At 45.1% G+C, this 130,567-nt stretch overlaps 2 protein-coding genes across 2 annotated transcripts in view; both read right to left on the bottom strand.

Annotated features, from left to right (window-relative positions):
• VAPB (VAMP associated protein B and C) overlaps positions 1-38,562 on the bottom strand; it is a gene marked incomplete in the record, with an annotated part of 44,058 nt that extends 5,496 nt beyond the window's left edge. Inside the window, 2 exon segments of the mRNA XM_077460234.1 lie at positions 1,434-1,586; positions 38,375-38,562. Coding sequence (XP_077316360.1) covers positions 1,434-1,586; positions 38,375-38,432 — 211 coding nt within the window.
• Positions 38,563-62,229: 23,667 nt separating this feature from the next.
• On the bottom strand, positions 62,230-107,268 carry RAB22A (RAB22A, member RAS oncogene family). Its single transcript, XM_077460233.1, has 7 exons — positions 107,135-107,268; positions 85,981-86,060; positions 82,412-82,493; positions 79,339-79,410; positions 74,405-74,511; positions 72,797-72,906; positions 62,230-71,611 (listed from the first exon to the last, which is right to left on the bottom strand). Exons 1-7 carry the CDS (start codon positions 107,168-107,170, stop codon positions 71,517-71,519), a joined length of 582 nt encoding a protein of 193 aa, XP_077316359.1. The 5' UTR covers positions 107,171-107,268; the 3' UTR covers positions 62,230-71,516.
• Positions 107,269-130,567: the final 23,299 nt, after the last annotated feature.

Below are 130,567 nucleotides of genomic sequence, written 5' to 3'. Positions count from 1 at the left end.
TCACCGTTTCTGGCCTATCTCTTGTTGGGTGTGATATTGAAGCCTCCGTCTTCTAATGCTGGGTGATCAGGTATCACACACAACAGCACTGTATATAACCATCTATTCCTGCTGACAGCAGTTTTGCCCACTGGCCAAACTGTTCCTGGAAAATGCTGATGTGTTGGATTTGGGGTGGTGTAGCAATTATGCAGCAATCTGCAGGTTCCATTTTTCATTTGTCTGTGATTGATTCAGTTTGAAGCTGTGTTTTCTGAAAGCCTTTATGTTGCTTGGACTATCTCACTTCCTTGGACCAGCTCAGTACACAGGGAGTACCAACCTAGCAGTGTGTGTGATGCCGCGTACAGACGACCGGACTTTCCGGCAGACTAGGTCCAACGGAATCAATCCCTCAGACAATCCGATCGTGTGTGGGCTAATCCGATCATTTTGAATAAAGAAAATAAAAATAAATCAGACGGACCTAGAAATAGAACATGTTTCAAATCTGTGCGACGGACTCAATTCTTATCCGGAAAACCGTTCGTTTGTATGCTGGTCCGACGGCCCAAATAAGACGCAAGGGAAGCTACTGGCTACTGAACTTCCTTTTTTAGTCCTTTCTTACGTCATCACTTTCAAAATGAACGGACTTAGTCTGTCCATGTGTGGCCGAGTCCGTTCATTCGGAAGTCCGCCGAAACTCCACCGAAAAGTCGGACCTAGTCTGCCGGAAGGTCTGGTCGTGTGTGCGCGGCATCAGAGATACAAACAGCCAATGTGGCTCCTTTGCTTAGTGGAATGGAAATACACATGATGAGGTTGTCCTTGAGTGCCGCTGCTGAGGACTAAATGCCGGAGGTCAGCAGACCTCCTCAGCCTGTGTAAAGTCAGATCACAAGACGCATTTTGTGCATCCATGCTTTGTACGTATCATCCTTTTCCTCAACCAGCTCACTACTTCATCTAATAATGTCACCAAATCCTGTCCAACAAAAAAATGGAAGATTTCCCCAATAATTATCTGATCAATAGCCATTGAGGGGAGGAAGCAAACCCTATCCTCTACCAAGATGGCAGCCTAGAATCAAAGACACAGTGGTCTCATGGCAGCTTTTTTCTGCATTAACATGAAAAAAAAATAATACTGCATATTTGTTGCTAGGGCCACTAGGTCACGCAATGCCAGATTTCACCATTAGGTGGCAAGCAAGACTTGTAATTGCAGGTTCTTGGAATGGAAAATCCTGGACCCTCACAGGATTTCCAACTTTTCTGTAATCCTCATAACAGCCTACCTGCCTCTAGCGATGCTACAAAAAAAAAAAAAAGATTTTTTTTCTTCGATCATGGAAAGTAGGGAAATAACAGCCTGTAACTAACCCTACATGACAAATAAAAACCAAGCGACAGGCAAGGTAGAAAATGGGAGCTCCTGGCACAGCACTTACCAGACACATTGATGGAGGAGCCGCCTTCAATGACCCCGCTGTTGGGCCTCACACAGTACCTACGAGGGGCGGTGGTCTTCACTTTGAAGCAGATGTTTTTCTCTGTGGGGTTCATGAGTTTCAGGTTTGTTGTAACGACATCTGTGAAAGGACCTGAAATGAGAAGAGACGCTTGTCAAGACAGAAGTCCAAGACGGCACAAGGATTACATGGTGGCATGAAGACTGGCCTTACCGCCAAGTAGTGCTCTGCTTATCAATGGGATGAGCTAGGTCTCCATCAACATGGAGAATGTAAAGTCCTCCCTTTGTTTGAGTGTTCCCCCAGGGGCTCTTGCATTCCTCCCACAAACATACTAGGCCTTGTATATGAAACCATAGCGCAAGACTTACTTCACTTCAAGGACCAATAAAAATCTGTATTTTTTTTGCTGGAAAATGACTTAGAACCCCCAAATATTAAATATATATAATTTTTTAGCGGAAGCCCTAGAGAATAAAATGGCAGTTGTTGCAACTTTTTAGGTCACATGGTATTTGCGCAGCTGTTTCTCAAACACAATTTTATTTTATTTTTTAAAACAATTAATTAAAAGGGAAAAATAAATAGATAGATAGATAGATAGATAGAGAGATAGAGAGATAGAGAGATAGAGAGATAGAGAGATAGAGAGATAGAGAGATAGAGAGATAGAGAGATAGAGAGATAGATTTTTTTTGTAAAAATACGAAAGACGATGTTACACCAAGTAAATAGATACCCAATATGTCATACTTTAAAATTGTGAATGCTTGTGGAATGGCGCCAAACTGTGGTACTTAAAAATCTCCATAGACGATGCTTTAGAATGTTTTCAGGTTACCCGTTTAGTTAAAGAAGAAAGATTGCTCTCGCTAGAACGTTTGCGGTGATACCTCACGTGTGGTGTGAACATGTTAACATATGTGGGCATGACCTACGTATGTGTTTGCCACTGCACGAGAGCATGGGGGTGCTTTAAAAACATTTTTTAAATATTATTACTTTTATTACAATTTATTTTTACACCGTCCCTTTAAAAAAAAAAAAAAAAAAAAAAAAAAAAGTTATCACTTTTATTGCTGTCACAAGAAATGTAAACATTTTGTGACAATAAAGAACGACAGGTCACCTTTATGGAGAGTACTGGGGTCAATAAGACCCCAGATCTCTTCTCTACAATAGAAAGCATCAGATAATAAAAATAATAATAATTATCTAAATGTTTTACACCAATAAATAAATGGCCTCCTTTATATCAGCCGTGAACCGGAAGCGACCTCGCTCCCAGCCTCCTAGGCCATAGAGATGCGGAGGCCACCTATCCTCTGCTAATGTCTATGGCCAGCCACCACCAGATTGGTTCCCGGGTTTCCTGATGAGCCAGAGAACAACTGGGAAAGAGTGGAAGAAAAAAAAAAAAAAGCGATCCAGCAGCTAATTAGCTGCATGGATCACTTTTCTCAGAAAGTGCAGAGGAAAATTTTAATACCGGGCTTATGGCATCTTGCTGCAGCCACAGCCTCGGGTATTTAACTATAAAGTATTGACATATTTTCCCATTTAGGCGGTCAGCAAGCGATTTAATCCCCTGATCCCCAACATATACTCACCTTTCTGCAATCCCCAACTGCTCCATTCCAGACCAGCAGCCTTAATAAGTACGCAGTACTTCCAGGTATGGAGGAACATGCGTCAGCACTGAGTAGATCAGTGCTGTCACAAGGGACTCCGCAGCCCCGTGTAAGCTATAAGAGGGCTTTCCTTTCACTTCCAGCAGCTGAACAGAGCGGTGGAGGAGAGAAATAAATCTAACTATGGGGTGCTGGGAAGGGATGAGTTAAACACACACAAATTGTATAGAAAATCATATATAGTATGTGCCCAGGTTGAATATTCCCTTCTAGCCGCTTAGACACTTGGCATCATACACAGAGGAATACGAGGGCAGAATAGAGCTGTTCAAGGCAATAAAGAGGCTTCCAGCACTCGCACGTTTTTATAAACGGTTCCTAAAAGCAGAACTAACAAAGTTAAAGATGGAGGAGGCCCTGGCTGGGTCTGTGACATTCATGTGACATAAACGACATCTTTTCTAAAGTCCTTCAAAAAAGAAAATCAGGTCATACACAGCAGCTAATGTAATTTGTGAGGCTGAGCAAGAATACATAAAAGTTGGAACAGGCCTGAATTAGAAAAGTGAAGATTTGCCAAGCTATAGAAACACGTAGGAATGATCATTGTGCCTAAACGGTACCCTAAAATTGTTCGGTTTAATCCCACCTTTAAAAAAAAAAGCGTTTTTGAATGGTGTTTATCAGTAAAAACGCCAAACGTGGCTAAATGCTTGTTACAGCGTTTAGCAGCGTTGTTTGTCACTTTTCGTTTTTACAGCCAACAGCCTCTTCTCCTGGCTTCCATTTTTTTTTTCTACTGCCCCTATATGCCTCTGAAAGTTTATACCCTGTTTCCCCTAAAATAAGACCTAGTGTTATTGTCGTCGATGGCTGCAATATAAGCCCTACCCCCCAAATAAGCCCTAGTTAAAGTCTTCTATGTCTTATTCTCAGGGTAGGGCTTATTTTTTGGGGAAACAGGGTATGTGCATGAACACATAGGCTAACATGGAGGGGCGTTTAGAGGCAGACGTAAAACATCAGATGCCCCCAACAGCAGCTTCAAAATTGTCCTCTGTGCATGAACCCTTAAAGTGTTACTAAACCCAGGAGCCGCATTAGTAATATAAAACTGCTAAATACCTTTTCTCATCAGCAGTATACAGTATAGCAGTCTTGTGACTTCTATCAGTGTCTGGTTAAAGCTTGTAGGAGGAGTTTTCATTCTACTCTGACTGTCCTATAAGGCTGCAGGACCCCTGACCCTCTGTCTGGACAGTGCTGGTTGGCCCTGTGCTGATCAGAAGCAGTTTAAAAAAACAATCTCTAGTAATACAGCTGTGGGCAAAAGTTTTGAAAATTACGCAAATATTCATTTTCACAAAGTCTGCTGCTTCAGTGTTTTAGATCTTTTTGTCAGATGTTAGTATGGTATACTGAAGTACAATTACAAGCATTTCATAAGTGTCAAAAGCATTTATTGACAATTACATTAAGTCAATATTTGCAGTGTTGACCCTTCTTTTGTAAAACTCTGCATCCACCCCCCTGGCATGCTGTCAATTTCTGGGCCACATCCTGACTGATGCTTGGGAATTTGTCAGAATATTTGTTTTTTTCTTCACCTGCCTCTTGAGGATTGACCGCAAGTTCTCAATGGGATGAAGGTCTGGGGCGTTTCCTGGCCATGGACGCACAATGTTGATGTCTTGTTCCCCAAGAAACTTAGTTATGGCAAGGTGCTCCATCATGCTGGAAAAGGCATTGTTCCTCACCAAACTGTTCTTGGGTGGTTGGGAGAAGTTGCTCTCGGAGAATGTTTTTGTACCACTCTTTATTCATGGCCGTGTTCTTAGGCAAAATTGTGAGTGACCCCACTCCCTTGGCTGAGAAGCAACCCCAAATATGAATGGTCTCGGGCTGCTGTACTGTTGGCATGACACAGGACTGATGGTAGCGCTCACCTTTTCTTCTCTGGAAAAGGTCTCTTCTGGATGCCCCAATCGCAAAGGGGACTCATCAGAGAAAATGACTTTACCCCAGTCCTTAGCAGTCCAATCCCTGTACCTTTTGCAGAATATCTGTCTGTCCCTGGTGTTTTCCCTGCAGAGAAGTGGCTTCTTTGCTGCCCTTCTTGACACCAGGCCATCCTCCAAAAGTCTTCTCCTCATTGTATGTACTGCCTGCCGCCATTCCTGAACAAGCTCTGCACTGGTGGTGCCCCGATCCCGCAGCTGAAGGAGACGGTCCTGGCACTTGCTGGACTTTCTTGGGCACCCTGAAGCTTCTTCACAAATGCAGTGGAAATGTTTTTTTTTATGGGCTTAAGTTCATTTTCATTGCAAAGAGGGACTTTGCAATTAATTTCAATTCATCTGATCACTCTTCATAACATTCTGGAGATATGAAAATTGCCATCATAGAAACTGAGGCAGCAGACTTTGTAAAAACTAAGATTTGTGTTATCTAAAAACTTTTGCCCATGGCTGTCCGCACCCAAACTGAGCATTGTGCAGCTTGCCCCCAAGCAGGGCCGCCATCAGGGGGAGACAGCCAATACACTTGTAAGGGGCCCGAGCATTCCAAGGGGCCCAGGGCCGGGTCGCACCCCCCCCCTACAGCAGCATGACATTAAACTTTTAGCAGCCAGACGCTGACCCGCACGCGCCTGCCACAAAGAAGTACTACCTATATGCTGCAGCCCTGCACACAAGCAGCCAAAGGCCCCCCCCCCCCCAGGTGATCAGCAATTCCATGCTTCGTTAGTAATGTGATTGGGCGGGACTCGAGGGGGGAGGTGCAGCCAGCCTCATCAGTGGTGGGACGCAGCCCTCGTAGCTGCATGATGCAGGTATGGTAACTCAGTGTCAGTGTGTGTGCAGCGGTGTGCTGCTGTCAATTGGTGTGTGGAGTGGACTGTGATCTCCCCAGATGACATCATAAACCTGGCCCTGATAAACTGATGGAGTTACATTGTAAAAATGGATGAGGATGTTTTTGGGTGAAGATGAGAGTTACATTGTGGAGAGCCTCTTCACAATGTAACTCTCATCCCCACCTAGAATCATCCATCCCTCTCCACCATCCTCATCCCCACCCAGAATCATCCATCCCTCACCACCATCCTCATCCCCACCCAGAATCATCCATCCCTCTCCACCATCCTCATCCCCACCCAGAATCATCCATCCCTCTCCACCATCCTCATCCCCACCCAGAATCATCCATCCCTCTCCACCATCCTCATCCCCACCCAGAATCATCCATCCCTCTCCACCATCCTCATCCCCACCCAGAATCATCCATCCCTCTCCACCATCCTCATCCCCACCCAGAATCATCCATCCCTCTCCACCATCCTCATCCCCACCCAGAATCATCCATCCCTCTCCACCATCCTCATCCCCACCCAGAATCATCCATCCCTCTCCACCATCCTCATCCCCACCCAGAATCATCCATCCCTCTCCACCATCCTCATCCCCACCCAGAATCATCCATCCCTCTCCACCATCCAGAATCATCCATCCCTCACCACCATCCTCATCCCCACCCAGAATCATCCATCCCTCTCCACCATCCTCATCCCCACCCAGAATCATCCATCCCTCCCCAGAATCATCCATCCCTCTCCACCATCCTCATCCCTACCCAGAATAATCCACCCCCCTCTCTACCCAGAATAATCCATCCCTCTCCACCATCCCCACCCAGAATCATCCATCCCTCTCCACCATCCTCATCCCTACCCAGAATCATCCATCCCTCACCACCATCCTCATCCCCACCCAGAATCATCCATCCCTCTCCACCATGCTCATCCCCACCCAGAATCATCCATCCCTCACCACCATCCTCATCCCCACCCAGAATCATCCATCCCTCTCCACCATCCTCATCCCCACCCAGAATCATCCATCCCTCCCCAGAATCATCCATCCCTCTCCACCATCCTCATCCCTACCCAGAATAATCCACCCCCCTCTCTACCCAGAATAATCCATCCCTCTCCACCATCCCCACCCAGAATCATCCATCCCTCTCCACCATCCTCATCCCCACCCAGAATCATCCATCCCTCTCCACCATCCTCATCCCCACCCAGAATCATCCATCCCTCTCCACCATCCTCATCCCCACCCAGAATCATCCATCCCTCTCCACCATCCCCACCCAGAATCATCCATCCCTCTCCACCATCCTCATCCCCACCCAGAATCATCCATCCCTCTCCACCATCCTCACCCAGAATCATCCATCCCTCTCCACCATCCTCACCCAGAATCATCCATCCCTCTCCACCATCCTCATCCCCACCCAGAATCATCCATCCCTCTCCACCATCCTCACCCAGAATCATCCATCCCTCTCCACCATCCTCACCCAGAATCATCCATCCCTCTCCACCATCCTCATCCCCACCCAGAATCATCCATCCCTCTCCACCATCCTCACCCAGAATCATCCATCCCTCTCCACCATCCTCATCCCCACCCAGAATCATCCATCCCTCTCCACCATCCTCATCCCCACCCAGAATCATCCATCCCTCTCCACCATCCTCATCCCCACCCAGAATCATCCATCCCTCTCCACCATACTCATCCCCACCCAGAATCATCCATCCCTCTCCACCATCCTCATCCCCACCCAGAATCATCCATCCCTCTCCACCATCCTCATCCCCACCCAGAATCATCCATCCCTCTCCACCATCCTCACCCAGAATCATCCATCCCTCTCCACCATCCTCATCCCCACCCAGAATCATCCATCCCTCTCCACCATCCTCATCCCCACCCAGAATCATCCATCCCTCTCCACCATCCTCATCCCCACCCAGAATCATCCATCCCTCTCCACCATCCTCATCCCCACCCAGAATCATCCATCCCTCTCCACCATCCTCATCCCTACCCAGAATCATCCATCCCTCTCCACCATCCTCATCCCTACCCAGAATAATCCACCCCCCTCTCTACCCAGAATAATCCATCCCCCTCCACCATCCTCATCCCCACCCAGAATCATCCTCATCCCTCTCCACCATCCTCATCCCCACCCAGAATCATCCTCATCCCTCTCCACCATCCTCATCCCCACCCAGAATCATCCTCAGAGGGATATGGGTGATTTTGGAGTGGGGATGAGCGTTACATTGTGGAGAGGGATGCAGATGATGACTCGGTGGGATGGCCAGTGGGCGGATTTGGTGGGAGGGCCAGTGGGTGGGCCCTGAGGGATGTTGGTGGTCAGGCCCTGGGGGGGCAGAGGTCTAAAGCTGTGTAAGGGGCCCCCGTAATTTCTGATGGCTGCCCTGCCCCCAAGGCTCTGTTTCATCAGGAGATGGATTGGAGACAGTGGAAGAAGGGGAGGATCAGAGAAGATAGGATCAAAAAGCCTTTTTACACAATGCAGAGGATTAACCCCTCAGGTTTCACAGAGAGTATAACAAGCATGCATTACTGCATATACAGACTGATTTTACTATTGTGAGCTTAATAGCACTTTAAAGTGGTATTATCTGGTTTATGTTAACGGATTTCCAGGGGTAGAGGAACAAAAATAAAAATAAAAAAATTTACCATGTTTTTTGAAGAAAATACCGCTCCAGACGCCTCAAGTGCTGTTCATGACCAATCTAAACCCGTGGTTGCATCATCTCCACGAAAAGTAAGGGCCAGCCAATCTGAACTCTCATCCTGCCCCTAAGCAGCGGGCATGCGATCAAATGTCTAAGCTTTGGTCATGTGAGACCAGCACATGAGAGAAATAGGAGCAGCATTTTCTCCAGGCAAGATAAGAAAGTTATCCATTTTAATTTCCCTTTCCTGATCCATCCCATCTGTTAATGTATAGGTGAAGAATTCTGCTAGTTTCTGGTTTTGATGTTTTTGTCGCCCACAGCAACCAACCAGCTTCCAACTGCCATTTGCTGAAGACAGGTTAGACCAGTGTTTCTCAACTCCAGGCCTCAAGGTGCCCCAACAGGTCATGTTTTCAGGATTTCCCTCAGATGGAATGGCTGTGGTAATTACTAAGACAGTGAAACTGATCAAATCACCTGTGCAAAATAATGGAATACCTGAAAACATGACCTGTTGGGGCACCTTGAGGACTGGAGTTGAGAAACCCTGGGTTAGACAATGGAAGAATTAGCCGATTTGTTTTTATTCTCATTAAATTACGACAGAAAAAATGCCAAAGAAGCCCAAGATCTATGTCTTCAATTCAATCAAAACCTTTGTTCCCCTGGAATACAATCTCACTTCAGGAACCCAGCAATACAAAGATTAAGCTGGCCTCACCCACGTTATGATTTTTTTTCCCTACAATCCATATTTATTTGGAGACAATTTATTTGAGACAATGTTCATGCAGAGTCAGCCAAAAAAAGAAATAAACCATTGCTAATTGGCAACAAAGGATTGAAAGATTACCGCACACATACTGAGACCTACAATCCCACTTCCCGCCAATGGGAACAGAATGTGGAATTTACATCCACACCGTGTTCTAATCAGCTTAAACAGATCTATTCCACCTTTTCACAGACCACATACCACCAATGTGATGTCTACTTTCTATCAGCGTCCTCTACGACGCTATGATCCAGCTCTACGTATGAAGCCTTTTCTTGAAGAAGAGGAGCGGCATTCTAAACAAAACGTGGTATCGTTTACACAGATGCCAGCGGCCTCCAGTGTGTGGAATATGCCTTCCGAAGTCTTAAGAATGCCAAACCCGTCAAACTAGATCTTCAGCCTCATCACCTGTTTCACCAAAGACTCAGATTCCACACTTTCCTGACGGTACAGTACGCTGCATTCAGTTCCACAACTAGATACAATTTCCTGATTAGGAGGACATTGCTGTCCAACAGGGATGCAACAATATATCGGCTGATTAAAATAGGGTTATCAGCGTTTTCCGATAGAGAAAAAAAAAAGTGCCGATAATGGCATGCTGTGTCCCAGTGACTTCAATGCAAAAAACGACCCCCCCCCCCCCCCCAGTGATTTCAAGGCAAAATCTCAGCCCACTGACCGCAGGGCACTATCCCGCCCCACTGACCGCAGGGCACTATCCCGCCCCACTGACCGCAGGGCACTATCCCGCCCCACTGACCGCAGGGCACTATCCCGCCGCCGCTACCTGCAAGGCACTATCCCGCCGCCGCTACCTGCAAGGCACTATCCCGCCGCCGCTACCTGCAAGGCACTATCCCGCCGCCGCTACCTGCAAGGCACTATCCCGCCGCCGCTACCTGCAAGGCACTATCCCGCCGCCGCTACCTGCAAGGCACTATCCCGCCGCCGCTACCTGCAAGGCACTATCCCGCCGCCGCTACCTGCAAGGCACTATCCCGCCGCCGCTACCTGCAAGGCACTATCCCGCCGCCGCTACCTGCAAGGCACTATCCCGCCGCCGCTACCTACAAGGCACTATCCCGCCGCCGCTACCTGCAAGGCACTATCCCGCCGCCGCTACCTGCAAGGCACTATCCCGCCGCCGCTACCTGCAAGGCACTATCCCGCCACCGCTACCTGCAAGGCACTATCCCGCCACCGCTACCTGCAAGGCACTATCCCGCCACCGCTACCTGCAAGGCACAATCCCGCCACCGCTACCTGCAAGGCACAATCCCGCCCCCGCTACCTGCAAGGCACAATCCCGCCCCCGCTACCTGCAAGGCACAATCCCGCCCCCGCTACCTGCAAGGCACAATCCCGCCCCCGCTACCTGCAAGGCACAATCCCGCCCCCGCTACCTGCAAGGCACAATCCCGCCCCCGCTACCTGCAAGGCACAATCCCGCCCCCGCTACCTGCAAGGCACAATCCCGCCCCCGCTACCTGCAAGGCACAATCCCGCCCCAATGACCGCAGGGCACAATCCCGCCCCAATGACCGCAGGGCACAATCCCGCCCCAATGACCGCAGGGCACAATCCTGCCCCCACCGACTGCAAAGCAAACCCCCCCCCCCCGACTGAAAAGCAAACCCCCCCCCCCCCCCCCCGACTGCAAAGCAAACCTCCCCCCCCCACTGACTGCAAAGCAAACCTCCCCCCCCCCACTGACTGCAAAGCAAACCCCCCCCCCCACTGACTGCAAAGCAAACCCCGCCCCCCACTGACTGCAAAGCAAACCCCCCCCCCCCCCACTGACTGCAAAGCAAACCCACCCCCCCCACTGACTGCAAAGCAAACCCCCCCCCCACTGACTGCAAAGCAAACCCCCCCCCCCACTGACTGCAAAGCAAAACCCCCCCCCCACTGACTGCAAAGCAAAACCCCCCCCCCCAACTGACTGCAAAGCAAAACCCCCCCCCACTGACTGCAAACCCCCCCCCCCCCACTGACTGCAAAGCAAACCCCCCCCCCCACTGACTGCAAAGCAAACCCCCCCCCCCCCACTGACTGCAAAGCAAACCCCCCCACTGACTGCAAAGCAAGCCCCCCCCCACTGACTGCAAAGCAAACCCCCCCCCACTGACTGCAAAGCAAACCCCCCCCCACTGACTGCAAAGCAAGCTCCCCCCCCATTCAATGCAAAGCAAAACCCCGCCCCACTGACTGCAAGCCAAAAAACTCCACCCCTAGATGACATCAATGCAAAAACACTGATCACATTAATTACATTTAAAAAACGGTTAGGAAGGAGGGGTTGGGGGAGTGGGGCAGTAAAGCACATGGTTGGAGGAAGGTGTACGCAGAATTACATTTTAGTTTGGGAATGGTTAGGATCCATGTACCATTTTAATGGCTGTCTGTGTTCCATTGTGGAGATTTCTGCTTACATCATGACCCAGAGGTACAACAGGAAGTGAGAGGAAACTTCCCCAGAACAAGTGTTCTCTTTTGGAAGCGTTCTCCTCTATTCCTGTTCAGATTCCCCATCACTTTATTCCCACAGGTGACAATGCCTTCTTATAATAATGGGCTAACTTCCCATCTACCTGCATGCAGTCACTGCATCTACCTAGAGCTGAAAGAGTGGAAAACAGAAAAAAAATAAAAAATTCAAAGAAAGAGTGGACTGACCCCCTAAATTTCCTCTTGATGCAACAGCACCCCAAGTCCCATCACACAAGTAACCAAAGACGAGTGGTATTATCGATGTTCCTGCACACCTCAGCAATGTATGGCCTATTTATAATCTGGTAAGATCCTCCAGCTGGAAAGAGCGCAGACTAAATTAGAAGCAACTAAGTCCGGCCCGACATCAACATTTTCTCGTGTCAGAAAATAAAACCAAATATCAAATGGTGTGTGTATATATATATATATATATATATATATATATATATATATATATATATATATATATATATATATATAAATAATTTATTTTTATTTAAAACACATGCACGTAAACACGAACACACTGATCTGCCGTCATGACCCACAGACCTACTGCCATGGGTTCCCGGATCAAAACGGTTTATAAATAGAACTGGACTTATTCCAAGATCAGGTAGCCAAAGCACTGGAGAAAAAAAAAAAAAAAAAAGCTGGAGCCTACATTTATAAACCAATTTTCCTGCTGTCAGTAAAGTACTGCTGCTCAGATTTCCTGTGGGCCCCTAGACTGGACTGACCGATCACCGGACCCCAAATTCATTTGTCCTTTATTGTTTTTAACGCCATTTCAATTACTTATACAGCACTGTCAAGCTGAGCCTTGTTACCCAGGAGCTTACACTCTAATGTTCCTATGAACCACATGCAAGGACCAATTCTGGGGGGGGGGGGCTGATTTGACCACTAGGAAGATTTGAAAAAAAGAAAATTGGAGAAAATAGAGGGAACGCATACACACTTAGGCTCCATGCACACTGAAGCTCAAAAAAGCTTTTTCTGGACGCCAGATTGCTGGCAGAAAACGCTGGCTGAAAAACGTGCTTTTAACAGCGTTTATGAGTGTTTATTAGCGTTTATGGGCGTTTTCAATAAAAATACACAGAGGACACTCCAAAAATCCCACAGTACATTCCAAACTCCCACAATGCATTGAAATAATAGAATGCCAAAAACTAATTAACGTGCATTTATGAGAGTTTATAAGCGTTTGTTATTTTTTGGAGGTGAAAAACTACACTTTGAACGCGAATTTCTGACGTTCAGAAAAAAACCCATAAACGCCACTGCTCATTAAAGCTAAAAAACATCCATGTCCCTTACAGTGGTGGGCAATGGGAAGAATGTCTCCTTACATTGGTGATCAGTGGAAAAATCACACTTTTGCAGAGAGCTGAAAAGATCATTGGTGTCAGTGGTTACTTTTCTGAGAGTCAGACATATCTCAAGGAACTTTTAGCAACTTCCGGAGGATCCCTAGGGTTCCATGGTACCCTGGTTGAGAAAGGCTGGTGTAGAACGTAGTGTAGATCTTTGAGGCTGTGCAGCTGTGGCGAGGCAGTAGAGGAAAGATCTCACAAGAGCAGGGTTATAAATTAGTATGAAGTGTCACCAAACTGCTGGGGGCACTAAAATGTATTTCCCCTTAAAGCGGAGGTCCACCCTAAAGTGGACCTTCCGCTCATCGGAACCCTCCCCTCCCTCCGGCGCCACAATTGGCACCTTTCAGGGGGGAGGGGGTGCAGATACCTGTACAGTACAGGTATCTGCACCCACTTCCGGGATAGCTCTCTGCGGAAAGGGGCGTAGATTACGCCCCTTTCCGCAAGTGCTCGCCCCTTTCCGCAAGTGCCCCGCTGCCTGCTGGGAAACACACAGATCCCAGAGTCAGCGGGGACCATCCTTATTGCGCAGCGCAACTCGCGCATGCGCAGTAGGGAACCGGGAAATTAAGCCGAAAGGCTCCATTACCTGATTCCCATACCCAAGATGGCGGCGGCAGGACCCGAGAGACGATCTAGAGATCGGCTTCGGGTGCCGACATCGCGGGCGCGCTGGACAGGTAAGTGTCACTATTTTAAAAGTCAGCAGCTGCAGTATTTGTAGCTGCTGGCTTTTAAAAAAAAAAAAAATGCGGACTCCCGCTTTAATCAGTAAAATTTGCAGTATAATTGATGGACAATGTGTGACATGGCATTGTCCACCTCTAACTCCATATACCCCATTTCTGCTTGGGTTTCAGTTGGAGATTTTCCTCTCACTTGCTGTCTGGTGAAACTTTCGTCCGCAGAACAGTAAGTGAGGGGAAATCTCTCAGAGGGACTATGTCCATGACATCAGTTTGAGATGGTTCTGAGATCAACCCTTATCTGCTTCAAGCGGGTTTTGCAATCCCATAGACTGAAGCAACAAAAGCCTGTTGACATAGACCCTAATGGAGACCCAGATAGCAGTAAAAATGCAACAGGGGTTCCAATCCTTCCTTATTTTACTTAAAGGCGAAAAACAAAATTTGCTGGACCTACACTTTAAGCTGCCTCCACATATTAGGAGGTCGGACGAGCATACTCCGGTTGAAAAAAATTCAATTTTTTATGATAAACGTGAATGTCCACACTGGCAGAGAATGCATGTTTATGCCTAAGGAGGGGAGAGAAGAGGATGGACATGCTTGGCCTGGCGATCTTGAATGAACTCTACATGGGGTTGGGCCTCTGAGGCAGATTTCTGCATTGGCCTGTTTTGCCGTGTCCCTCACACTTCATAAATAATCAGCAGTTGATCTCACACAAGCTGCAGTATGGTAATAAAGCCAGTGAAGTAATGTAATTAGCATTGACAAGGCTTGGCTTCAATTACAAGAGCTGGCAAGGCGAGTCAAGTTTATTTATATTATGGAAGGCTCTTTTACACTCCGGCCCTTCCTGACTGGTTTATCTGGGAGAAACACAATCGTGTAACCTCAGCCTGGAGCTGCAGGTGAAGCCACACATCCAGAAGAACAGGACAGATATATACCATTTGACTGAATGCAGATGAAAGCGGATAAGACGACCGTGTGCGTCCCTTATCTGGCCACAGGAGCAGAGAGGAGCTCATTTATCAAAGTCTAAGGGAAACCAATCTCACTAGGCCTCAATCTGTAAATGAAGCTCAGTCACCGTTGTCCATATCAACCAGAATACTATGTTATGCTTCCAGTGTAGTATGAAGGGTGTGTGGGACAAACGGTTGACACAAAAAATGGCAGCAGGTCACTGCCAGGGCCTTCAATTTCCTCAGTAGGCCCTGTGTGACAGCAGCAGCCAATCAGACCCCTCCTTTCAGTTTTTAGCCTGTGAAACAAAATGGTGACACACACAGAACTGCCATTGGAGTATGGAAAGATTAAAACCCCTGATGGAGGAGTTTACAATCTGAGGTTCCCTATCACATACATATATTAGAGATAATTTAAACAGGAGCCAATTAACTTATCAGCATTTATTTAGTGTCGTGGGTGGAAACCGGAATAAACAAGTACAGGGAGAACATGCAAACTCCATGCAGGTAGTGTCATGGCTGGAATTTGACCCAAGGACCCTAGCACCGCAGAAAAGCTTTAAGCCACTGTGCTGCAAGTGTACTTTATTTTCTGTCTGTACCCACTGGAAAATGTCCCCTTACCTTGGGTTCTGGGCACACCTTAAAATGTTTGGACCTTCCCTAATGTTCTTTCTACTAGTCACCAGAACAAGTAGAGGAGTGAATCTTCCCAACCTGTCCTAGCAAAGGTTTGCCTAGAGATACACTTTCACCACTATGAAGATCTCTATATGCTAGATTAGTATATGTTCAAAGGACAACCTGGATGTCAGAAGACAACCAAACTTAAATGAAAAAAAAGAAAAAGAAAAGAAGGTTTTGTAATTAGTGTAAGGCAGAAATACACTGTCTCACCCTGCTCCGCACATGCTCAGTTGCTCTCCATTTTTAGGCACTGTGCCGAGTTTGTAGAGGCTGATCTGCTGACATCCAAAAGACGTAATGCTGCTCAGGGGCTCTGGGCTTATTGAACCTCTGGTTTCAATATCTGAATTCAGATCCTGGGCTGGTTGCTTGTAGTTTTCTCCACATAAAAATATGACAGAGGAAACTACTCAGGAATTCCCCCTGAGGAAGATACGCAATTTCCTGGTATCGACGCGCGTTGGGGAGCGGACAGGACATTTTGCGAGATGGCAGAGCATTCTCAGTAAAGGAAGAAACACATCAGCACAGTGTTTTTATACGATTTGAGGCATTAATAGAGTGGTGCACTGCAGCACCCATGAAGTGCGAGGTACCCTATGAAAGGGATGTTTGTTACTTTTTAATAAATATACGGTATATAAAACGGTATTACACTATCTAGTTTCCTCTGTGTATATATATATATATATATATATATATATACACACATACATACATACATATACACACACACACACACACACACACACACACACGCAAGAATTCCCTTAGTATTAAGAGGAACAATGTTGAAGCCAATTTACAGCACCCACTCATTTTATTAGCATAATTATATTATAAGAGGAATGTTGTGTTTTTTGCAAAAAAAAAAGAAAATGATCTTTTTATTTTTTAAAGGGTGTCTAAAATCATTTTTAGTTTCAGATTAGTGAGGGGTTATTGCTGTCTGGGGAGATTGACCCCTTATATTAGTCCTGGTGACCATGGTTTCTGGTACTAGTGATAGAAAATCCAAAATTTGGAGTTATCACCAGAAGACGAATAGAGGGAAAAAATTTCAAGATGGACGCCTGTTATGGTGACACTTGAGAGATTTTCCCTACTTCACGTATTGTCTACCTGAAAGGAGGTTTAGCGAAAAATCTTACCAATGAAAAAAAATAAATAAAAAATAACTGACATAGGTTTTACTCATTCTTGACCCAAAGTTAACAATTTTTGGGGGGATTTAGATGCACTAACAGGTGCTCTTGATGGGCACGCTATGTGAACTGGGCGAGCCTCAGCTACATACAGTATACAGAGATGTTACTGCAGAAGGTCGAAGACTTCCCACCCCGCACAGGAACAAAATCAAGTCAGCCATTCACAGGAGGCTTTGTATTCTATGAATAAATATAAAGCTTCTTTACATTTATTAGCTGAGGCGAGAGGATGACATCACAATCTCTACCTGAGCCAGTCAGAGGAAGCTTTGTATTTATTCATAGACTACAAAGCCTCTTGTGAATGGCTGGAGTAGCACTCAGCTCAACTTGATATCGTTCCAGGAGCGGGACAAGAAATCCCCATTCTACTGCTGGAACACAGCTCTGTATACTGTATGTAGTCGAGGCTATATACAGTTTATAAAGAACGCCCAGCAAATGCACCTGTTACTGTAGTAAATAGTTTATTTGAGCCAGCTTTAAAGTTACCGATCTGGTCAGGTGATAATTCCATGTCCTTTAATAAGTTATTTATGACTTGCTGGCTTCCGATAGAAAAGTGACTGGACAGGTTAGAAAGCCTTCTCTGATCATTACCGGGCAACAGTTGCGTACCTTATTCATTGTTATGGATAGAAATTTGGAAGGCTGATAGAACTGACCCTACAGGTTATGCAGGAAGTGACATGCAGCTTGCCCCAAGGGGGTTTGGGTGGTGCATTCATAAACAATCCTTGCCAACCTGGGGGCTACTTTAAAGTCACCCTACTAGCTAAAAATTCAGATCTGAACACAGCTGCATGGTTTTCAATGGAGCCATTCACACAGGTGTGTATAAATACCATAGAGGCATAGACACACAGGTTGGGATCATGGGGACTACCTCCCCCCCATAGCCAGTGACTGGCTATGGTAGTCCCTCAAAAGAGGAAGAGCCAAGTTTGCAGCCGGGGACCCCAGAAGAAGAGGATCAGGACCACTCTGTGCAACACCACTACATAGAGCAAAAAACACATTTGGAAAAAATAAATCATCATTATGTTCTCATACATGTCTTTATAGGCATCAGTACTCCAGTATTTTACTGATCGTTACACAGGAACTTTTCTCCTGGAAAACACATGCACTAAGAGTAAAATTTTACTGGCTGTGTGAATGAAGCCTTAAGACGTTTTTTTTTCAAACAGTCAGCTCCAGTTGGAGTCACTGTACTAACCATGTGAGGTTAGTACAGCGATCTCCCCTGCTGAGCTATTGTGTTCTGACAGGGGGACACCCCGCCCCCCACTATTGGCTGAGAGTGCTGATCGGGAGTCGGTTGGCTGCTGGTTTTCCAGCATGTACATCTGGCTTCTGTTGGACAGACCGAAATACACACGGGCCATTGTCTCTCGACATTCAGTCTGTGTGTACGGGGGCTTTAGGCTCGTTACACATTACAATCTAATTGTACAATCTTCTTTAGATTTACCAAAAACTATGTATTGCAAGGGCTGGCCTGATTGGATATAAATTGATTGAATAGTTTAGGAAGCCATAGTTTTGGTAAATCTAAAGTTGATAGTACAGAGAATGTATGGTCAGAGTATAACATGAATGGCTCTTCCCTGCGGCCAGCCTGAAAACCCATTAAATTCACTGCACGGCCTTCAGGACCATGGAGCGGAGACTAGGACCATGAAGAGAAGGCATCTTTCATCTGACATCAGGCGGCACCACGAGCTCCCGCGACCTAGCTCACCTGGTGTTCTGGACCTACGCTACATGATGTACCTGTTAAATAGTGAGAAGCCCTCTATTGGGTTAATTAAAGCATTTACATGTTCTGCTGCACTTAGAGGCGCTACTCTCCTTTTGTTTTTGTCCTTCATGTATTTAGAGTCTGCTAAAGCTCTACAAGAAGCTTGCCCTAGTGTTGGATCTGCTTGGACTCAATATGGACTCACATATTATAGTGACCAAACCATTGCGCCTATAACTTCTCTCCCTTTTTACTTGGCTGCATTGGAGGTCAGGAGAGATCTGGGGTCTAATAGACCCCAGATCTCTTTATAAAGAGGCCCTTTCATGGCCCATGCTATTAGATGGGGAGTTTTTCATCCCATGCAATAGCAATAAAGTTGAAAAAAAAAGTTAAGGTACAGTGTTAAAAATTTAAAAATGGGTATTGTTAATTGGTATTGGCAAGTACTTGAAGAAAAGTATCGGTACCCGTACTGGAAAAACTGGTATCAGTGCATCCCTAGTACAGATTCCTGTATTTGCTTCCTGACACTGAACCGAAGGTATGTGCTGCACAGACTTCTGTACAGTAAAACATTGATTTGAGAGTAAATTGGTTTGAGTGCGTTTTGTAAGACAAGCAACATTTTTAAATAAATTTTGACTTGATATACAAGTAGGATCATGTCACAACTGAGTATAAAGCAGAACAGTGGCGCCTCTAAGTGTAGCAATATATTTACATTTAATGAAGGCACAACATTTAACAAGTCACATGGCTGATGATTAAAAGGGGCACATCTAAGTATGCAGCCATCGGGGGTAAATCTGTCCACATAGACCGTCCTCCACACCGCCATCGAGGTCATCTCTTCCACGCTGCGCTCCACGAGCGGATCAAGCCTCGCTTTTAGATCGCTCGACTGCAGGGTAGTCTTCCCGGTCACGATTGCAGACTGACAGCAGTGAGAGGTGACGGTGCGGAGGACGGTCTATGTGGACAGCTTTAACCCGGATGCCTGCATACATACTGTCCGTTTTAATCATCATCCATGTGAGTTGCTAAATGTTATACCTTCTTTAAAGAGGAAGTAAACCCTGATGGGTTTACTTCCTCTTTTTTTCCCTGCAAAGGTAAAGCATAATGGACTACTATGCATCGCATAGTAGCTCATTATGTGTCACTTACCTGACACAGGAGCCAGCGAAGTCGCCGCTGTCCCCTGTAGTCCGCCGCATCCATGTTGCTGGTGGCGTCTCGCAGCTCCGACGAATCACAGCGGCGCAGCCGCGATGACGTCACTCCCGCGCATGCGCACGGGAGTCGCGTCTCGCAGCTCCGCCGCTGCCATACGGCGAAGCCGCGATGACGTCACTCCTGCGCATGCGCACGGGAGTCGACAAATTAGGCAAATCCATTCTTGGATTTGCCGCATTTAGTGCGCCTGCGCGCCGCTGTCTACGGCGCATGCGCCGTAGACAGCGGTGCCCATTTTCGGGCAAATATCTCCTAAACCATATAGGTTTAGGAGATATTGCTTGGACCTACAGGTAAGCCTTAATCTAGGCTTACCTATAGGTCCAAGTTGTTTGGAAGGGTTTACTTCCTCTTTAAATGTAACCATACTGCTACACTTAGAGGCGCCTCTCTTTTATACTCTGTAGCTCCTGCTGGATTTTGCTTTTAATCCCCTTGTGTGGGTTTCCATTTGTGGATGCACATGTTATGTTTATGTCACATTGCTATAATCTTTTTATATGGACTATAAACAGAAGGACTTATGAATAAATGGTTGTGGAACGAATCATCTGAGTTTCCATTAGTTCTTATGGGGAAATTCGTTTGTAATTTCGGATTAGAAGCATGTTTCCGGAACAAATTAAGATCGCAATCCAAGATTTTACTGGTTTTTACTGACACTGGACTGAAGGCATGTGCTGCACAGAAAATGTTCTCCTAGGAATCTCTGCTATTGAATCAGCCAGGTAAGAGAAAGACTATATCATTTACAAAAGGTGAAAACTCAGAAATGACAGGTTAACTAAAATGTGCAGGAAGAAATATTTGCCTGCTTGTATATGGCATCCCTCACCAGCTGGATCAGCAAGCTAAAACAGCCAAAAACGCTGCAGAGTGTAAGTCGCCAGACAGACAGCAATGACTCACTCATCAAGCTGGTGAAGGAGCGACATATGCAAGCAAGAGAACTTGCCAAGAGGCAGGACTTCAAGTGTGACACAGGCCCAACCTAAATCCAAAACCTTTTATGAAGCTTTATGGACCCAACAAGCTAAGGCAAGGTTTCTCAACCAGGGTTCCTCCAGAGGTTGCTAGGGGTTTCTTGAGCAATGAGCCGTTTCTGCCTCTCAGATAAGTTCCCACTGACACCAATGATATTTTTGGCTATCTACAAGGAGGTAATTCTTCCCAATGACCATAGTTATAGGGAGCCCTCCTCCCTACGGCCATCACGTTAATTTATCACGAGTTGTAGATAAAGTCATTTTTAGTGGGGTTCCCGGAGGCCAGAAAGTAATTTTAAGGGTACCTCTGTTTTGAAAAGGTTGAGAAAGGTTGAGCTAAGGCTAGCACTACAGGTCAGGACCTCCCACGTTGACTTGGTATAGCAAAACCTTTGTAGTAGGGTTGCACCAATACTAGCAACGGTGCCGATACAGAGTATTTGCACAAGTATTGGTACTCGTAAATGCAAATGGTAAATGCAACAATACCTGAAACCAATACTTTCAGGCTCGGTTCTTTGAGCCGTCAGTGGGTCTTGGCTGTTGACAGCTGAAGAGTTAAAGAAGTCCGGTAATTGGAGCCGTCAAAAAAAAAAAAAAAAAAAAAAGCCGGCAATGTTTATTAACAACATTGCTCAGTCTGAAACACTAAAATAAAAAGAAACATTGTTTCTTTTTGAATCTTTCCGTTTCTTCATCTGCAGATCAAAGGGATGAACAAATTGTTCCTTTAGTCTAATCAGCCTTAAGGCGGTGGTCCACCGACCAATCATTTATTTTTATTTTTTAACCATGCAGACACAAACCTATTAACAATGTTACACTCACTTGTTAGGTGAGCTATGTCCCCCGATGTCCGTTTTAGAATCAAATAGATAGTTTAAAAAAAACTGTGCATGGCCGGTTCCATTTTGCTTGTGGGCATGAGAAGCCCACAATCATTCACTTCCTGGATGCAGTGAATTCAGAGCTACCAGCATTCACCGCTTGTTCCGGCGCATGCTTAGTGTTAATGGCGTGGAGAACCGTAAACTTCCAGGTTGCCATATAGGCGGCGGCGGAAGTTCCCACCCTTTTGTGATGGCAACACAAGCAATACAAAATAAACACAGACTATGCAAAGCTCAGTACTGAGAGAGAGGAGCAGAGGAAATCTCTTGAGATTTCGCAGTGGCGAGCCGCACTGACTCCTGGGAATGATGAAACTTAGCTCCCAGAATACAGTGCGCCGCCCTCCCAGAATACAGTGCGCCGCCCTCCCAGAATACAGTGCGCTGCTGGGGATACATGCCTACTCCCGCAGGGCTCCTAAACAATAAGTTCAACTATAAAGATTGATTACAAGGTAAACAAACCGTTTTTTTTTCTTCCCCCATTTAAACATCTGTACAATGGCAGGAAGGGCTTGATATAAAAGTTTACTATATGTGTGGACCTCCGCTTTAATGACCTCCCTATTCTCCTCCATTAATTTTCCTGCTTTTTTTTTTTTGTTCACGTCTATTTTATAAACGATTAACAATTAAAACTTTTTTTTTTGTTTGCTTTGTTAGTACACACACACACACACACACACACACATTAACATATATTTACACAATTCACATTGAAAAAGCGCAAAATTTAAAAACAAAAAAAAAATCAATTTATTTCATTTGTAAATAACTGTTTAAAGAGGAAGTAAAGCCAAACTAAAAAAATAAAGAAATAAAATAGACCCTGCCAGGCAAAGACATAATGAGCTAGTATGCATAGCATACTAGCTCATTATGAATAACTTACCTGAGATGGAAGCCCCCGAAGCGACCTTCGTTGTCCTCCTCCGAGGCAGCCATCTATCCTGGAGTGACTTCCAGGTATCGCGGCTCCGATGATGTGACTGGCCGGAGCCACGATGACGCAACAACCCGCGCATGCTCGCCATTACCAGTGGCATGCTCAGTGCGCCTGCACGTCACTGTCTACGGCACATGCGCTGTAGACAGCGGTGCCTGTCTTTTGCAAATATCTCCTAAACCGCTAGAGGCGATTCAGTTCGCATTGTGCGCTATACAAGTATTTCATTCATTCAACCGTGTAGGTTTAGGAGATATTTCTTGCACCTACAGGAAAGCCTTAATCTGGGGCTTACCTGTAGGTAAAAGTGGTCTGTAAGGGTTTACAACCACTTTAATGCTTTGTACCATTGCTGGCAGCTGAAGTGAAAACAAAACAGTTGCGGTAGATATCGATAATCGGCATTGCAGCAAGACTGCAGACATTGTTTCATATTAGAGTATAGATTAGAGGAAAATGTAAAATAAAACTTGTATAAAGTTGTGTCTATTTGATATTCTGTTCATCATTTGAAATGTGATCCAGAGAAGTGCCTGTACTGAAGCGTACCACTTTCCCAGCTGCTATACGGATTAGTGCTGTTGGAGTATGGGTGGGTATACTTTTGGCACCATGCCAAACTACAGTGAAATCCTAGGCCTACTTCCACTATCATAAAATATAGAACTATCAGAATTGCAAAAATTACATATTTACATTGCATGCAAAGCTATGTCAGCTGCCGCTTAAAATACAATACATAATATTATTAAAAATGTAATAAAAATACTTTGACACTTGCGTGGTCATGCGATGCTATACCCAAAATATTTTTTTCTGCTATAAAACACACACACACACATATACATATATACATATATATATATATATATATATATATATATATATATATATAAAAATCGAATTTATTCATCAATTTAGGCCAATATGTATTCAGCTACATATTTTTGCTAAAAACAAAAATTAGCAATGAGCGTATATTGAATATAATCAATATAGCGTAGACAAACTATGGGATATTTTTATGGAATATTTATAGATTTTTTGTACTAGTAATGGAATCGATTAGCAACGTTTAGCAGGACACTTTTTGGGAACCAGTGACACCAATACAGTGATCAGTGCTAAAAATATGGACTGTCACTGTACCAATGACACTGGCTGAAAAGGCGTTAACATCAGGAGGGATCAAAGTGTTAAATGCGGTCCTAGCCTGTGCTTTACTAAACTGTAGTAGGTGCTTGTACCAGGGAAAGGCAGAGATTTGTGTTCCTGCTTATCGGGAACACAGGCTCAATGTCTTCCCCGCTGACAGAACAGCAAACTGCAGACGGTTATTCTCCCTGTGTAGCGAATAATTGGCGGGTGTCAGCAGACATCGAGTCCGCAGTACCCGCTAACTGGTTCCTGCTGTGAATAATCACATGTGTGCACCCCCAACCAGGAAGTGCTGGATCGAGCGCAGGAGAGCCGCCTTGCCAGTGTTTCATCACATTCGGCTACCCATCACATTTTGCTACCTGCTGGAGTGCGCATGCGCGACGTCGCCATATGCGCTCCAACACTGTTGTAAGACCACTTTGCCAAAGGGCATAGCCTCGCTTCTCTCGGCACAATTATAATGTAACTCTATGTCCACTTGTATGGTGGGGCTTGAACCTGGACTCAGATGTGTGGCCACAAAATTCTGCGCAAACGCAGATCGCCACAGTATTGGAAACCCATACGGCAGCATGCGCAGTCCAGCAGATAGCCAAACGTGATGGGTCACCATATGTGACGAAACACTGGTGTACACATACAGTCAGCAAGTGGGAAAAGTGGAACTCAGAAAATCATATCCTGCTGTATCATGTTAGGCTGGCCCCTTTTGCACAGTGCTCAAAAGCAGAGCCACTAGAGGCAGATCAGCTTACAGCCTAAAGATTTACTGCTGCTCAGGGGCTCTGGGCTTCAGCAAAATGGCGGCCTAAAGCAAGAAGACAAACAGTGCTGGAGGCAATTTACAGCACACACTAATTTTGGTAGCATAATTAATAATGTGGAAAGTATGTTTCTTGTTAAAGGACATATTTTATCACTTTGTTATGGGTAAGGTTCTGCTTTAAGGGAAACCATGCCAATTTGTCTGTAGGTACCTTATGACTCAATCCAGCCAAAAGGTCTCAGGGCAATAGTCCATCTGCAGATTGAAATAAGACAGCCCAGTATTTCAGACTCCATCTCTCTTGCAGAAAAAAAAAAGTCAGCATTTGGGCCACAAGCTCACAATGAGGTCATCACATGGCACCTATTGTGATGTCACAGATGTATCAGTACACTGATGGGAACACAAACATACTACTGGGCAAAAACAGAATTCAGGACCCAGTCAGTGCACTATAGTTCCCGGCAGATTAAAGAACCATGGGCTTCTATTGAGTTTAACATGACAAATGTCAAAATGTAAGGGAAAAAGCTGCAACTTTTATCTATGAAGACCCTCATACGCTAACCCTATCAGGGCAAAAGTGAAAGGGTCTCTTTAAAGCCTAACTACCCCCCCTCCCCCCAATCCAGTTCTATTCACCTTCACAATGCCCCCCCTGCCAATCCCTCCCCCCCCCCCCCCCCCCCCGCTGCAAAATTCCTGGTGCTTCCGAGTATGTGATCCCCTCCTAGGATGAAGTGCTCAGACCTAGCAGCCCATTCATAAGCAGCTTAAAGCGAAGCTCCAGCCAAAAGGGTAGCTCTGCTTGTTTGCCTCCAATCCTGCCCCCCCCCCCCCGCTGCCCCATTTGGGGGGGGTAGCAGGTACCAGTTTTAACAGGTACTTGCTCTCACTTCTGGCTGAACTTGCTGTGGCAAACTCAACCGGAAATCCTCTCCCTCCTTCACTCGCTGCCGAGCTATTCACAAAGCATTGCGCACTTTGTGCATTCGCAGTAGGGAACAGACTGTGAATTTGCAAGGTTTCACTGCTGGTTTCCCTTAGCTGAGATGGCAGCGGCAGCACCTGAGAGCCGACTGAAAAATCGGCTTGGGTGAGAACATTGCTGGATCCCTGGACAGGTAAGTGTCTCAATATTAAAAGTCAGTAACTACAGCGTTTGTTGCTACTGACTTTATTTTTTTCCTGGAGGTCCGCTTTTACCTCCAACACGAATCGAGACTAAAGCCCCGTACACACAAAGAGAAATCCCACCGGCAAAAGTCCAATGAGAGCTTTTGGTCGGAAATTGGGACCGTGTGTATGCTCCATCGGACATTTGCTGGCGGAATTTCCACCAACAAAATATAAATAGCAGGTTCTCTATTTTTCCGACGGAAAAAGTTCTGCTCAGAAATTCCGATCGTCTGTAGCAATTCCGGCGCGCAAAGTTCCTACGCATGCTGGGAAACAATTCAACGCATGCTCGGAAGCATTGAACTTCATTTTCTCGGCTCATCGTAGTGTTGTACATCACTGCGTTCTTGACGGTCGAATGTTCCGAGAACTTTTGTGTGACCGTGTGTATGCAAGCCAAGCTTAAGCGGAATTCCATCGGAAAAACCATCCAAGATTTTTCTGACGAAAAGTCTGATCGTGTGTACGGGGCATAAGCATTTTGCATTGGATAAGATGGGGGAAGGAAAGGAACAAGGGGAAATGTTATGAAGACAATTAGAATTGGATTGGTGTGATGGAACTTACCTTGAATGGGCACCCTTACAGGATCACTTTAAAGCGGAGTCCCACCCAAAAGTGGAAGATCCGCTTATTTGCTTCTTCCCCCACTCTGGTGCCACGTTTGGCATCTTTTCAGGGGAGAGGGGGGAACGGGGACCTGTTTTTGACAGGTATCGTTCCCCACTTCTGAAGAAGGCACCGTCCCGCAGAAGTTCGGCCCCCCTCATCCTTCCTCCACTGCCGGGCCAATTAGAAAGTGCAGTCCGCTTTGCACATGCGCAGTAGGGAACAGTGTGCAAAGCCGGAAGGCTTCACTGCTGGTTTCTTATAGACCCCTTTCACACTGGGGCCACGCCATATTCCCATCGCACATGTTCCTGGTATGAGCTCTCAATATTTGGGTGCTGCAGCAACAACCAGGTGGATACTGGTTCAAGTCACAAAGTAGATATTTGCCAGCACACCAATGATTGGCACAAAGTGGCGTCCAAACAGGTAGTTTATTGCATGATCACAACACAAGAAAGGTGCAATGTTTCGGAGTCACGCAGGACCCCTTCATCAGGCATGCGATCATCACAGCGGTGTCCATCACATACCTGACGAAGGGGTCCTGCGTGACTCTGAAACGCTGCACCTTTCTTGCGTTGTGATCATGCAATAAACTACCCGTTTGGACGCCACTATGTGCTGATCCTTGGTGTGCTGGCAAATATCTACTTTGTGTTAGCGCTAATGCGCCGCACGTTTAGCGCTTTACCGCTGTTTAAGCTGCGCTTTCGGCTGCTAGCGGGACGCTTTTGACCCCAAAGAAGAGGTTAAAAGCACCCGTGCTGCTGCGTTTCCAAAGCGCTTTCAGGCACTCATTTCAATGGGCAGGGTGTTTTGGGAGCGCTAAATACAGCGCTCCCAACCCGCCCCAAAGTTGCTGCTTGCAGGACTTTTACGATAGTCCCGCATGCGCATCGCCCCAGTGTGAAAAGTCACATTGAAATAAATGGGAGGCGATTTTCAGGCGTTATTTAGAGGCTATTCCTAGCACTAAAATTCCTGCCTCAGTGTGAAAGGGGTCTTAGTGGAGATGGTGGCAGCAGCACCCGACAACCGATCTGACGTGCCGAAAATTGTGGGCTCCCTGCACAGGTAAGTGTCCATATATAAAAAGTCAGCAGCTACAGTATTTGTAGCTGCTGACTTTTCTTTTTATTTTCTCTCGTGCCCGAACACCATTTTAACAGTAAACTCATCTTATATAGTGAAATACAGTATATATATATATATATATATATATATATATATATATATATATATATATATGCTGCCTTTACTGTTAAAAATATCTGTGAAAAGCAAGTACACTACGGTGGGTGTATAAAGAGGTCTGCTTACTGACTTCTAACTCTAGGCTTACTGTGGATGAGTGCGGGTGTACCAAGATGGCCGCAACACGACGTCACTTTAATTGCATATCCTGATGGGTAGCGGCTTAACACCGGCAATGTATGTTGCATTCTGGGATTGATGACATATATCCCAGGAGACATTGCAAACCTGGATATGATGCACGCGGCCGAGGAGGAGGAAGTAGGAATACATCAGTAAGTGTTTTAAAAAAATAAATAAAATGATATGCCAAAAATTGCAATGAGCGCACTCTTTACGGCTGGATGGTGGGACTGGGAGCAAATATAGAATTATCAATCGGCTGTTACACCTTGCCATACTGTGTGAAATACAAAAAGCAGATCTATGGAACCAGATTCCAAAGCTGCCGCATTCACATCTTGCCCATCAGGTGGCATACCGTCCAATGAACGATCCAGACGTCAGCGGCACAATCAATAAAGCACTTTGACTCACATACCATCTCCAATAAAACCGGGGCCATAGGACACTTCTCTGATAACAGGCCTGCGCTGCAAAACACATGGCCAGTCCTTTGATCAGTACAAAGGCTGATGTTGCATCAGAATACTGTACTATAAACAATGAGAAGTACTGTAGAGCAACGGATTGCAAATGTCTACATAACTGGGCTTATTCTACAGAAAAAGGATCACTCTGGTGAAAAATGCATTAAAATATAGTGGCCAATCAATCTGCTAATAAAGAAGTCATCTTTAACTACTTAAATACCGGGCATATTCTGGCACTTCTCTCCTACGTTTAAAATCATAATTTTTTTGCTAGAAAATTACTCAGAACCCCCAAACATTATATGTTTTTTTAGCAGACACCCTAGGGAATAAAATGGCAGTTGTTGCAAATTTTTATCTTGCACAGTATTTGCGCAATCATTTTTCGAACGCCTTTTTTGGGGGGGGGGGGGGGGAGTTTCCATGAATTAAAAAAGAACAAAACTGAGCCAAATGTTTTTGTATAATATGAAAGATGATGTTACGCCAAGTAAATAGATACCAAACATGTCACGCTTTAAAGTTGTGCACACTCGTGGATCGGCGCCAAACTTCGGTACTTAAAAATCTCCATAGGTGACGTTTTGAAAAAGTTTACAGGTTACCAGTTTAGAGATAGAGAGGAGGTCTAGTGCTAGAGTTGTTGCACACGCTGTAACGCACGCGGAGATACCTCACATGTGTGGTTTGAAGGGCGCTTACATACATGGGCGGGGCTTATATGTGCGTTCGCTTCTGAACGCGAGCTACTGGGGACAGGGGCGTTTTAAATTTATTTATTTTTTTCCATTTTGTTATTTTACTTAATTTTTTTATTTTTGTACTTTTTTGATCACTTTTATTCCTATTACAAGGAATGTAAAAATCCCTTGTAATAGGAATAGCGTGTGACAGGTCCTCTTTATAGAGAGATGTGGGGTCAATAAGACTCCACATCTCTCCTCCAGGCTGCAAAGCATGAGGGGGAGATGTCATAACGTTGCGCCCGGGCCTCCGACGGTCATAGAGATGACTGGTGACCATTTGGTCACCGGAAATCTCTATCAGTGCCTGCGGCGCGGGAGAGCCCTGGAGAAGCACCGGATGGTGGTGGGAGGGGAAGGCCCTTCCCCTCGCCTATAAGAATGATCAAGCGGTGGAACTGCCGCCATGATTGTTCTTTTTGTGCACAGAATCGCCGGCTTGAAAAAAATTATATCTGAATGATGCCTGTAGCTGCAGGCATCATTCAGATATCCCCACTCAATGTCAAGTACGTCATGTGACACCCTAAGGTATTGAAGTGGTTAATGAAGTTACCCCTAATGCAAACAGCTGCTGTCAGTGCTTTGTCTCTCTCTCTCTCTCAATCCCTCCCAAGCTTCAGTACTGGTCAATGAGGCTGCCCATCACTGTGACTGAACAATAGAGAGGTTAGCAGGCGGGCTGAAGCAGCGACTTCCTAGCTGAAGTCAGAATCTGCATTATAGCGCTGCCAGGGGGGGGGGGCTTCAGAAAGTAACCGGAGTAGGGCAGAGGAAAGGTTGGACCTGTATTAAAAAGAGGAGCTCCAGGCTCCTTCAGAAAAAATGAAAGGTCAGCAGCTACAAATACTGTAGCTGTTGACTTTTAATATTAGGGCACTTACCTTTCCGCAAATCCAGCGGTGTCCTCACCCAAGCCGATTTTTTAACGGGCTCTCTGGTGCTGCCACAGCCTTGCGGCTCAACAGCTGGTCCCCTAGTGCGCATGCGTGAAGCACGCTGCACTTTGTGAATGGTGCAGCCGCAGTGAACTCAGCCGAAAGTGGGAGCGGGTACCTGTCAAAACCAGATACCCGCTCTCCCCCCCCCCCCCCCTCTGAAAGGTGCCAAATGTTGCAGTGGGGGGTGGGGGTTGAGAGAAGACAGATTAAGCAGACTTTCCCCTTATGGGTGGAACTCTGTTTTAAGCCTTTATTTGTAGTGGAGATTTCCCCTCACTTTCTGTCAAGACAGAAAATAAGGGGAAATATCTCCAACAGGTAGGTAGATATTAGGCAGCACACCAAGGATCATTCATTTCGTCCAACCATTTGTGATGTGATCTTTCTTGAAAAGGACAACATTTATGATCCTTAGTGTGCTGGCGAATATGCAAATCATATCGCACAGGTTCCAGTATCCAGCTGGCGGTCGCTACAGCACCCAGTACCTTAAGGACCACAGCTATGGAATGCTCTACCCACGGACATCCACTTGGAAGAAAACTAAACTGGCCTTCAAAGCTCAAGACCCATCTCTTCTGAAAACCTAGACGGACACTGGGGCGATTTCGTTCGCATATGTAACGCTATACGTTATTTATTCATTCATTCAAGAGCTCATTCCAGGAACCTGTACGATGGGAATATGGACTATGATCTCTCCAAGAGGGACACAGACTCAAAAAAAATAATTTTGGCAAAGTTGGTTTCTAGGGGTTAGTGCTTGGGTTGCTATGGGTAATATCTCGGTTTCTAGGGGTCAGTGCTTGGGTTGCTAAGGTTAATATCTTGGTTTCTAGGGGTTAGTGCTTGCGTTGCTAAAGGGTAATATCTTGGTTTCTAGGGGTGAGTGTTTGGGCTGCTATGGGTAATATCTCGGTTTCTAAAGAGTAATATCTTGGTTTCTAGGGGTTAGTGCTTGGGTTGCTAAGGTTAATATCTTGGTTTCTAGGGGTTAGTGCTTGTGTTGCTAAAGGGTAATATCTTGGTAGCTAAGACTTACTGCTAAAGCTACTAAGATAAATATCTTGGTTGCTAGTACTGTACGAGTTACTGCTTGCGTTATTAAAGGTTAATATCTAGGTCGATGGGGGTTACTGCTTGTTTTACCAAAAGTAATATCTTTGTTGCTAGGGGTTACTGATCTGTACACAATTGTATTCACGGTTTCAGATTTCCATTAGTTAGAACATACTTCCAGTTAAAGAATGATAAAAGTGACCCCACTGACTTCCTAGCTGAAGTCAGAATCTGCATAATAGCACTTCAAGGAGGCTTCAGAAAGTAACTAGGGCAGGGCAGGGGAAGGTTTGGGCCTGTATTAAGCGTTTATTTGTGGCCTCCGTCCCTGTAGTGTAGTTTTCCCCCTCACTTCCTGTCTAGACAGGAAGTGTGGGGAAATCTCTCCAGCAGGGACAAAAACACATTCTTTTAGTAAAACAGGAAGGGTTAGAGCCTTCATCCCTCGCTTCTTGTCACATTACATGAGAGGAATTCTCAATAAAAAAACTGAGAGGCATATGATAGGACTGCTAAAGAGCCAATGGAAACGCTCCCTCTGTAGCCTGACGCACCAAGATGTTGCTCCAACGCTGGCTCGGGCCCTGCTGACTCTCGAACTATATCGATAGGAGCAATATCTCACTGCCTCAGCTACAGGAGTGATTCCATAAGGGGGGCGCGTTCCCTGGAATCATTACCTCAGTAAATGTTGCAGCTCAGATGTTTAATGCCAGGGAACAGTCACTCCCAATTCACCTTTATAGCACCTTGTTGGCACACACTCGGCCCAGCGGAACACAGAAAACGGTTCTTTATGTACCTTGTCCACCCAATAGATGTGCGGCGGCATGCAGCATGACAATTTCAACTCTATGTAAACAGCTAGCTGCGATGTAACAACGCGCTGCACTGCCCCTACACAACATACACGTGTTTTAGTGTACAAGCCCCTAAAGATGTTTACATCACTACACTAAAGGATGTTTTTATATCTGCATTTCACTCAAGACTTTGTCATGTAGAATAAACTGGCCAATCAGAAAAAACATTGCTGAAACAGGCCACAATTAGCAGTTGAAAAATACAATTTGGTTGTTAAGGGTTAGGCCCCTTTCACACTTGTGCGACTTGTCCTGCGACTTGGGACTGCAAAGAGTACCATTCATTAGGGGTGCACCGAATGGGTTTTTTGGTGCCGAAACCGATATCGAAAATGAAAAATATACTAGGCCGAAAACCGAAATATATTTAAAAAAAATATATATATATATATTTTTATACAGGAGATGGTCAGAGACTGGGGACATGGTACAGGAGATGGTCAGAGACAGAGGACGTGGTAGAGGAGATGGTCAGAAACTGCACACATGATACAAGAGATCAATGCAGCCTCACCAGTGCCCGTCAGATTCAGCCAGCCAGTGTGTCCCCCATTGCAGCCAGCCTGTGAAGGGAAGAGAGGAGAGCCACCTCCGCCGCCTGTTTCATCACAGCGCCGGAAACATCACAGCTTTCATTTCAATAGCTGTGTGTTCCCGGCCGTGCGCCGTCACATACAGCCCCTCTTCCTTGTCCGGACACTTTGATAGACAGATCACCCGTCCAATCCTGCGGGTGATCTGTCTATTAAAGTGCCTGGACAAGGGGTAGGGGCTGTGTGTGTGACGACGCGCGGCTGGGAACACACAGCTATTGAAATGAAAGCTGCCATGTTCCTGGCGCTGTCATCAAACAGCCGGCGGGAGGTGGCTCTCTTGCACTATAGGACACCCCCATGATGGGCGGCACCAGGGGCGGAGCCCCGCCCCCCCACCCAGGCCATGCCCCATTTTCGGCTCCATTATAGGCCGTTTTTCTCTTTGGGCAAATTGTCGAAAAGGGCATTTTCTGCCTATATGTTTCGGCGGCCGAAATTTCGGTGCATCCCTACCATTCATATCTGTGCGACTTCAAAAGTAGTCCCTGCACTACTTTGGTCCGACTTTGAGGCGACTTGAGGTCCCTAGACCTCAACATTACACAGGCACTGCTTCAAGTCGTATCAATATCGCGGTAAAATTGTGTCACAGACATGGCAAAAAACGCGGGACTTTCAGGTCGCAAAAGTGTGAAAGGGGCCTTACTGTTTTGGTCGCTAAGGGAAAAGCTTGATTGTTAGGGATTATTGCATTGATTACCAAGGGAAGTAATTCGTTGCTAGGGGTTACTGTTACGGCTTTGTTTACTAAGGGAAATATCTTGTTGCTAGGCACTCCAATGTTGGTTGCAAGGTTAATATCTTGGTTGCCAGGGATTACTATATTGGGTACTTATAGAAATATCTTGTTGCTAGGGTTTACTGTTAAACCCCATACATGCTATCAGATTTTCTGATGATTTTTTCCTTCAGGTTTATCAAAACCATATAATATGAGGTCAAACCTTAGGAGTTTCAATTTGTATGCAATCAGACAGGCTCTTGCACTACATGGTTTTGGTAAACATGAAGACAAAAATCTGCAGAAAATCTGATAGCGTGTATGGGACTTTACAGCTTTATTTATGAAAGGAAATATATCTTGGTTGCCTCAGTTTTGGTTTCAAGGGTAATAACTTTGTTGCTAGGAGTTACTGTTCAGGTTCCTAGGTGCAATCTTTTGGTTTCTAGGGGTTACTGCATTGGAAAATATCTTTGTTGCTGGGACTTCTTTAGTAATTAAAAGGTAATATATTGTTTGCTAGGGGTTACTGCTGGGGTTACTAGGGTAGTATCATGGTTGCTAGGGATTACTGTTACAGCTGTGTTAACTAAGGGAAATATCTTGGTTGCTAGGCGCTTCAGTTTTGGTGTCAAGGGTAAAATCTTGGTTGCTAGGAGTCATTGCATTGGTTACTAAGGAAAAAAAAAAAATATATATATATATATATATTGTTGCCAGGGGTTAGTGTTACTGTTTTGTTTGCAAAGGAAAAAATACTTCCTTGCTGGGGATTACTGTTTGGGTTTGCTAAGGGCAATATCTTGGTATCTAGGGGTTACTGCTTGGGTTGCTAAGGGTAATATCTTGGTTTCTAAGGGGCTACTGCTTGGGTTGCTAAGGGCAACATCTTGGTTTTCCAGGGCTACTGCCTGGGTTGCTAAGGGCGACATCTTGGTTTCTAGGGGGTTACTGCCTGGGTTGCTAAGGGTGGTATCTTGGTAACTAAGAGTTACTGCTTTAGCTACTAAGGAAAATATCCTGGTTGCTACTGTATGATTTACTAAGGGTAATATCTTGGTTGCTAGGGGTTACCGATTGCGTTACTAAAGGTGATATCTTGGTTGCTAGGGGTTAATGATCTGTACACAATTGTATTCACCGTTTTGTATTTCCATTAGTTAGAACATAATTCCAGCTACAGAATGATAAAGTGACCCCACTGACAACGCTTTCGATCGCCCAGTTCAGCAAACCGATGTGGGTACATCACAGATACATTCAGTAACACAGCACAAAGAGCAACAACAATGTGCAACCCATCCAATCAGATTGCAGATAGGCGATAAAAGCACTGCCAGCGGTCTGCTATCCCGCGTTTTCATTGATAGGCTGATGACACATTAATCTGATCCATAGGGTGGAAGCGATAACTCACCACTCCAGACACACTTACAGTACCCCACTCTATATATCATCAGATCATTCCGACCGGGGCAATGGTGACCTCTCCTCCATCCCCGGATGCCTGTGCTGTGTATAGCGATGGAGTGTTATAAATATTTAATGATCAGCATTTTCAGGCCACTTAGTCCTGATGGGAGCGCGGCGGAAGCGAGGAGGTCGGCTCTCTCCCCCCCCCCCGTTCCCTAGGTACTGGTGGCCAAAGTATGTCTAAAGCTGAACTCTAAACAGCTAAATCCACCAATGGAAAGCAGACGTGGCGGCCATTTTACTAGCCAAAGGTTGTGTATTTCTGTATATCCAGTCCAGAGATTTACACAACTCTGCCACATGGTACAGCAATAGACTTGGTCTTTTTCACTGCTGCGGTTGCGCTGACGCAGAACAAGGCCAGGGATCGGGAATTTCTACTCCTAGGTCTATGATTGGGGGCTCAGCGCTACCATGACAGGTCCCCTTTAATTCCTTATGCTTTTTATTTTTTCTCTTAGTGCCATTTTCTGGGGTCACACGGGGTTAACTCCTCCACATCATTTAGGAGAAAATCAGATTATGTCAGTAATTATTCATGGCGGGGTTTATCTCCCAACCCCGATCCGGCGCTTTATCGCCATTTCGGGCTTTACGGAAAGATTTTCTGGCTCCATACATCTTGAGCTCATACCAACATTTGTATTCAGGGAATATCATTTACCAATTGTATTCCATCTCATTATATTTCAAATCCCCGAGATATTCCTGGACGGGATTCACTGCGTCTCCCCGCACGCAGCAATCGCAGCCCTATCCGCACAATCACGATTTTCATTCACCTCGAAGACACAATAATCAGAGTGCACGAGAGGCCAAACAATTCCACTAAATATAGTGCCTGGATGTTCCAATATTAGCGCCATGAATCACAGCTTTTATTAGCCCTTTCAAAGCCTTTGGGGTAAAGTCCTGCTCCCAAAATACCCTCATTTCAGGGGGGGGGGGGGGGCAGGATGATGAAAGGGTGATGGAGGAAGCTGGAAGGGGCCTGGCCTGGTGTATGGGTTCTGGTACCCGTACAGTAATGAGCCAGGGAAGCAGAATAGGCCCGGCTTGCTGTATGGGTTCTGGTACCTGTACAGTGATAAGCCAGGGAAGCACAATAGGCCCGGCTTGGTGCATGGCTCCTGGTACAGGTATGGTAGCTGGCTAGTCAGGGAAGCTGGGAGGGGCCCGGCTTACTGCATGGCTCCTGGTACTGGTATGGTGGTCAGCCAGAAAAGCTGGAAAGGGCCTGGCTTGGTGCATGGCTTCTGGTACTGCTATGGTGGCCTGCCAGTCAGCCAGGGAAGTTGGAATAGGCCCAGCTTGGCACGTGGCTCCCGGTACCGATATGGTGGCCAGCCATTCAGGGAAGCTTTGTGCATGGTTTCTGGTACTGATATGGTGGCCAGTCAGTCATTAAGGGAAGCTGGAAGAGACCCAGCTTGGTGCATGACTCCTGGTACTGGTGCCTAGGTCAGCCAGTCAGCCAAGGAAGCTGGAAGGGGCCCAGTTTGGTGCATGGCTGCTGGTACCGGTAAGGTGGGCGGCCAGTATGCCAGGGAAGCTGGAAGGGTCCCAACTTAATGCATGTATCCTGGTACCGGTACAGTGGCTGGCAAGTCATTCAGGGAAGCTGGAAGGGGCCCACCTTGGTGCACGGCTCCTGGTACCTGTACTGGGACTCGATAGCCTCACACCTTTCAGTTCTGGGTGAATCAACATTGATTCAGGGTTATATCAGGTTCCCAAAAGAGAATCCCATACCATAGCGAAGTACTATAAAATTACAGCATGAGATATATACACAAAGAGAGGAACCATACTGTATATGAGATCTGATCCAATGTCTGCCATATCCTAGAGTTGTAGTCAAATTATATAACAGATCAAATAAGAGATCATGCGAGTACAATGTTGTAGTTATGTTATATATGATGGAGGGAGAGGGAGAGAATATATATATCTCATGTGAATACTCTTATATTATACTGTATATATGGTGTCATGTGAACACACCTCTGATCTGTGTACAATGTGTGATGGGACACACACACCTCTGATCTGTGTACAATGTGTGATGGGACAGACAAACACACACACACACACACACACACGCACACGCACACACACACACACACACACACCTGATCTGTGTACAATGTGTGATGGGACGGACACACACACACACACACACCTCTGATCTGTGTACAATGTGTGATGGGACGGACACACACACACACACACCTCTGATCTGTGTACAATGTGTGATGGGACGGACACACACACACACACACCTCTGATCTGTGTACAATGTGTGATGGGACGGACACACACACACACACACCTCTGATCTGTGTACAATGTGTGATGGGACGGACACACACACCTCTGATCTGTGTACAATGTGTGATGGGACGGACACACACACACACACACACCTCTGATCTGTGTACAATGTGTGATGGGACGGACACACGCACACACCTCTGATCTGTGTACAATGTGTGATGGGACAGACAAACACACACACACACACCTCTGATCTGTGTACAATGTGTGATGGGACGGACACACACACACACCTCTGATCTTTACAATGTGTGATGGGACGGACACACACACACACACCTCTGATCTGTGTACAATGTGTGATGGGACGGACACACACACACACACCTCTGATCTGTGTACAATGTGTGATGGAACGGACACACACACACACACCTCTGATCTGTGTACAATGTGTGATGGAACGGACACACACACACACACACACACCTCTGATCTGTGTACAATGTGTGATGGAACGGACACACACACACACACACCTCTGATCTGTGTACAATGTGTGATGGAACGGACACACACACACACACCTCTGATCTGTGTACAATGTGTGATGGAACGGACACACACACACACACCTCTGATCTGTGTACAATGTGTGATGGAACGGACACACACACACACCTCTGATCTGTGTACAATGTGTGATGGAACGGACACACACACACCTCTGATCTGTGTACAATGTGTGATGGAACGGACACACACCTCTGATCTGTGTACAATGTGTGATGGAACGGACACACACCTCTGATCTGTGTACAATGTGTGATGGAACGGACACACACCTCTGATCTGTGTACAATGTGTGATGGGACGGACGGACACACACACACACACACACACACACACCTCTGATCTGTGTACAATGTGTGATGGGACGGACAGACACACACACCTCTGATCTGTGTACAATGTGTGATGGGACGGACAGACACACACACCTCTGATCTGTGTACAATGTGTGATGGGACGGACAGACACACACACCTCTGATCTGTGTACAATGTGTGATGGGACGGACAGACACACACACCTCTGATCTGTGTACAATGTGTGATGGGACGGGGAGACACACACACACACCTCTCATCTGTGTACAATGTGTGATGGGACGGAGACACACACACACACACACACACCTCTCATCTGTGTACAATGTGTGATGGGGGACACACACCTCTGATCTGTGTACAATGCGTGATGGGGACACACACCAGGACTGGATAGGATTGTATGGCCCTCCCCCAGTGGTGTAGTGTGATGTGATGGTGTCATGCTGTGTGCACAGTGCTCTGATCACACACAGCCCCCTCCGGACAGCAGTTTCAGATCACATCCGGCACACACAGTCCGATCTGTGGATATTGTGCAATGCTCCCCCTCCCCCCACCCTCGGGGGTCCCTACCTTTGAATTTGAGCTCATGCTGGGGCTCCAGGACGAGGACCTGCTCGGATTTGGCCATGTCTCCTCCGGTGCGGGCAGTGCATGCAGTGCTGGGGGTGCTCGGGGCCTGGGCACTCAGCTGGTGATGCAGCAAAGCGGCGGAGGGCGGAGGCTGCTGACGTCACGTACTGCAAGGCCCGGAGGAGGCTGCGCCCGGGCGAGCATGCGCATTGTGCGGGAGGAGGAGAAGAAGGGGGAGGGTGACTGCAGGGGACAGGCAGGGCGAGCTCTGTGCATGGCTGACAGGGGCTGGACGTGGCCTGGGAAGTGTCTCTGCCTGACATGGTTCCCTGTATACATGTGTGGGCTTCTGTGACAGCCACACTGGGGTCTGAGGGCTGCTTCCTCCATTATTATGTCCTGCCTGGGCCCTGAGATCACCTCAGTATTAATAAAAGATGACCTTTCCCTCATAAAATAACATATATGTATTCCTGAATGCTGACATCAAATTATCACACAGACCATGATAAAATAAAAGTCTATGGATGTTGTTTATATTTGCCCACTTCCTGGTCTGGGGAGGTAAATAAGGTCCTCAATCTTGAGAGGATCACCTTCCAGAACTTCTTACACATCCGCAGCTTCCTGCTTCATTGAAACCAGTAGGCCATGTTTGGTTTGAGTGGTGCAAAAGTGACAGTGCCATATTCCTTTCAGTAGGCCAAGAGTCGCAGTGTGCGAAAATGAACATGTCCCAATAGTTTCAATAGACCAAGAACTGACATGTGAAAACAAAAATGGACCAATAGTTTCAATAGACCAAGACCCGGTGTGTGTGAAAACTAACATGGTCCATTAATTTCAATAGACCAAGACCCTGTGTGTGAAAACGATCATGTCCCAATTGTTTCAACAGACCAAGACCTAGCGCGTGTGAAAACTAACATGGCCCAATCGTTTCAATAGACCAACACCTAGCGTGCGAGAAAACAAGCATTTCCCAATAGTTTCAGTAGACCAAGACCCGTCGTATGTGAAAACTAAGGCTTTGAGTACACAGGACGTTTTTACAACCTCCCCTGAACGATTTAACTTGACAGATAGTAACCCGCGTTTAAAAAGTCAGTTTTGCCGCGTTTACATGCTGCGTTTAGCACCGTTTCACCGTTCATTTGCATTTAGAAGCGTTTAGCCGTGAAACGTCGGAAACTTCGGGCGCTGCATCCATTTTTTTGCTTTAGAAGAAACGCTGTTAAAAGCAACTGCCTAAGAACGTCAATAAACGAGACTGTGTACATGGTCACGTAGGATAACATTGAGTGAGTTCAGGGGCAGTTGAAAAAAGCGTCCAACTGCCTCTGAACGTACGTTTAGCAGCGTCTCGTGTACATGGGGCCTCAAATGGCCCAATAGTTTCAATAGACCAAGAACCAGCGTGGGTGAAAACTAAAATGGTCCAGTAGTTTCAATAGATTAAGACCCAGCATGTGTGAAAACTAAAATGGCCCAATCATTTCAATATACCAAGACCTGGCATGTGTGAAACCTAACATGGCCCAATAGTTTCAAAAGACCAAGAACCAGCGTGTGTGAAAACGAACATGGCCCAATAGTTTCAATAGACCAAGACCTGCTGTGTGTGAAAACTAACATGGCTCAATAGTTTCAATAGAACAAGACCCAGCGCCTGTAAAAACGAACATGGCTCAATAGTTTCACTAGAACAAGACCCGCCACGTGTGAAAACTAACATGGCCCAATAGTTTGACGAGCCGGAGCCTGTACAGGGCAAAAGGGAACATGTGCTATTAGTGTCACCTTCACTTTCACGTAGGGTTGCCACCTGTCCAGGATTCACCTGGACAGTCTGGGCTTTGAATCATGTGTCCGAGTTTCAGTCCCCCTTCACATTATTCAGACAGGAATGTGTCTCAGAACAGGGCCTAACAGGAGGGTAAGGGGGCACTATGCTCCCTGCATTTCTATTCTCTTTGAAGCCCCCGAAGGTGTCCCAGGTCTGTTATCCTATAGTGCAAGGGTCTCCAAACTGACCCTCCAGTTGTTCAGAAACTACAATTCCCATCATGTCAGAGTTTTACCTCAAGCCTCATGGGACGTATAGTTCCGCAACAGCTGTAGGGCCATAGTTTGGAGATCCCTGCATAGTTTGTACTTAAAAAAAAAATGTTTGCTGTGCTCCGCTAAAGTGTTTGGATTTGGCCTGAAGAAAAAGTGACAACCCTACTTTCACGCCATGCATGGACCAGCTCCAGGTCTCCTGAAGCCCACAGGTCACATGGTCTTGAATGGTTCATGTGCAGCACAAAAACAAACATGTCCAATTAGTTTTACATTCACTTTCTCCTATTAGTTTCACATTCACCATATATGCACCAGCTCGCGGTCTATTGAACATAAAGGGCACGTTAGTTTTGAATGGCACATGCACGGTATGAAGACAAACATGGCCTTTTCGTTTCAATAAACCCAGAACCAATACATGCAAAATGAACATGTCCTACCAGTTTGAATGGAACAAGGACTGACCATGCACAGTGCAACAACTAACAGGCCCTATTTGTTTCAATAGAGCAAAAACTGGTGCATGCTAGGTGCAAAAACGAACATGTCCTATTAGTTCCAATAGACCAAGAGCCTGCGCAGATGAAGTGCAAAATACAGCATCCTCTATAAGTGTTAACAGACCAAGAGATAGCGGATTTGTAGTGCGAAAATGAACGCTCTGTCAGTTTCAATAGACCAATAACCTATGCATGCTATACAAACTGCTATTCAAACAAAGAGAGCCCTATGAGCATCAAAAGAACACTGTATAGTACATGCAGTACATGAGAAAAGATGCAAACGCCAAAAAAATAAGAAGTCAATCACAGTAAGTTGTATTAAGGGGGGGGGGGGTGCTATAATGGTTTAATGGCTCCTGACTCTTGGGAGTGAGAGGACTTTTATTGCCCTGTGACTGCTTGTGCAGATAAAATTTGCAGCCTTGCAGCTCCTGAGTGCGCATAACGGCCGGCCCTGCGTATATAGGCGTATATTTGCATCAGAAATGTTCTCTTAGTAGGCAGGGCCAAGTTTGCCATTAAGCACAGTATGTGTGCCTATAGGCATCAGAGGTAAAGAAGTGGCTTTTCTATTATTGGTTTTGCACTATTTTTATCATCGGTGAAAATAGTCATCTCCTATATGGTTCTTCATTCATTGTCATATTATTCCAGCCAGGAAAAAAGGAAATGTTCTGTGACAAAGAAGAGATCCTAGCAGAGTTAGGTTGTTTAGTGGTCAGCAACCCTGTCCTCGGGGCCCACTAACAGGCCAGGTTTTATGTATTACCTTGGGGAGATGCAGACTAGAATACTGCAATCGCTGAGCAGCAAATGATATCACCTGTCATGTATTTCAGTTATCTTGCAAACCTGGCCTGTTATGCCGCGTACACATGATCGGAATTTTGGTCGGAAAAAGCTCTGATGGTTTTCCCAACAGAATTTGGACGGGATTTCGCTCAAGCTGTCTTGTGTACACACGGTCGCACCAAATTCCGACCCTCAAGAACGCAGGGATGTACAACAAATACAACGGGAAAAAGGAAGTTCAATACACAGTAGCCAATAGCTTCAGTCTCGTAGTTGAATCTGAGCATGCGTGAGTTTTTACGCATCGGAATTGCATACACACGAACACATTTTCGGATAGGAACTTTTTCCGACCGAAAAATTGAGAACATGCTCTCAATCTTTTGCTGGCTGAAATTTCCCCAGCAAAAGTCCGATGGAGCATTCACACGATCGCATTTTCTGACCAAAAGCTCTCATCTGTCTTTTGCTGGCTGAAAATTCCGATCGTGTGTACGGGGCATTAGTGGGCGCTGAGGACAGGGTTGATGACCAATGGTTTAGGGTACAAAACCATGTCAGGCCTGCAAGCTCTGGTGATGGAAATCCAGCTCTGTTAGTGCAAACTCAGACAGGCAATTTCTGGTGAGAATTTTTCATTTTTTTAATGTGATAAGACTAGCCCCATGCACAACTTGTGTGTGGACATATACTGACCAGACACTGTATGTACCCTGTATATATATCAGTGGCTGGCACCACCACTGTTCACGTGTAACTGCTCACACAACGAGTAGATAGGGCTTCTAACGTCCGACGGACAAAAACCGACACTAGGGCAGCTATTGGCTACTGGCTATGAACTTCCTTATTCTAGTCCGATCGTACATCATCGCGTTCGAATCCATCGGACTTTCGTGTGATTGTGTGTGGCCAAGTCCGTTCATTTGGAAAGTCCGTCAGAGCTCTGCCGAAAGTCCGTCGGGAAGACCGCTGGACCTAGTCCATCGAAAAGTCCGGTCGTGTGTATGCATCATAAGGTTGGATTCACATCACGTGTGTCTTGCAGGGCATATGGTAATGCACATACTAGGGTTGCCACCTTTTCTTCAAGTCAAACCCGAACACTTTAGCGGCGCACACCAATATTTTTATTTTGTATAAACTATACATATATTTTGCTAATAAATAATATTTCTAATCATATGAAGTTAATAACAGGAGTCCCCCTTTACATCAAAGTCGACAGAGGTCCCCTTTTACATCTGAACTCGCAGAGTTTCCTTTCACTGTAAGGGGGGACTCTGCAGACACTGATGTAAGGGAGAACACTGCGGCCTCTGTTGTAAAGAGGAAATCTGATGTATGGGGTGCTCTGAGAACCCTGATTTACCTTAGTGTACTCACTCAGAGGCAGGAGAGAGAAGGGGGGAGACTTCAGTTTCAGACAGGGATGGATGGTGAGCTCACTCACCCCTTGGCAGTCAGTACCTCTCATCCAGATGTATCTGAGAATGCTGGACTTCAAATTTCCAGCCCCCCGTCAGGGCTGGCCTAGCCCTTCCTTCTCTGGGCTGGCTGCTCAGCTGTCGGCTAATTGACAGCTCTCATCTCTCTCCACAGTTACCCAGCTGTCCCTGATCCTGCTCGTCTGACCTGCCTACTTAAAGCTGTCCAGCTCACTTCATCTCTGCCTTCGCCTTGGTCACATAACAAGAAACCATCTCCTGCGGTTCTGTTTTAAGACTGGCTTGCTGAAATCCCTGCTGGCTCCTTATCCTGCTTGCTGTTGCTCCACTTGGATCCCTGACTTCTGGCCTGGTTGATTACCCGATCTGGTTATTGAACTCTGGACTGGCTGACTACTCGATCCGGTTACTGGACTCTGGCTATGCTTTGACTACGCATACTCTATTTACCTTTTTATTTTTTATGAATAAACAAGTGTGATTTAATTGTATTTCTGTCTCGGTCTGGTTCATGGTTTCTGACACCCCCACTTTTCTTTTCTGAGGCACAGCCCCAGGGATTGGAGTGTGGGCAGACACAACGGTGTAGGGGCGGGAGGAAGAGGTGCAGATCAAGGTCTCTCTCCTCTCCTGTCTGTGTGTGTGTTTGGGGGGGTTGTTAATGCTGGCTTTGGGCAGCATGAAAGAGAGTGTCTCGGCTTAGACAACTGCAGCCAGCAACCCTGCTGGGAAGCCTTAGTCCAGTCTGATTTATGTGTCCAGGTTTCAGGCAGTCTGAAACCCGGACACATGATTCCAAACACAAACTGTCTGGGTGGATCCTGGATAGGTGGCAACCCTAGTACATACATAGGTGTGAATGAGCCCATATTGTATCCTATTCCTTTTAACTGTAGCGCTACACCCGTAGGAGCCACTGATTAGGATGGGTCTTCTGTTCTTTTCCTCACCCATCTCCAGAACCTTGGCCCCTCTGACACACCAGGTTGAGTGTACAAACATACATTATCAAAGGAATTCACTGAAAGTAATACTTAGTACCCAATAGTAGTGCTATATCAAAGAAAACAGGCATCAAACCAGGTAGTAAAGTCAAACGTAATATATTGTCACCCAATATGGCTGGTAACTAGGCAAGCATAACATGGAATAACAATGGTAATAACATAATTTAGCATTCCAAGTAATTAACAGTAAGGGCTAGGCATAAGATGACATTTGGTGTCCAGATTAGCATAAACAGTAGTAAGGCCACCTCTAGTGCAGCAGTGAGTAGTAGTAAAGTTTAATCTACCGAGTGCTGGAACTATACTGCCAGAGCGCATTTATGGTGGCAATGCTAGTCCTAGACTGACTGGATATGCACTGTCTAAAAGTAAAGGAGGATGGTAGCGGAGGAAGCAGGGGAACAAAAGGGGGCTTGCAGAATAATTATTACAAGAGGGGCAGTCCTTTTTGATGGTCTTCTGCTTGCTATCATTGGGGCCCTTTAAGAGAGCCAGTGCATTTAACAACATTCCCAGTTAGCCTGTATGCAGTATAGTTACAGTATAGGTATGGTATAGTCTCCGCACAGGTGTAACATAAATATGGTTCAGATGCAGTAAAGGTTCGGTTTAAAGTGGTTGTAAACCCCCCCCCCCCCAAAAAAAAACCTGTAAGACACAGGCATAATGAGCTAGTACTGTATGCATCGTATACCAGCTCATTATGAAATACCTTAGATCAAAGCTGTTGCAGCAGCACGCATGCTGATGTGACCGACAACATGTCTCCTGGAATTATTTCTGGGTTTGCGGGCTCTGGCACTGTGATTGGCCGGAGCCGCAATGATGTCACTCCTGCGCATATCCGAGGAAGCCGCCAACACGTCACGGCTGCTGAAAAAATGCCACGAGTGGCTCGTTTCTTCAGTGCTCATGCGCCAATGACGTTGGTGCAAGCATATATGCTAAATATCTCCTTAAACATGCAGGTTTAGGAGATATTTACAGTACCTTCAGGTAAGCCTTATTATAGGCTTACTTGTAGGTACAGGGCTCGAGTCCTGCGGGAACGCGTCCCTGCACTTTTATCACAGCAGGAATGCCGTTCCCTTTGCAGGACTAGAGCCGCCTGAGCAGGGCTGGATTCTTCTGCGGCGACTTCTCGGCATTTGCAGGAAACACCTGCCCGCTAGCCAGCCCGTTTCGTAAGCACCACTGCTTATTTCACGGGGAACGATCGGGCTTGTGTACTCCCACTTCCTGATGACTGGAACGCAGGATAGTGTGGACGTGATGTCATCAGCCGGAAATTATGGCCACGCTGCCTCCCATGTCTTGCATCATCTCCGGCTGATGACATCACGTCCACCCTATCGTGCGTTCCACCGCTACCAGGAAGTGGGAGTACACAAGCCCGATCGGTCCCCGTGAAAGAGGCAGCGGTGCCAGCGAAACAGGCTTGCTAGCGGGCAGGAGTTTGCCGTCCCCCTGAATGTGCCCCTGAATGTCACCTGTCCACAGAGTCCCTTCTTGGTCCAGACACAACAGCCTCTAAAGTGGGCACCAGGGCTGCTGTTAGGAATCATGGGGCCCCGTACATTCTACCTGACGGGGCCCCCCTTTGACTAGGTGGCAGGCGACGTGGCAAGTGACACCCTGCATCTGCTGAGAAGTGACGTGACAAGTGACACCCTGCATCTGCTGACAAGTGACGTGGCAAGTGACACCCTGCATCCGCTGACAAGTGACATGGCAAGTGACAAACTGCATCCGCTGACAAGTGACTGGCAAGTGACACCCTGCATCCACTGACAAGCGACTGTCAAGTGACAGCCTGCATCCACTGACAAGTGACGTGACAGGTGACAAACTGCACCCGCTGACAAGTGACTGCCAAGTGACACCCTGCATCCACTGACAACTGATGTGGCAAGTGACACCCTGCATCCACTGACAAGTGACGTGACAAGTGACACCCTGCAACCGCTGACAAGTGAAGTGGCAAGTGACAAACTGCATCCACTGACAAGTGACTGGCAAGTGACACCTTGCATGCGCTGACAAGTGACGTGGCAAGTGACAAACTGCATCCGCTGACAAGTGACTGGCAAGTGACACCCTGCATCTGCTGACAAGTGACGTGGCAAGTGACACCCTGCATCCGCTGACAAGTGACGTGGCAAGTGACACCCTGCATCCGCTGAGTGTCTGTAACGCTATGGCAAACTGATCCATGCGGTGGTCCTGCTCATTCAATCTGGAAAAAATAACACCAGGCGGTGAATTGCCTGCATCTTCTGAATTCATGGCCTTCCCCTGTCAGGAACCATGGATCAGATAGAGACAGAAAGTGCAGTAAAAATCACACCTTTAATACATTGGTAAAAGTGGTACAAATAGTAAACATAGTCAAAACTTAAGGGTATGGTAGCCAGAGCAGATAGTTAGAATAAGTCAGTAAATCAGGAAGCTAGAGATCAGCATAGTCGGAGGCAGCAGACAGGATCAGGAACCAGAAGGGACGTCAGCCAGGCAATGACATCACCTGTGCTCTGATGGGGAACTCTGGGGACACTCTGATGGGGATACCTGCTCTCTGGTGGAAGGAATAGTCCCCCATCATTGGTGTCAGTGGGAGGAATCGAACGAGGGAAAGATCATCACCCATTGTGGTGATTATTCTGTTAGTTTGACAAGTTAACTTATTTTGTTTTTGTAAACTGGCACTTTACAATAAATGTTGCACTGTATTTTACGTGAAATATATATGCATATGAGCGTATTCTTTTTTTTTTGGTGGGGAGTGGATCTTGGGTGGGAGTTCCCACACTTTTTTCCCCAGGACCCCTGTGTAGGTACAAGTTGTGTAACTAGGTTTACAACCACTTAAATTCAGTATAGGGTTGGTGTCAGGGATCCGTCCTTTCCGTGCGAGCGGATCACCGCTCACGCATGCGCACTCGCGCCGCGGGTCGGCGCGCGCACGCGCACCGCCGGGCGCCTCAGGCGCGCGCGGGTGCACGCCGTTCGCATGCGCGCGCGCACATGTGCACGCTAGCGCGATTGGCGCCAGTGGCCCTTTTTAAAGGTACAGCTGCAGATGTTCTGTGCTGTTCGTCTGCAGCTAGAACCTGAAGCAACCTGTTTTCCCTGCCTGAAGTTTACCTGATTACCGACCCGGCTCCTGTCTGACTCCGCTGCTCTCTCCCTCTGTTCCCATTTCAGGGGGACTTGAACCAGAGCTGTAAGAGAGGTCTCCTTCCACCAAGTCAGGCTCACCACCCAGGTACCTAACAGTACGAACAGCCATGACTGAGCCTGCGGAAGGGGCCTCCGCCATGAAGGAGATCTGCTCACATCTTGCGGCCCTTACCCAGGCCGTCAAATCCCTTCAGGACAGATACACCAGGCTGGAAGAGCGTGTTCAGCACCTATCTAGTTCTGGTCCAGCGGTCACGGCACCTCAGCCTCCTCCTACTCAGCCAGCTACCCACTCTGCCGTTATGATGCTTCCACCTGAACCAAGGGTTCCCATCCCGGAGAGGTTTGCAGGGGACCGTTCTAAATTTCGGGCATTCCGCAATGCCTGCCAGTTGTATTTCGGCCTTCAGCCCAGAACCTTCTCCCTGGAAGCAACTAAAGTGGGATTCGTCATTTCCCTTCTGCAAGGAGAACCTCAGTCCTGGGCCCACCATCTTCTGGAAAATGACAACTCCCTTACCCCCAACGGACTGCCACTGCAGAATCTGCCTTATCTGCGCTTCAGCAAGGCTGTAGGATGAAACTAGAAAATAATCAAACACCAAAAAACCTAATCAACCTATACCAATAGACGTAAAAACAATATTAAATTGACAGAAAAATGTGATTAGTGAATAGTATACATGAATACTAACGTATCGTCATAAAGTGAATAAAGTGTATACTAGACCTAAAATGACATTGATGTGAATATTACAAAGAAAACCCCCACAATAATTAATGTAGATTGACACAAAAAAAGGGTTATAATGTGTGCTAGATTTAAACGAATAGTATTAACTAAAATAATATTCAAAAAACCATAAAAAGTTCATATGTGATGAAAAAAATATATTTATATATAGTCCCAAGATTAATATTGGTTCTTCAAACTTGACATAAAGGTGCAAAAATATCCACAAATGCGTGTATATAAAAACAAAAAAAATTTTTTTTCAAAACAATCCTCCACCAGTGAGAAGAGGGGCCGCTTACCAGAGCTTAAGATCCCAGTGTTAGTGAGATCAGTAAGGCAACAGCACAGAGGTTTCTGGGTGAACCGTCACAGGCATCCCACCATCTCCATCTCCAATATGAAGCCTCCAATCGAGAAACGAAGGTGTCGTAGATTGCTGACACCACGCTGTCTCTATCTCCAATACGAAGCCTCCAGTCCGGGAACGAAGGTATCGTGGATCATATAAAAAATCAAAGACACTCGCATAGCGTAAAACCACTTGGTTTAATAAAGTAAAGTTTAAAAGATTTACACTCACATGCGTAAAGAAAAAACGATCATATAAAAACGAGCCGGCCGGACTCGTGTGCCGCCCGCACTTCCTGGTTGGGCGTAGAACGCGGAGACGTCAGAACGCCTATCTCCCTACGCGCGTTTCGTCACGAACGGACGTGTTCACGGGATGCGCATCCCGTGAACACGTCCGTTCGTGACGAAACGCGCGTAGGGAGATAGGCGTTCTGACGTCTCCGCGTTCTACGCCCAACCAGGAAGTGCGGGCGGCACACGAGTCCGGCCGGCTCGTTTTTATATGATCGTTTTTTCTTTACGCATGTGAGTGTAAATCTTTTAAACTTTACTTTATTAAACCAAGTGGTTTTACGCTATGCGAGTGTCTTTGATTTTTTATATGATCCACGATACCTTCGTTCCCGGACTGGAGGCTTCGTATTGGAGATAGAGACAGCGTGGTGTCAGCAATCTACGACACCTTCGTTTCTCGATTGGAGGCTTCATATTGGAGATGGAGATGGTGGGATGCCTGTGACGGTTCACCCAGAAACCTCTGTGCTGTTGCCTTACTGATCTCACTAACACTGGGATCTTAAGCTCTGGTAAGCGGCCCCTCTTCTCACTGGTGGAGGATTGTTTTGAAAAAAAATTTTTTTTGTTTTTATATACACGCATTTGTGGATATTTTTGCACCTTTATGTCAAGTTTGAAGAACCAATATTAATCTTGGGACTATATATAAATATATTTTTTTCATCACATATGAACTTTTTATGGTTTTTTGAATATTATTTTAGTTAATACTATTCGTTTAAATCTAGCACACATTATAACCCTTTTTTTGTGTCAATCTACATTAATTATTGTGGGGGTTTTCTTTGTAATATTCACATCAATGTCATTTTAGGTCTAGTATACACTTTATTCACTTTATGACGATACGTTAGTATTCATGTATACTATTCACTAATCACATTTTTCTGTCAATTTAATATTGTTTTTACGTCTATTGGTATAGGTTGATTAGGTTTTTTGGTGTTTGATTATTTTCTAGTTTCATTGTTTTTAGCGCAGCTCATTTTGTTCACCTATTTAGTTTGATATCGGAGTATTACGATTAGGGTTGCTGCTTATAGGTTGCTTTCTTTTGTTGTTTGAGTAGCGCGGTTTACCTTTTGTACCAAGGCTGTAGGATGGCTGAGGACTATGTCTCGGACTTCAGACGCTGGAGCGCAGACACCCAGTGGAATGAGTCAGCCCTGAGACATCAATTCCGTATGGGTCTGTCTGAAGGCCTTAAAGACGAACTGGCCGTGTTGGTACCCCAGACTCCCTGGAAGGCCTAATTGCTCTGGCCATCCAGATTGACCGGAGGCTTCGTGAGCGAAGGGCCGAACGCTCCTCTCAACCTCATAGACCTGCCTGGATGACCGCAAGAACTCCTACTCCGGCACCTTTCTTCACCTCTTCCCCTCCAGGGGGACCTGGCAGTATTGCTCAAACCTCTGATGAGCCCATGCAGCTCGGACTACTGCGGCCCACCCTGTCACCTGAAGAGCGAGCCCGGCGCCGGCAGCTGAACTTATGCTTGTATTGTGGCGGATCTGGACATTACGTGACCAACTGCCCTGTTAAGACACGGAAGTGCCTTTCTTCTGTGTCCAACAGTTCCCGTAATCTTGCCAGCCAACACCTCCCACATTGCTCTTCTACTTTCATTACAGCTTCAAGAAAGGACGGTCCACGTCAACGCTATCCTTGATTACGGGGCCTGCAGTTGCTTCATCGACTCTGCCTTCACCGACTTGCATTCCATACCTCTACGAAAGAAGCCTCATGGACTTTCCATCCTCCTGGCCGACGGTTCTCAAATTAAATCCGGTCAAGTCACCCAGGAGACCTTTCCGCTACTCGCTACCACCTCTTGCCAGCACACGGAACTATTGACTTTTGACGTTATTTCCTCACCACTATTCCCGGTGATCCTAGGTATACCGTGGCTTCAGGCACATAACCCCACCATTGACTGGCCCTCCGGGGAGGTGAAGTTTCTATCCCCCTATTGCCTAGATCACTGCCTTCCTGGGGTCCCTGCCCAGCCCGAAACGCTCCTCTGTCTGGACTCAGACCTGGACTTGTGTCAGTCAGTTCCTGAACCCTATCACGAATTCCTGGACGTTTTCAGTAAGCGGGGGGCTGATTCCCTTCCTCCGCACCGTCCTTACGATTGTCCCATCGAGCTTCTTCCAGGAGCAGAGATTCCGTTCGGACGTGTCTTCCCCCTGTCTGAGAAGGAACAAGAGGCCCTGAAGGTCTACATTTCCAAAAACCTTAAGAAGGGGTTTCATCCGCCACTCCACATCTCCTGCTGGTGCCGGAATATTCTTCGTCACCAAGAAGGATCAGTCACTTCGGCCCTGTGTGGATTACCGGGAGCTGAACAAAATTACGGTTAAAAACCGTTATCCTCTACCTTTGATACCTGAACTTTTTCAAAAGCTGAGGTCGGCTACTATCTTTACCAAGTTGGACTTGAGGGGAGCTTATAACCTGGTCCGTATACGGGCTGGCGACGAGTGGAAAACTGCCTTCCGAACTCGTTTTGGGCACTACGAGTACTTGGTTATGCCCTTCGGGCTCTGTAACGCCCCTGCCACTTTCCAGCACCTGATAAATTATGTCTTCCGGGACTTTCTGGACATTTTTATCATTGTGTACTTGGATGACATTCTGATCTTCTCCGGGTCTCTAGAACAACATCATGGGCACGTCGGCAGAGTGTTGCTTCGGCTCCGGCAACACGGGTTATACGCCAAAGCCGAAAAATTCAAGTTCGAGCATCAGAACATTCAATTCCTTGGCCTCGAAATTTCCCCAGCAGGCATTAAAATGGACCCGCAGAAGTTATCCACTGTTCTTGATTGGCCAGCTCCCACTGATAGAAAGGGGGTCCAGCGCTTTGTGGGCTTTGCCAATTTTTACAGAAAATTCATTAAGGGGTTCTCGGCCATCATCTCCCCCATCACCCAGCTCACTAAGCAAAACGTACGTTTCTATTGGGGCCCTGAAGCACAGGCAGCCTTTGAGAGACTCAAGAACTTGTTCACTTCTGCTCCCATTCTCAGCCATCCTGACCCGTCTCGACCCTATATCTTGGAGGTCGATGCTTCCGAGGTAGCAGTGGGGGCAGTGGTTTCCCAGCGTCAGGGCGACAATGACCTGATGCACCCCGTAGGGTTCTTTTCCCGAAAACTTTCTCCTGCAGAGAGGAACTACGACGTGGGGGACCGGGAGTTGCTAGCCATCAAGTCTGCTTTAGAGGAGTGGAGATATTTACTGGAGGGGGCGGTTCACCCCGTACTCATTTACACTGACCATAAGAACCTTGAGTACCTCCGTACCGCTAAACGTCTGAAGCCTCGGCAGGCCCGCTGGGCTCTCTTCTTCTCTCGGTTCTGCTTTCACATTACTTATCGTCCTGGTTCAAAAAATGTGAAGCCGGATGCGCTTTCTCGTATGTTTGATAGTTCCAAGGACACCGCACCCCCAGACACCATTCTTCCTGCTAGCACCTTTTTGCTCGTCCAGCCAGATCTGTTACCCCAGTTAAGAGGAGCTTCCCTCATGTCCTCTTGTCCCCCAGGGATTTCATTGGTATCCAGAGAAGGGATGGAAAGACAATTTAATCTTTGTCCCTGAAGACGTCCGAATAAGGATCCTGGGTTTTCTTCATGATCACCCCCTCGCAGGGCACTTTGGTTTCCACAAAACACTGGAACTTGTACAGCGTACCTTCTGGTGGCCTGGCATGAGGGAATTCTGCAAACAATATGTTGACTCCTGCCCGTGTGTAGTCGAAGTAAGGTTTCCAGAAACGGGCCTGGGGGCTGCTTAAACCACTTCCTGCACCTGACCGACCCTGGCGGATGATCACAATGGATTTTATTGTTGAACTTCCTCCCTCTGAGAACTGTACAGCCATCTTTGTGGTGTGTGACCGCTTGTCCAAGATGGCCCATTTCCTACCCTTGAAGGGAACCCCCTCTGCATCCGAGACGGCTCACATCTTCATTAGGGAGATAATCAGACTTCACGGGGTACCCACTAATATCCTAAAGTAATAGACAAAAGTATCCCTGCGCTATCAAAAATCTATTAAGCCTCAATTAGGGTTGCAGCCAAACACCGACAGAGGTATAAGCCCTACCACTGAAACATATAGCAACAAATCAAATAAATGGTGTTGCGCTCCCTTAAACTAAATAATATTAATTCCCTGATGAAGTCACATGACGATACGCGTGGGAAGGAAGTGCTTGTGGATACAGGAAGCCACGTCTGAGAGACGAAAAGGGACATTTTTAAACTGCTATCTGGCGTTTTTAAACTGATTTGTTTGTGAGTACCTTTCCATTTGTTTGAGTTTTGTAATAAAAGTGTATACATACTTCACCATTTGGAGCCCTCCTGTTTCCTTCTCTGTGAGATCCTGCCTTAATGTGGGGAGAAGTCCTCCTAGCTTGGAACTAAGGGTACACCCCTGTCACCATCTGAGACCTTGGTCTCTTTATGCTGTTTGCCTTACAGCAGTAAGGTAAGGGGCCACCCTATATGTTAACTGCGGGACACTGAAGAGACACCAGAGTGTGCACGTTTTACGTTGTATTGCACCTGCTACTACGAGAAGCACTTTACGGATTTTTTTGCCACTTTTTTATTTTTGTTTGCAGTTTGAGAGACTTCTACATTTGTCTGCACTGAATGTTTCACTATTTAATTTTGCTTTATACACACTTTGTGTGATACTTTATTTATTTGCATTTATCACTTTATGGGTATATGCGATTTCTTTTCTATTTATGCGATTTTATGTGTTTCTATTTACACCGAGTAAGAAAATCTATTTATTGGTATTCATCACTATCACTGTGTGATTTTATACTTTATTTATTTGCATTTATCACTTTATGGGTATATGCGATTTCTTTTCTATTTATGCGATTTTATGTGTTTCTATTTACACCGAGTAAGAAAATCTAATTATTGGTATTCATCACTATCACTGTGTGATTTTATACTTTATTTATTTGCATTTATCACTTTATGGGTATATGCGATTTCTTTTCTATTTATGCGATTTTATGTGTTTCTATTTACACCGAGTAAGAAAATCTATTTATTGGTATTCATCACTATCACTGTGTGATTTTATGCGATTCTTACTTTGGTCTATGCGATTTTATATATGTGGTTTCTATTTCTTTACATATATATATATATATATATATATATATATATATTCGTTTGGAATGCTTTGTTGCACTAGTCACTTTGATCACTGATCACGATTTATCACGGGAATCAGAATTTATGCACAGATAATTTATGTTTTTATTGGTTAGCATTTTATGGATTAATATTATTTAGTTTAAGGGAGCGCAACACCATTTATTTGATTTGTTGCTACCCGGTAATATCGTATCAGACAGGGGGGTCCAGTTCACTTCTCGTTTTTGGAGAGCCCTATGTGAGACCTTGAAGATAGAACTGGCCTTGTCCTCCGCCTATCACCCCCAGACCAATGGGCAGACTGAGCGTACCAACCAGACTCTCGAACAGTATATTAGATGTTTTACGTCGTTTGTACAGGACGATTGGGTTTCCCTTTTGCCCTTGGCGGAATTTGCCTATAACAACGCCAGTCATTCTACCACAGGGCAATCCCCGTTTTTTGCAAATTATAGTTTTCACCTGTCTTTTCTTCCTGATCTCCTTTCAGAATCCCATGTTTCAGCAGTCCAGGACACGGTGTCTTTTCTCCATCGCAACAATCGGATCCTACAAGAAGCCATAACTAAGGCACAGGCGGACAGTAAGAAGGTCTTCGATCAAAGGAGAAGAGGAGAACTCATTCTTCAAATCGGGGATCAGGTATGGCTTTCTACTTCTAACTTGAAATTAGCCTGTCCTTCCAAGAAATTGGCACCCAAATTTTTGGGGCCGTTTCCAGTTAAGAGGAGGATTAATGAAGTGTCTTATGAACTATCCTTACCTGACTCCATGGAAATACACCCAGTTTTACATGTATCTTTGCTCAAACCTGCTGTACCTGATCCCTTTCCTGATAGAGGAACAAGACCGCCTGAGACTGTGCTGGTTAATGGAAATGAAGAGTATGAGGTGGAGGCCATTTTGGACTTCAGAAGACGGCAGGGACAAGGTCAGTTCTTAATTAAGTGGAAGGGCTATGGGCCGGAAAATAATTCTTGGGAACCTGCTGTTAACCTGCATGCTGACAGATTAATTTGGGCCTTCTTTTCTGCACACCCGGAAAAGAGAGTCGCTAGGGGCACCCGGAGGTTGCCCCTTGTGGGGGGGCAATGTCAGGGATCCGTCCGTTCCCTGCGAGCGGATCGCCACTCGCGCCGCGGGTCGGCGCATGCACGCGCGCCGCCGGGTGCCTCAGGCGCGCGCGGGTGCACGCCGTTCGCGTGCGCGCGCGGTCGCGCGCGCGCCAGCGCGATTGTCGCCAGTGGCCCTTTTTAAAGGTACAGCTGCAGATGTTCTGTGCTGTTCGTCTGCAGCTAGTACCTGAAGCAACCTGTTTTCCCTGCCTGAAGTTTACCTGATTACCGACCCGGCTCCTGTCTGACTCCGCTGCTCTCTCCTGCCCCGACCTCGGCTTGTTTGACCTATCTCGGACTGATTACCATTGCTGAACCTCTGCCTGTTGACGTTTCTTCTGCCTCTTCCCTGCTGGTTCCTGCTTGTTGTCGGCCCTGTTTATTCTCCTGCTCAGAGACCTTCCTGAACCTGCTTCTGCCTCTCAAGGCCCGTGGACTGCCCATCCAGTTGCCACAGTCAGCTTGCCAACCATCATTGTCTGCCATCTGCTGTTGAAGTTCCTGCATCTGGAAGATCCCCATATCATCAGCATCCGCTGCTGCATCTGGCCAGACGCTCCTACCCCGCTGTGCTCTAGTCCCTCTGTTCCCATTATAGGGGGACTTGAACCAGAGCCGTAAGAGAGGTCTCCTTCCACCAAGTCAGGCTCACCACCCAGGTACCTAACAGTTGGTATGGGTGCATTCTAGGTTTGGAAAAAGTGTAGTATAGGGTGCAGTCTGGATTGGGTACACTTAATGTCCTGCTCTCAGTGGCTCAGTCCCTGATAGTAGTATCAGCAATGGGTGAATAGCCCACTCACCAGTCCCTGGGATGCTGGAATGACCTATTGCTGTAGAAGGGGGAAAGCCTTCTGTGATCAGCAGTGTGAAGCAGAGGGTGAGTGGGTGCCCCAGTCTCCCTGCTGCAGCAATGCAGGTGTTGTATTGTAGGCAATGCTGCACTGCCCCCCGGATGTCCTCACTCCGAGTCTCAGGCTTAGATCTCTGCTAGTATAGCCTCAAGCTGGCAGGCAAATATTCAGACACAGGTGCTCTCTCCCTCTCTCTCTCTCTAACTCCCTTGGTGCCAAGAAGAACTTTCGAGGGCATTTTAACCACTTCAGCCCCGGAAGATTTTACCCTCTTCCTGACCAGAGCACTTTTTACAATTTGCCACTGCGTCGTTTTAACTGACAATTGCACGGTCATGTGACACTGTACCCAAATTAAATTTGCATCCTTTTTTTCACCACAAATAGAGCTTTCTTTTGGTGGTATTTGATCACCTCTGCGGTTTCTATTTTTTGTGCTATAAACAGCGACAATTTAAAAAAAAACAATATTTTTTACTTTTTGTTATAATAAATATCCCCAAATTTAAAAAACAAAAACAAATTTCTTCATCAGTTTAAGCTGATATGTATTCTTCTGCATATTTTTGGTAAAAAAATTGCAATAAGCGTATAATGGTTGCCAAAAGTTATAGCATCTACAATCTATAGGAAGGATTTATGGCATTTTTATTATTGTTGTTATTTTTTACTAGTAATGGCGGCGATCTGCGATTTTTAGCGGTACTGCGACATTGTGATGGACAGATCGGACACTTTTGACACATTTTTGGGACCATTGACATTTATACAGCGATCAGTACTATAAATATGCACTGATTACTGTATAAATGTCACTGGCAGGGAAGGGGTTAACTCTAAAGGGTGATCAAGGGGTTAAATGTGTGTTCCCTCAGTGTGTTCTAACTATATGGGGATAGGACTGACTAGGAGAGGAGACATATCATTGTTCCTACTTAGTAGGAACAAACAACATGTCTCCTCTCCCTTCTGGCAGCTCTTAAAGGGAACCCCGTACCCATACGGGGTTTCACGCAGGGTTGCCATTCCGCCCCCCGTAAAAGACGTGAGCCGGTCGGGAAATGTAGTGTAACCATTATAGTGCAGCCATTATATGGCTGCCAACCCAAACTATAGCTCCCATGATTCTCAGTGCTCTGCATAGAAGTCTATAGGCTTGCTTGGTTTTAGCTTTCCACCTGATGGCTGGAGGAGGATAGTTCAGCATAACATCAGTATCCCAGTAGAGAGAGAGAGAGAGAGAGAGAGAAGAATAAAGACCAATGTCTCCATCTCCCATCAACAGCCTCAATAGCAAGGTGAGTGGCAAGAAGCTGCATCGGAATCGAGTGCTTAGACACAAAGCCACTATCTATGAACAGGCCTGCAGCCCCAGAGTCGATTAGAGCCTGTATATTGATGGACGACTCTGACCAACAAATGGTAACTGGAACTAAAGGCTTATCCTTCAGGATAACTGGGGACGTAACAAGGCCACCTAAGGTCTGTCCCACAGGACCTCAGGTATAACGTGTCTCCCGGACAGGTAGGACAAGACTTCAAAAAGTGACATGCCTCCTCCTAAAAGCCCTCTCATGCGCAGAGAGACGTGTGAAGCCCAACTGCATGGGTTCTACTTTACTGAAGGACTCGGTACCAGGAGGCATGGGAGGTGAGGCAGACAAAAGTGGGACTGCAAAGCTCAGAGCCAAATGTACAGTAGGCTTCTGCAAGTGCTCCTTAAAGGAAGATCTCTCTCATAGTCTGGAGTCAATGAGAATGGCAAACCTGATCAACTTCTTCAGAGCCGTAGGTATGTCTCGGGCTGCTATTTCATCTTTGATGTTATCTGAGAGATCATGAGAAAAAGCAGCTAGGAGGGCCTTATTATTCCAAGTGACCTCTGCTGCCAGAGTACGGAATTCAATAGTGTAATCTGCAACAGTTCTCATATTCTGTTTGATGGACATGAGGCTCTTGGCAGCAGAAGTGGAGCGTGCGGGAACGTAAAATACCCTTTTAAAGGAAGCCACAAACTCAGGGTAACTCAGGACAATGAATTTTTGCATCTATCATAGAGGGTTTGCCCAGGCCAAGGTTCTATCAGAAAGCAAAGAAATAATGAAGCCTACTTTGCTTCTGTCCGTGGAGAATGCCTGGAGGAGCAGCTCAAAGTATATCCCAACCTGGTTGAGAAACCCTCTGCATTTAACTGGATCGCCCCCCAAATCACTGCAGAAGCGGAGCAGAACAGACATACCTCTAATAGTAATATTCGAGGCGGGTAACTTCACAGAGACTGGAGCAGCAACAGAGATGGCCTGCAACACTGGTTGTACTGGAACAGCCACAGTGAGAGGATCCAGGTGAGCAGTGTGAATCAGGAGTGACTGTAACGCTATGGCAAACTGATCCATGCGGTGGTCCTGCTCATTCAATCTGGAAAAAATAATACCAGGTGATGAATTGCCTGCATCTTCTGAATTCATGCCCTTCACCTGTCAGGAACCATGGATCAGATGGAGACAAAGTGCAGTAAAAATCACACCTTTTAATACAATGGTAAAAGTGGTACAAATAGTAAACATAGTCAAAACTTAAGGGTATGGTAGCCAGAGCAGATAGTTAGAATAAGTCAGTAAATCAGGAAGCTAGAGATCAGCATAGTCGGAGGCAGCAGACAGGATCAGGAACCAGAAGGGACATCAGCCAGGCAAGTCTTCAACAGGACCACAACAGAGTCTCTAGATTTGTTTGACCAAGGCGAAGGCAAGGAAGGAATGAACCAGGCAGTTTAAATAGTCAGAAGGGGCTGGTTGTAGGCTGGATTGATGAGCAGGAAATGATCACCAGGTGAACTACTGTGGAACGATGACTACTTTCAAATAACCGAAAGCTGAGCAACCTGAGTACTGAGAAGGGAGGGCTGAGAGCCCAGACCTGACACTTTGCAGATGACACCAAGCTATGCAGTGGAATAATAACCTTACAGGATGTCTCCAACTTGCTTAGTTTCCTAAGCAAGCAAAGTCCTTTCTTGTATTAAGAGAGGTATGGACTCCAGAGAGAGATATCATTTTGCCCCTGTACAAATCATTAGTAAGATCTCATCTGGAATATGCAGTTCAGTTTTAGGTACTAGTTCACAAAAAAAATGATATCGCGGAACTGGAGAAAGTGCAAAGAAGGGACAATCAAATTCATAAAGCGGCATGGAGGAGCTCAGCTATGAGGAAAGATTATAGGAACTGAATTTATTCTCTCTTGAGAAGAGGAGATTAAGGGGGGGGGGGGGGATATTATCAACATGTATAAGTAGTCCATATAGTGAACTTGGTGTTGAGTTATTCACTTTAAAGTCATTAAAGAGGACAAGGGGGCACTCTTTATGTCTAGAGGAAAATAGATTTAATCTGCAAATATGGAAAGGTTTCTTCACAGTAAGCCCTTGTACACACGGTCGGACATTCCGATGGAAAATGTCCAATCGGACACTGTTGTCGGATAATCCGACCGTGTGTGGGCTTCATCAGACTGTTTCCGTCGGAATATCCGACTGACAACGTTTTAGAGCTGGGCTATAAAATTTTCCGACAACATGGTCCGATGGGACTTTGTCCTATCATTTGTAGAGAATTCCGATCGGACAAAGTGCCACGCATGCTCAGATCAAATTCCTAGACCAAAGCTATTGGCTACTAGCCTGAACGTAGTCCCGTCGTAACGAAATAACATCACCACGTTCTGAACGATCGGATTTTCCCGACAACTTTGTCCGACCGTGTGTATGCAACACCAGTTTCGGACAAAATCCAAAGGATTTTGTTGTCGGAATGTCCGACCGTGTGTACAAAGGGCTAAGAGCTGTAAAAATGTGGAATAGACTCCCCAAGAGTTGGGTCTGTCCAGCTCAGTAGATTGATTTGAAAAAGGCCTGGATTCTATTCTAAATGTACATAATATAACTGATACTTACATTAATTGTAAGGTTGATCCAGGGAATATCCAGATGCCTCTTGGGGGAATCTGGAAAAAAAATTCCCCCCTGCTGGAGAAAATTGGATCATGCTTTGCTGGTTTTTTTTGCCTTCCTCTGGATCAGCTGGGAGTAGGATTATGAATGTGGGATTGTATCATTAAAAAAAAAAAAAAAAAAAAAAAACTTTTTAAATATTTTTTTCCCTTTTATTGGTTGAACTAGATGGACTTGTGTCTTTTTTCAACCAGACTATGTAACTAACAAACCTCTCCTTTTCCCCTCACATCCATTTACTTAAAACGAGCATTGCCTATAGTTGCTATCATGTCTACTGCTCTACCTTACAAATCCCATAGTCCATATCCTATCTCAGGAATGAGCAAGAGAGGGTCGCTACATTCCCACATAGAGTGGAACCATGGAGAACAAACATGGCCACCCTGACAGGAAGTTGGATAACAGCAGCAAAAAACTGAATTTGGAGATTTAGAGGAGACTGAGAACAATAGAAGGGACTTTTGTGTGCTAAGAATACATACTTGAATGCAACTTTCTTTAATCCAAAATTTAGTTTCACATTAAAGTCTTTTTTTTATGTACATGTGAATGGAGGCAGCTTAAAGTGTTACTAATCCAGGAGCCTGCATTCACTATATCTGGTCTCCCACATTATGCAGAACATGTAAATGCAATTATTTTAGTAAATATAAACTGTTAAATACCCTTTCTCATCAGCAGTATATAGCAGTCTTGTGACTTCTATCTGTGTCTGGTTAAAGTAGGAGGCGTTTTCATTCTCCTCTGACAGTCCTATGAGGCTGCAGAACCCCTGACCCTCTGTCTGAACAGTGCAGTTTGGCCCTGTGCTGATCACATGCACCCTCCCAAAAAAAGAAAACAACTCTAGCATTACACATCAAAACTGAGCATGTACAGAGTGCCCCCAAGGCTCTGTTCTATCAGCAGATGGATAGGGGACAGTAAAAGAAGGGGAGGATCAGAGAAGACAGGCTCAAACAGACTTTTTTGCACAATGCAGAGGATTAACTCCTTAAAGTGGAAGGCCACCCTGAAAAAAAAAAAAATATTAAAAATTACAAAAAAAATCTAAAAAAAAATAAAATAAATGAAAAAGATTTTTTTTTTACTTATCAGAAATGCCTGTTGCTAGGCACATAATCCTAATCTTCCTCTTCCTCCTCCGCGGAGATGTTCTTTCTTCTCTCCTCGTCGCGTTGTCTTCTGGGTAATGGGTCGCGCTGTGTTCTGTGAACTGTGTGTTCCAGAACACAGCGTGTCCCATTCACAAAGTGCTGCGCGACTCGCGCATGCGCAGTAGGAAATGGGCAGTGAAGCCGTAAGGCTCCACTGCCTGGTTTCCCTTAAAAGGAATGGCGGCGCCGGGACCTGAGAGCCGAGGGACGGGTCGCCCTCGGGCGGCCGACATCGCGGGCGCCCTGGACAGGTAAGTGTTTGCAGCTGCTGACTTTAAATTTTTTTTTTTTAAACGGCTCTCCTCTTTAAGCTCTACAGTGAGTATAACAAGCATGCTTTACTGCATATACAGAGCGATTTTACTGTTTTTAAACACTTTAATTTTGATGGACCTTATTGATCAGTGTTAGGTTTGAAAACCGTCTTCTATGTAAATTTTGGAGCTGTGCATACATGGGGCAGACATGTTTGCTCACGACATATACATGCGGTTCTTCCTGCTTAGTAGTGTTCACAATGGTTGTACCTTATTGTCCTCATATCTCAGGAAAAGTAAGCTGATATGGCATAACCCCTTGATTGCTTTACCAAATCTAATTTAGGAGCAAAGGGTAATTGTGTGCCTATCAATGTTTATTGTAGTGCTGCGTGTTTTTACTAAGCAATGTACCGGTTTTTACTCCCTGCTTAGCAGGGGGTTAAAAAAGAAAAAAAAAAAAAACACATCGCTGCTGCCTGTAGAGAGCTCTATGTTGTTTACCTACACAAGGCTCTCTTCTGTCATTCACTCAGCGGGTTCCAGCTATAAATCACTGGATTTTCTGATTGGCATGTGCTGTAGCGAATGACAGCACAGCATATGATCCAGTGCTGCAGGGCCACCCTGCTGCAGTATAAGTGCAGTAGGAGGTCCTGAAGCGGTTAAGGTGGTGGTGGTGCGGAAGGGAACGCCTGATAAAAAGGTAAAAAAAAAATAATAATAAAAAAAAAAAAAAAAAACTTGCGCCTTTAGAACCACTTTAAAAACAGCTGAAAACTCCAAATTTTCTATATAGCCTGTGTCCAGCATTTATACAATCAGCCTGAACTCTACCTGAACTCTTTAGTACACACAATAAAAGTGCAACACACAAAATGCATTTATTAGAAATTATTTTACTTTTTTAGCAAGGAACAGAGAAAAACAAATTGTTTCGCAGTCAAAAAGCTTAATCTTTTCTTCCCACGTAAATGCTAATACACACAAATAAAGAGACAAAAATAACATAGGCAAATAACACATTAACAATGGATTACATTTTCCTTGGGGCCAGCCCAAGTCTGCAGTACAAAAATTACATTTTTTTTTCTCTAGCTCTGTGGTTTAAAAATATGAACAAAAATATACGTTGTTGGTCAAGCAGAAGATTGGCAAATATAACATATCAATTAAATAGAATTAAGGGATAATCGTCTAAAACATCATCTAGGCAACAATGCAGATACTTCATATTATCAATACTTTAACAAAGGCTATTAAGAAAAATAAAATAAAATATATGCCTTAGCTCCTAAATAACAACCTTCAACAGCTGTAGTGTTGATAGATGGCTTTATATTAAAAACAATGATTACACATGTAGAATTTGGAGGATTAAGCACACAACTCAAACCATAAGGGACAATGCTCTTGAAATGGAAGGTACACTTTTCTAAAAATATTTTAATAAAATAAATAGGCTTGGACAATGCCAAAAAAAAAAATGTACTCTCAGCCCAAAATAAACCCTCATACTACCAGAACGTCACCGATATGTAGTACAGCAGTACCAAGAGCTTGATCATAAACACAGAGTGGTGGGATTTGTTTCCCTCAATGGGCTCTCCAAGGAAAGGATTTTACAGTAAGTACAAAACAATTGAGTACTGTGCATGATATTTTTTATTTGCACTAGTATCCTAATTTTCAGGACAGGCTTTCAGGGTGTACATGACCTGAAAATATCGATGTTCGTGCAAATGAAACAAAAAAAAAACAAAGTATCATGAACAGTACTCAGTTGATTTTTCTACAAGTGTATTATTACGGCTCCAATCACCTCAAGCGCGGGGAGTACAAATATTGAAAAACAGCCCAATTAAAGCACTCATACACACGATCAGATTTTCGGAGGAACGTTCCTCTGTTTTTTTGCCGCATGCTAGTTTCATATTGAAAGTGAAGAGGTTACTCACCATGCGAAAATTCTCGTACGGCAGAATTGAACTTCAGAAGTGACGTAATGTGTTAAATAGTTTTGCATATATTCTTTCGTTTCTGAGCATGCGTTGTCTTGGTCTTAGGATTTTTTCCTGATGAAAACCACACCGATTAAATGAAAATTGGATGTTGTGTTCACATACAATTAAAATTTTATAGTCTGCACATCCAGATTTTCTTGTATGAAAAGTTGTAATCGGATGTCAAAAAAAATCACCATACTAACGATCCGAAAATCGGCAGATCGTTCGGACTAAATTTTATTTCTGATTTTCGTATCGTTTGTATGGGCCTTAAGGAAACACAGCAAACAAAGGCTAACGGGCCCAGGAACACAGAACTGAGAACTGCCTGTAGCTCAAGGAGCCACCTGAAGAACCTTGCGCCTTAAACTGGTATCAGATGATGACGTAACGTCCACCTGGTAGAGTTTATGAACAGAAGACTAGGTGGAAACCTACAAATCTGGGAAACAGTTCCTTGATGTCAAGATGGCCTCATCAATCTAGTCAAGTGTGCTTTCATAGGAAGGCTTGGATCTCGATCCTTCAAACTATTGGCTTGGAAAATGTTTGCCCAAGCCACTGAGATGGCTGAACAAGAAGCTGGTAAATACTTAGTGTCCATCAATAATTACAAAAAGGGAACTTGATATGGGGGCATTTACTAAAAGGCAATTATAAGAGCCCCTTTTCAGCAACACAAGTTGATACTGGTTCACTGGAAATATGTGGACCTGCCTACCATAAGGGAAAGGTTAAAACGCACTGGTGACACCTTTGGGTTAGATAAACATATCTATCTACATAGAGAGTGCATGGGTAAATTTGAAAAGATATGGGCAAACTGGTTGGATAATCTGGACTAACGTCGATGTACCTGTCAATGGATAGGCTTTTAAGGGATAATGTTGGGTGAAGGGTGTCAAATATGGGTTTGTTTCCTGTATACTCAATGCTTGGACATGTAGCCACGTGTTGTGTATTGGTTTTCTTTCTCAATAAAGTTTGGCTGCTGAATACAAAAAAAAAAAATGATTTACAAAAAGAGAATTCGTTTTCCTAAAGGAAGTAGTGACAGAGACTGACAGCTCAGACCACATCCAGACTATGGAGGGAAATCTCCTTTTGGTCAACTGATGCAGGACAGAGGGACAGAAGAACAATGCATTGGTTGAAGTAAAGGGCAGAAACGACCCTAGGCATGAAGGAAGTCCAGGGCCTCAACACTACCTTTTTACTATGCAAATCCAAAAAAGGGTTCCTTGTAGGATAAGGCCACCAGTTCAGACACTTGCCTTGTAGAGGTGATTGCTACAAGAAACACCACCTTATGGGTGGGAGTAGAGAGAGGAAGATCTCTAATGTGTTTAAACAGAGGTTTCCGAAGAGCAGAGAGAGTCAGATTTAGATTTCATGGAGTCACTGGGAAATGGACAGAGGGAGCTACACAGCAGATGTTTTCTGCAAAGGTCTTAATCAGAGTGAGAGGCTAATGATCTATGAAACAGAATAGAAAGGGCAGAAACCTGATCCTTGATAATACTGATAGCCAGACACTATTCCAGAAGCCTTTATTGTCCGATAATAGATCCAATGAGAAGTAGACTTCCCAGCTTTTAGGATCATAGCAATCACAGACTCACTGCCTCTGTCCTTCAGAAGATGGGCTTCAACAGCCATGCAATTAAATCCGGCAACCATGAAGCTGGATGGCAATTCATTCATTGGGACAGAAGGTCCTGACAATCTTGTAGAGCCAATGGGATGTTTTCCAGGAGTCTGACCAGGTCAGCATACCAAATCCACTTGGGCCAGTAAGAAGCTATGGGGACCACTGGAATACCGTCCATTTTGATCCTGCAATGCAGATGAGAAAGATTTTAAGGGAGGGATGGCACAGAGTACCGAAAGTGGCCCTTGGTTATTACAGACTATCCCTGCATGCCCTGTCCAGTGGGGTCTGGAAGTAGTATTCAAAAAGCTTGGCTGAGGACAACCACTCCAGAAAGCTGCAATCAAATTATAAAGTTTCCCTCTAGGATTACCTGGTGATGAAGTTATTTGGGCTTTCCCCTTTCCAATCCATCAGTATGACCACACATGATCTGCCGATCCATGAGTAAATGTTTATATACAAAAAATAAAAAAAATGTAATTAAACGGCCAGCCTCTAATGTTCCTGGCCACCTTAAAAAAGCTATTTTTTTTTATCAACCTCCTGTACCTTTTAGACCTCTTTTCTCTGACTAATCTCAACAGTTCATCAATCAGCTTTTTTTTTCTGACTTGTAAACGCCAGTCCACAAAAAACAGATTTGGGTAGATGCCAGGTTTGCCAGCTCATCCATAATTCTCTCGAGCGACGGTTCCTTATTTTCAGTAATTGACTCTAATGATTTCTCTCGATCCACAAGCTAAAAATGTTGTATTTTCAGTACACAAGTGGCACAAATTAGTCAGCTAACTTCATGTGGGGGGAAACTTGTCCGGCCTGGTTTTCAGTTGCAGCTTTTAGCGCCGGAGACAAAAGGCTGGGAAGTGACTCCGGTCACTGCAGTGGCTATTTGTTCTGCAGGTGCTATGGCAACTTTGCTAGCTCTTATGTAAATAAAAGCAAATTAAACATTAATAAAGTTATACTAAACAATATTGATTTCCCCAGCAAGCCGTTTTTTATGCACTGTTTAGCTATTAAACATCAGCCACAGACTTGATAATATCGGGTAATAAAGGGTCAGTCCTCTAAAAACTTTTATTTTTGTGCTGTGTTGATCACGTGACATAGGAGTCACCCACCAGCTGCTTAATATCTCCCAAGGATGCAAAGGACACCTGAGTTTCCAGCTCCGCCCTCATGTTTTGTCTTCTACAAGCATCCAGCGATCCTTATTGTATTTTTTATTATTGTTCAAAGATGTAACAGAAGGTGTGATGCTTTGACGTTGATGTACTAAAGACAATTAGACTGTGCACTTTGCAGAGTGTAGTTGCACTCTGGCGGCTGATGCTCAATATATTGGGGGGGTGGCAAACCAATACCAAACCCCCCCATGGGAAACGGACGGGAAGTCAGCAATCCCCCCCCCCCACGTGAGATGGACGGGAAGGCAGCGATCAGAGGCCTCCTTACTTTAGGCGGCAGATGGTAGTGACTCCCTGGCCAATTGGGTCTCAGGACCCGCTTCCTGATTGGACGGGAGGAGAATCAGTAAGACAATAGTGAATATTAATTCGATATTGTCACACAGCTAGGAGGGCTCAGGGTGCCCACTCTTTTTTGAAGCCAATTAGAGCCTCAGGCTCTAATCATGTGCTTCTAAAAAAAAAAAAAAAACACACACCCCCATTGGAATCTATGCATCTGGTTCCCTGCATGCAGATTAGGGGCCGGTACATGGATTAGGGGGGGGCGCCCCGTATGGACGGGCCACCACTGCTCCAAGCTCTGTAAATGACTTTCATCATCTAATCATGTGCAAGCAAAAATGCTGTTTTTTTTTTGTTGGTTTCCTTGCATGTGATTGGGTATTTTGTTATATTGTTATATTTTATAAAGTAAAGCATTACCTCATTTACAAAGCTCTGGAGCAACTGCACAGTCTATTTGCCTTTAGTAAATCAACCCCTTTGTGTCCGATCAAAGTGGGAGCTTTAGCATATCATTAGAGCTTCTGACAAATACCAGGAGCCAAAATCTTTTTCCACCCCCTGGCATAGATTCAAAACCACATATTTTGGGTGAACTTAGCACTTAAATGTTCCCCTAGCCTGCTGCTAATATTCCAACTTCTAAGGCAGCCAATCTCAGATTAGTAAGGAATTCTCTCAAGTTGATCAAGGGATACCTGTTTCTAGAGATAACTTGCTCAGAAACAAGGCAAGCTTGCAATCTGTGTGAACAAACTATACAATTTGTAACAAAACATTCATTTTTATCACAAGTGCATGGGATTAAAAGTACTACTAGCCACCAAAGGAAGAACAGACCAGCTATTCTTCATGTGTTGGCTTGCTAACTAGACACTCCATCAATCAACAATCTGTACCAATCCACGTAACCACATTGTAATACTCTGAATGTACGTGATAAAAGTGCACAAACCGAGCAAGTGTCGCAATTGGCCCTTAGATATATGCTACAGTATTTCACAGAGGTCAATGGAAAAGATTAGTCATTTTAATTTTTAAAACAAAAATCAACCTGTGTGCCATTGCAAGTGGATTGGTAACACGAAAAATGCATATAGTTTACTAAAAATAAATGCCTAAAAGGGCACATGAATAAAATCTGCAAATTGCATCAATTTTTAAATAGGAAATGTGCAAAATTAGCCTCGCTTAATTAATTTGGCCATTCTCTGCTGTAATGTATTAGGTGGGTCTTAGCCCTTGTACACACGGTCAGAGATTCCGACGGACCAAGTTTTCCAACTTGTTGTTAAAATTTTCGGACAAAATGCTCCGATCGGACATACTCCGATCATGTGTAGAGAATTCCGATTGGACAAAGTGCCACGCATGCTCAGATCAAATTCCTACACCAAAGCTATTGGCTACTAGCCTGAACGTAGTCCCATCGTAACTAAATTACGTCATCATGTCAGATTTTCCACCAACTTTGTCCGACTGTGTGTATGCAACAGTTTCGGACAAAATCCAATGGATTTGGTTGTCGGAATCTCCGACCGTGTGTACAAGGGCTAAGACAACAGTAGCTCAGTGATCACAAAGGTTCATAAAAATACATGCCCACTGGCTATTCCACCTTTCTGAACTTCCCTTTATTTCTTGTTTAGTTAAAAAAAAAAAAAACATTTGTCAGCAATCAAAAACGGAACTCTTCTGGTGGGTTAGATTCCTCCAAATCAATTCCAATATTAGTCATTCATGCGGATCTCAAAGTGTAGAACGTTGCACACGTGAGTGCCTTTAGGCAGAAACTTTTACATGAATAAACCAAGCCAAAGAAACGCACTGATATAACATAAATATGTGCAATAAAAAAAAAACATGACATCGCTTATGAGGAACAAGAATACACTTTTCCTAAAAGGAAGAGTGGTATTTCCCTTTTGGGAGGTAACAAATTGGGTGGAACACATAGATAAAATAAAAAGTGGTAATTGCAATGATTCCAGCTAAAGTGCACCTGTCACCTATTTCACTCTACTGGAAATTGTAGTTCTGTACATGTCGAAGTCCCAATTACAAATTCCACAGCAATATAAGTCAGTTAAGCCCCTCCAACAATGCATTTTGGACCAGTTGGCTTAATGGACAAGTTTATCTTTCTAAAAAAATAAATAAAAAAAAACATAAAATGCAAATTTTGTTTGCAGTTAAAAAAAAAAGTGCATTTATTATCTTTTTTTAAAAATTTTTTTTTAGAAGCCTGTAAAGCATTTCCCTCACGATCAGCAGAGTTTGTCAGTGTATCAGGCAGGCAGTCACATAATGACAGGAAGACTCAATGAACTACCTAGAGCGTGCAAAAGCACCCTTGTAGTTCATTGAGAACTAAAAGCAATCAGCTGCAAAGAATGTTGGTACTTGTAGTGCATTCATTCACAGATCTCTGTAAAGGAATGACGCACTGTGGGCAAAGCCCCGTACGGCTGCATTCTTTTCAAACTGTGACAGCAGATGCAGGGAGAAGATCCCTAGCCCACAGTTACAATGAGGGGGTGGGCGAGAGGCTACAGAAGGAGGAACATGTTACATGTTCCACCCTAAAAACAGATGCAACATGTTCTCAAAGGTGAACTTATCCTTTAAATGTTCATGTAGAAGTAATAAATATGCTTTAGCTGTAGTTTAAGCCCAAAAGGGACACTAATGCCACGTACACACGACTGGACCGGACAGAAAAGGTCTGACAGAGCGAATCTGTCGGACAATTCGTTCATGTGTGGGCTCCATCGGACCTTTGCTGTCCAAAATTCTGACGGACTTTAGAAATAGACCCAGACCCAGTTACTATCGAGAAATCCGCTCATGTGTATGCTAGTCCGATGGATGAAAACAGACGCTAGGGCAGCTATTGGCTATGAACTTTCTTATTCTAGTTCGGTCGTACGTCATCACATTAAAATCCGTCGGACTTTGGCGTCATTGTGTGTGGCCAAGTCCGTTCATTCGGAAAGTCCGTCAGAACTCCACCGAATGTCCGTCGTAAAGACCGTCGGACCTAGTCCCTCGAAAAGTCCGCTCATGTGTACGCGGCATTACATTTTCTTATTCCTTCCAGCTAAGATGTCTCTAAAAACTAGATGTCTCTAAAAAAAGTTGTCTCTTGAGAACCACGCCTAATGCCCCGTACACACGAGCAGATTTTCCATTGGAAAAAACTTGTTTTCAGCTCAAGCTTGGCTTGCATACACACGGTCACACAAAAGTTCTCTGAACTTTCAATCATCAAGAACAAGGTGAAGTACAACACTACGACAAGCCGAGAAAATGAAGTTCGATGCTTCCGAGCATGCGTCGAATTGTTTTGGAGCAAGCGTAGGAATTTTGCGTGTCAGAATTTGTACAGACACACGAATGAATGAAGGAATGACTTGTATAGCGCTATATATGCGAACTAAATCGCCTCAGGGCGCTTTTGCTGCCAGTGTCCGTCTGGGTTTTCAGAAGAGATGGGTCTTGAGCTTCTTCCTGAAGGTCAGATAGTTTACACACGGTGGCATTTTCCGACAAAAAGCTCTCATCTTTTGCTGGCGGAATTTACGATCGCGTGTACGCAGCATTAGGTATAATTTCAGAAACTGCTCTTTCAGTTTCTTCTAGTAAGTTGTCTGTCAGTAAAACAAAAAAAAAGAGCATAAAAAATACACCAGAGAAGAATTCTCAAACTTAAGTCATGGAGATGGCTTTTGTGGGTCCACCTGGGTTTCTTTCCAAACTTCCAAACTTTCCAAAGAAACTCGGCAAGATAAAAGACAAAAAAGAATTACAGGATGGGAAAAAAGTGTTTCTAGATGCCAGCATTAAAACATGCCACAATGACAAAATAAAATGATTAGCCAATTCCTTTTATAGAAGTTCGGCATCAAGAAGGAGATTTGATTCTCACCACTAGTGGGCAGGCTTTTAGTGAAATTTCTGGTGTCTGGTTGTAGTTTCCTGCTTTGTAAGAAAATGCTGTTCTAGTGTTAAAAATGAGACTGCAGAGAGAGGGAAAATTCTCAAGATTTTTGCCATTCTGAATGACCACTGATGAGCCCACTACTATACCCACGTTTCACGATTCTGGCTCTAGGAGAGCTGCTAATAAGCTAGCTGATGGCTTGAAGCATATCAGGGAGAATGGAAGTCTGGGGAATTTAATATGACATCCACAGTGCTCCCAAAGCCATATGTTACTTAAATGCTCAATGCACCACTAAATGAATGCTGAGGGTACTGTACTCTGATGCCATTATCATTTATAATGTATCATATGCACAAAGTAGTATACGGACGGCTAAGGAAGGCTCGAAAATTCAAACATCTTTACAACCTACAGAAAAAAAATACATATTTTTATGGAAAAGGAAGTAGGTCTTGTAAAATTATATGTTATGCTGCATTTTACATACATGTAGTGTTTGGGTAAAATCTTTAACTGCCTGCCCTAATTCAGTAAACCCGTTAATGCTCTTTAAGCTTCAAAGTCTTTAGTATTATCATTATACATAAACTAAAACTATTTTGTTGTTCTGGGAGTTGTTGTGTCTTAAAACAACCAGTCAATCTTTCCTCTGAACACCTCTGTTTCGAGAAGATGTTAACGATTTAAAAACCACGGAAAGGAGTCAGTGACCCACTTGCTCTTAAATAATATCTTATCTAATGTTGACAATTGAACCTGTCTGTGAGTATTGGAATGGCTACAGGAGAGCCCCAGTCTTCCATCTGAATGGCCTCCATGTCCTCCTAGAGGACAAGCATGGAAAGATGAACGATGGAGCTCTGGGTTAAGCAAGGTGAACAGAGATCCTTCCAACATGAGTACCGAAAAATTCTAAGCTATAGTATAAAAAACAAAACAAAAAAAACAACACTATATAGACGGACGGGGTCTATACATTTTCCCTTTCTGTGGAAAGCTTACAGCGGAGGAAGCGTACACACTGTGTGCATAGTGGTAACTAGACTGGTGGAGGCACCATTCTCAAACAGTCCCATCTACACATCCATCTGGTCAGCAGCATCGGCGCTCCGCCTCTGAAGATTGCCTTCGAAGCTTAAATCCTTTTCCGGATGTGGTGCTGGCATTGCCTGATGGGACTCTTTTACCTAAAGAAAAAAGAAGAGAGCTATTTAACCACTTTAATACAGTGCACTTTCACCCTCTTCCTGTCCAGGCTAATTTTCAGCTTTCAGTGCTGTTGCACTTTGAATGACAATTGGTCATGCAACACTGTACCCATATGAAATGTTATCATTTGTTTGAGACAGATAGAGCTTTCTTTCAGTGGTATTTAATCGCCATTGAGTTTTTTTAATCATTTGCTAAAACAAAAGAAAAAAGACCGAATTAAAAAAACAAAAACAAACAAAAACGTTTTTCTAAAAGTTTGTATATAAGTAATTTTTCTCCTGATGTTTTCTCCTGATGATCACTGATGTGTCCTGATGAGGCTGCACTGAGGGGCACTGATAGGCTGCACCGATGGGCACTGATGAGGAGGCACTAATGGGCACTGATAAGCTGCACTGATGGACAATGATGATCAGTGCCCATTATAAGTGTAATTGTCCCCTGTAAATGGAATGCAAGGCTTTCCTTTCCTCAGACACTGACAGTGATAAAAACCAGCATTTGTTTACATGTGATTGGCTGTGATTGGATACAGCTGATCGCATGGTAAAGAGCAAGTGTCATTGGCTCTATACTCTGATCGGTGAAGAGCTGTGTTCAAGGGACACAGCTCACCACCGATCGTTGCATGCTCCCAGGGGTGCACATAAGCGGTGCACGTGAAGGACATCATATGATGTGCAGTCAGGACCTTAAAGCCACTACCTGCCCATCATTCTGCTATAGGAAAAGTGGGAAGGTGTGAAAGAGACTACCATTTCACCTATTAGGGCAAAGAGACAGAATCACCAATGTGCCCACCTCCAACCTGATTATAGCCAAATTCTCCAATGCTTGGTTGTTCTGCTAGAGTTGCTAATAAATTCCAATACCTCCAGGTATGGAGGAGCATATAACCTCCTCCCATGATGCAATGTGCAGACCTAGTGGCCAATCGTCAGGCTTAACACATGTTCACATGAGCATAAGTAGGTTACCAACTCTGTGCCCTCAACTTAGATGAAGTGGCGGGAGTGCTGAAAAGGGAAGTCAAAATGGGTTGGGTGGGGTTTAAAGAGGCCCTGTCACTTTGCCCATGTGGTCTCTTTACAGATAGACAATCTATGATGACAAAGATATAGAGCTGACTTGGTTGTTAAAGATACAGCCTGTATACTTACTAATTTCTAAGAATAGCTCATTAATGTTTATGGCGTTCTTGGCACTTGTCTCCACAAACACAGCATTGATGGAATCAGCATAATCTTTAGCATCTTTTTCCAGCACTTCCCTAAAAGGAAAAAAGAATCAATTCTGTTAACAAGGTGAAGGTTTCTTACAATATCAGATTTATTATAGATGGGGATGTGTAGCTTAAATAACTCTACAGAGCACTTTTTATATGTATTAAAGTGGAATGTCAGGCAAGCACCTTATTACACAACATGATAACGACCCCAAACACGTCTCCAAGATGACCCACTGCCTTGCTAAAGAAGCTGAGGGTAAAGGTAATGGACCGGCCAAGCATGTCTCCAGACTTAAACCTTATCGAGCATCTGTGGGGCTTCCTCAAACAGAAGGTGGAGGAGCACAAGGTCTCTAACATCCACCAGCTCTGTGATGTCCTCATGGAGGAGTGGAAGAGGACTCCAGTGGCAACCTGTGAAGCTCTGGTGAACTCCATGCCCAAGAGGGTTAAGGCAGTGCTGGAAAAGAATGGTGGCCACACAAAATATTGACACTTTGGGCCCAATTTGGACATATTTTTGTACTCAATTTTGTTGCCAGCGGTTTAGACATTAATGGTTGTGTGTTGAGTTATTTTGAGGGGACAGCAAATTGACACTGTTATACAAGCTGTACACTCACTATTTTGCTACAATGTAAAGTGTTATTTCTTCAGTGTTGTCACATGAAAAGATAGAATAAAATATTTACAAAAATGCTTCACTGCTGGTTTCCCTTAGCCAAGATGGCGAAGACAGCACCCGAGAAGTGATTCAAGAATCGGCTCGGGTGAGAACACCACTGGATGGAATTCCAGGCTCTAACTAACTAAGCATAAAATTGCTTCCACTACCTTCTAACTTCTAGCTACCCCGAAGGAGGAAGATGCCTATACTTACCTATTCTCAAGGCTCTCTGGTCCCAGCTCCAGCTTCAGGGAAGAGAAGGGACAGCCAACAACGGATGCCCCATAGTAAGCCTATGGGTGATGTCACTGCAGAGGAATTGCAGCCGTCGTCAGTGTTCGGTCTGGAGCACCCTGAGAATAAGTAAGTATACGATGCATCTTCCTTCTATAGGGTAGTTAGTAAAGGAGTTGAGGGGGGAGGGGCCGGAGACGCTTTAGGCTTAGTTAGTTAAGAGCCTAGACAAACTATCTCTTAAGGGTGGAGGGCAGATGAGAAAGAGTACATTTTAGCAGTAGAGGCCCACTTTAAAGAGGATATCTGTTTGGCTGATATGGCCTACTGCATCTCCTCCTATTTAATTTACCAGTATGAATATACAGCAGTGTTTCTAACCCATTGCAAACAACACACCTCTTCTTATCACACTATCAACGCAGGTTAGATATGGAAAGGAGAATTTATTTGTTGTACAGATTCTCTCCAGGTTGCGTTGGAAGACTTCCAGGCTACACCATTTACCAACGTATCACCTTCCCAGTTTTTTTCTACATGTAGAGCTGATAGACAATCCAACATGGATATAACATGGCTTGCATAAAGGGCTATAGAAAGAATGACAGACAATACGTGTACTAAGGTAACCAGACGTACCGGACATCATTCAGGTCACACTTGTTTCCAGCTATTGCCACCACAATGTTGGGCGGCCCATGCTGACGAAGCTCCTTCACCCAGTTCTTCAACGTTGAAAACGTTTCCTGTAGGAGAGGTGGTGATCAGAAGAATATTAGAAACGTATCTATATGAAGTCAGGTCTGTTAATACAAAGTCATGTGCTGGGCCTACAGAACTGCAACCAAAACTGACACCACAACCAGCTTATTTAACCACTTGGGATCCGCGCTATTGCAAAATGACGGCAATAGCGCGGACCCACATTTTCGGGACTACGTCTATTGACGTAGTCCCGGTTACGAGCGGCCTGCGCGCCTCCGTGAGACTCGCCTGATCACCGATCCGTGTAAGGGGTCGATCCCGACCCCTTATCACGTGATCAGCTGTCAGCCAATGACAGCTGATCATGTGATAAAACGGAGCCGGTAATCGGCTAGTATTCCTCCTCGCGCTGACAGCGCGAGGAGAAAAAAAAAAAGCCGATCGCCGGCGGCCGTGTTCGGGACATCAGTCCCGATCATGGCCAGCAATTTAAAACGGACACCTGCCCCCTGCCAGTGCCCACCTGCCACCCGCAGTGCCATCCTGAAATAAAGTAAGTGCCCCCCTGTCAGTGCCACCCAGCAGTGCCCATAGTGCCCACAGTGCCACCCAGCAGTGCCCACAGTGCCACCCAGCAGTGCCACCCACAGTGCCACCCAAAATCTGCCTCAAAGGTGCTGCACCCCAGTGCCGCCCATCAGTGCCCAGCAGTGCCGCCCATCAGTGCCCAGCAGTGCCACCTATCAGTGCCACCTATCAGTGCCCATCAGTCCCATCTATCTGTGGTACCTATCAGTGCCCATCCGTGCCACCCATCCGTGCCACTTATCCGTGCCACCCATCCGTGCCATCTTATCTGTGCCCATCTTTGCCCATCAGTGCCGCCTTATCTGTGCCCATCGGTGCCGCCTTATCTGTGCCTATTAGTGCCGCCTTAACTATGCCTATCAGTGCCCACCAGTGCAGCCTATCAGTGCCCACCAATGCAGCCCATCAGTGCCCACCAATGCAGCCCATCAGTGCCCACCAATGCAGCCCATCAGTGCCCACCAATGCAGCCCATCAGTGCCCACCAATGCAGCCCATCAGTGCCGCCTAATCAGCGCACTTCAATGAAGGAGAAAAATGACCCGTTTGCAAAATTTTATAACAAACTATTAAAACATGATTTTTTTTTTTTGCATCTTTTTTTGTTTGTTTAGCAAAAAATAAAACTCCGAGCTGTAACTAAATACCACCAAAAGAAAGCTCTATTTGTGGGAAAAAAATGATAAAAAATTCATTTGGGTACAGTGTTGTATGACCGCGTAATTGTCACTCAAAGTGCATCAGCGCTGAAAGCTGAAAATTGGTCTGGGACTGAGGGGGGTTTAAGTGCCCAGTAAGCAAGTGGTTAATATACAAAAAGGTACCTTATAAAGTAGAGTAACCCACAGCAGCCCAATTTCAGTCAGATCGGCCAAAGGAAACCTCTTATGCCGCGTACACACGATTGGAATTCCGGCCAGAAAAAGACTGATGAGAGCTTTTCATTGGAAAATGCGACCGTGTGTATGCTCCATCGGAATTTAGCTGTCCGAACTTCCGCCAGCCAAAAATTTATAGCATGTTCTCAATTTTCCAGACGGAAAAACTTTCTATCAGAAATTCCAATTGTGTGTATGCAATTCCGACACGGCAAAATCACGCATGCTCAGATTCAACTACGGGACGGAAGCTATTGGCTACTGGCTATTGAGCCTCCTTTTTCTAGTCCCTTCGTATGCGTTGTACGTCACCGCGTTCTTGACGGTCGGAATTTGGTGTGACCGTGTGTAGGCAAGACAGCTTGAGCGCAATTCTATCTTAATTCCATCGCTAAAACCATCAGAGCTTTTTCCAACGAGAATTCTGATCGTGTGTACGCGGCATTAAAGCGTAACTCCACTTTTGTTGAGAAAAAAAACATTCCCCCTGGGTGATCTATGTACATTGCAAGGATTAAAACAAACTTTGTTGCAGATTCCTACTTTTTGTTATTCTGAAGAAATCCAAGTGTGTTTTTTTCTGTGCCTCTGTTCTGAGTGAGTGTAATGGGGGTGGTTTTATAATTAAAGGGGTTGTCAACCTTCAAGTTTTTCACCTCAATGCAATCTCCTGTAATTCTGCAGCCCCCCCACCCCCCCCAGCTCTACTTACCTGTACCCCGTCTATCTTGTCCCGGGGACAAGCACACCAGCAAAAGCCATTGACCTGATAGCAGCGCAGCCATTGGCTCCTGATGCTGTCAATCAAATCCAATGACCGGGGGGCGGGGCAGAGTCATACATTCGGCATCTATGGATGCTGAATAAATGACTTGGGAGCACGTCCACAAGGTAACCCCACCGGAGAGGGCTTCTCGTAAGGGGTTAGCTAATGCGGGGAGGAGCCGCGAGAGCTGCCAAGGGACCCCAGAAGAGGATGTTCGGGGCCTCCGTGTAAAACTAGCTGCACAGTGGAGGTAAGTATGACATGTTTGTTATTTATTTATATATATTTTTAATCTTTTTTATTGTATTTGCGAACAAGCAAAAAAGAAAAACAAATAGACAAAAAAAATCATACATAAACATCGACCACTGAGTGCTTAACAATTATCTGCATGGTTAACATGTTGTCAGACCGTTTATGGCTTTAAATATGCTTACTTGGTGTGCTGCTAGGTAACTAGAATTACTGATTTCTCATTATATTTTCTGAGTCAGCTAGACATGTTTGTTATTAAAAAAAAACAAAACAAAAAAAAGCAAAGCTTTATGCCTCGTACACACGACCGGACTTTGACGGACTAGGTCTGCCGGTCTTCCCGATGGACTTTCGGCGGAGTTCCAACGGACTTTCCGAACAGACTTGGCCACACACCAAAGTCCGACAGATTCAAACGTGATGATGTACGACCGGACTAGAATAAGGAAGTTCATAGCCAGTAGCCAATAGCTGCCCTAGCGTCGGTTTTCGTCCATTGGACTAGCATACAGACGAACAGATTTTTCGACCGGACTCGGGTCCGTCGGAAAGATTTGAAACATGTTTTATTTCTAGGTCCGTCTGACTTTTGGGGGGAAATAAAAAGTCAGTTGAAGCCCATACACGATTCTAATATCCAACGGATTCATTCTGTCAGACCTAGTCCATCGAAAAGTCCGGTCGTGTGTACGCGGCATTAGTGTCACTTTAACTGTCAGGTGTGGAGCTGAAGGGCACTAATGAGGAAATCTGCTGGGCCTGCATCCCCTTAGCCCTTGTACACACGGTCGGAGAATCTGTCGGAATGAGTCTTATCGGACCGTGTCGTCAGATAATCCGACTGTGTGTGGTATGCATCGGACTGATTCCGTCCGAATCTCCGTCCGACCCAATTTTCCAACATGTTGGAAATATTTCCCGACCAACTGGGCCGGACGGACCTAATCCGATCATGTGTAGAGCATTTTCATCGGACCAAGTGCCACGCATGCTCAGATCAAATTCCTACATCAAAGCTATTGGCTACTAGCATGAATGTAGTCCCATCGTAAAGCAATTACGTCATCACGTTCTGAAAGATCGGATTTTTCACCAACTTTGCCCGATTGGACACAATCCGTCGGACTAAATCCGACGAGCAAAATCCGACGGATTTGGTTGGCAAAATCTCCGACCGTGTGTATGTAGGCTTAGACGTGATCCTATTCAAAGTATCTCTCAAAAAAATGTTTTGTTGCAAGGGATGCCTGAAATCTGATTTGTATCTTAGGAAGACTTCTGTGAAAATTAGTGAGCCAATCACACAAGCAGGAAATGATGTTTCTGGGGAGTGGTCAGTACACACTCTGTACAGAACAGCTCCAGGTAGCCATATTGCAATCTATTCTCAGAAAATGACATTGACTGCGGATTGAAAAGGAAAGGTCATTTCTAAGACCATTCAATCGCAATATGATTAGTGTTGCAATTATATGCACTATATTATTTTTTCTTTTTATTTTATTTATTTTTCTCTTTCTATTTGCATTTTTTTTACCCCCCGCGAAAGTGGCGTTACCCTTTAATTCACAGGACAGGATATACAGACGTGATCCAATGGTCTTCAAGTGAACCTTTGCTTTGCCTAGGCAGGGCAAACCAGCAGGTTCCCTTATTGCCCCTCTTTCTTGCTTTGTTCACCTTTTCCTTTGCTCGTTAACTGCTATATTAACTCACTGGGAGCTAAACAAAGACATTTCCAAGTATTGGGGCATGTGACTCACCCCCCTCCTCTCCATGTGATGGCGTAGGGACTTGTTGACTGCCTGCTCAGGAACCCAGCGCTGTCACATGAGAGTGGGGAGAGACTTTAGCCCTGTGTACGATCCAAGAATCATTGGCTTCCTCTTTTCCCTAGCTGAATAGTATAATGGGGAGATGAAAGGAAAGTTCACTTTAGGATAGTTCCTTTCACAGTTTTCCATATAAACATGCATGCCTGGATCTCCTAGACGTGCTAGAGGAGCAGGGAGGAATGAGGGCATCCAGATCCCTCTGCTTACTACAGGAGAAAATAATTGCATTCAGACAAGATCCCCATTACGTCTAACAGCAGTGACCCGGGATGGCCCCTGGTGCTCAAAGACATGAGGTTGGTGGTGAGGTTGGTGTGATGGTGGCCTGATCTGGCCACCATCAAACATCCATGGCCATGTTTACCTTCCTTAGCCAAGGCTAATGGGCTCTCATAACCCAACTCCTGTGGATGATTCTATTTCTACAAGAAGCCGGTCATCTCCAGTACAGATTTAGGGTCACAGATGAGAAAGGCAAGAATGAAAGTGACAGGTTCTCTTGAAGAGATGGAAGCCTAACCCCTGCCAGGACCAGGTTTTCCTCACCTCCTTTGTAATGTCATATGCTATGATGGCCGCCGTCGATCCTCTGTAATACATTGGAGCCAAGGCACGGAACTAGAAGGAAATAAGACAGGTCACTATAAACACCATTAGTAAAAAAGTTCACAGAACTTACCTTTCCTGGAGTCCAACTCGATATATAAACCAATACAGTGCAAAAAAAAACAACAACAACAGACGGGTAATAAATGATAAAGCTTGCGATGGGACAGCCCCAATCAAACTGGGTACAAAATTAAAGCCAGTCAACGTTTGTTCTCTTCTGAACAGAGCTAAGAGGACCTGTTGTATTACTGTCCATGGGAAGATGCCAAACATGATATGAATGAAGGATATCCAGAGGGGCTGACATTATCATTACTGTACTTTGCTCTTTTAAAGATGTTTAAATGTAAAGTGTAGTCATAAAAAGTCTTGAATTTAATTAATGAACAACTCCACTTTTGTTGAGAAAAAAAAAGCATTTCCCTCTGGGTGATCTATGTATATTGCAGGGATTTTAAACATACTTTCTTGCAGATTCCTACCTTTCATTATTATGAAGAAATAGCTGTTTGTCTGTGTCCATATGCACAGTGAATCTGTATGGGAGTGGTTTTAAAAATATCAATAAGCTGTTGCACCTGCAGGGCTCTAATGAGGAAAGTGGTAGGGCCTCCCATCCCTCTAGAAGTGATTCCCTTTGGGTGTATCTCACCAAAAATGACATGTTTGCTGCAGGGGATGGCAAAAATCTGACTTGTATCTTAGTGCAGACATCTGGGAAAATACCGTATATACTCGAGTATAGGCCGACCCGAATATAAGCCGAGGCCCCCAATTTACCCCCAAAAAACTGGAAAACTTATTGACTCGTGTATAAGCCGAGGGTGAGACATGGCTGTCCATCCCTGTGTGTCCGTCCATCCCTGTGTGTGTGTCCGTCCATCCATCCCTGTGTGTGTGTCCATCCATCCATCCATCCCTGTGTGTGTGTCCGTCCATCCATCCCTGTGTGTGTATCCATCCATCCATCCATCCCTGTGTGTGTGTGTGTGTGTATTCATCCATCCATCCATCCCTGTGTGTGTGTGTGTGTGTGTGTATCCATCCATCCATCCATCCCTGTGTGTGTGTGTGTGTATCCATCCATCCATCCGTGTGTGTGTGTGTGTGTGTGTGTGTGTGTGTGTGTGTGTGTGTGTGTGTGTGTGTGTGTGTGTGTGTGTGTGTGTGTGTGTGTGTGTGTGTGTGTCCGTGCAGCCTTGTGTGTGTGTCCAGCCTACCTGTGTCCCAAGCCTCCGTCCCGAGCCGCCGTCGTCCCGAGCCTCCTCCGTCCCGTGCCTCCTCCGTCCCGTGTCGTGCCGATGGATCGCCGCTCCAGGATCGCCGCTCTTCTCGGCGGCCATTCTACAATTCAAAAGTCGCGCCTCCGCCTGTGATAGGCGGAACACTCAATTTCCCAGCAGCCTGTGTTCCGCCTATCACGGACATCCTCTCATACTCGTCCGTAGTATGAGAATGAACGGATGTCCGTGATAGGCGGAACACAGGCTGCTGGGAAATTCAGTGTTCCGCCTATCACAGGCGGAGGCGGAGAAGGAGGCGCGGCTTTTGAATTTTAATGTCCGCCGTCTGTCTGCTCGATACGCTGATCGAGCAGTCAGACAGCGGTGACTCGAGTATAAGCCGAGGGGGCACTTTCAGCCTCAAAAAAGAGGCTGAAAATCTCGGCTTATACTCGAGTATATACGGTAAGTGAGCCAATCACACAAGAAGGAAATTTTCATTTTCAAAGCCATATTGCATTGCATTTCACAGAAAATTAAAGCGCTGTAGATTGGAAAGGAAAGGTTCTCTTTTTAATAACATTCAATTACAATATGACTTGAGTCGCAATTGTATATACTATATATTTTTTTTTGTTGCAATTTGACTTGACAATTTTATATAAGATATCAGATATAGATTTTTTAAATTTGCAATTTTTTACAATATAACTTGAAACGCAATGTTATATAATATATATTTTTCTTATTTGCAATTTTATATAATACATTTTTTTTTATTTGCAATTTTTACAATATGGAGGTGAGTCGCAATTTTATATATATCATTTATATATTTTTTAATTCGCAATTTTTACAATATGAATTGAGTTGCAATTTTATATATATAATTTATATATTTTTTAATTTGCAATTTTTACAATATGAATTGAGTCGCAATTTTATATATTTTTATATTTGCAATTTTTACAATATGAATTGAGTCGCAATTTTATATAATATAGAATTTATATATTTTTATATTTGCAATTTTTACAATATGACTTGAGTCACGCTTTTATATAATATATATATTTTTTATTTGCATTTTTTTTTTCCCACGAAAATGGAGTTACTCTTTAAAAATGAATTTCAGGTATGGATAACTTATACATAGCTACATCGGCCCAGTTTGGACAATAATGGTGTATATACTATATCTGGCTGATACTCTGGAGGCTGGAAATCACTGATGCAGACCTTGCTACCCCAGTGATCTTCACTTGCTTCTGGGTCTGTGCTGAGCGGCTGGTCTACAGCACTCGGAACACAGCAGGTCAGCCACTTGGCATCGGCAGAATTCAGAGAAAGCTTTGCATTCCTCTTTAACAGTCTGCCTGTAATTATTCTGGCATTCACCTTGTATAGCTAGTTACTAGGTTTACTAAATCTCTATATTTGCCGGTATCCTTTAGTTTTTCCCCCCCTGAGCCTACAAAAAAAAACGTCAGTATGTTCAGGTGTCAAGCACTGCCCCCTGTGGTTCATAGACAGAGGATCCCATTGCATGGGGCTGCAGTGTCTTCCATAGGCACTGGGAAAAGCCTGCTGAATAGTGACTAGCTAGACAATTGCTGAGCTGCGAATGACTGCACAGTTCTGCAACTGTTGTTAACCGACAAGGGTGACTTGGATTTGTGTAGCAAGTCAGATTAACTGGTGTTCTAGCAAAGTTTCCCAAAGCCTGAAGCAGAACAAAGCAAACAGAGCGGTGATGTCAAAAGTTAAGAGTTTTAATCTGATCTTACCCGCTCTTGTCCAGCCGTATCCCATATAAGAAACTTATGGAGTTCGTTCTGATACTGTACAGTCTTGGTCATAAAAGAAGCCCTGAAACAAAAAAACATAGGAGACTGTCAGGATGGAATTATGACAGCTGCCATTGCTGAGGCCATCAGAAGGTCAGAGGTCACCTGACATCTTCTAGCCTGTCAATGGCCTGACCTCACCAGCTGTCAATTTCCAAGTGTGGGGTGCAGGAGGTCAGGCCGCTCACAGGCAACAGGGGGACATAATCACTTTTCATTCGAATAGATCAATGGTCTCCAAACTGCGGCTCGGGGCCAGATGCGGCCCTTTGCTTGCTTTTATCTGGCCCTTGGGGCATTATTTTATACACTGAAACCAACAATGGGGCATAATCCCTGCCCAATGACCCCAATGAAAGGGCACAATGCCTCCCAATAACACCATCGCTGGGACACAATTCCTCCCAATGATACCAATGATGGGGAACATTTCCTCCCAATGACACCAACAATTGGGCCCAATGACACCAATGGTGGGGCACATTTCCTCCCAATGTTACCAGCAACTGGGCCCAATGATACCAATGATGGGGCACATTTCCTCCCAATGACACCAACAATTGGGCCCAAATATGGGGCACATTTCCTCCCAATGACACCAACAATTGGGTCCAATGATACCAATGATGGGGCACATTTCCTCCCAATGTCACCAGAAACTGGGCCCAAAGACACCAATGATGGGGCACATTTCCTCCCAATGACACCAACAATTGGGCCCAATGACACCAATGATGGGTCACATTTCCCCCCAATGACACCAACAATTGGACCCAATGACAGGCACATTTCCTCCCAATGTCCCCAACAATTGGGCCCAATGGCACCAATGATGGGGCACATTTCCTCCCAATGTCAGAAACAATTGGGCCCAAATACACCAATGACGGGGCACATTTCCTCCCAATGACACCAACAATTGGGCCCAATGACACCAATGATGGGGCAAACTCCTCCCACTGAAACCAACAATAGGGCACAATTCCTCCCAATGACAGCAAAGATGGGGCCGTGTTTTTTTCCAAGTTAGTACCTTTTTTTACTCCCAGTAACCAGTTTGGGCGCCCCTAAAGTCTGAATGACAGTAAACTGGCTCCTTGTTTAGAAAGTTTGAAGATCAGACTAGTCCATGGGTGCTCAACCTGTGGTCCTTCAGCAGCTGTGGAACTACAAATCCCATGAGGCATTGCAAGGCCGACAGTTACAAGCATGACTCCCAAAGGCAAAGTCATGAGGGAATTAGTTCTGCAGCAGCTGGAGGGCCACAGGTTGAGCACCCATGGACTAGATAAAGGGGGGGGGGGGGGGGTTAGACCTGTATTTGTGCCCACTGGGGAGATTTACCTTTATTTGCTGTTAACTATTCTCACCCAGGCAGATACTGATGAGAAATTAAAATATTTACAAATGACCAAAAAATGAGGTGAGGGTTTTGGGTTTTCCCAACATTTTAAAGAGATTTTCTGTCGCTTTCCATTGTGTCTCTAATGCCGCGTACACACGTAGCCGACTATCCGGCGGACTTAGTCTTAGTCGGACTTACTTTCCGAACGGGCTACTTGCCCACACACTGCACTTTTTCAGCGGACTAATACGGCGTACTAAGTCCGCCGTACTTTTTAAATGAACGGACTCGCCCACACACGCGGAGGAAAGTCCGCTTATTTTGAGCGCGTCTCCAGGTAGGTGGGGCCCGAGAAGGAGACGTCGCTGGCCCCGCCACCTGGTATGGACTTAAAGGGGAACCCCAACGCCGAAAAAAAATCGTCCACATCAGACCCTTGTCCGAGCACGCTACCCAGCCGGCCAGGAAACGGGGGGACGAGTGAGCGCCCCCCCCCTCCTAAACCGTACCAGGCCGCGCGGCCCCCCCACCCCAAAGCACCTTGTCCCCATGTTGATGAGGACAAGGGCCTCTTCCCGACAACCCTGGCCGTTGGTTGTCGGGGTCTGCGGGCGGGGGGCTTATCGGAATCCGGGAGCCCCCCCCACCCTATGTGAATGAGTATGGGGTACAATGTACCCCTACCCATTCACCTGTGAAAAAAAAAGTACAAAAAAAAAAACACAACACAGGGTTAAAATAAATAGTTTATTGCACAGCTCCGGGGGTCTTCCGTCTTCAGGGATCTTCTCGCCTGACTCCTCCACTATCTTCTGCTAGCTCTTTTGCTAGCGGAGGAGCCCGGCTTTCTTCCTCGCCGCCGGCCTCTTCTTCCGAATTCGGGGGTCTTGTCCCCCTCTTCGGTTCTTCTTGCCGGGCCACCGCGCCTTCTTCTAGCTCTTTTACAGGCGGTGGTCTTCTGTCGCCACCGCCTTCTGTTCTTCTCTTGAGATGTTGCCTCGTCGCATCCTCTGCTCACAATGGCACGTACCTGACTCGCGGCGACTTATATAGGGACATCACCGGATGATGTCCCTGCCTATTATGATGTCACAGTCCCAGCATCCTCTGGGACTGTGACACCATAATGGGCGGGGACATCATCTGGTGATGTCCCTATATAAGTCACCGCGCGTCGGAGCCATTGTGAGCGGAGGACGCGACGAGGCAACATCTGAAGAGAAGAGAAGAACAGAAGGCGGCGACGACAGAAGACCGGGCCACCACCTGCAAAAGAGCTAGAAGAAGGCGCGGTGGCCCGGCAGAGGAACCGAAGAGGGGGACAAGACCCCCAAAGTCGGAAGAAGAGGGCGGCGGCGAGGAAGAAAGCCGGGCTCCTCCGCTAGTAAAAGAGCTAGCAGAAGATAGCGGAGGAGTCCGGCGAGAAGACCCCCGAAGACGGAAGACCCCCGGCCAGGGTTGTCGGGAAGAGGCCCTTGTCCTCACCAACATGGGGACAAGGTGCTTTGGGGTGGGGGGGCCGCGTGGCCCCCCCTTCCCCAAGGCACCCCCCATGTTGAGGGCACGCGGCCCGGTACGGCTCAGGAGGGGGGCCCCCCCTCGCTCGTCCCCCCCCTTTCCTGGCCGGCCGGGTAGAGTGCTCGGACAAGGGCCTGATGTGGACCTGGGGAGACCCCCACACTGATTTTTTCGCCATTGGGGTTCCCCTTTAAGTCCATACCAGGTGGCGGGGCCGGTGATGCATCCTTTGCGGGCCCCGCCTACCTGGAGACGTGCTCAAAATGAGCAGACTTTTCTCCGGCGGGTAAAGTCTGTTCATTTTCAAAAGTACGGCGGACTGGCATACGCACTGCCGGATTGTCCGCCGAAATGCAAGTCCGGCGGGAAGATTGGAGTGCAAAACTACTTTCTAAGTCCGCCGTACTTTCGGGTCAAAAAAGTCAGTCGGAGGCTACAAACACGGGGGATTGTCCGGCGGACTTGAGTTTGCCGGACTTTTCCACCCGATTGTTTGATCGCGAGTACGCGGCATAAGATAGGAAGTGAAGGGAAATCTCTCCAACAGAATACAGAAAGTAAAAAGAAAGCGGTTTTTAACCATATGCCCCTCTATTTAAAATGTTAGCTGGAACAAGGAACCAAGAACAGAACCAAAGACACTCACCCAATTGTGGGATTGATATTCGGATCAAAGCTGTCTTCTACAAACCGCCAGACGATACTGGATTTTCCAACACCCGTGTCCTGCAGAAAAACAAACCAGAGTCAGAATGGTGACAGGAGGCAGTTTAGTGTAAGAGCTCTAGCCATAGCATTTTACACAGCAGAGATGAGAACATTTCAACTGCACAAAAATAGAACCCAATTTCAATTACTGTATTTATTGGCATATAACACTCACTTTTTCACCATGAAAATCGGGTGCAAATAGCTTGTGCGTGTTATACACTACAATACTAATTTTAGCTTGGAGGGGACGCGGCAGGACAAGCGCCATCAGATTACGTACAGTGAGAATCACCTGTTTACTTGGCGGCCTCTGTAATAGGAAGTCTCGTCTTCTGGGCCGCCATTGGAACACTGTTCTGTCTATCATAGGAGATTTTCACTAAATGGCTGCAGGTGGGCATCGATCGGGCTGCACTGATGGCAATAGTGACCCTGCTGCATTGATAGCAATGGTGAGGCTGCATTGATATGGACTGATGAGGATGCATTGATGGCACTTGTGAGGCTGCAGATGGGCACTGACCCTGATTTTGCTTCAAAGTTCCTTATTTAAAATGTAAGTTTTTTTCCTGAAACTTCCCCCTTAAAATTAATGTGGGTGTTATACGCCTGTGCATGTTATACGCCGATGAATACGGTAATTAACGAGCTGGGATGATTTATATTTTCCTAATTGCCATTTGCAGGCTTCTTGCCTCGTAATGCTGCACAACGACTGCGCTTTGCTGATCCTCCTGTTACACTAAATATGCTTTCACACAGAGGCGTCGGTGGCAGTAATCGTTTTTGCGGTTTTTAACCCCTGCTAGCAGCCAAAAAGGGTTAAAACCACCCACAAAGCGCTGCTGTAGGTGCTGGCAGTTTGGCGGCGCTGCCCATTCATTTCACTGGGCAGGAGCAGTGTATACACCGGTCCAAAGATGCTGCTTGCAGGAGTTTTTTTGATGTTCTGCTAAAAAAAGCGGTTAAAAGCGCCCCCGCTAGCGGGCAAATAGCGCAGCTAAAACTGCCCCAGGCTCAGTGAAAGCGAAGTTCCGTCTGCAAAAAAAATAAATAGCCGCTGACTTTTAAAATAAGGACACTTACCTGTCCATGGCACCCGCAATGTCCTCATCCAATTACATTCAAAATTACATTTTGAAGCACCTTTTGAGCGTTCGATGATGGCATTCTGAGGACACACTGTTGCTGAGGTTGGCTTTTCTTTACCAGCTTGAGCCGCTATTTCAAAATACAAGGACCCCTACAGTCTAATAGTCTTCAATTGGGAAGTCATTTGAGAAGCTAAGTGAAGGACCTTAGATGGCCCTGTACGGCTAATTATGGCATGGAGTAAATTATTTCATGATGTGCACATGTATTGTACAATTCAGTTGGACTATTTCATACTGCTTCTAGGTCCCATCTGGACTACTATGATATGATATAATTAAGTTGATCACATACTTTTATTGGTAAATAATAGCCTGTATATACCATGCCAATGTTATTTTAGCTACAGATGCATCCGATTTTTCATGCTTTTAAAGAGGTACAGCCAAAGTACTCGTTTTGGCAGTATTTCTCCTGTGGATCACAGGAAAGCAGATTGTTTTGTACTCCTCTGACCCGTTTTCAGCAGACAGCGGACTGAAGCCTGCTGTCGGCTCACGTCACAGAGCAGGTCCAGGCTGGGGATAGATCGCCACCATATGGGATCTGCACACATGCCTGGACCAGTACCTGGCTCAGCCTCTCATCAAGCCACCAGGTGGGGGGCAGAGCTGACAGTCACCAGCTCTCTACTCAAAGAGCTCTGGGAACTGAGCGATCGGTGGGGTTTGAGCACTCAGTTCTCAGCCTTAGAGCCAGCAGGGGACAGATGCAGCATCCACCTAAGTAACTACAATAAAATAAATAAAAAAATCCCATACTTCTATTTTGAGTAACTCAGCGCCTAAAGAATCTCCTGAAGAAGCGGCTCCCCACGAAACATGTTGAGCTGAGTTATCACTTGAAGGATATGCTATTTTAAGCTGGAAGGCTCAGAAATTGGAATGAATAGATATCTTGCTGTATCAAGGGTGTTTTTAAGACCTTTCACCAAGTTCAGTGTTTTAATAATGTATCATAAAAGTAGGTTTGTAATTTATGATATACTTGTGTTTCTGTGCCTATAAAGTCTGCGGTTTCTGGTAACCTCATTATCACTTTCAAGCAACATTTTTCAAGTCACTGAATGTACTGAGAATTTACATACAAATGTACATTTGAAAGTCTACTCATGTATGGTCAGCTTTAGTCTACCAGTCAGCGTCTGAATGAATGAAAAAGGGTCAGACTCTCTGCAGTCTCTAATAACACAAAACACCTACAATGCACTTGGTAGGCAGACCCTTTGATTGGCCTGTCACATTGCTGATTGCAAATTGTAGACTCAGTGGAGTAATGATTGGTAGTCAGAGACCATGTGATCTTCAGTGCAGTAATGATTGGTGGTCAGAGACCATGTGAATTTCAGTGGTTTAATGATTGGTGGTCAGATCGTTTGTACAGGCCATAAGACTTGTTTTGAACTTTCCTTATGAAGAACAATAATAATAGATAAATACTTGTATCCTATTGATTCAAAGTTAAAGTGAATTTGAAGACCCTGTACACACTGGGCATTTAGCCCTGAAGCATAAGGCTCCGGTGTTTAGCTGCAGCTGGGAGGCACAGGGGCAGCCTGTCAAACGCTATGAGTGTCTGACAGCTGCTACAGCTGGACAGGGCTGGGAAGTACATGTCTAGGGCAGTATGCCCCCTAGGATGAATGCCCAGAATGCACTCTGGGGATTTTTTCCCTGGGCGTATACTGACCTAAAAACAGAGTTACTGCCCAGCTGCAGCAGCTGTAAGACTCTCAAGCAGGAGTGACATCGTGCCGTCCCCCCTCCCCCTTATGAAGCTGGGGGCCATGAAACCCGGAAGAAAGACTGGTGGAAGGTGTCAGCCCTCCCCATTGGAAGACTTCGTTCTGAGGTAAGTGTCTCATGATGTACTATTATAGGGAGATTTTTTTTTTTAACCACCTGCAGTTTACTATGGTATCTCAGAGATAGCAGTGTAGCAAAGTCTTTAATGAGGACCTTCAAGGCCAAAGACAGCTGACATCCTTCAATATGTTGTGGGTTGTGAGGCATAGTGTGTGCAAAGATGGTGAAAGTCATTGGGCGCCAGACACTTCTTGAATGCAAAAGAGGTTTTATTTCTTTTAACAGTCCTTTTTATATTTTGAAGGGAAAGAGGGTTAGGGCCAGGACACCCTTGAGTAGTTGCAATTTCAATTGGTAGACTCCGAGACTTCAATAGGAGGACAGCTGTACAGGGAAAGGCCCAGCAAGGCACCACTTCTGCACGTGCAGGATTACTGTCTCCTATGACACCAGTACTTAAAGAAGAAGTAAACCCTGATGAGTTTACTTCCTCTTTGATTCCCTGCAAAGGTAAAGCATAATGGACTACTATGCATCGCATAGTAGTCCATTATGTGTCACTTACCTGACACAGGAGCCAGCGAAGTCACCGCTGTCCCCTGTAGTCCGGCGCATCCATCTTCTCGATGGGTCTCGCCTGCTTCGCCGCTGTCATTCGGTGAAGCCGCGATGACATCACTCCCGCGCATGTGCTCGGGAGCCGCCACGCGTGGCATATCGCCATTGACGGGTGCCGCGCTCAGTGCGCCTGCGCGTGGCTGTCTACGGCGCATGCGCCGTAGACAGCGGTGCCTGTCTTTCGGCAAATATCTCCTAAACCGTGTAGGTTTAGGAGATATTTCTTGGACCTACAGGTAAGCCTTAATCTAGGCTTACCTGTAGGTCAAAGTGTGTTGTAAGGGTTTACAACCACTTTAATACCCGGCAGAGGTTCCACCAACCCCATGGAAAACCTAAAGACCGGAGTTCCGCATTAACGCTCCAAGCTGCTGTAGAAAAGGAATATCTCAGTTCTATATATTTCCAACCGAACGCTCTCTAGGAATGTGATAACAGAGGATATTTGCTCTGCACTTAATAAAATGTACATTTGTTTGTATGGCACTCCTGCCTACACACATTAGCTTTCGTAATGTTACATAGAAGAGAGGTCACAAGGCAATACATTCACTTGCTACTGCCATCTGATTCACAGGAACACCCACAGATATATTTAGAATGCATAATAGTTAATTTTAACAAGTGCTGCCTAGGCAAAAAGTAGTAAAGAGAAACTACAGGCAACAAGTAATAAGACCGTCCACCGGTGAAGAGTTTATGGTAGCCACAAAACCTTGCAGGATTTCTTCTCTCTCTTTACCATTATAGACATTTTATTCTATAAGCAACTAGACCAGGGGTCTCCACACGTACTAAATAAAGGGCCAGTTATTGTCCTTCAAACCTTAGGGGGGCCAGACTGTGGCCAGCGGGAGTTGAAATTTTCCTGGCATCGGTGGTAGAAAAACATCACCACATTTGGTATTAGGGGGAGGAATAGTGTTGGGATCATTGAGAGGAACAGTGCCCCGTTGTTGGTGTCAGTTGGCAGAATAGTGTCCCATATCACTGGGAGGAAAATTCCCCCAAGGGCCAGATAACGTGTCATGGTTATGCAGTGATCTTCCTGTGTTTGCTTACCTCCCATCATGTGTTCAGACTAAGAGGCCAGCCACTTCCACCTGATGGTTTTTATAACCTCTCCTCTAAGCATGGCTCCACCCCAGGCCCTATCAGGGAGCCCTATATAAACCTGTGCACTGCAGGCCATCAGTGCTGATCAACCATTGTGTATTCCTTTGTGTGTTGGCTTCCTGTTACCTGCCGTGTGCGCTTCTACTGTTTTCTGTTACCGACTTTGGCGTGTCTCTGACTATCCCTGTTTGCCTGTGATCCTGACCTTTTGGCGTGTCCCCGACTATTCTTGTCTGCTTGTGGCCCTGACCTTGGCCTTGTCCCTCACCATCCCTATCCTCCTGTTGCCTATTGTGGGTGTGAGCTGGGGGAGCCTGGGGGTCGCGACCTGAAGCCAGTTGCAGCCAAGTCCATCCTCACCACTCGAGGCTCTGGTGAACACCTGCTGGCTCTTAGACTCCGCGCCCCAGGGAATCTTACGCTCTAACCCCGGTGGGACCTGTCTCCCGTCCGCAGCAGTCAGCCGTAGGGTCCACAACCTTGTGGTGCACTCCTGATCCCTACGGTGTGCATCTGTCACCTCTCCTCTAGGTGACCTGACATAAAGGCAAGCAAAGGTCCACATCTGGCCCCCAGGCTGCAATTTGGACACCACTAATCTAGATCAACCATTCTCAACCAGGGTCCTTCCAGAGGTTGTTAGGGGTTCCTTGAGCTGTGGCTAATTGAGCACGTGTTAGGGCAGGGCTCAGCCTTTGCTTGTCAAAGCTGGCCACTCAGCTGTCGGCTAATTGCCAGCTCCTTTCTCTCCCCAGTGACTCACCTGTTGATGATATCCTGCTTGTCAGTCCTGCCTACTTAAGCCGTCCAGCCCAGATGATCTCTGCCTTTGCCGTGGACACATCTTTAGAGATGCTCTCTTGTGTTCCTGTTAAAAATTCGCTTGGCTGACATTCCTTCTGGCTTCAGATCCTGCTTGCTGTTCTACTACACTCATCTCTGGCTCCCTGACATTTTGGCTTGTCTGACTATCCATTCCGGTTCCTGAACTCTGGCTATGGTTTGATTATGTTTACTCTGTTTACCTTTTAATAATTATTATGATTAAACAATTGTAATTTAACTGTACTTCTGTCTCATTCTGATTCATGGTTTCTGACAGCACCCAGAACCATTGCCACCTGGCAGAGTTAACTATATGAACCCAATCATCTTTTTAGCTGTCTGTAAGGGTAGAATTCTGACCACCACTGTACATGTGACATTCTTCCCCTAGCCACCAATATAGAGGCCATTTTTCCCCACTGAGCACCAATGAATTCGTTTTTGAAAAAGGCTCCCTGAGACCTGAAAATTATTTCAAGAATTTCTCTGGGGCAGGGGTCTCCAAACTACATCCCGCAGGCCACATCTTATCAGCTACAAGGTTTTATCCAGTTCACAGCAACTCGCCATGATAATACCCTGGATGGCAGCATCTAATTGCATCCTACTAAAGATAGGGTCACTCAGGGTAATGGCCAGGGAGTAAAGCTGTAGGTGTGCAGGGTACTCAGGTACCTAGGAGGTGTAGTACTAGGGATCTGCGTAGGCGCCGGCGGGTTATATAATCACTCGCACTTCAATATTTCTCAACCTTTTCATCATGGGATCTCTTGAAACAACTTTCCGGTCTCAGAACCCCTGCAAAAAATTACTATATCTACAAAATGATGTGATGGTCCTGGGAAGAATGCTCCTTACAGTTGTGGACATTGGGAAGAATTACCCCCTTACAGATATCTAAAAAGATCGATGGTGTCAGTGGGAAACCCTGTGCTTTACATACGCTTTAATTTGGAAGTAAACCGTAGATTTCCAAAAACAGGTGATGGGTAGGCCTATTATGACAGAAGAGTTACTGAATGTCACGTCTGTTAATACTTTATTGTGCCTGGCAGTGTTTGCGTACACTTATGCCTCATACACACGATCGGAAAATCCGCCAGAAAAAGTCTGATGAGAGCTTTTGATCGGAAAATGCGATCGTGTGTATTCTCCATTGGACTTTTGCTGGTGGAATTTCGGCCAGCAAAAGATTGAGAGCAGGTTCTCAATTTTTCAGTCGGAAAAATTTCCGATTGGAAATTCCGATCGTCTGTACAAATTCCGACGCGCAAATTTCCTACACATGCTCAGAAACAATTCAACGTATGCTCGGAAGCATTGAACTTAATTTTCTCAGATCGTCGTAGTGTTGAATGTCACCGCGTTCTTGATGGTCGACAGTTCAGCAAACTTGTGTGACCGTGTGTATGCAAGCCAAGCTTGAGCTGAATTTCATCGGGAAAAAAACATCTAAGATTTTTCTGATGGAAAATTCGCTCGTGTGTACGGGGCATAAGCAATGCATGCGCAGCTCAGTATATAGTCTCAGCGTGATCCTGGAAGATGGAACTCCTGTGCACATGCTCAGCACTAGCGATCAACCACAGTGGAGGAAAGAGAGAGTTATAACTCGCTGGCTGGTAGTATGGTAATACAGACTGGCACATCCACAGCCCATTCACTTCATGCACGTTTTTCGCCCAAAAAAAGCTCCCACTTCTTTTCTGGACAACAAGCTCCACGCGATTTTTCAAAGTCGCAGTTTGCCGAAATGGCTGTGCGATTCGGTCATGCGACAATCGTAGCAGATTCCCACCAGGTTTGGGGAGCCATTTAGAATGAATGGAACCATAAAGCTTGTTGCGTGTTTTGCACCGATTGGCACGTGATTTGGAATCCAAATTGCGAAGTGTGAATGGAGCCTAAAAGTATATTACTTAGAGTGATATTAACGGAAAACTTTTTGTAACCCTTTCAAATGCATCAGATGCTCCCCAGCTAAAGCCTATGGTATCCAGGTGACTCCTTTCCCTAGCGAGGACCTATAGAGCCACCCTTGACCACTCCAGGGAGAGTGAAGTCCCTAGCACAGCCCCCTTGCTCAGCCTTCCTCTCCTAGGAGTGTCTAATTACTGTCTGTGCTGGTCCAGCTCCTCTTGCCTCTCCCCTCTCTACATAACCTGTAAAAGCAGCTGCGCAGTCCTGTCCAGCTACTAGCGGCACTTTACCACTAACGCGGCTGACACCCAGTGTGAAAGGGCTCTTTGATTTTACAGGTCCTTCTGTGACAGTGGGACTTGTAGTCTTTCTATTCACATTTCCTTATGAATGAATGGCAGCAATGCAGAGTCGGGCTGAAACGATTAATTAATATTATCAATAATAAACGACAATGAAAATCATTGTCAATTAGTTGGAACTGAATGAAGTTTGTATAGTGTATGGCCAGGTTAAGCCTTTAAATCAGGGGTCTCCAAGCATTCCAACCTTCCAGTTTACTGTCCTTCAGACTTAAAGTGAAGGGCCACCCAAAAAAAAAAAAGCATTAATATTCTAAAAAAAAAAGAAATAAATTGAACTTACCTGAAACCTCCATACCCTGCCAACACCTTGCCAATACCCAGCCATACTCGGCGATACCCAGCCGTATCCAGCCATGTTCAGCCGTACCCAGACAATATTACAGTGGGGGAGATGTATATTACAGTGGGGGAGATGTATATTACAGTGGGGGAGATGACGTGGATATTACAGTGAGGGAGATGATGTGGATATTACAGTGGGGGAGATGTATATTACAGTGGTGGAGATGACGTGGAAATTACAGTGAGGGAGATGACATGGATATTACAGTGGGGGAGATGTATATTACAGTGGTGGAGATGACGTGGAAATTACAGTGGGGGAGATGACGTGGATATTACAGTGGGGGAGATGAATATTAAAGTGGTGGAGATGACGTGGATATTACAGGGGGGGAGATGACGTGGATATTATAGTGGGGGGGTTGTATATTACAGTGGGGGAGATGTATATTACAGTGGGGGAGATGACGTGGATATTACAGTGGGGGAGATGACGTGGATATTACAGTGGGGGAGATGATGTGGATTTTACAGTGGGGGAGATGTATATTGCAGTGGGGGAGATGTATATTGCAGTGGGGGAGATGACGTGGATATTATAGTGGGGGAGGTGTATATTACAGTGGGGGAGATGACGTGGATATTATAGTGGGGGGGTTGTATATTACAGTGGGGGAGATGACTTGGATATTACAGTGGGGGAGATGTATATTACAGTGGGGGGAGATGACGTGGATATTACAGTGGGGGAGATGTATATTACAGTGGGGGGAGATGACGTGGATATTACAGTGGGGGAGATGACGTGGATATTACAGTGGGGGAGATGACGTGGATATTACAGTGGGGGAGGTGTATATTACAGTGGGGGAGATGACGTGGATATTATAGTGGGGGGGTTGTATATTACAGTGGGGGAGATGACTTGGATATTACAGTGGGGGAGATGTATATTACAGTGGGGGGAGATGACGTGGATATTACAGTGGGGGAGATGACGTGGATATTACAGTGGGGGAGATGTATATTACAGTGGGGGAGATGTATATTACAGTGGGGGAGATGACGTGGATATTATAGTGGGGGAGATGTATATTACAGTGGGGGAGATGACGTGGATATTATAGTGGGGGAGGTGTATATTACAGTGGGGGAGATGACGTGGATATTATAGTGGGGGGGTTGTATATTACAGTGGGGGAGATGACTTGGATATTACAGTGGGGGAGATGTATATTACAGTGGGGGGAGATGACGTGGATATTACAGTGGGGGAGATGACGTGGATATTACAGTGGGGGAGATGTATATTACAGTGGGGGAGATGACGTGGATATTATAGTGGGGGAGATGACGTGGATATTACAGTGGGGGAGATGACGTGGATATTACAGTGGGGGAGATGACGTGGATATTACAGTGGGGGTAATGACGTGGATATTACAGTGGGGGAGATGACGTGGATATTACAGTGGGGGAGATGACGTGGATATTACAGTGGGGGAGATGACGTGGATATTACAGTGGGGGAGATGACGTGGATATTACAGTGGGGACAATATGGTGGTGGAATTTCACAGGTTTTTGCATATTCAATTATTATTTGCTGATCCGAAAAATGATCCGATCCGTGAATCTGATCCGAGGAACGATCCGATCCGTTGCACCCCTAGCAGATATACATGTAAAACTTATATAGGGGAGATTTGTTTCATCCCTTTGTATGATCTGAGGCTGTTCACTTTCGCTGGGTATAGGAGGGGGTTTACATCCACTTTAACCACTTCAATACCAGGCACTTAGACACCTTCCTGCCCAGGCCAATTTTCAGATTTCAGCGCTGTCGCACTTTGAATGACAATTGCGCGGTCACGCTACACTGCACCCAAACTATATTTTTATCATTTTGTTCCCACAAACAGAGCTCTTTTTTGGTGGTATTTGATCACCTCTGCGATTTTTATTTTTTTGCTCAACAAATAAAAAAGGACTGAAAATGTTGAAAAAAAAAAAAAGTTTTTCTTTGTTTCTGTTACTTTTTTTGTAAACAAGTATGTTTTCTTCTTCAATGATGAGCACTGACGAGCACTGATAAGGCGACACTGATGAGAACCAATGAGGTGGCACTGATGGGCACTGATAGGTGGCACTGGCGGGTACTTATGGGTAGCACTGGTAGGTGGCACGGATGGGCACTGATGGTCACTGATAGATGGGCACAGATAGGTGAGCACTGATGGGCACAGATAGGTGGGCACTGATGGGCATTACTCAATTCATCTATTACTCTATGGTGCCAGTCAGTGCCCATTTGTCGGCACTGATTGCCACAGATTGGGCACAGAGGGCACGTGTGGATGGCCATGGGGGATGTACCTGCCCATCCACACGTTTGGGGCTTCCCTGGTGGTCCTGGCGGCTTCTCTGGTGGTCCAGTGTGGGCATCCGAGGGGGGGCTGCGCTGATAAACAATAAGCACAGACCGCCCTGTCAGGAGAGCTGCCAACCAGCTCTCCTCTACTCGTGTCGATCAGTAGACGACTTCTCTTCAACCACAGTGGCCATACATGAATCAAAATTCATTTTACAATCCAATTGTACAATCTCCTTTAAGGCCTGCTTCACACCTATGTGTTTTTTGGTGCTTTCTGAAGAAATGCGCTACAGTCCATTTAACCACTTTCAGACCGGACCAATTTAGGCCGATACGTATTCTTCTACATATTTTTGGTAAAAAAATCGCAATAAGCGATTATTGATTGGTTTGCGCAAAAGTTATAGCGTTTACAAAATAGGGATAGTTTTATAGCATTTTTATTAATAATTTTTTATTATTTTTTTTTTTTACTAGTAATGGCGGCGATCTGCGATTTTTATTGTGACTGCGACATTGTCGGGGACCCATCGGACATTTTTGACACATTTTTGGGACCATTGTCATTTATACAGTAATCACTGCTATATAAATGCAGTGATTCCTGTGTAAATGACACTGGCAGTGAAAGGGTTAACCAGTGGGTGGCAGTGTAGGGGTTAAGTGTTCCTAGGGGTGTGTTACTAACTGTGGGGGGGTTGGGCTTTCATTTAGTGTACACTGATCTCTGCTCCAATCACATGGAGCAGAGATCAGCGTCACTAGTTGCTAGGCAGAATGGAAAAATGTTGTTTATACAGCATTTCCTCCATTCGGCCGCTCCGTGAGACGATCGCGGGGATGCCCGCGGCGATCGAGTCCGCGGGTCCCGCGACCGGACTCACGGGGGTCCCGGCCAGCGCGGGAGCGCGCCGCCGGCGGCGCGCTCCCGATGGCAGGGCGGCATCGAATATTGGACGTACATGTACGCCAATATGCCTGCCCGTGCCATTCTGTCGACGTACATCGTCGTGCGCTGGTCGGGAAGTGGTTAACATGGATCCCTAAGGGACACGTTCACATCTATGCTTTTTTCAGCTGCTGCTTTTTTGGAAAGGGTCAAGGACTTCTTGAAACACAAAGCGGTGCTTTTTTGGTTCGATAGACTACAATGGAGAAGCTGCAGAAAAGCATGATGTGTGTTTTTACAGCAATTTTGCCATGATCTGCCCAACAACAAGTGGGCCAAAAAATAAAAAAACAAATAAAAAGTGTGAATCGCGGTTAAAATCGCATGTACAAAAAACACAAAAGCACAGCAAAAAGCACTGCAGAAACCACCAAAAGCAAACTGCAAAAGGTGTAAACCAGGGTGGATATAAACCAATGATTTTGTAAAACAATAGGATTTTTTTTATTTAAATCTGTTTTTTTTTTTAAATCAAATTTATTTTAATAAAAATGCTTTTGGAGTAAAAATCTATCTAAAGATAGTTTTCTATTTAAGATACATTAATCATTACGTTTATTCGGCATGAAATGGAGCTTAGTTATGTAGCATGAGGCTGTATATTCTGCAATATTTACATTTTTGGTAAACTCATTCAATGAATCCAAGCTCTGCAAGCTGAGATAACATGCACTGCATTGATGCATTCACACAATTTTACAGTAATCATGAGATAAAACAAAGTTCAGGAATATTCCTTTATCCCGTTGTTTTGCAAATCTATGTACACTACAAACTGTATGATTGAATCTGTTCTGATATCGCAGTTTTACTAAACCTGACAGCTTCTTATTCTAAATAGGAAACCTTCATTTTATTTGCAAATATTAAAGATTTTAACTACCAACAAGAATACGTCCTTACATTTAAAGAGCATCTGTCATTTTAGATGCATCATGGCAACGCTTGTTAGTGGAGATGACGTGGAAATTACAGTGGGGGAGATGACGTGGATATTACAGTGGGGGAGATGAATATTAAAGTGGTGGAGATGACGTGGATATTACAGGGGGGGAGATGACGTGGATATTATAGTGGGGGGGTTGTATATTACAGTGGGGGAGATGTATATTACAGTGGGGGAGATGACGTGGATATTACAGTGGGGGAGATGACGTGGATATTACAGTGGGGGAGATGACGTGGATATTACAGTGGGGGAGATGATGTGGATTTTACAGTGGGGGAGATGTATATTGCAGTGGGGGAGATGTATATTGCAGTGGGGGAGATGTATATTGCAGTGGGGGAGATGACGTGGATATTATAGTGGGGGAGGTGTATATTACAGTGGGGGAGATGACGTGGATATTATAGTGGGGGAGGTGTATATTACAGTGGGGGAGATGACGTGGATATTATAGTGGGGGGGTTGTATATTACAGTGGGGGAGATGACTTGGATATTATAGTGGGGGAGGTGTATATTACAGTGGGGGAGATGACGTGGATATTATAGTGGGGGAGGTGTATATTACAGTGGGGGAGATGACGTGGATATTATAGTGGGGGAGATGTATATTACAGTGGGGGGAGATGACGTGGATATTACAGTGGGGGAGATGACGTGGATATTATAGTGGGGGAGGTGTATATTACAGTGGGGGAGATGACGTGGATATTATAGTGGGGGAGGTGTATATTACAGTGGGGGAGATGACGTGGATATTATAGTGGGGGAGGTGTATATTACAGTGGGGGAGATGACGTGGATATTATAGTGGGGGGGTTGTATATTACAGTGGGGGAGATGACTTGGATATTACAGTGGGGGAGATGTATATTACAGTGGGGGGAGATGACGTGGATATTACAGTGGGGGAGATGTATATTACAGTGGGGGGAGATGACGTGGATATTACAGTGGGGGAGATGACGTGGATATTACAGTGGGGGAGATGACGTGGATATTATAGTGGGGGAGGTGTATATTACAGTGGGGGAGATGACGTGGATATTATAGTGGGGGGGTTGTATATTACAGTGGGGGAGATGACTTGGATATTACAGTGGGGGAGATGTATATTACAGTGGGGGGAGATGACGTGGATATTACAGTGGGGGAGATGACGTGGATATTACAGTGGGGGAGATGTATATTACAGTGGGGGAGATGTATATTACAGTGGGGGAGATGACGTGGATATTATAGTGGGGGAGATGTATATTACAGTGGGGGAGATGACGTGGATATTACAGTGGGGAGATGTATATTACAGTGGGGGAGATGACGTGGATATTACAGTGGGGAGATGTATATTACAGTGGGGGAAATGACGTGGATATTACAGTGGGGGAGATGACGTGGATATTACAGTGGGGGAGATGACGTGGATATTACAGTGGGGGAGATGACGTGGATATTACAGTGGGGGAGATGACGTGGATATTACAGTGGGGGAGATGACGTGGATATTACAGTGGGGGAGATGACGTGGATATTACAGTGGGGGAGATGACGTGGATATTACAGTGGGGACAATATGGTGGTGGAATTTCACAGGTTTTTGCATATTCAATTATTATTTGCTGATCCGAAAAATGATCCGATCCGTGAATCTGATCCGAGGAACGATCCGATCCGTTGCACCCCTAGCAGATATACATGTAAAACTTATATAGGGGAGATTTGTTTCATCCCTTTGTATGATCTGAGGCTGTTCACTTCGCTGGGTATAGGAGGGGGTTTACATCCACTTTAACCACTTCAATACCAGGCACTTAGACACCTTCCTGCCCAGGCCAATTTTCAGATTTCAGCGCTGTCGCACTTTGAATGACAATTGCGCGGTCACGCTACACTGCACCCAAACTATATTTTTATCATTTTGTTCCCACAAACAGAGCTCTTTTTTGGTGGTATTTGATCACCTCTGCGATTTTTATTTTTTTGCTCAACAAATAAAAAAGGACTGAAAATGTTGAAAAAAAAAAAAAGTTTTTCTTTGTTTCTGTTACTTTTTTTGTAAACAAGTATGTTTTCTTCTTCAATGATGAGCACTGACGAGCACTGATAAGGCGACACTGATGAGAACCAATGAGGTGGCACTGATGGGCACTGATAGGTGGCACTGGCGGGTACTTATGGGTAGCACTGGTAGGTGGCACGGATGGGCACTGATGGTCACTGATAGATGGGCACAGATAGGTGAGCACTGATGGGCACAGATAGGTGGGCACTGATGGGCATTACTCAATTCATCTATTACTCTATGGTGCCAGTCAGTGCCCATTTGTCGGCACTGATTGCCACAGATTGGGCACAGAGGGCACGTGTGGATGGCCATGGGGGATGTACCTGCCCATCCACACGTTTGGGGCTTCCCTGGTGGTCCTGGCGGCTTCTCTGGTGGTCCAGTGTGGGCATCCGAGGGGGGGCTGCGCTGATAAACAATAAGCACAGACCGCCCTGTCAGGAGAGCTGCCAACCAGCTCTCCTCTACTCGTGTCTGTCAGAGTGAGGAAAAGCCGATCAACGGCTTTTCCTGTTTACGTCGTGATCAGCTGTGATTGGACACGGCTGATCACGTGGTAACACACCGCACCACCGATGGCCGCACCACCGATCGCCACAATGCATGCCCCCACGGGTACACCGCGGCTGTTATCCTGAAGGACATCATATGACGTCCAATCAGGATAACTAAACCACCACCCGGCCATCATTTTGCTATAGGCCGGTGGTTAAGGGAGGCAAGACTGTAGGAATTGGGAGTAGAAAAGGCCCTGATGTCAGAGGGAATAAACAATGTCCCATCATTGGTGGCAGTGGGTGGAATAGTGTCACATCATTGGTGACAGTGGGAAGGTTAGTGCCCAATCACTGGTATCAGTGGGAGGAATAGTGCCCCATTATTGGTATCAGTGGGAGGAATAGTGTCCCATCACTGGTGACAGTGGGAGGAATAGTGTCCCATCATTGGTGACAGTGGGAGGAATAGTGTCCCATCATTGGTGACAGTGGGAGGAATAGTGTCCCATCATTGGTGACAGTGGGAGGAATAGTGCCCCTTCATTGGTGACAATGGGAGGAATAGTGCCCCTTCATTGGTGACAATGGGAGGAATAGTGTCCCATCACTGGTATCAGTGGGAGGAATAGTGTCCCATCACTGGTATCAGTGGGAGGAATAGTGCCCCATCATTGGGATCAGTGGAAGGAATAGTTGCCCCATCATTGGGATCAGTGGAAGGAATAGTGCCCCATCATTGGTGTCATTGGGAGGAATAGTGCCCCATCATTGGTGTCAGTGCGAGGGAATTATGCCCCATTGTTGGTAGTAGTGGATGAAAAAAGGGCCAGATAAAAGCAAGCACAGGGCCACAATTTGGAGACCACTGCTTTAAATCTAGAAGATCATGTGAAAGCCAGGCAACAAACATTTTCAGAAGGAAATGTCAACAATGATCTCCTCTACATTCCTCTCTATTGTCTCCCCATCACCAGGTAACACAAAGACTTCTGTACACAATGGCTGTTATACAATGGTGTCAGGAATGGTGTCAGTAGTTGCCGGGTAACCCATCAATACAGATTAAAGCTGCCCATAGAGGAGTCCATTTTTTTGCTCACCCAGGGGCTGACCTGATTTCCCCACCCACACTCCTGTGAATGGGGAATCCTCCCCGCTGTGTCTTTGTATTCTGACAGCTTCTCCGTCATCAGAATACACCGACCTCCAATGCCGTTCATAGACTGCAGTGCAGATCGAGCGGCTAAAATCTGACAGGGCAGTTGTACAGAAGTCGATCAGTAGACGACTTCTCTTCAACCACAGTGGCCATACATGAATCAAAATTCATTTTACAATCCAATTGTACAATCTCCTTTAAGGCCTGCTTCACACCTATGTGTTTTTTGGTGCTTTCTGAAGAAATGCGCTACAGTCCATTTAACCACTTTCAGACCGGACCAATTTAGGCCGATACGTATTCTTCTACATATTTTTGGTAAAAAAATCGCAATAAGCGATTATTGATTGGTTTGCGCAAAAGTTATAGCGTTTACAAAATAGGGATAGTTTTATAGCATTTTTATTAATAATTTTTTATTATTTTTTTTTTTTACTAGTAATGGCGGCGATCTGCGATTTTTATTGTGACTGCGACATTGTCGGGGACCCATCGGACATTTTTGACACATTTTTGGGACCATTGTCATTTATACAGTAATCACTGCTATATAAATGCAGTGATTCCTGTGTAAATGACACTGGCAGTGAAAGGGTTAACCAGTGGGTGGCAGTGTAGGGGTTAAGTGTTCCTAGGGGTGTGTTACTAACTGTGGGGGGGTTGGGCTTTCATTTAGTGTACACTGATCTCTGCTCCAATCACATGGAGCAGAGATCAGCGTCACTAGTTGCTAGGCAGAATGGAAAAATGTTGTTTATACAGCATTTCCTCCATTCGGCCGCTCCGTGAGACGATCGCGGGGATGCCCGCGGCGATCGAGTCCGCGGGTCCCGCGACCGGACTCACGGGGGTCCCGGCCAGCGCGGGAGCGCGCCGCCGGCGGCGCGCTCCCGATGGCAGGGCGGCATCGAATATTGGACGTACATGTACGCCAATATGCCTGCCCGTGCCATTCTGTCGACGTACATCGTCGTGCGCTGGTCGGGAAGTGGTTAACATGGATCCCTAAGGGACACGTTCACATCTATGCTTTTTTCAGCTGCTGCTTTTTTGGAAAGGGTCAAGGACTTCTTGAAACACAAAGCGGTGCTTTTTTGGTTCGATAGACTACAATGGAGAAGCTGCAGAAAAGCATGATGTGTGTTTTTACAGCAATTTTGCCATGATCTGCCCAACAACAAGTGGGCCAAAAAATAAAAAAACAAATAAAAAGTGTGAATCGCGGTTAAAATCGCATGTACAAAAAACACAAAAGCACAGCAAAAAGCACTGCAGAAACCACCAAAAGCAAACTGCAAAAGGTGTAAACCAGGGTGGATATAAACCAATGATTTTGTAAAACAATAGGATTTTTTTTATTTAAATCTGTTTTTTTTTTTTAAATCAAATTTATTTTAATAAAAATGCTTTTGGAGTAAAAATCTATCTAAAGATAGTTTTCTATTTAAGATACATTAATCATTACGTTTATTCGGCATGAAATGGAGCTTAGTTATGTAGCATGAGGCTGTATATTCTGCAATATTTACATTTTTGGTAAACTCATTCAATGAATCCAAGCTCTGCAAGCTGAGATAACATGCACTGCATTGATGCATTCACACAATTTTACAGTAATCATGAGATAAAACAAAGTTCAGGAATATTCCTTTATCCCGTTGTTTTGCAAATCTATGTACACTACAAACTGTATGATTGAATCTGTTCTGATATCGCAGTTTTACTAAACCTGACAGCTTCTTATTCTAAATAGGAAACCTTCATTTTATTTGCAAATATTAAAGATTTTAACTACCAACAAGAATAAGTCCTTACATTTAAAGAGCATCTGTCATTTTAGATGCATCATGGCAACGCTTGTTAGTGGGCATCCACTCACCCACTGCCGCCACGTCCCTCACCTTGTTGTGTCACGGCATCACCAGCCATCCCATTAAAGTGAATAGGACTGTCGGAGAGCCAACAGCGGGTCAGAGGAGGATCTGCTGCGGGACAGAGATGACAGTTGCTCTTAAAAAATTATGATTTAAATCAAGCCTTTTTACTAGTGATTTAAATCATAATTTAAATCGACTTGATTTAACCACTTACGGTCCACCTGCCGTCATTATAAGGCGGCTCTTTGCAGTGAAATACCATTGTTATGGCAGCAGCTAGCTGCTATAACCCTGGTATCCACTTCTTCAGTGGGTGGACCGCTTTAAAATAAAAGTGGTCTCAGCGGCAAATTCGCCGTAAGATCACTTTTATCAGTGATAACTCTTGACCAATAGGTGGGAAATCCATCTCCAGACAGGTCCCCTACTAGAGCTGCACGATTCTGGCTAAAATGAGAATCACGATTTTTTTCCTTAGAAGATAGATCACAATTCCCTCACGATTCTCGCGGCGTATCATCATCTTTCACATTAATGCAAAATTGCATTTGAAAGATGGCTGGGCAAATACAGTGTGACATGAAATATTGCAGCAATTGCCATCTCCTGTACCATGTCCCCAGTCTGTGACCATCTCCTGTACCATGTCCCCAGTCTGTGACCATCTCCTGTACCATGTCCCCAGTCTGTGACCATCTCCTGTACCATGTCCCCAGTCTGTGACCATCTCCTGTACCATGTCCCCAGTCTGTGACCATCTCCTGTACCATGTCCCCAGTCTGTGACCATCTCCTGTACCATGTCCCCAGTCTCTGACCATCTCCTGTACCATGTCCCCAGTCTCTGACCATCTCCTGTACCATGTCCCCAGTCTCTGACCATCTCCTGTACCATGTCCCCAGTCTCTGACCATCTCCTGTACCATGTCCCCAGTCTCTGACCATCTCCTGTACCATGTCCCCAGTCTCTGACCATCTCCTGTACCATGTCCCCAGTCTCTGACCATCTCCTGTACCATGTCCCCAGTCTCTGACCATCTCCTGTACCATGTCCCCAGTCTCTGACCATCTCCTGTACCATGTCTACAGTCTCTGACCATCTCCTGTATACATTTTATTTTTATTTTTTTAAAGTCAATTTCGGTATCAGTTTTGGTTTTTGGCCTAGTGTATTCTTCATTTTCAATATCGGTTTCGGTACCAAAAAACCCATTTGGTGCACCCCTAATATATACACACTATATCTCAAAAAAGTGAGTACACCCCTCACATTTTTGTAAATATTTTATTATATCTTTTCATGTGACAACACTGAAGAAATGACACTTTGCTACAATGTAAAGTAGTGAGTGTACAGCTTGTATAACAGTGTAAATTTTCTGTCCTCTCAAAATAACGCAGCACACAGCCATTAATCTCTAAACCGTTGGCAACAAAAGTGAGAACACCCCTAAGTGAAAATGTCCAAATTAGGCCCAATTAGCCATTTTCCCTCCCCATTGTCATGTGACACAAGGTCTCAGGTGTTAATGGGGAGCAGGTTTGTTAAATTTGGTGTTATTGCTCTCACTCTCTCATACTGGTCACTGGAAGTTCAACATGGCACCTCATGGCAAAGAACTCTCTGAGGATCTGAAAAAAAGAATTGTTGCTCTACATAAAGATGGCCTAGGCTATAAGAAGATGGCTAAGACCCTGAAACTGAGCTACAGCACTGTGGCCAAGACCATACAGCAGTTTAACAGGACACATTCCACTCAGAACAGGCCTCACCATGGGTGACCAAAGAAGTTGAGGTCACGTGCTCAGCGTCATATCCAGAGGTTGTCTTTGGGAAATAGATGTATGAGTGCTGCCAGCATTGCTGCAGAGGTTAAAGGGGTGAAGGGGTCAGCCTGTCAGTGCTTAGACCATACGCCGCACACTGCATCAAATTGGTCTGCGTGGCTGTCATCCCAGAAGGAAGCCTCCTCTAAAGATAATGTACACAGTTTGCTGAAGACAAGCAGACTAAGGACATGGATTACTGGACCCATGTCCTGTGGTCTGATGAGACCAAGATAAACTTATTTGGTTCAGATGGTGTCAAGCGTGTGTGGCGGCAACCAGGTGAGGGGTACAAAGACAAGTGTGTCTTGCCTACAGTCAAGCATGGTGGTGGGAGTGTCATGGTCTGGGGCTGCATGAGTGCCGCCGGCACTGGGAAGCTACAGATCATTGAGAGAACCATGAATGCCAACATGTACTGTGACATACTGAAGCAGAGCATGATCCCCTCCCTTCAGAGACTGGACAGCAGGGCAGTATTCCAACATGATAACGACCCCAAACACACCTCCAAGATGACCACTGCCTTGCTAAAGAAGTTGAGGGTAAAGGTGATGGACTGGCCAAGCATGTCTCCAGACCTAAACCCTATTGAGCATCTGTGGGGCGTCCTCAAACAGAAGGTGGAGGAGCACAAGGTCTCTAACATCCACCAGCTCTGTGATGTCATCATGGGGGAGTGGAAGAGGACTCCAGTGACAACCAGTGAAGCTCTAGCGATCTCCATGCCCAAGAGGGTTAAGGCAGTGCTGGAAAATAATGGTGACCACACAATATATTGACACTTTGGGCCCAATTTTGACATTTTCTCTTAGGGGTGTACTCACTTTTGTTACCAGCGGTTTAGACATTATTGGCTGTGTGTTGAGTTATTTTGAGGGGACAGCAAATGTACACTGTTATACAAGCTGTACACTCACTACTTTACATTGCAGCAAAGTGTCATTTCTTCAGTGTTGTCACATGAAAAGATATAATAAAATATTTACAAAAAATGTAAGGAGTGTACTCACTATTGTGAGATACTGTATATGTGTGTATGGATATAGATAGGTCTATAGATCTATGTATGCACACACATATATATATGTATATAGAGATAGATAGAGAGAGATGTCTAGTTCTATACAGACACAGATGTGATATAACACACACCTCTATCTATAGATATATACATAGATATACACACCCAGAGCTGTCAGTGTTATTGTACAGACACAGAGGAGCGCTATGATGTCACAGACATTACATAACCCCGTGTAGTGCCCCCTACGGGCTCAGTGCAGGATATTCGGATCTCCGCTCACTCACCCCCAGCAGGCAGACTTTCAGCTCTCTCAGGGCCATGTCAGATCACACAAGCCCGGGACCAGCGACGGATCTCCGGCCTTCAGCACCTCGGCCTTCCCGGGGGCCTGCAACAGCCGGACACGCCTCTCCATCCCGCCCCCTCCCCCTTTCCGCCCCCTTTTCCTCCAGACACGCCTTCTTACCACTCACAGCGCCCGTCTTATCTTGGCGGACACGCCTTTTACCCCACCAGCATACCCCGCCCTATTGCCTGCGTCCCCATCTGGCCCGCCCCCTCCCCCACTTTTCACCGGTCTTTACCACTGTGTGCCCGCCCCCTCAACCCACTGTCTAAGGTCCGCCCCCTCACATTCCTCCTTGTGATTAGCCTCCGCCCCCCAACACGCCCATATTGTCCTCAGCAGCCCCAGCCCAGCTGTTGCTCTGTTTCTGTATGTGGGGAGGACTACAAGTCCCAGCATAGCCATAGCTTTCTATCCAGCCAGGATAGATCTCTCAAAGCTTTAGGCCCATAGCTGTGCGCAGCCTATTATTAGGGTGTGCATCTCAACCTGATTTTTTATTATAACTTTTGTTTACAATTATTATTTTTTACAATACTTTTTTACAATAATAATAATATTTTTTTTTTTACAATCTGATTATTTTTTACAAGAATTTATTATTATTATTATTATTATTATAATACAATTTTATTATTTTTTACAATACTTTTTTTACAATAATTTTCTTTTTTACGGTGTTTTTTTTACAATACTTTTTTACAATAATTTATTATTATTATACAATTTTATTATTTTTTTACAATACATTTTTTACAAGAATTTAGTATTATTATTATTATTATTATTATTATTATTATTATTATCATACAATTTTATAACTTTTTTTTACAATACTTCTTTTTTACGACAATTTATATATATTTTTTAATTATTTTTTACAATACTTTTTTTCAATGATTTATTATTATTATTATTATTATTTCTATGTTATCATTTTATTATTTTTTACAATACTTTTTTTACAATAATTTTTTATTTATTTTTTTACAGTGTTATTTTTTACAATACTTTTTTACAATCATTTATTAGTATTATACAATTTTATTCTTTTTTACAATACGTTTTTTACAATCATTTATTATTATTATTATTATTATTATTATTATTATACAATTTTATTACTTTTTATACAATCCTTCTTTTTACAGCAACTTATATATTTTTTTAATTATTTTTTACAATACTTTTTTTTTTACAATCATTTATTATTATTATTATTATTATTTCTATTTTATCATTTTTTTTACAATAATTTTTTATTATTCTTTTACAATACGTTTTTTACAATAATTTATTATTATTATACAATTTTATTACTTTTTTTTACAATACTTCTTTTTACAACAATTTATTATTTTTTTAAATTATTTTTTACAATACTTTTTTTTTTTTACAATGATTTATTATTATTATTTCTATTGTATCATTTTATTATTTGTTACAATACTTTTACAAAAATGTATTATTATTATTTTACAATTTTATTATTTTTTCCACTACTTTTTTTACAATAATTTATTATTATTATTATTTTTTAATTTTTTTTTAAGAGACCTGTTGGAGGTCTTTGGTGAAATATTGGGGGTCTAAACAAACCCCTGATGTCTCACTTTTGAGACAGAGAAAGGTACTGAGGATAGAGACTCCCCAAGCAGCAATGGGAATCTGTTTTGCACAGCCAATGTTTTCTCCTGGCACACCCGTGTGCGCACGTCAATGTTTAGGCCGTATTCACACGTGTGCGTCCCAGGAAAGAGAGCAGAAGGGCGCATTTCCACACATGTTCCCGAAACGCACAAAAAATACAGCAAAATCCCACTTGCAGTGCTGTTAATCGTACCCCAAACACAGCTAGCAACATGAAAAAAGAGGGGGATAGAAAGACCCCTTCAGCTTGCACACCCTGGATCATCACAAATAGCGTGTTAGAAATAAATCTGTGATAAAGCAGCTCGTAATAAAGCTCAATGACATAAGTGATAAAAAGGAAACAACTGTAAAACATAAACAATAATAATAATGGAAAAAATTATATTTTGTACAAAAATTGTGCAATGTCCGTACATCGCCACCAAAATAAGTCCAAACAAGTGACGGTTATATCTTCTTAACAATTAACCTCTTGCTTACTGGGCACCTAAACCCCCCTCCTGCCCAGACCAGTTTTCAGCTTTTAGCGCTGTCATTCTTTGAACGACAATTGCACGGTGGGTGGCACTGATGGGCAGCACTGAAGGGCATTGATAGGTGACACTGAAGGACACTAATAGGTGGCAGTGATGGGCACTGATGGGTGGCAGTGATGGGGCACTAATCAGCACTGCTAGGTGGCACTGATGAGGCATTGATTGGCACCACTGGTGGGCATTGATAGGTGGCACTGATTGCTGCCACTTATGTACTGGTGGTCACTGATTCTTGGCACTGGCAGGTGGCCCTGGCAGGCAGTTCCTCCTCTGGACCGATGTCCCTTCAACAGAAGTCAGTGATCAGCTTTTTTTTCTCCTGATGCTGTCAGCGTGAGAAGAGAAAGAAAAACAATTACCAATCATCTATTTACATCACGGAATCAGCTGTCATTGGCTGACAGCTGATCACATGGTAAGGGGCCACGATCAACTCCTTACTCTGATCTGTGATCACCCGAGTCTCATTGACTCGTGTGCTCTCAGCGCGCACCGCACGCGCATGCCCTTCAGGGGGGCGTGGCGAGCATGCAAAGGGGAGGCTGTCTATTGACGGCCTCTCGGCAAAGCAGATCCACACTGTAGTCGTCATTCAGCTATAGAGCGGATCTAAAGGGGTTAATCCAAGTGTGTAATCACGAGTGCCTTCTTCCACCAGCCCCTAGGCCAGAATTGGGAATGCAAAATTGTATTATTTTTTACAATAATTATTATTATTATTTTTATAATATTATTTTTTACAATACATTTTTACAATTTTTTTATTATTATTATTATTATTATTATTATTATTATTATTATCATTATTATCATACTATTTTATTTTTTTTTTATTTTTTTTTTACAAATTAATAATGTTTTACAATACTTTTTTTTTACAATGATTTATTATTATTATTATTATTATTTTACAATTTTATTATTTTTTAGAATACTTTTTTTACAATAATTTATTATTATTATTATTATTATTATTATTTTTACAAGGGCCCCTTATACGCTTGTGCGACTTGTCCTGCCACTTGGGACTGCAAAGTCGCAAGACAAGTCGTACCCCATGATTTCCAATGAGTACCGTTCATATCTGTGCGACTTCAAGCCGCACCGACTTCAAAGTAGTCCCTGCACTACTTTGGTCCGCCTTGAGGTCCATGGACCTCAAGTTTACACAGGCAGGCATTTCCTGAAATCGCTGTAAAATCACTGCAAAAAAGCGCACAACTTTCAAGTCGCAGCAGTGTTAAAGGGCCCTTAAGAAGATATCACCATCACTTGATTGAACTTATTTTGGTGGCGATGTATGGACATGAATGCAGCCTTAAAGCTGGACTCCAAACACAAAAACCTCCAATGAAATATATTCCATCAATAAACACAAGGGATAGAAAAACTTTTGCAAACCAGATATTACTTTGTAAAAGGAACAGTGACATTGTCACTGTTCTGTACAGCCTGTGCAGAGAGCCGAGCTGTGGGAGGGTCCCAGCAGGCTCCACCCACTGCAGAAAACTACAGGAGGGGGCGGAGACAAGACCAGTCACCCTGTACAAGGGGAGAGAGCAGCAGTGAGCGGTCTTTATTACACACAGGATCACCGCACAGATCTGGAAGAAATACACAAAGCACACCAAGACTTAAGTCAGAATACACATGACTCTTCTATATAGACAATATTTGCTTATCCTGGAGTTCAGCCTGAACACAAGAAGAAGTTTTTTTATTTTAGCCTTGTGACTGTCATTTTCTAACCCTTTCACTGCCAAAGTAAATTATTATTTCTTTATTTTAAATTTTTTGTATACGTTCAAAAAAGTAATTTCATAGTATATTACAAGTATATTTCAAGTATATTACCTCTAACCAGGGCTTTTGTTCAGCAGGAACGTGGGGGAACACAGATCAGGCACCTCCAGCACTGAATGTATGTAATGTCAAGGCGGGCTGGGGTGTGTTACATTGCCTATTGATGCTGGCTGCTGGGTGATCTATTGTTGCTGGAGGGGATCTATTTCTGCAGGAGGGTTTATTGCTGCTGTTGAGGTCCATTGTTGCTGCTGGGGGATCTATTATTTCTGGAAGGGATCTAGTTTTGCAGGGGGGTCTATTGCTGCTGAGGGTCTATTATTACTGCTGGGGGATATATTGTCCCAGGATGGGATTTCGTTTTGCAGGGGGGGGTTGTTTATTGCTGCTGGGAGCAGGACCGCCTTTAAGGCAGGGCAAAAGAGACAGCTGTCCTGGGCTCTATCGTTGTGAGGCCCAAAGCAGCTGCCTCATACTTGCCAACTATCCCAGTTTAAATTCCCTTGAAGTTTTGGTCCTGTGCTGTGTCCTGATATCTCAGTGTGAAGTTCTGTTGCTGCTGCTCAGCTCTGCCCTATTACCAAATATAGATGACTCACCTGCAAACCATGTGTTAATATATATGTAAATAACCTGCATTAATATGTAAATATTTGTGGACCACATTATTGATATGTAAATAGCGTCAGCATTCATATGTATATCATGCCCCCCCATAGGTCATATCCACCATCACTTCTGCTGAATGCTGCCCACTGGGGAGGTAAAGGGGCATGCTTGAAAGTCCTGCCTACAACTATAGTCTTTAAGCTTAACATCAGCCTGTTCTGCAAAGGTAAGCAAACTGGAGGTGAAACCCTTCTTCAAAATAACATGGTGCCACAGCACCCTGAATATTGGTGCATCAGAATACATACATCTCAGCCAATGCGTAAGGGTGTCATTAACAATTAACGGCATTGCTGTGTATCTGCTAAAAGGCAGCACCTTGCTGTGGTGTCAGGAAAGCGATTTTGCATGTATGCCCAACACACACAAATGTGAACACAGGCTAAATGTCTCAGTTACATTAGTGGTCAGTGTAAATCTTCTCATTACATTGGGGCTTGGTGTACAATACTTTAATTCACACTAGTGACCAATGTGAAGGTCCCCCTTACATTGGTGGTCAGTGTAAATCTTCTCATTACATTGGGGCTTGGTGTACAATACTTTAATTCACACTAGTGACCAATGTGAAGGTCCCCCTTACATTGGTGGTCAGTGTAAATCTTCTCATTTTATTGGGGCTTGGTGTACAATAGTTTCATTCACACTAGTGACCAATGTAAAGGTCCCCCTTACATTGGTGGTCATTGTAAATCCCTCCTTACATTGGTGGTTACTGTGAATGCTCCATTTACATAAGTGGTCAGTGTAAATCCCTATTACATTGGTGGCCAGTGTAGAAACTCCTCTTTATATTGATAATTGTTATAAAAAATTAAAACTTGCATTTGTGGTCAGTTTCTTCTTTACATTGGTGGTTCATATAGAAGCCCCCTTTAAATTGGTGGCGAGTGTAAACCGCCCCTTACATTGGTGGCCAGTGTAGAAATATCCCTTTATCCCTTTATTGGCCGTTGATGTAAAATCCCCAATTACATTGGTTTTCAGTGTAAATTCTTCATAACATTGGTGATCAGTGTACATTTCCCTTTACATTGGTGGTAAGTGCAGAATTGCCCATACACTGGTGGTCAGTGTAAATCCCCCTTTACATTGACGGTCAGTGTAAATCCCCTCTAACATTGGTGGTTGGTGTAGAAGTGTCACCTTACATTGGTGGTCGGTATAAAATCTCCTTGACAATGGTTGTCAGTGCAAATTCCCCCTTACATGGAGGCAAGTGTATATTCCCCCTTACACTGGTGGTTGGTGTAAATGCTCTTATTACATTGCTTTCAGTGTAAAAATCCCTCTTTTCTACTGGTGGGTGGAGTAAAATCTCCCGTTACATGGTGGTCAGTGCAAATTTCTCCTCACATTGATGGTCAGTGTAAATCCCCCTTCATATTGGTGGTCGTTGGTAGAATCCCCCGCTATATACTTGCCAAAGATTTCCAGCTTTGACCTACATGATTCGGAATTTGCCACAGAGTACTGCCTCCTAATGAATGAATGAAATACTTGTATAGCGCACAATGTGAACTGAATCGCCTCTAGGCGCTGTGGCGAGCTTTGATCATCTGCTAAAAGAGGAAGGTCTTGAGTTTTTTCCTAAAAGCCAGGTGATTTTCTTTCAGGTGGATGTTGATTGGTAGAGCATTCCATAGCCGAGGCCCTTGGACAGCGAATCTCCGATCCCCCTTGGATTTATACTTTGGGCACGAGGAGGAGGTTTTGTTGGCTAATCGAAGACTGCGGTTTGGTGTGTAATGATTTATTTTCTCCATTAGGTATTGCGGAGCTTCTCTATGCATGCATTTGTGGGTGAGGCAAAGGGTCTTGAACGTGATCCGATTTTTTACGGTTAGCCAATGTAAGCTCCTCAGCGAAGGAGAAATGGATTCCCAGGGTTTTTTTCCTGTTATCAGCCTTGCCGCTGCCTATCCCCCCCACCACTGTTACTGATCCCATCAACCCCCCAGCATTGTCACTGATCACCCCCACCAGCAGTGTCATTGATCCCAGGAGTCCTAGGGTCCCCAGGAGTTTTCTGTCTATTGATGGGTCCCCTCACCTCCCCAGTTCATGGTGTGCAGGCAGTGAGGAGATGATGTGCTGTGACCTTTAGCAACCAATCGGTGAGCATTAATGCTGTGCACTAACCTCTAGGAACCAATCATTGAGCAGTAATAATATGCAGTAACCTCTAGAAACCAATTAGTGAGTGGTATAGATGTCCAGTAATCTCTAGCAATCAGTAAGCAGTATTGATGTACAGTAATCTTTAGCAACCAAACAACAAGCAGAAGTCATATGTTGTAACCTCTAGAAAATAAACAGTGAGTCACAATGTGTGCTGTAACCTCTAGCAGCCAATCAGTGAGTGGTAACGATACTCTGTAACCTCTGGTAACCAATCACAATTGTTGCCTGATCTAATTCAGTAAACTGATTTTGAGTCTAGTTGCTATTTATTGTATGTCTCAGAACAGATGGAGAGCGAAATTGCATGAAGGGGGGTGCAAAGAAAATGTTTACCCGGGATCCAGTCAATATTAAAGACGTCCCTGGCTGGGAGATATGGTCTCTGGAAGGACTCTAGTTTTGCAGGGGCTCTATTTCTGATGGGGATACCTATTATTGCTGCTGGGGGATCTATTGTTTCTTGAAGGGATCTAGCTTTGCAGGAGGGTTTATTGCTGCTGGGGGATCTATTGTTTATGGAAGAGGTCTAGTTTTACTGGGGGGTCTATTATTGCTGCTGAGGGTTATATTGTCTCTGGAAAGGATCTAGTTTTGCAGGGGGGTCTATTGCTGCTGAGGAAGTATATTATTGCTGCTGGGGGTCTATTGTTGCTGGAGGGTTTATTGCTGCTGCTTTTTTAAAATATTATTATTATTAAATTATATTATATATTATTATATATTATATTGTCTTATTATTGCTATTACTATTATTATTATTAGATTATATATTATTATTATTTATTATATTATTATTGTTATTAATATTATTATATTTTACATTGTTATATATTATATTATATTATATTATATTATTATTATATATTATTATTGTTATTATATTATTGGCTATTACTGTAACAATGGATGGTTACATAAATGTGATCAGGATTTAAATAAATAAAATAAAAAATAAGAATTTTAATTTTTTTTTTAATGCGCCCTGTCCCTGCGTGCTTGCGCAGCAAAGAAAACGCACCTGTAAGTCGTGCCACGATGTTTAAATCACACATGTGAGGTATTGCCGCGATCGTCAGAGTGAGAACAATAATTCTAGCAAAAGCCCTCCTCTGTAGCTCTAACCTAGTAACAGTTAAGTTTTTTTAAATACGTCGCCTATGGAGGTTTTTAGGTACCGTAGTTTGTCGCCATTCCCCATTTTCAAAGAATGACATGTTAGTTATCTATTTACTCGGCGTAACATCATCTTTCACATTATAGAAAAAATTGGGCTAGTGTTTAGTTTTTTTTTAATTCATCAAAGTGTCTTTTTTTTCCTAAAAATACTGTGTGAAATAAAATATTGCAGTAATCGCCATTTTATTCTCTAGGGCCTCTGCTAAAAATTATATATATATATATATATATATATATATATATATATATATATATATATATAAAATGTTTAGGGGTTCTAAGTAGTTTTGTAGCAAAAAAATACAGATTTTAACTTGTAAGCAACAAATGACAGAAATAGGCGCTATAAGCGGTATAATAATAGGGGTGTAACATGGTATGAAAGATGGAGTTATCCTTTAACTCTGAATAACTGTCAGTTTTCTTTAAATAAAGCAAAACGAAACCCCCCTCACCTCTACATCCTTGGAAGCAGCCATTTTGGAGCTTGTTTGATCTCCATTCACCATGGTGCGGCACGTGTGATCAGTTACATCACCAGCCATTCGATGGTTAAAATTTCAGTTGAGAGCACAAGCAACTATGAGAATGATCATTCACTGTATGCCTTGAGAAGAACTGTTTTAGAAAAAGTTAAAAAGATAGACCTAGTTCTGCTTTAAACTGAAACTGTAATTAAAGTGGAACCCTTGAATTTAACAGTTTAAAAAAACAGTTACATTCCCGACACGTGCCAGGAATGTATCTTGTGCTCTCAATCAAACTGTCAAACCATCGGATGGCTGGTGGTTGAAGACCGGGCCTTTTCTGACACTTTTTTACATGTAACGATCAGTATTTTTTGCTATAAAATAACATAGAACCCCCATACATTATATATTTCTTAAATCCGAGGCCCTAGAGCAGTGGTCTCCAAACTGAAGGCCGGGGGCCAGATGTGGCCCTTAGCTTGCCTTTATATGTCCCTTGGGGGACTAGTCTCCCACTGATACAAGACACTTTTCTCCCATTGATGCCAACAATGGGGCACTATTCTTACCAATGGTACCAACAATGGAGCACTATGCCTCCCAATGATACAGACGATGGAGCGCTATGCCTCCCAATGATACCAACAATGGAGCACTATGTCTCCCAATGATACCAACAATGAAGCACTATGCCTCCCACTGATACCAATGATGGAGCACTATGCCTCCCAATGATACTAACGATGGGGCACTATGCCTCCCAATGATACCAATGATGGAGTACTATGCCTCCCAATGATACCAATGATGGAGCACTATGCCTCCCAATGATACCAACAATGGAGCACTATGCCTCCCAATGATACCAACAGTAGAGCACTATGCCTCTCAATGATACCAACGATGGAGCACTATGCCTCCCAATGATACCAACAATGGAGCACTATGCCTCCCAATGATACCAACAGTAGAGCACTATGCCTCTCAATGATACCAACGATGGAGCACTATACCTCCCAATGATACCAACAGTAGAGCACTATGCCTCTCAATGAAACCAACGAAGGAGCACTAAGCCTCCCAATGATACCAACAATGGAGCACTATGCCTCCCAATGAATCCAACAGTAGAGCACTATGCCTCTCAATGATACCAACGATGGAGCACTATGCCTCCCAATAATGCCAACAATGGAGCACTATGCCTCCCAATGATACCAATGATGGAGCACTATGCCTTCCAATGATACCAACAATGGAGCGCTATGCCTCCTAATGATACCAAAAATGGAGCACTATGCCTCCCAATGATACCAACAATGGAGCACTATTCTTTCAATGATACCAACGATGGAGCACTATGCCTCCCAATGATACCAACAATGGAGCACTATGCCTTCCAATGATACCAACAATGGAGCGCTATGCCTCCCAATGATACCAAAAATGGAGAACTATGCCTCCCAATGATACCAACAATGGAGCACTATGCTTCCCAATGATACCAATGATGAAGCACTATGCCTCCCAATGATACCAACGATGGAGCACTATGCCTTCCAATGATACCAACAATGGAGCACTATGCCTCCCAATGATACCAACGATAGAGCACTATGCCTCCCAATGATACCAACAATGGAGCGCTATGCCTCCCAATGATACCAAAAATGGAGGACTATGCCTTCCAATGATATCAACGATGGAGCACTATGCCTCCCAATGATACAAAAAATGGAGCAGTATGCCTTCCAATGATATCAACGATGGAGCACTATGCCTCCCAATGATACCAACAATAGAGCACTATTCCTACCAATGATACCAACAATGGAGCGCTATGCCTCCCCCTAATCCCAAATATGGTGATGTTTACTCCCACTGATGCCAAGAAAATTTCCACTCCTCCTAAAGTCTGAAGGACAATAAACTGGCCCTTTGTTTAGAAAGTTTGGATACCCCTGCCCTAGAGAATAAATTGGTGGGTTTTGCAAATTTTTATGTCACATGGTATTTGCGCAGCATTTTTTCAAATGCATTTTTTTTGTAAAATGCAAAAAACACAATACATAACACAATTTTTTTTAGTAAAATATAAAAGATGATGTTACACTTAGACCCCTTTCACACCAGGGCGTTTTGCAGGCGCTATAGTGTTAGAAATAGCGCCTGCAATCCGCCCTAAAAAAGCTGCACCATTGTTTGTAGTGTGAAAGCCCTTGGGCTTTCACACTACAGCGGTGCGCTGGCAGGACGTCAGGGAAAAGTCCTGCCAGCAGCTTCTTTGGAGCGGTGAAGGAGCCGTGTGTTTACCGCTCCCCAATCGCTGCTCCCCATTGAAGTCAATGGGGCAGCGCTGTAATACCGCCGGCAAAACGCCGCTATTGCGGCGTATTGCCGCCGGATGTAACCCTTTCTCGGGCGCTAGTGGGGGGTAAAAGTGCCCTGCTAGCGGCCGAAATGCGCCGCAAATCCGGCGGTAAAACGCTGCTAAAAATAGCAGCGTTTTACCGCCCACGCTATGGGCGGTGTGGTGTGAAAGGGGTCTAAGTAAATAGAAATCAAACGTCACGCTTTAGAATTGCGCACTCCTGTGTAACAGCAACACACAACATACATTTTACTATTCATAAGCAATACTTTAAAAGCCTTTAGGCTGGGTTCCCACCCCGGAGATATGTGAACCGATCTCCATAGAGAGTCAGTCATCATCTCCTGCTATGCGAATTGGATGAGGGGAAACCCTCATCCAATTTGCATAGGTGTGATCCCTGCCTTACAGGCAGTGACAGGTATTCTTTATGGAGATATCTGGAGTCTATAAGACCCCAAATCTCTCCTCTGCACTTAAAAACATTCAAAACACCAAGATCTGTATTTTTGAATGCTTTAAAAATGTTTTTTAAATGGCGCCATTGACATCCGGGTAAACTGGAAGTGATGTCAGGTCATCGCTTCTGGGTTACCATAGCCGAGAGCTAATCAAAGCCGATTTGGGCTTTGGTGGGCTCTTCCAGCCACTGGACTTGCCGGCTAGTCGCTTGGGTCTCCCGGTGGGACAGAAGACTAAGGGAATGCTGCAGAAGGTGGCGGAAGGGGGGGGGGACATCCCCTTCCACTGCTTGTTAAAGCAATCCAGAGGCTAGTTAGCCACTAGGATTGCTTCTACAAGAGAGATGACCGTAGGCGCTAAAAAAGGGTACTGGGCTGATGCCTGCAGCTGCAGACATCACCCCGGTATAACCACTTGAAATCTAGCGGCATACAAGTATGTCACTGCTTTGGATCACATGTGGTGGACAATAGCAGCTGAACATCAAACTGAGGTCATGTTGTCCTCATCAACATAGGGACAAGGTGCTTTTGGGGGGGGGGGGGCACCATGTTGAGGGCATGTGGCCTGGTGTAGTTCCATAGGAGCAGCCTTTCACTCCCCCCCCTTTCCTGGCCTACCTTACGGCATACTTGGATAAGGGTCTGGTATGGATTTTGGGGGAAACCCATGATATTTTTTTTCTAATTTTGTAGTGTGTTCCCTCTAAAACCCATACCAGACCTAAGGGCATGGGTTTTTGGGGGGAACCCCAAAGTCATTTTTAAGAAAAGCTTGGTGTAGGGTTTCCCTCTAAATCCAAAAGCATGGTTATTAAGGATGCAGGGGCCGCCTGCTCCTTCACAATCAGCTACTATTCACAATGAATTCAGATCCATCTGAAAACAGAATAAAGAATTTGGAAAACGTTTTGAATCCACCTGGTATACCGATTATACAGTGCCTTGAAAAAGTATTCATACCCCTTAAAATTTTCCACATTTTGTCATCTTACAGCCAAAAACATAAATGTATTTTATTGGGATTTCATGTGATAGACCAACGCAAAGTGCCACGTAATTGTGAAGTGGAAGAAAAATGTAAAATTTTACAAATAAATATGTGGAAAGTGTGGTGTGCATTTGTATTCAGCCCCCCTGAGTCAATACTTTGTAGAACCACCCGTCACTGCAATTACAGCTGCAGGTCTTTTTGGGGATGTCTCTACCAGCTTTGCACATCTAGAGTGACATTTTTGCCCATTCTTCTTTGTAAAATAGCTCAAGCTCAGCTGTCAGATTGGATGGAGAGCATCTATGAACAGCAATTTTCAAGTCTTGCCACAGATTCTCAATTGGATTTAGGTCTGGACTTTGATTGGGCCATTCTAACACATGAATATGCTTTGATCTAACCATTCCATTGTAGCTCTGGCTGTATGTTTAGGGTCGTTGTCCTGCTGGAAGGTCAACCTCTGCCCCAGTCTCAAGTCTTTTGCAGACTCTAATGCCGCACACACACGAGCAGACTTTTCGACGGACTAGCTCCGATGGTCTTTCCGACCGACTTTCGGCAGAGTTCCGACGGACTTTCCGAATGAACAGACTTGGCCACACAAAATCACACCAAAGTCCAACGGATTTGAACGTGATGACGTACGACCGGACTAAAATAAGGAAGTTCATAGCTAGTAGCCAATAGCTGCCCTAGTGTCGGATTTCATCCGTCGGACTAGCATACACACGAGTGGATTTCTCGATAGGAACTGGGTTCGGCGGACTTCTGGCGAAAAAAGTCTAATTTCTAAAGTCCATCAGTTTTTTGGACAACAAAGGTCCGATGGAGCCCACACACAATCGAATTGTCCGACGGATTCGCTCTGTCTGACTTTTGCTGTTGAAAAGTCTGGTCGTGTTTTCTTCTAAGGTTTTCTTCTAAGATTGCCCTGTATTTGTCTCCATCCATCTTCCCATCATCTCTGACCAGCTTTCCTGTCCCTGCTGAAGAAAAACATCCCCACAACATGATGCCGACACCACCATGTTTCACAGATGGTGTGTTCAGGGTGATGTGCAGTGTTAGTTTTCCGCCACACATAGCATTTTGCTTTTAGGCCAAAAAGTTCAATTTTGGTCTCATCTGACCAGAGCACCTTCTTCCACATGTTTGCTGTGTCCTCCACATGGTTTCTTGCAAACTGCAAACTGAACGACTGATGGCTTTTTTCTTGCCACTCTTCCATAAAGGGCAGATTTGTGGAGAGCACGACTAATAGTTGTCCTTTGGACCTGAGCTGCGGATCTCTGCAGCTCCTCCAGAGTTACCATGGGCCTCTTGGCTGCTTCTCTGATTAATGCTCTTGGTAGGTTTGCTGTTGTGCCCTACTCTTTCCATTTTCACATGATGGATTGAACAGTGCTCCGTGAGATGTTCAAAGCTTGGGATTATTTTTCATAACCTAACCTGGCTTTAAACTTCTCCACAACTTTATCCCTGACCTGTTTGGTGTGTTCCTTGACCTTCATGATGCTGTTTGTTCACCAAGGTTCTCTAACAAAGCTCTGAGGTTTTCACAGAACAGCTGTATTTATACTGAGATTAAACTACACACATTTAGTCTGTTTAGTAATTAGGTGACTTCTGAAGGCAATTGGATCCACTAGATTTTTCTATAGTTGGGAAGATACTGGAGAGATTAATAAAATATCACATAGACGGGTTCTTGCAGGAAAAATATGTGGGGAGTCTGAGGGACTATTTTACCCTCCTCCTCTATCAGGGCCAGGGTTGGTGTGTCTGTAGCCTCTAGCCACCTCCTGTGTCCTGTCTGCAATCTCTGACTATCTCTTGTCTTTTAACGTGTCTGCAGTCTCTTAGGGGGGGTCTGGAGAGGAATCTAGAGTGAGAGCACCGCCAGGATTGGGATTACGCGAGGAGTCAGATGTGTATGGACTGTGGAGAAGAGACTATAGAATAAAAACAAGAACCACCAACCTGGAGCCCTCTAACTGAGCCCTGCACGCTGCACTAGAGAGGAGGTCAGTGACAAGAGGGCACTCATATAAAGGTTTCCCATCATCTCAGTAACACCCCCCCCCCCCTAGTGTATTCACTCTGCGGAAGGTGGTCTCTGGTCACCAGAGTTCCCCCCCCCCATAACATTTCCCGGCATTCCCCTTTACATCAGAGTCCGCAGGATTATTCCCCAAGGCAAAGGAAAATGCTACAGAGCATGATCTAAGGAGGAACTCTGATGTAAGGGGTGCTCTGATCACCAGAGACCACCTTATATCAGAGTCCACTGCATTCCCATTTACATCAGAGTTCCCACTTACATCAGGGTCTGCAGCATTGCCCTTTGCATCAGGGTTCGCAGAGTTCCCCCTGTTAGATTAGAAGGGATGGAGGCCCAGAGACATGTCCATAGTACACAGAGGATACATGGGATAGATTAGAAGGGATGAAGGCCCAGAGACATGTCCAAAGTACACAGAGGATACATGGGATAGATTAGAAGGGATGAAGGCCCAGAGACATTTCCAGAGAACACAGAGGATACATGGGATAGATTAGAAGGGATGAAGGCCCAGAGACATGTCCAGAGTAGGGATGAGCTTCGTGTTCGAGTCGAACGTACGCTCGACTCGAACATCGGCTGTTCGTCCGTTCGGCGAATTCCGAACGTTATGGGCCGTTCGCACCAAATTCGTGTGGCGCTCACGGCCCACAATGCACTGTGATGGCGCAGTGCATTGCTTGCTCATGATTGGCCAAGCATGCACTGTGACCCCACATGCTTGGCCAATCACAGCGCCAGCAGCGAGGAGAGCCATGATTGGCCACAGGCAGAATGCCTGTGGCCAATCATAGCTCAGGCTGTGTAGTACACGCACCACACTATATAAGGCCGCCAGCGCGGCAGGCTTGTGTAGTGTGTTGGCATCTGTAGCAGTTAGTGGGTGTTCTGTGTACCTTCAACAAAGTATACACCGATCGTTATCGGCCGATTTTACGTTCTTGCTCTTCTTTAGTGGTTGTTGTCTGCGTGCCCTGACCGCAGTATACACCGCTATATTCACCTATATATCTAGCGATATATCTATCTTTTATAATAGAGCTTGCAGTCAGTGTTAGGAGATTGTGCGTGCTGTCTGCGTTCTCTGAACCCAGTATACACCGCTATATCCACCGATATAGCTAAATATCTTGCTCGTTTTAAATAGAGCTTTCAGTCAGTGTTAGGAGATTGTGCATGCTGTCTGCGTGCTCTGAACGCAGTATACACCGCTATATCCACCTATATAGCTAACTATCTTGCTCGTTTTAAATAGAGCTTGCAGTCAGCGGTAGGAGATTGTGCGTGCTGTCTGCGTGCTCTGAAAAAGACGGACAGCAAAACAAATTATACAGGGGTGATAACCCTTCCCTATGTTTTCCAAAAAGCTTAAAAATTGTTTTTTTGACTGGAGCTACACTTTAAAAATGTACCAGTTGAAAATTACAAACAGATTCAACTTAACACAACAAACCTACACAGTCCCTCTCTTGTTTGCACCGCCTGTATACTGCTGTTCTGAGTATATAGGGCCTGGGGGCCACACGTATTTCCTTTTTTTAATATGGGTACGGGGTTCCCCTTAATATGCGTACAAGACCCAAAGGGGCTGGTAATGGGCAGGGAGGGCTACCCATGCCATTTTTCTCAATGATTTTCAACCATATTGCAGGAACCAGATATAACATTAAAACCGCAAGCAGCTTTAAATGATGTTATTTCCGTTAAATGTCATTTTGTGCAGGGACTGTTCTAAACACGGGAAACACGTGGCACTTCACAGGCATACTACAGACCCCCCCCCCAGGCACGATATTTAAAGGAATATTTCACTTTTTTTTCACTTTAATCGTCATTAAAATCAGTGCTCCCGCCAAAACGGCAGTTTTTAAAAGATTTTTTTGTATTGACCCATGTCCCCTGGGGCAGGAGCCAGGTCCCCAAACCCCTTTTAGGACAGTATCTTGCATATTAGCCGTTAAAATTAACACTTTTCATTTCGAACGTTCGAGTCCCATAGACTTCAATGGGGTTCTAACGTTCGTACGAATTTGGGGTCCGTTCGAAAGTTCTGGTGCGAACCTAACCGAGCAAGATAGTTAGCTATATAGGTGGATATAGCGGTGTCTACTGCGTTCAGAGCACGCAGACAGCATGCACAATCTCCTAACACTGACTGAAAGCTCTATTTAAAACGAGCAAGATATTTAGCTATATAGGTGGATATAGCGGTGTATACTGGGTTCAGAGAAGGCAGACAGCACGCCCAATCTCCTAACACTGACTGCAAGCTCTATTATAAAAGATAGATATATCGCTAGATATATAGGTGAATATAGCGGTGTATACTGCGGTCAGGGCACGCAGACAACAACCACTACAGAAGAGCAAGAACGTAAAATCGGCCGATAACGATTGGTGTATACTGTGTTGAAGGTACACAGAACACCCACTAACTGCTACAGATGCCAACACACTACACAAGGCCGCCGCGCTGGCGGCCTTATATAGTGTGGGGCGTGTACTACACAGCCTGAGCTATGATTGGCCACAGGCATCCTGCCTGTGGCCAATCATGGCTCTCCTCGCTGCCGGCGCTGTGATTGGCCAAGCATGTGGGGTCACAGTGCATGCTTGGCCAATCATGAGCCAGCAATGCACTGCGCCATCACAGTGCATTGTGGGCCGTGAGCGCCACACGAATTTGGTGTGAACGGCCCATAACGTTCGGAATTCGCCGAACGGGCGAACAGCCGATGTTCGAGTCGAACACGAAGCTCATCCCTACTCTGGACATGTCTCTGGGCCTTCATCCCTTCTAATCTATCCCATGTATCCTCTGTGTTCTCTGGACATGTCTCTGGGCCTTCATCCCTTCTAATCTATCCCATGTATCCTCTGTGTACTCTGGACATGTCTCTGGGCCTTCATCCCTTCTAATCTATCCCATGTATCCTCTGTGTACTATGGACATGTCTCTGGGCCTCCATCCCTTCTAATCTAACAGGGGGAACTCTGCGAACCCTGATGCAAAGGGCAATGCTGCAGACCCTGATGTAAGTGGGAACTCTGATGTAAATGGGAATGCAGTGGACTCTGATATAAGGTGGTCTCTGGTGATCAGAGCACCCCTTACATCAAATTTCCTCCTTAGATCATGCTCTGTAGAATTTTCCTTTGCCTTGGGGAATAATCCTGCGGACTCTGATGTAAAGGGGAATGCCGGGAAATGTTATGGGGGGGGGAACTCTGGTGACCAGAGACCACCTTCCGCTGAGTGAATACACTGGGGGGGGGGGGGTTACTGAGATGATGGGAAACCTTTATATGAGTGCCCTCTTGTCACTGACCTCCTCTCCAGTGCAACGTGCAGGGCTCAGTTAGACGGCTCCAGGTTGGTGGTTCTGGTTTTTATTCTATAGTCTCTTCTCCACAGTCCATACACATCTGACTCCTCGCGTAATCCCAATCCTGGCGGTGCTCTCACTCTTGATTCCTCTCCAGACTCCCCCTAAGAGACTGCAGACACGTTAAAAGACAAGAGATAGTCAGAGATTGCAGACAGGACACAGGAGGTGGCTAGAGGCTACAGACATGGTACAAGAGGGGGTCGGAACATGTGCACAGGATACAGGAGGCAGTCAGTGGATGTGGAAATGGTACAGGGGGTGGTCAGAGTATGCAGACATGTAGGGGGGGGCAAACAGAGGGGTTCCCCGTGTAACTTTTGGACACAGAGGGATCAGTCATGTAGGGGGATCACACAGTGGGGTGAAGTCCTTATAAGAGCTGTCACAGGAGGGCCCTCACACAGGACACATGGCTGGCAGGGCAATGAGGTTGGCGCACACAGGGTGATCAGGTTCCTGTTCTTAGGGGAGGTGGGGTCCTGATCCCCAGGGCAGATGGGGTCCCTAGGTGAGATGAAGTCCCCGTTCCCAGGGGAGATGGATTTCCTGTCCCCAGGAGAGAGGGGGCCCCTGTCCCCAGGAGAGAAGGGGGCCCCTGTCCCCAGGAGAGAAGGGGGTCCCTGTCCTCAGGAGAGAAGGGGGTCCCTGTCCTAAGGGGGAGAAGGTTTCCCTGTCCTCAGGGGGGAGAAGGGGGTCTCTGTCTTGGGAGGAGGGGTCCTCAGAGGGGGGGAGGGGTTCCCTCTCCTGGGGGGGGGGGGGGTTGGAAGGGGGTCCCTGTTCTGGGGAAAGATGGAGTGGGATATGGGATGGTCTCACTTACCATGACATGCAGGTCCCTCATTTATGCCCATCTGGGCTCCCTCCAGCAGCACAGATGGGTGATCAGCATATCCCCAGGGAACACAGTACGGCTTGACAATCTGGCAGCAATTGATGGGTACAGTGGCTGTGTTTGATAGCACGGTGGCGGCAATTTATGGGCACAGTGGTTGCGTTTGAAGGGCACAGTGAGCCAGGGTTTGCTGGGCACAGTGAGGCGGTGTTCGCTGGGCACAGTGGGGTGTTTGCTGGGCACAGTGAGGCGGCGATTTCTAGTCACAGTGAGGTGGTGTTTGCCGCATTGTGCCCCAAACGCACACACTGTCCCCAAACGCAGGCATTGTGCCCCAAACGCACACACTGTCCCCAAACGCAGGCATTGTGCCCCAAACGCACACACTGTCCCCAAACACAGGCATTGTGCCCCAAACGCAGACATTGTGCCCATATTCTGCTGATTTAATAAATACACTGCATATTCTGATTAACCACTTGAGACCCGCGCTATAGCCGAATGACGGCTACAGCGCGGATCTCCTTTTCCGGGACGACGTCAATAGACGTAGTCCCGTGCACGAGCGGCCTGCGCGCCCCCTGAGGGATCGGCGCTCTGTGATTGGCGAGTCTATGAGACTCGCCTGATCACCGATCCGTGCAAGGGGTCGATCCCGACCCCTTATCACGTGATCAGCTGTCAGCCAATGACAGCTGATCATGTGATATAACGGAGCCGGTAATCGGCTATTATTCCTGCTCGCGCTGACAGCGCGAGGAGAAAAAAAAAAGCCAATCACCGGCGGCCGTGATCGGGACATCAGTCCCGATCACGGCCAGCCCTGCTAGTGCCCACCTGCCCCCTGCCAGTGCCCACCTGCCCCCTGCCTGTGCCACATTAATAAAAAGTAAGTGCCCACAGTGCCACCCAGCAGTGCCCACAGTGCCACCCAGCAGTGCCCACAGTGCCACCCAGCAGTGCCACCCAGCAGTGCCCACAGTGCCACCCAGCAGTGCCCACAATCTGCCTCAACAAAGGTGCTGCACCCCAGTGCCACATATCCGTGCCCATCAGTGTCATCTACCAGTGCCCAGCAGTGCCGCCCATCAGTGCCCAGCAGTGCCACCTATAAGAGCCACCTATCAGTGCCACCTATCAGTGCCCATCAGTCCCATCTATCAGTGGTACCTATCAGTGCCTATCAGTGCCCAATCGTGCCACCCATCTGTGCCACCCATCTGTGCCACCTATCCGTGCCATCTTATCTGTGCCCATCTGTGCCCATCAGTGCCGCCTTATCTGTGCCCATCGGTGCCGCCTTATCTGTGCCTATTAGCGCCGCCTTAACTATGCCTATCAGTGCCCACCAGTGCAGCCTATCAGTGCCCACCAATGCAGATTATCAGTGCCCACCAATGCAGCCCATCAGTGCCCAACAGTGCAGCCTATCAGTGCCGCCTCATCAGCGCACTTCAATGAAGGAGAAAAATGACCCGTTTGCAAAATTTTATAACAAACTATTAAACATGATTTTTTTTTTTTTTGCATCTTTTTTTGTTTGTTTAGCAAAAAATAAAACTCCGAGCTGTAATTAAATACCACCAAAAGAAAGCTCTATTTGTGGGAAAAAAATGATAAAATTTTAATTTGAGTACAGTGTAGCATGACAGTGCAATTGTCATTCAAAGTGCATCAGCGCTGAAAGCTGAAAATTGGTCTGGGACTGAGGGGGGTTTAAGTGCCCAGTAAGCAAGTGGTTAAAAAAAATACTATACATATTGGTGCTGCCAATGATATAATAAAGCCATCGCCCGCCCGAGTCTATCAATTTTCATCACCAATAAGAATGTGCTTGAGTGCATAATTTTTCTGATCAGTAAACAATGATCCCGCGCATGCGCGATTGCTGTTAATAGCAGCTGAAGCCATAATTTTTCTTCACCATAAGCTCCGTCCACTTGAGTGTATAATTTTTAACCACCGCTTAAGATTCAGGGGCATGTTAGTGGGGTGGGCGGGGCTGCTGCTGACGTTCTAAGCATCTGTTCAGCTCCGCCCGCCCACCCGCAAGTCTCCGTGTATAATTTTTTAACCACAGCGTAAATAAAGATCTTGCGCATGCGCCGTTAATATCACGGACTTGGCGCATGTGCAGTAAAGGCCCGCCGTCAGCTGTTACAGTGACGGAGCCGCACCGGAAGTGACGGGGTGAGCGAAATTCACAGGTCGCAGGAAATTTTACCACACCGGAAATGTAACTGTTTTATGGATGGGTTTACTTCCATTTTCATTTAAAAAAATACGAAACATTGTTTAAATGGCAGTGGTCCCGATTGAGCATCCCACCCCTTCTGTGTCCAAAGTGGGTATGGAAACAAGAAGAGACCAGCGCTGACTGTAAGTAGCACAGGCTACTAGAGTGTATCTCTGCATCCCCAGCAGCCCTCCGGATGTGAGATATGAAGAATTAGATGCAGCCAAGCTGGACCAATGGAAGTTCAACAAAATATAATTTCTGGAATTCAGCTTTAAAAATGTACAACAGCTTTTTATTTGTGTGTGTGACCCCATTGGAAAGATTTCCCCTGACTTCCTGTCTCTCTGACACCTGTAATGAGGGAGAGGTTGTCATTAGGATAGAAAAGGATCTCATGACATCTGCTGCACCAGTTATATTTATTTCAGCATTACTGTTGCAAACACTTTTGTCAGCACCTAATCTAGAATCTTCTCTCTGATCAGAGGTGATCCAGTTTTGGCCGAATCGTGTGACCCCGCCCTGTGCGTCTGCAAATACAGGTAGCAACAGGAAGTGTGCTGTGCACAGGAATAATGCAGATCCCATGACTCACAACCTGCTCATCTGTTTATTCGGCGTGAATCGCAAACCTGACAATACATATTTGCTGTTAAGAATGAAAAGGAACCCATATTGGGTGAAGGGCGGGCTGCCACCATCAACTGCCTTCCAAAAGAATCCAGCTGCAAATTCTAGTATGATTGTCAAATGATTGCCTCCTTAGATTTCTCGGGGATCCTATATTTATGAACCTTGGTGCCTGCACACACATGTGCCGCAGATCTCTGCCAAGTCCCGAAAGCCAGGCAGAGCCTTTTGGCACAGCTGTACATGTGCCAGATTTTTAAAGATGGCAGTGCTGGTGAGGGGGTGGGGCAGCTTTATGGGGACTGAAGCTCCACTTTAATATTATATACTCTATAATTATTATTAATGACAGGTATTTACCAGTGGCATTGCTAGGGGGTGGCTTTTGGGGCTATAGCCCCGAATCTGGAATCCATAGCCCTGAGTCTCTGTAGGGGTCCCCAAGGGGAGGGGAGGCTCTCTGAGGACCCTGATTTAAGGGAGGGCTCTCTGGGGACCCTGATGTAAGTGGTAGAGCTCTCTTGGGACCCTGGTGAAAGGGGGAGCCTCTCTGGGGACTCTGATGTAAAGAGGAGGCTCTCTGCAGACCATAAAGTAAAAGGGGGCTCTCTGGAGACCCTGATGTAAGGGGGGCTCTCTGGGGACATTGATTTTAAGGGAGAGGCTCTCTGGAGATCCTGATGTAAGGGGGGTGGCTCTGTGGGGACCCTGATTTAAGGGGGGCTCTCTGGGGACCCTGGTGCAAGGGGGAGGCTCTCTGGGGATCCTGATATAAAAGGGGGGCTCTCTGGGGACCCTGATTTAAGGGGGGCTCTGTGGGGACCCTGATGTAAGGGAGGGGGCTCTCTGGGGACCCTGATGTAAGGGGGGCTCTCTGGGGACCCTGATTTAAGTGGGGGGTTCTCTGGGGATATACACACACAGACACATATATTACTGTATATACATGTGTATGCCCGCCCAACCGTATGACTTTCTTTACTACGCTGCTATGGGTTCTAGCCCCAGATCTTTTGTAGACCTAGCAACACCCCTGGTATTTATTATATGTAGTGCAGACAACCTTTGCAGCACTTCACATACAGTACATTCACCACCTCCCAACATTTTGAGATGGGAATGGGGGATACCTACTAGCAAATGTATGTAGGCATAGGATACACCCCTTGACACACCCCCCTAAAGGAGAAATAAACAAAAAAATAAGGTTAATTAAATCCACAAGGGCTTTTTTTTTTACCACTCCTATTCCTTTATATTGGCTTTTAACATTTACAAATGCAGCAATTTAGAAATTGGATGAAAGGTTTAGCACTGGGAAACACTTTTTGAAAGATAAAAAGTGCATTTTATATACAATAGATATATAGATCAGACCAAAATGAGGGACAAATGAGGAGGAATGAGGGACAGGGGGACATTGCTCCAAATCAGGGACAGTTGGGAGCTATGCATTCACATCTGTCACTGACTTCAAGGATTTATTTATATATTTGTTTGTTTATTAACCACTTGCTTACTGGGCACTTAAACCCCCCCTCCTGTCCAGACCAATTTTCAGCTTTCAGCGCTGATGCACTTTGAATGACAATTGCACTGTCATGCTACACTGTACTCAAATGAAAATTTTTATCATTTTTTTTCCCATAAATAGAACTTTCTTTTGGTGGTATTTGATCACCTCTGTGGTTTTTATTTTTTGTTAAAAAAAATGTAAAAAGCCAATTAAAAAAAAAAAATTATATTTTTTTATAAAATTTTGCAAACAGGTAATTTTTCTCCTTCATTGATGTACACTGATGAGGCTGCACCGATGGGCATCGATAGGTGGCAGTGATGGGCACTGATGGGTGGCAGTGATGGGCACTGATGGGTGGCAGTGATGGGTGGCAATAATGGGCA

Source organism: Lithobates pipiens, unplaced genomic scaffold, assembly GCF_037356315.1.
Source record: "Lithobates pipiens isolate NorthernLeopardFrog02 unplaced genomic scaffold, aLitPip1_a1.2 Scaffold_28, whole genome shotgun sequence".
Taxonomy (NCBI): Eukaryota; Metazoa; Chordata; class Amphibia; order Anura; family Ranidae; genus Lithobates; species Lithobates pipiens.
This window is presented reverse-complemented; position numbering and strand designations above follow the sequence as displayed.

Coding starts and splice junctions, on each gene's coding strand:
- RAB22A (XM_077460233.1), bottom strand. CDS start 107,170: ATGGCCCTGAGAGAGCTGAAAGTCTGCCTGCTGGGG. Junction 79,411..82,411: donor ATACGGCTGGACAAGAGCGG/GTAAGATCAGAT, acceptor ATTTCCTTCTAG/TTCCGTGCCTTGGCTCCAAT. Junction 71,612..72,796: donor TGAGCTATTCTTAGAAATTA/GTAAGTATACAG, acceptor TTTTTTCTTTAG/GTAAAAGAGTCCCATCAGGC.